This window comes from Vicia villosa, linkage group LG1, assembly GCF_029867415.1.
Source record: "Vicia villosa cultivar HV-30 ecotype Madison, WI linkage group LG1, Vvil1.0, whole genome shotgun sequence".
NCBI lineage: Eukaryota > Viridiplantae > Streptophyta > Magnoliopsida > Fabales > Fabaceae > Vicia > Vicia villosa.
In genome coordinates this window covers 209,494,726-209,638,904 of record NC_081180.1, presented here as the reverse complement: position 1 = coordinate 209,638,904, position 144,179 = coordinate 209,494,726, and positions in this window count along the sequence as shown.

Sequence of the window (144,179 nt, the reverse complement as noted above, 5' to 3'; positions counted from 1 at the left end):
GTATACCTGCAGATCAACTCCTTTTTGATCCTGAGATTGAGAGGACTGCTCGTAGAGAGAATAGCAAAACTCGTAGGAGGAGACAACTAGCTATGGAAAGAAGACAACAACAAGAAGCATCTTCTTCTTCAACTCCGGTTGAAAACTTGGTTGAGGAAGAAATGGCTGCGGATCCTCCACCTCGAGGGACATGTGTTAACAGCCCTCGTCTCAATGCACAATTTGCTCGTGATCAGGCCAATGGAAGAAACTCCGAAATGAAGACGGGGTTACTTCAATTATTATACCAAAATCCGTTCACAGGGGCAGATCACGAGGATCCATTTACTCATCCAACAAAGTTCTACGAGATTGCCAGAATAATTGGTGCTCCGGAAGACCAAGAAGAACAGGTGTTCAGGAGACTCTTTCCTCATTCCTTAATTGGAAAAGCTAAGTAATGGTACCTTGATCAACCAAATAATGTCATGACAAATTGGAACGAGTTAGAAGAGAAGTTCTTGGATCGGTTCTTTCCTCACAATAGGTTCATGGAAGCGAAAACTTCTATTGCGGTGTTCTCTCAATGTTCGAATGAATCTCTCAATGAAGCATGGGAGAGGTTCAAGTCCATGGTTAGAAAATGCAAAGGTCATGGGTTTGATGAATTGTCTCAAATCCATATCTTTAGAAATGGACTCTAACCTCAACCAAAAACTCTTTTAGATGCTACCGCGGGTGGTTCGTTGATGTCAAAAACTGCTGCAGAAGCAATTGCTATCATTGATAGGATGGCTTTGAATGATCATCAAGGGCAACACAACCGTAGTGCATCGCAAAGAAAACCTGGAGTTCTTGAATTGAATACTAGTGATGCAATACATGCTCAAAACAAGTTATTGACACAACAAGTAGAATTGCTCACTCAACAAATGTCAAAACTCCCTCAACAAATCAAAGAGATACATGGGGTCCCTTCTAAAAATCAACAGGTGATGTGTTGTGAATTGTGTAGGGGTGACCATCAAACTGGTTTTTGTCCTCCACTGGGTGAAGAGGTGAATTATGTGTCTAATCCTAATCAAGTTTATGGTGGGAGACAACAACAACAACCTTACAACAATAACCAAGGTTACCAATAAAGAGGTAATCAAGGTTATCAACAAGGATGGAGGCCGGATGCGGGTCCATCGAATCGTCAAAATCCTTATCAAGGTGGTTACAATCAACAACCTCAACAAACAAAGCTTTCAATCGAGGACACTCTTAGCCAATTCATGCAATTGCAAATTGCAAGCCAAAAGAGTACGGATGCCGCCATAAAGAATCTTGAAACTCAAGTCGGGCAATTGTCAAAGCAACTTGCCGATCAAAACAAAGGTCCTTTTCCGGCTACTACACAAGAAAATCCTCGTGAGCATTGTAAGTCAATTCTAACTCGTAGCGGTAGAAATATTGATATGGGTGTAGGAGACATAGTTGAGGAAGAAATTGTTGAAAGTGAAAAAGATAGGGTGATTGAAGTAGAAAAAAATGTTGAGGGTGATTTAGTTGAAAATGAGAAAGAGAAAGAATTAGTGGAAAAAGAAACTCTTGAGAAAGTTGTAGAAAAAGAGAGAAAAAAATTGAGTGTGAGTGAAAAAGGGAAGATGAAAGATGATTCTATAAAAGTGAAGAAATTACCTTACCCTCCCGGTCCGTCAAAGAAAGAAGATGCAAAGCACTATGCTCGGTTCTTGGACATCTTTAGCAAGTTGCAAATCAATGTTCCTTTTTCCGAGGCATTAGAGCAAATGCCGATGTATGCAAAATTCATCAAAGAAATCATCACTAAGAAGAGAAGATTCTTGGATCCGGAGGTAGTAACGGTGAGCTCTTGTTGTAATGCGTTAATTCAACGCACTACTCCGATAAAATCAAATGATCCTGGGCGGGTAACCTTACCGGTGTCTATTGGAAATGTTCACATAGGCAAAGGTTTGGTAGATACCGGTTCTAGCATTAATTTGATCCCATTGTCTATGGTGAGAAGATTAGTAATCAACGATTTGAAGCCGGCAAGAATGACGTTATCATTAGCGGATAAATCCACAGCTCATCCTCATGGAGTTGCGGAAGACTTGCTTGTCAAGGTTGACAAATTTTGGTATCCTGTTGATTTTATTGTCATAGACATAGAAGAAGATCCTGAGATTCCATTGATCTTAGGAAGGCCTTTTATGAAGACGACCCGAATGATGATAGATATTGATGATGGCTTAATGAAATTAAGGTACCAAGATGAAGAATTATGTCTTGATCTCTTTGAAGCCATCAAGCATCCGAGTGATGGTGATGATTGTTTTAGAATCGATGCTACCGAAAGGGCTATTATGAAAGTGGAGAATCAAATGCACTTGTCGAATCCTCTTGAGAAGACTTTAATGGAAGCTCTTGAAGTTCTCACCAAAGATCAAGAGAAAGAAATTGAAGATTGCTTGAGAAATTTAGAGGCTTGTGATGAGATGAATCCATTTGAAACTCAAATTGAAGAGTTGAAGGATGAACCTAAAGTTGTAGAGCAAAAGGTTGAGTTGAATGTGTTACCTTCTCACTTGAAATACGTGTTTCTCGGTGACAATTCTACTAAGCCGGTTATCATTAATGGTGGTTTGTCTAGCAAGGAAGAGCATCGATTGAAGGAAGTTTTGATAAAGAATCAAGAAGCAATAGGATGGGTTTTATCCGACTTGAAGGGTATTAGTCCGGCCTATTGTATGCATAAGATTATGTTAGAAGATGATTTTCGGCCCATAGCACAACCTAAAAGGCGATTGAATCCAACCATGAAAGAAGTTGTTAGAAAAGAGGTTGTGAAGTTATTAGAGGCGGGGATGATTTATCCCATCTCCGATAGCGAATGGGTGAGCCCGGTGCATGTGGTTCCTAAGAAGGGTGGGTTGACGGTTGTGAGAAATGAGAAGAACGAGTTGATTCCTTCGAGAGCGGTGACCGGGTGGCGTATGTGTATTGATTATAGGAGGTTGAACCAAGCAACAATAAAAGATCATTTTCCATTACCTTTTATGGATCAAATGTTAGAGAGGTTAGCCGGAAGAAATTTCTATTGTTTCTTGGATGGTTATTCGGGATACAATCAAATATCAGTGAATCCGGCGGACCACGAGAAAACTGCTTTTACATGTCCTTTTGGCGTTTTCGCATACCGAAGAATGCCATTTGGATTATGTAATGCTCCCGCAACATTTCAAAGGTGCATGCAAGCTATCTTCTCAAATTTGATCGAGAAAAGCATCGAGGTGTTCATGGATGATTTTTCTGTGTACGGGTCGTCATTTGACTTGTGCTTGAAAAACCTTGATGTGGTGATGGAAAGATGTATTGAAACAAATTTGGTTCTCAACTGGGAAAAATGCACTTTCATGGTAACGGATGGGATTGTTCTTGGCCACAAGGTATCTTCAAAGGGGCTCGAGGTCGATCCGGCAAAAATCGAAGTTATTGAAAAGCTTCCCCCTCCGGTGAATGTGAAAGGCATAAGGAGCTTTTTGGGACATGCTGGGTTCTATAGAAGATTCATCAAGGATTTCTCCAAGGTCGCAAAGCCTTTGAGTAATTTGCTCAACAAAGGTATGGAATTTAATTTTGATGAATCATGTCTAAAAGCTTTCCTAGAACTTAAAGAAAATTTGACCACCACACCCATAATTGTCGCTCCTAATTGGTCGCTTGAGTTTAAACTCATGTGCGATGCTAGTGACTATGCGGTTGGTGCGGTCTTAGGCCAAAGGAAGAACAAACAATTCCATGCTATACATTATGCGAGCAAAGTTTTAAATGAGGCACAGGTTAACTATGCCACTACCGAAAAAGAATTGCTCGCAATTGTATTTGCATTGGAAAAGTTTCGTTCTTACCTCATTGGTTCTAAAGTGGTGTGTTATACAGATCATGCCGCAATCAAATATCTTCTCACCAAGCCTGATTCAAAACAGAGGCTTATTCGGTGGATTCTTTTGCTTCAAGAATTTGATCTTGAAGTGAGAGATAAGAAAGGTACAGAAAATTTGATTGCGGATCATTTGTCTCGGTTAGTGAATACCGAGGTGACAAACAATGAAAAAGAAGTGAGGGAAGAATTCCCGGATGAAAAACTGTACATGGTACAAGAAGTTAGACCCTGGTTAGCAGATATGGCTAATCACAAAGCATTTGGCTGGATACCGGAGGATCTAACTTGGAATCAAAGAAAATTTTTTTTGAACGATGCCAATTTTTATGTTTGGGATGAGCCTTACTTGTTTAAGTTGAGCAGTGACAATCTTTTGAGAAGATGTGTCGCGTATGAGGAAACTAAAAGCATTTTGTGGCATTGCCACAATTCGCCTTATGGTGGTCATTTCAATGGGTTGCGTACGGCCACAAAAGTCCTTCAATCGGGATTTTGGTGGCCTACTTTGTTCAAAGATGCTTACCACCATGTTGCCTCATGCGACAGTTGTCAAAGAACTGGTGGAATTGGGAAAAGAGAGGAAATGCCCCTCCAAAGTATTGTAGAAGTAGAGGTATTTGATTGTTGGGGCATTGACTTTGTTGGACCATTCCCTTCCTCAATGTCAAATGAATACATCTTGGTAGCTGTGGATTATGTGTCTAAATGGGTGGAAGCGATTGCTTCACCCAAAGCGGATGGTAAGACCGTGATCAAATTTCTGAAGAAAAATATATTTTCGCGGTTTGGCTCGCCAAGAGTGATAATTAGTGATGGTGGATCTCATTTCTGTAATGCCCCGCTTGAAAAAGTGTTGGAGCAATATGGAGTAAAGCACAAGGTAGCTACTCCATATCACCCACAAACTAATGGGCAAGTTGAGAGGACCAATAGAGAGATTAAGAGGATTCTTGAGAAAACTATGTCTAGCTCTAGGAAGGATTGGTCAATGAAACTTGATGACACCTTGTGGGCATATCGGACCGCTTTCAAAGCACCGATCGGTCTTACACCGTTCCAAATGGTGTATGGTAAAAGTTGCCACCTTCCCGTAGAATTAGAACATAAGGCATATTGGGCCTTGAAACTTTTGAATTTTGACCACAAGTTGTGTGGTGACCAAAGAAAAATCCAACTTCATGAGTTGGAAGAAATGAGATTGCAGGCCTACAAGTCTAATTCTATCTACAAAGAAAAGACCAAATTCTATCATGATAGTAAGATTAGAATGAAAGACTTTAAGGTAGGACAATTAGTATTACTCTTCAATTCCCGGTTAAGACTTTTTCCGGGAAAGTTGAAGTCGAAATGGTCCGGACCGTTTTTGGTCAAAGATGTGAGAAGCCAAGGGGCTATTGTTATAGAGGACCAAAAATCAAACCAAGAGTGGGTAGTTAATGGTCAGAGGTTGAAGGTTTATCGAGGAAGCGATTTTAATCGTGAAACTTATGTTTTATCGTTTGGCGATCCTTGATTGCCTTTGACCGTCGAGCTGACCGACGTTAAACAAAGCGCTCTTGGGAGGCACCCCAAGTTGTATATATTCACTTGTATTTGTGTTCTTTTTGCAGGTGGGATTTTTGAGTTGTCATCGAGCCAGAAACGATCTACCGGTATTTTTGGGCGTGCTGAAACAATGCAGTTTTTCTGCTGTTTCTGGTGTAGCGCGCGCCGCACCCATATGCGCGCGTCGCGCGCTAGGTAATTCAAGAACCCCTTCCTGGCAGAGATGAGGGCGCGTCGCGCCGGTTCTTCGCGCGTCGCGCGCTGTATATATTTTTGAAAAAAAATAATTTTGTTTGGGCCCACCCATGCTGGGCCCGACCCAGTGCGCGTTTAGAAGGGGGAGTTAGGGTTTTTGGAGGTCTTTGCCTCCATTGTTACCCTTTTCCTCTTTGCTTCAAGAAAAGAAAACAACACACACTTGCTCTTTTAACTCTTGCATTTTCCTCACTTAATTTCGTCTCTCTACCATCATCAATCATCAAGGTTTGTTCTTCTTCTCGTATCTTTCCATTAATTTAAGTTTTAGAAGTTTAGGTTTTAGATTTAGGATTTTTTTTGATAGATTTTGAAAAACTAGGGTAGCAAACAATCGTATGATGTATATATTGCTTGCTGGAACCTTTAGAAGGGAGGAGAAGCTTGTCTCCTCGTCTGCTTTGCAGTTTTATTGAAGAAATTATCTGGGTTTCTCAGAGCGCGCGTCGCGCCCTGTTCAGCGCGCGTCGCGCCCTGGTTTCAACTTTGAATTTTTTTATGCATTCTGAGTAGTTGTATAGGGTCTGTTTTGTTATTGATGATGAATGTGGATTGATATGTGCTGTTAATTAAGAGGATATGCTAACTTTGTTTCAATTGTGCGTGTTTTGTTTGAATTACAATTGTGCAGGAATGACACCTTTTTTGAAAAGGAAGAAGACTGGTTCTGGTGAGGGATCTTCCTCACAATCTGGCAGGTTTGATCGGACGAAGTTTCAAGGTCCGGAGCAAGAGGCGAGGTACCATGAGCTCGAAAGCCGAGTTGTGTGGAGTGAACGCACTGTGGTTCCTATTGACCACGGCCACTTCCAAAGGGCGTGGACTGCTTTGTCTGAAACATGCTGGGACAAGTTGTTCACTCCACCAAAATTCTATCAGGTGGAGATTGTCAGAGAGTTCTATGCAAATGCCTTGCCTCCGAGCAGTTGGGTAGGTACTGAAGCTTACCCGTTTAGAACGTGGGTGAGAGGTAAGACCATTGACTTTAGCAAAGAGGCAATTTTTGATTTTCTGGATAACCCTCTTGCTTTGGTAGAAGAGTGTGAGTACCATCCCAGGTTGAATAGAGGAAACTGGGACGTGGAGAGTATTAGGGAGAAGATTTGCAGGGCTGGTTTCACCTATACTCTGACTAAAGCTGGGCTGCCAAAGACTTTTACTCGTAGTCAGTTGACGGAGGAGGCTCAGTTGGTGACTTCGGTGGTCCTTTACAACATTAGGCCACGGAGTCACACTTCCTCCCTCACCATTGATACGGCAGGTCTGGTTCAGGGTATCTTGAATGGTGATAACATTGATGTGTCTCGGATCATGGCAAATGAGCTGAAAAGAGTCGCCCTGAATGGGACTCTTCATGGTGATGGGGTCAAATGTAGGTTGATTTTTCCTGGATTAATTATGGGTTTATGCAGGAAGGCTGGTGTCCGGTTTCCATCTGGGGGTATGATTCCCATGGATGGTGTTATCGATGATGTGTCTGCTAACAGGTACTGTTTGCCTGGAGGTCGTCCTTTTGGTGCTGCTGCTAATGCACCTGACCTTCCCGATGCTGCTCAAGCTGTTCCGGTTGCTGCTGCACCGCCTGCTGGTCCTCAGTATGGTGATGCAAGTGACTGGAACTATCAGATGCATATGGCGCATCAGAGAGCGTTTATGTTTTTGGAGGATTCTATCCGACAGCTTTCTCTGTAGCAGCCTGTTGGTTCCAGGGATGATTTATCTGCTTATGCTTCATGGCCTGAGGGCAGGCCAGATCCTGAGGAGGGGATGGAAGATGATGAGGAGACTTCTGATGAGGAGTAGATTTTTTCTCGCTTTCTTGTTTTTATGTTTTATTTTTTTTAGTATTATGTTAGAACTTGTTAGTTATTTGTTTTTTTTATTTTGTTCCATCCTTTGGATGAGGTACTTTGAAAGGCTAAGTTTAAGCCTTTGGATAGTTAACACCGGTTTGGTGTGGTTTCTTTTTATATATATAAGTTCAGTTTACTTTATTTATCGCATTTATTTTTTTAGTATTTATATTTAAGATATAATTAATTTTGATAAGTTGTCGTGATGATTAATTAGTTGGAACATGAATTTTTGTGTCACGATGAATTTGGGTGATGCAACGCAATTTGAGTGGTGATGATATAAGTTGAAAACTGTACATGTAAGGTACATCCTTTATCGTTTTGTTTATCAAGTACTGTTGATTCTGATGCTTTTAATTGTACAAATTAGTTGTCATTAATTTCTGTTGATAAAATTAGTTCAATTGTGAATCATTTTAGCCTAGCTGTAGTTGTGAGGAGACTTTCCACTGTGTAGATATATAATAATTGTGCTTAATACCAGCAATGTGCGTTTTAACTCGTTTTTATTATGATTAATCTTGCATTTACTATTAAATTGTGTTAAGCATGAAAGTGATCAAGGCGTTTTGTTCTGCACTATGAGAAAAACTTCCAATCCAAATGTAACCTACCCGGTGAGTGTGTGAGTATTTGATAACCACTTTGAGCCGTTTTAGCCAAGATTCAATCGGTATCAATTTCTTGTCTATATTTGCCGATTTTTGATCTGAATCTTGATGATTTTCTTTCAACCTTGAAGAGTACCATTAAATGTGGTTAGGAATGATTCCTTTTCACCTTATAATAGAGAGCATTCGTGATTATGCGGTGGTAATATTCAAGTTGGGGAGAATAAAAAAAATTTTGGTTGTATTGGTGATGTGAAGAAAATAAGTGATTGCTCAAGAGAAAAAGAGAAAGAAAAAGAAATAGAAAAAAAAAAGAAAAAAAAAAGAAGATTTGTATATAGCTAGTTTCCTTATAATTACAAAGGTGAACTCTTGAGCAATAAAGGATTGTGATCTGTTGATAAGGAGGTGTGGATGTAAGTGTATTTGAATGCTCTCTTAGGTATTGACCCTTTCGATTCAATGGCCGTGAGATATGACACTTCGTTGTTAACCAAGCCAAGCTACAACCCGAAAGTCCTTAGTGATTCATGCTTATATACTTTTTATTTATTCTGTGCTTAGATGAGTTCATAATTAATTCGGTATGTTTGCGTCATTGTCTGGTGAGTGTTAGGATCCTCCATTTTTGTTCTCTCAAGAGGGAAGTGCGTAGGTGTGATTCATTTTTGAACTTCTTTTTCTTGTGGAATTTTTGACATAAAATTTCTATATAGGATTAGCATTGTTATCATGGTACTTCGATGGAAACTGGTAAGGATTGATCTTTCTGTACTGTTGGAATTTGAACCACTCAATTGTTCTTGTTTCTGCCTGGTTGTTTCATTTGTGAAATTTTGTGTTCTTGGTAATTTATCATTGTTTTGTTTGAGGACAAACAAGAGTTTAAGTTGGGGAGAGTTGTTAGGTGCCAAAAAGTGTTCATATTTAGTTTAATTAATGGCACCTTTCGACCGTTTTTTATCGAATATTCGTACAATTCCCTGAAGTTTTAGATAATTATTTATAGTTTATAATTTTAAGCTTTCTTTTAATGATAATTTGTGTTTTAGTTGTGATCTTGTAGGTTTTAGCCATTTCTGGGAAGCTTGGAGCTTGTTTTGGCCTTAATTGGAGAATGCTGGGCAGAAGTGTGCGCGCGTCGCGCGGAGATATGGGCGCGTCGCGCCCTGGGCAAGATATTTTGGAGCTTCAAGCCAGAGAGTTGTGCGCGTCGCGCGCATGGGCGGTTTATATTTCTTAAGTGTAATGGCGCGAAGCGCGTTGTAGGGCGCGACGCGCCCTGGACAGAAAACTGTTTTTCTATTTAAGGAGTAATTGTTTCATTTGAGCTTCTTCTTGACTTTTTAGAGAGCTCATAAACCCTAAACACTGTAGCAAACTAAGAGTTGAAGATTAGAAGCCTTGATCGTCGATTAATCGCCTTTGATGCTTGTTGATCTTCATCCTTTACTTCTTGAGCAAGCTACCATTCTCATGGATAGCTAAATCTCTTTTGTATCAAGATAAGATGTAATCTTCCTAGCTTTTTGTATGTTTTCTTGTGAATATATTATGTATGAACATGTGATGATCAATATAGATGGTTTAGTTTGTTAAGTAAAGATTTTCTTTGGTATAAGTGTTTGAGACATCAATATTTGTATCTAGATCTAACTTTATCATCTATCAAACTATAAATTGCAGACATGGATTTAGCGTTTGATGTTTACTTAGTATCGGTTTTAAAACGTTATTTGTATTGTTTAAAGGATGGAGAAATCGTCGGTTAAACAATACGGTAAATCTAACTATATCATTGCGGACACAGATGATATAGGCGTCGATACGTAATTATGTTGATCGTTACCAAGTTCATATACGTATATTTATAAGGAGACATACAAATTTAGGTCGATGAAATCGAATCTTGATACATTTTCTTTAACTTAAAACTTTCATTACTTTACTCTTTGCTACTAAAAGTGTTCAATGATCTTTTGCAAACCCAAACTTAAAGTAACATTAACTCACGACAAAATAGGCTATAGAACGGCGGTGATATCGCAATAATCCCTTTGGATACGATATAAACGAAAAGTACACCACAATACTCTTTCAACAAGAGTGAAAGAATAGGACTCTACAAGAAATGGCCAGAACCATGATCAATGAAACCAATATGGCTAAGCATTTCTGGGCAGAAGCAATAAACACTGTGTGTTATATTCAGAATAGAATCTCTATCAGACCGATTCTAAATAAGACTCCTTATGAATTGTGGACGAACAGAAAGCCCAACATTTCATATTTCCATCCTTTTGGATGTGTATGTTTTATTCTGAATACTAAAGATCATCTTAGTAAGTTTGATTCTAAAGCACAAAAGTGTTTCCTTCTTGGATATTATGAACGCTCTAAAGGCTACAGAGTATACAATACTGAAACATTGATTGTAGAAGAATCAATCAATATCAGGTTTGATGATAAGCTTGGTCTTGAAAAACCAAAGCAGTTTGAGAATTTTGCAGATTGTGATATTGATATATCAAAAGCAGTAGAACCAAGAAGCAATGCTGCAGAAGCTGGAAGTCTCAGAAGCAATGGATCAGAAGATCAAGTTGCTGCATCTTTAGAGAATCTCAGGATTTCTGAAGAGCCAACAGCCAGAAGATCACCTAGACTTGCTTCAGCTCATTCAGAAGATGTGATCCTTGGGAAGAAAGATGATCCCATCAGAACAAGGGCATTCCTTAAGAACAATGCAGAATGTCAATTAGGTCTTGTTTCTTTGATCGAGCCAACTTCTGTTGATTAAGCTCTAGAAGATCCAGACTGGATAATTTCCATGCAAGAAGAACTCAATCAGTTTACAAGGAATGATGTATGGGACTTGGTTCCTAGACCAAAAGGATATAACATCATTGGCACTAAGTGGGTATTCAGAAACAAGCTAAGCGAGAAGGGAGAAGTGGTAAGAAATAAAGCCAGACTGGTTGCTCAAGGTTATAGTCAGCAAGAAGGGATTGACTACACAGAAACCTTTGCACCAGTGGCCAGGTTAGAATCTATTCGTCTATTAATTTCTTTTGCCACTCAACATAACATCACTCTTTATCAGATGGATGTCAAGAGTGCCTTCTTAAATGGTTATATAGATGAAGAAGTTTATGTTCATCAACCTCCTGGTTTTGAAGACTCCAAGTCTCCAAATCATGTTTTTAAATTAAAGAAATCATTATACGGATTGAAGCAAGCTCCTAGAGCTTGGTATGAACGTTTAAGTTCTTTCCTTCTGGAAAATGGTTTCACTAGAGGAAAAGTGGACACTAATGTTGGTTTAGTTTACAGAAGATCCAAAGATTACAACTTAGTAGGATTCTGTGATGCTGACTATGCTGGAGATAGAATTGAAAGGAAGAGCACTTCTGGAAGTTGTCAATTTCTTGGAAGTCATCTGATCTCATGGTACAACAAGAAGCAAGCTACAATTGCCCTCTCAACAACAGAAGCAGAATATGTTGCTGCTGCTGGTTGTAGCACAGAAATGCTCTGGATGAGAAGTCAGCTAGAAGATTATCAGATATATGAGAGTAACATTCCTATTTTCTGTGATAATACTTCTGCTATATGTTTATCTAAGAATCCTATCTTACATTCAAAAGCTAAACATATTGAGATTAAACATCATTTCATAAGGGACTATGTTCAGAAGGGCGTTATATCTTTAAACTTTGTGGATACAGACCATCAATGGGCTGATATCTTTACAAAACCCCTCGCTGAAGATAGGTTTAAGTTTATTCTGAAGAATATCAGTATGGACTTATGCCCAGAATGAGAAGATGAGAAGATCTTATGTATGAGTATCTTCTGAAATGAGATTGGAGTAGTCTTTTATAAGAAGTTCTGATTGTGATCAATTAGAAGTAGTGATTCTGTTATTACTAACGTTTCATTATCTAAGTTGACTCAGAATCTCTTTAAAAGTAAAATAGCTGTAACTGGCTATCCAGATGGTAAACACGTGTTCAATATTTCTGGACAAACGTGCGTGCAGTTGAGGGGACGCCTACTTAGGTAACTGTGCTAATCACTTCTTTTGTCATTATTATCTCTCCTCACGTCATGTAACATTAAATGCCATTCATCATTTCTTTTATTGTCCTTTTCGTTTTTATACCCGTCAAACGTTTCCCTTCCCTAGAACGTTTCCTTCCCCACATTCCCTCTATTTATTTCTCCATTTCTTTGCATTCTTCAATAAATCTTTGCGCTCTCTCTCTTTCTCTCACTTTTCTATGAATATTTTTTTTTGCATAAACCTTAGTTTATTCATCTTCAACCTAGCATTCACCATGAATCCGTCTTCAAGTTTCTCTCAAGAGGTTTCTCCACTGAAAACCTGCTTCAGCCCTCCATCAGTAATGGAAGTTTTGTGCAAATCTCATGTGGACGCTGATGATTTGGGTGCTTATGGTTTCAACCAAGATGCAAAAGCGAAGGCTCAAGGGTGGTCGATCTATATGAATAGAACGGTTGGAAGGGTTGTCTGGTTCCAGGTTGAGAAACAAATCTCGGGGATCACTGACATTGATTCCAAGACGGATCTCTCAATATTCCAAGAAGTCTCAAGTCAGATCTCTTCTGTGATGCTGTTATCAACATTTATCCAAAGGAAGAAGACTTTCTTGAGATATTGGATGATGTTAAGGATCATGTTCTTGACTTCTATGTTAAGGGAAAGCCCCGTTTGAGACATTAGCTCTCTTCCTGTGAACTGTCTCTCACTTCCTCCTTGAATTCATGCATCTCTCCTACAGTGGAGGTTCTAGTCTGGACAGGCATGCAGAGTTTCAAGCTTTCATGGCTGAACAAACTGAGAAGACCGAAGGGATTCATGATATGTTAGCTAAGATTTTGTCTAGGCTAGGGTCTTAGTCTTTAGTCTTTGTAGTTTTCCTTCCTTGTTGCATCTGTTATTCTGCATACATCTTTTGTAATCCTGTTTGTTTAATCAATGAAAAGTTTATTTCTGTTTCTTTCCTTTTTCGTTTTCTACATCTGAATCTTTTATATTCTTTTTGATGTTATGACAAAAAGGGGGAGAAAATATATGATAAATGATCTGATTAAATATTATCAGTTACCGGGTAAAAAGGCCCCACATTACTAACAGAACTTGCAAAGTTCTATGTTTTAAGTTGTGCTGTTGCAGGAATTGAAGATTCTCTTTAAAGAGCAACATAAGAAGCAACAAGATAAATCAAGTTCTTGGATTCTTGAAGCAAGCTGAGTGCTATGAAGCTTCAGAATCAGAAGCAAGAATGTTCAGATATTCTGATGATAGAATATGATCTGAAACATTATACCTATATGTTCTGATACATTCTATATGGCTTATATGGCTCTGATACACATTATGTGTTCTGAAACATATTTTATGTTCTGATTCATTCATGCTGACTTTTGTCGTTTAGTTTTGTTCTGTAACATTTCAGGATGTAGAGATGCTCTGATGATGCTCTGGTACATTCAATAATGTTCTGATACATTCTAGCATGAAGTGATGAAAGAAGAAATTCAAGCTCTGAAGCTGTCCAAATGGAAGCAAGAATCAGAAGCTGTGAATGTTCTGAAGATCAAAGAAATTCAAGTTCTGAAGCTGTCCGATGGAAGCAGGAATCAGAAGCTGTGAATGTTCTGAAGATCAAAGAAATTCAAGTTCTGAGGCTGTCCGATGGAAGCAGGAATCAGAAGCTGTGAATGTTCTGAGGATCTAAAGAAATTCCATGTTCTGAAGCTGTCCTATGGAAGCAGAAATCAGAAGTCATGAATGTTTTGAAGATCAAGCACTGTGAACGTCTCTACCGAAATAATCAGGGAAGTCTTTTATTTATAAAATTCTTCTAGTATTAATTTCAGGGGGAGATTATTCATCTCAGGGGGAGATTGTTAATCTCAGGGGGAGACATATTCACATGCTTATGCTCTAGCTGTGTAATTGTCTTTAGCCGTCTGCTCTTTCTGATCGCAAATTCATATCATTTATATATGTTTTTGTCATCATCAAAAAGGGGGAGATTGTTAGAACAAGATTTGTTTTGATCAATATTCTTAGTTTTGATGATAACAAGGATATGAATTTTGTGTGAGATAATGTGGTACTCTAATACATTGCAATTTCCTTTTCAGGAAATATATAAAGAGTATGCACAAATCAGCGCTCAGAAGCTTTGTCTCAGAAGGTTCAGCATGCAACATCAGAACATGGTCTGGCAAGACATCAGAAGATGGTCAAGGCAGAATCAGAACATGGATCTATGGAAGCATCAGAAGAACTTGAGGTCAGAAGCAGAAGCACTGAAGTTCTCATGGTATCACGCTCAGAAGCACTTCAAGGTCAGAAGACTAGAAGATGCTATGCACCAAGCTGTTTGACTCTGATGATATTCAAACGTTGTATACATAAACATCAGATCAGAAGAAAGTACAGGTGGCAGGCTACGCTGACTGACAAAAGGAACGTTGGAAGCTATTAAAGGCAACGTCAGTAGACACAGCGTGAACAAGGCTCGAGGTAGTTGACAAAAGCGTGAAACATTAAATGCAATGCTGTACGGAACACGCAAAGCATTAAATGCTCCCAACGGTCATCTTCTCAAGTGCCTATAAATATGAAGTTCTGATGAGAAGCAAGGTTGACGATTTACTAACAATTAACTTGCTGAAACGCTGTTCAAATCAAAGCTCAGAAACTTCATCTTCATCAAAGCTCACTACATTGCTGTTGTAATATATTAGTGAGATTAAGCTTAAACTTTAAGAGAAATATCACTGTTGTGATTATAGCTTTTCAGAAGCATTGTAAAACTCTTATTTGATTACATTAATTTGTAAGTAACTAGAGTGATCAAGTGTTGATCAAGATACTCTAGGAAGTCTTAGCTTGTGTCTAAGCAGTTGTAATTAGAGTGATCACGTGGTGGTCAGGATACTCTAAGAAAGTCTTAGCTTGTGTCTAAGCATTTGTTCCTAGAGTGATCAGGTTGTGATCAGGATACTCTAGAAGACTTAGTCGTGGGCTAAGTGGAAAACCATTGTAATCTGTTGCGATTAGTGGATTAAATCCTCAGGTGAGGTAAATCACTCCGTGGGGGTGGACTGGAGTAGTTTAGTTAACAATGAACCAGGATAAAAATAACTGTGCAAATTGTTTTTATCGTTCAAGTTTTTAGACTACACTTATTCAAACCCCCCCTTTCTAAGTGTTTTTCTATCCTTCATTTAGTTCAGATAATTTTATCTTATAATTAGTGATCTAATTTATTTTCAAGGCTTGCACTCCCTAGGATTACTAACCACACAGTTTAAAATGAGCAGAAATTAAAGGCAGAAATTAAAGTTCCTACGCTATTACAATAAACACCTGCGGGGATGAAGGAAATTAAAAAAACGGAAAAATAAGAAGGATCAATAATTAGTTTTAAACATTGAAAACCTTGATCTTCTCAAACCTTCGACTGACCCTGAAAATTAAAATGAAAATAATAGGGGTGAGTGTAAGTGAGATTCATTGACTATTTGAAATAAACCCTATTTTGGGCAAAGGCAGAATAAAAATTAAAATAAGATTTAAACCAAAAAGAATTAGAAACTTAGCTTTTTTTAAATTGGCATGGCGCGCGGCTGAAGAATCCTGATGCGGCTGAAGAATCTTGATTGATCCTGAAAATTAGGCACGCAGAAGAGAAATGTTAGTGCATTATAATTCTACAAACCCTAAAAATGCAAACCCTAATTGAACAAAATAATCTAATATTTTTAATAATCATTAAAGGTTAAAGAAAAAATTGAGGGTTCGACTTAATATCTCAATTAAATAATTATTGGATTAATTGACTTAACGTATTTAAGAAATTGAATCTTCAAATGAAAAAAAACAAAACAAAAAAAACAATTATCCGTAGAATTATAAAAAAATCAAACTTTTGATAAAATAAAATAAATATAATTTTGTTATAAAAACTAATTTATCAAGATAAAATATAAAATATAACATATAAATAATAATAATTATAATGGAGAAAAGACAAATAAGAAAGTAGAATAAAAGTATTAAAATTAAAAAGAATTAGGAAAAACTCAGCTTTTGATTCAGTGTGATGAGGCTTGAGGGTTCATGGTGAGGAGCATGTCTTTGAGGCATCAGATCACGTGTCCAGGAAATCTGACGGTTGATGGGATGGGGCGCGTCGTACCATAACAAAGCGAGGTACACCAGATCCGTAACAAATATGTAACAACAAATTGTCTAAAAATAAGTCATGGGCGAGAATCGAACCCAGGTTTGAACGCTGCCTGTCCACATTCAGCTACCAACCGTGCTGCACTTTCGAATTGTTATTTAGACAAAACAACATTAATATAATATAAAACAACTAAGGAAATTTGAATAAAAAAGAAGCTACGCGCCCAGACTTCTTCTTCTCCATTTGGACTGGATTCTCAGCCACCATTCAACTACAATTTAGCTACGATTGCCACCATAGTTAAACCTGTGAAACTCATATTCACCAAATAAAACACAAACAAAAACCCAGATTAAATAAACATCAACCACTGAGTATGAAAACGTGATCAATTTTGGCTAATTTGGTGTCTAATTACGGGGCCCTAAATCATGAAGTCGGAAACCTAACCATGGCAAATCCTTCAAACGACCACCAAAATCAAATTAATTATTCAGGAAGCTTGTAAACATCAATCTAAACACATATATGAATCGAAACTTGTTTATGATGCACAAATAGATGTAATCGAAACTAAAAAAATCAAGCAAACCGTGAGTGCGAATGATGATGATTCCGTGTGTTTCAATTGATTGTGATGGTCTCTACAGCTCCTGAAGACAACGAGGAGATGTTCTTGATCCTTAGAACTGGCTGAATCGCCTCAAAACTCCGGCTACAAATCCACCTCCTTCCACGATTTTTTGCTTCGGTTAGGGCCTTTTGTGCCGTCCAAAATTGCCTTTTTGCATCTGAACCAATTACATACTTATAATAGAACCTATTAGGGCAACATAGTTGATTCAAATCTTTGCATAATGATAGATTGAATTTTTATTTTTGAAGGCATATTGATTCTTTCCGAATTTGGTTCAAATATTGCTCATATCTTTCCACTTTCCTCTTGCTGCGAATTTGACTCAAAATTATGGTGTTTTGATGATTGGTTTTGGTTGGGAGTTAAAATTTAACCAAATCTCTCATATTCCCTTTAATTATTTTGATTTAAATTGTACTTTTTAATGAATAAAATTCAAATTAATCGTAGGATTGGGTTTATACACTCTTGATGATCCTAGAAGCAAATTTAGGTCATAAAAAGATAGGCCCCTTTAGAACAAAATTCATTTTGAACCATGTTTTACTTCACATTTTTCCCTTGAAATTGTCCGACTTTGACAGGGCATATCTCCCTCAATTTTTAAGATATGGATGAGTTCTAGGACTTTTTGGAAACCTCAAGATGTCCTTTACAAACCACTTTGGAAACTTTTTTCTGTTTGAAGAATTTATCTTGATGATATGGTCTTTGACAAAAAACTGCTTTCGGTTGACTTTCAAAAAGGACCTATAATGTTTTGATCCATATCTCTGAAATGAAGCATTTTTGGACATGGCATGTGAGAGGAAAAGTTGTAGAGAATTGAATTTCCTTCAAATTGAGCTTTGGATGGAAAATTTCTGATGTTCCATGTGGGAGTTATGGCTGGTCAAAGTTCAGTTGACCTTCTCCTATGAGAACCCTAATTTAGAGACTTTAGGTTTTGTTGATTTCTGATCATTTCTTGATGAATCATGATCATCCCTTGATCAAATGATGAGTATAACATTAAAATGTTGATGTTGACCAAAAATCAGGAATTTTGACTGTACTTTGACCACAGTTGACTTTTAGGTCAACCAGTCGATTGTTGACCGTTTGAGTTGTTGATTGAGCAATCTGAGGAATCAGAGCTTGTATCTTGGCATGAGGGTACTTTGAGAGATCATGGAATCTACTTGAGGTATCAGAAGTTCAAATTCATTGATTAAATTTGAAACCCTAATTTGAAGGTTGTTGTTTAAGAGAGTGTATAGCCAGTCAAGTCTTGAGCTTCTGACATTCGAATGAGCTTGAGTATAAAAATATGGTGGGAAAATTTTGGGGTATGACAGCTGCCCCTATTCAATCTTCTTTTATCTGAGGATGTAATTTGGCATGTATGCCTGTTAGAATCTGAAGGTAGAAGAGGATTGAACACTAGAATACCCAGGAATTTGCCCTAGCTGAAGCAGGGACTTTTGCCGGAGACGGGCTTGAAGATTTCGTCCGATGTTTGAAAAGTTGTTCGTCTAAAGCAGATGTTTTTCAGACTGGATCATATGCATTGATTGTATTTGAAGGAGATTCATTAAAATGAAGTAATGTCTTCTTGAATAGGGTAGATCCCTGGCTGATGCAAAGGATTTTAGGCTTTAACCAATGCTTGGGAAGAATTGTCTTGTAGAAGATTAACTGAGAGGCTCCTTGAAAGGGCAGTAGATGTCTTAGAAAATGTTGGATAAATATTTAAAGGAAGATTACCTAAAGAGGTTGAGATATGTCTTAAACAAGACTAACCTAGAAAGGCTCCTAGAAAGGATATGATACGTCTTAAACAAGACTACCTAGAAAGGCTCCTATAAAGGATATGATTCATCTTAGAAAAGAATACCTAGAAAAGGTTCCTAGAAAGGAGATTACCTAGAAAGGTTCCTAGAAAGGAGGGTAGATGTCTTAGAAAAGACTACCTAAAAAGGTTCCTAGAAAGGATATGAAACATCTTAGAAAAGATTTCATAGAAAGGTTCCTCGAAAGGATATGAATCATCTTAGAAAAGATTACCTAGAAAGGTTCCTAGAAAGGGTATGAATCATCTTAGAAAAGATTTCCTAGAAAGGTTCCTAGAAAGGGTATGAATCATCTTAGAAACGATTACCTAGAAAGGTTGTGATATGCCTTAAACAAGACCGACCTAGAAAGGCTCCTAGAAAGGATATGAAGTTCTTTGATTGCTTCTGAATTATCTGTGAAGAATAACCCAAAGTTAAGTGTCAGAGTTGTATTTGTCTTGAATGAGTATTGAGATTGAATCTTTGATACGATTGTATTTGCATCGTAATCGGATGATGATATTCTTTTGATTATGAAGTGACTTGAAAAGGAAAGATTAGTTTTATGCAATATCATGATGCATGTATTGAGATTCTCGAAATAAACAAGAGTACTGTATGTTATGCATGTATTTATGAATGATGCAGGGATGGACTGTATAGTCGGAGCATATTGATGATTTTTGTATAGCAGCTGCTGGTTGAGAAAATAAATCTCTGTGCGCTATTGGAGATAATGACAAGAGAATTCCTGTCTTTTATTCGATGATATCCAGCTTGGGGTTTTTGATCTTCGCTTGGGGATGAAATTGACTTGAGTGATCTGATCCCGATGTATCCTGGGGACAAGGGAGATGAGTATACTATCCGACCAGATTTCTGAGCAGCGACTTTAATGGAAATAGCGAGTTTGAATAAACCATGCTAGAGAAGAAGATTGTGCAGGAAAACCGGAAATGTCGGAGGTATAAATTTCGTTGGGGAACCAAGTTTCTGTTGGGAATAGATTGCTTGAAGATAACTTCTTAAAGTGCTATGTGGGGATATATTATGAAAAGTGCTCTGTGAGGAAGATTCCCAGAGATTTTCAATTTTTTTATTGCCCCTTGTCTTTGAGTACTTGCTGTTGAAAAACACTTGCGAGAGTATACCTGCCCCTGGAATCAATAACTTGGTATGCTCGATGCTTGAATTTGGAATTAGAATTTCAAAGAAGAGATAGATAATGACATCATCTGATGCTAGTAGCTAAATAGCATTTGTTGAGATTTATGACTGATGTGACATGCCCCTAGTGATGGACTAACTACTCTGGTTTTTCAGTGCCTCTGAGAATTTCTATGAATCATGACTAGTTTTCCCCTAGTAGATGGGATAATAATACGTTGTGCCCCTTGTGTAAACAAGCTTTTAGCTGATCGAGTCATGCATACGAGACGTCTCTGCGAATTTATTTGTCGGGAGGACTTTTAGTCATTAGTTATGCCGCATGCAGATTCTTCCTGATGCCAAACATTTGAAATTACGTAGACAAAATTGTTTTATAATGACACTCATTAAAATGCAATGCATATGTCTGTCTTGGGGTTTAAAAACAATTTTAGTAAAACAAAATATGTAAGAAAGCGATATTTGTAAAAACATGATATCAACTCAGGATTTTTGGTAAACTTTAAGGACTCAGGATATCCTTTTTGTGACAGTACGCTTTCGAACTAACCATGCTTCAGTTAGGACTTTCAAGGGTTATAACGTCGCTTAGTTCATGGTTTAAGAAACAAAGGATAATGGCTCAAAGTTTATTTTGTACCCATCCCAATCTTCGTGATGTTTGAAGGATAGAAAAACACTTAGAAAGGGGGGGTTTGAATAAGTGTAGCGTTAAAACTTGTAAGATAAAAACAATTTGCACAATGATTTTTATCCTGGTTCGTTGTTAACTAAACTACTCCAGTCCACCCCCTTGGAGTGATTTACCTCACCTGAGGATTTAATCCACTAATCACACTTGATTACAATGGTTTTCCACTTAGCCAACTACTAAGTCTTCTAGAGTATCCTGATCACAACCTGATCACTCTAGGAACAAACTGCTTAGACAACTTCTAAGACTTTCTAGAGTATACTGATCAACAACCTGATCACTCTAGAACTTACAAATTAATGTAAACAAATTCTTTTAAGAGTTACAATGCTTCTTAAAAAGCTATTATCACAACTGTGATTTTCTCTTAAGTTTAAGGTTAAATCTCACTAAGATATTACAACAGCAATGTAGTGAGCTTGATGATGAAGTTTGAGAGCTTTTGATTTGAACAGCGTTTCTGCAAGTTGGTTCAGAGTTTGTAATTCGTTAACCTTTGCTTCTCATCAGAACTTCATATTTATAGGCGTTTGAGAAGATGACCGTTGGGAGAATTTAATGCTTTGCGTATTCCGTACAGCATTGCATTTAATGTTTCACTCTTTTGTCAACTACCTCAAGCCTTGTTTCCGCTGTGTCTACTGACGTTGCCTTTAATAGCTTCTAACGTTCCTTTTGTCAGTCAGCGTAGCCTGCCAGTCTAGTACTTGCTTCTGATCTGATATTTGTGTAAACAACGTTTGAATATCATCGGAGTAAAACAGCTTGGTGCAGAGCATCTTCTTGTCTTCTGACCTTGAAGAGCTTCTTAGCGTGATACCATGAGAACTTCAGTGCTTCTGCTTCTGATCTCAAGTTCTTCTGATGCTTCCATAGACCCATGTTCTGATTCTGCTTGACCATCTTCTAATGTCTTGCCAGACCATGTTCTGATGTTGCATGCTGAACCTTCTGAGTCAGTGCTTCTTGCGCTGATTTTGTGCATACTCTTTATATAATTCCTGAAACGGAAATTGCATAGTATTAGAGTACCACATTATCTCATGCAAAATTCATATGCTTGTTATCATCAAAACTAAGAATATTGATCAGAACAAATCTTGTTCTAACAATCTCCCCCTTTTTGATGATGACAAAAACATACATAAATGATATGAATTTGCGATCAGAAAAGACAGACAGCTAAGGACAATTACACAGCTATAGCATAAGCATATAGACAATGTGTGAATATGTCTCCCCCTGAGATTAACAATCTCCCCCTGAGATAAATAATCTCCCCCTGAAATAAATACTAGAAGAATTTTATAAATAAAAGACTTCCCTGAGTATTTCAGTAGAGACTTTCACATATGCTTTGATCTTCAGAACATTTGCAGCTTCTGATTCTTGCTTCCATAGGACAGCTTCAGAACTTGAATTTCCTAGATCTTCAGAATATTCATAGCTTCTGAGTCTTGCTTCCATTGGACAGCTTCAGAGCTGGAATTTCTTCTTGAGTCATTGCATGCTAGATTGTATCAGAACATTATTGAATGTACCAGAGCATCATCAGAGCATCTCTACATCCTAAAATGTTACAGAACAAACTAAACGACAAAAGTCAGCATGAATGAATCAGAACATAGAATATGTTTCAGAACATATAATATGTATCAGAGCACACACACATAATGTTGCAGAGCATATTTTGTAACTAAAAAACATGCATCGGAACATATAAAGAATAAGAATGAAAGTATATTCTATCATCAGAATATCAGAACATTCTTCCTTCTTGCTTCTGATTCTTGAAGCTTTATAGCACTCAGCTTGCTTCAATTTCCATGAGCTTGATTCTTTATAGAACTGCTTTTCCTCATCTCTTTGCTTCTCATGTTGAGCTTTAAAAGAGGATCATCAATTCCTGCAAGACAACACTCAAAGACATAGAACTTTGCAAGTTCTGTTAGAAATGTGGAGCCTTTCTCCCAGCAACTGATAAAGTAAATCAGATCATTTATCACATTTTCTCCCCCTTTTTGTCATAACATCAAAATCATAAAAGATTCAGATGAAAAACAAGACAAACACATAGAAGAAAAAGGATATTTTTCATTAAGCACAGAGAAAAGGTTCAGAAGTACAAGAGGAAGAGCAAGGGAAGATGCAAAGAAAAAAACAGATGCAGCACAGCAAAAGAAAACAATCTAAGACTCAATCTAAGATGACCCTAGCTTTGACATGATCTTGGCCAGCATATCATGAATCCCATTGTTGCTCTCATTCTGCCTCTCCATGAAAGCACGGAACTCAGTTTTAATTGATCTCTGCTCATCCTGGTTCTTCTGAATGACTTCCAAAGTCCTTGCAAGACGAGAAGGTTCATTAGAAGAAGCTTCACAACTTCTTTCCAGAGGGATGGCATTCTGATCCGTAGCTTCCATAGTCAGATCATTTGCAGGATTTTCCTCAACAGGAATGGTTTCAGCAACATGATCTTCAGCATCTGCTTCTTCCATAGAAGCATCTCCATACTCTGCAGCAGGAACCTCAGAATCTCCATTCTCAAGAGCCTGAAGAATGGCAGCAAGATTCCTAGGAGCAGAAGGACCTTCAACTTCTGGTGGGTCAACAACTTCTGGAATGACCAAGCTTGGATCTTCCTCAGAAGGGTTTTCCCTCAGAAATTCAAAGAGAGTCCTGAAGTCTCCGAGCAGAACAGGATATTGAGGTCTCCAGACCACAATCTCCCTGCAAGGATTAGCTTCCTTTGCAGCAGCAATTCTTGCTTCTTCCAGCTCATCCACAAATCTCTTCTCCTCAACAGCAACCCTGTTTCTGAGAGGATGATAGTAGATACCATTATCACCCTCCAGAAGGTAACAAGCATAACCAGGGGCAGCAGCCACTAGTCTCTTCTGAACTCCCATAGCTCCTACTTGAAAATCCTGGCGAAAGCTTCTCCAGAGGTTTCTTGTAGAAACATCATCAAGACCATTGAGGAACGCATCTCTCAAGAGGTCCAGCCTACTGATCACTTCACTTCTGAAAAACTCCAAACAAATGATAGGTTCAGGTTCAGGAGGGTTGAAGGTGAATTTGTAGTCTGGGTAGAGAAGGCAGTAAGGGTTGGATTTTCTGGTAGTTAGGGGATGGGATAGAGAAGGTGGAGGTGCGGTGGTTGAGGAAGATGGGATATTTGTGGGAATGATTGAGGATGAAGGGATATCTGTGATTGGAGTAGGTGAAGACGGAATAATTATAATGGGTGTTGATGAGGATGGCTTGTCAGAAGGAGTTGGAGGAAGAATATTTAGTGGTGTAGGGTTTAAGACAGGAGTAGAAAGAGAAGGTGATAGAGGATTTGGTATAGTGAAGGTGTTTTGTGGTTCAGAAAGAGGTGGTTGGGTAGAAGATTTAGGTACAGAAGGAGGTGTAAAAAACATGCTTGGAGACAATTGCAGAAGGAGAATTTGCAGATTTGGGAGTACGAAAGAAATCTCTAATTTTCTTCTGCTGATATTCTGGAGTGTTCACCTTGTCAGGATCGATCATAGGTGATCCTCTGCTTCTTGGCTTGCTTGGCCTCATTTTCTTGAGCCTTTCTTTTTAGCCTAGCCTGTTGTTTCTTCTGATCCTTCTTCTGAAGATCAGCTTTTGACAGAAACACTCTACCACGGATCTACGCAGGATCAACTTCAGATTGTTTCCTAACAGAATCTTCCAAGTGGTGCTTGACAGCCTTGTGAAGTTCTAAATGAAACAAAGTGGCAAAACCTTCAACAGGAACTCTCCTTGACAGAATATTTGGAAAGCTTGTACCAACAGAAGATACCGTCTGGATGAGATCAAGTCTGAACAAATCCACACCGTTGAAGACGGGACCTTGAACAACTCCAAGAAATTGGGACGCTCCAAGGGTCCTGATAGAATCCAGTAAATTACTTTCAGTCAGAATGTCAGATATCATTCTGGCGAAAGGAATAGTGTTCCTTGGAATATGAGGATACTTTGCCCTTTCTTCTTCTCTTGACTCAACAATAGAAGTCTTCAGATTCTCAAACAGAATGTGAGAGATGTTGAGTTCTATCTTTCTGCCAATGCAGAAGAGAGTATACTTGTGATCAGGACTGATGTAGGCAGAGGAGGAGAATAGCTTCTTCCCGTGGTGAAGAGAACCCAAAATAATCTCAGCCCACACTTGATAAAACGGCCTTAAAGTACCAGTTTTATGAGATTCAGTTCCGAAAGCAAGAGAGATTTGTTGTTCAACCTGATACCAGTTAACCCTTCCAGGTTGAGGACCGGTGCAACCTTCTTCGTCATCCAGGTTGTATAGCTTCCTGATGAGCTTTTCTGTAATAACTACTTCATGCCCTAGCACGAAGGAAATGATGGCAGTTGGGGTAACCGTTGCATGTACCCAGAAATCCTTCACCAGTTCAGGATAAATTGGTCCAACCAATCTATCGAGATAGTTTGACTATCCCTGTGCTAATATTCTAGCATCACACAGAAAACCGTTTGCGCTTAGGTTGTTGAAGTCCACAGCAGACTCACAGAGAACTTCCAGTTCGTTAGTGGGAATCATGCAGGTTTTTAGAGGAGCATACCCATACTTGCGTAAAAGAATCTGAGTAGAAGTGAGTCTTTCTACTGGACTTGATGGAATTGATGATGAATACATGATGATGTTGCTTGGTTTCAGATCACAAACTAGGGTTTGAAAGAAATGAATGCAAAGAGAGAGATACACAAATGGAGAGAGAGTGAAAAAGATGAAATGAAGATGAAGCGGGTTATTTAAACGGTTTGAAAAAGAAAATAAAATAAAGTAAAAAGAAAACTGTTTAAAAGAAATGATTACAAAAAAATGACATCAATATGCATTTAATGAGAAATGACGTTAGGAGAGATAAAGTAACAAAATGAAATGATTTGCACAGTTACCTAGGGCGGCGTCTCCTCAACTGCACGCATGCTTGTCCAAAAATAGCGAACACGTGTTCATTTTCTGGAAAGACTGGTGACAGCTATTTTGCTTTAAAAGAGCTTCTGAATCAACTTAGATAATGAAACGTTAGTAATAACAGAATCAGAACTTCTATTTGATTAGAATCAGAACTTCTTATAGCTGCCTAGTCCTAACACATTTCAGAAGGTATTCATACAAAGATCTTCTCATCTTCTCATTCTGGGCATAAGTCCATACTGATATTCTTTAGAATGAACTTAAACCTATCTTCAGCAAGGGGTTTTGTAAAGATATCAGCCCATTGATGGTCTGTATCCACAAAGTTCAAAGAAAGAACGCCCTTCTGAACATAGTCCCTCATAAAATGATGTTTAATCTCAATATGTTTAGCTTTGGAATGTAAGATAGGATTATTAGATAAACATATAGCATAAGTATTATCACATAAAATAGGAATGTTACTCTCATATATCTGATAATCTTCTAGCTGACTCTTCATCCAGAGCATTTGTGTGCTACATCCAGCAGCAGCAACATATTCTGCTTCTGTAGTTGAGAGAGCTATGGTAGCTTGCTTTTTGCTGTACCAGGAGATCAAATGACTTCCAAGGAATTGACAACTTCCAGAAGTACTCTTTCTTTCAATTCTATCTCCAGCATAGTCAGCATCACAGAATCCTACTAAGTTGTATTCTTTAGATCTTCTGTAGACTAAACCAATGTTAGTAGTACCTTTCAGATACCTCAGAATTCTCTTAACAGCAGTTAAGTGAGATTCTCTAGGATCTGATTGGAATCTAGCACACAAATAAACACTGAAGAGAATGTCAGGTCTAAAAGCAGTTAAGTATAGAAGAGATCCAATCATACCTCTATACAACTTCTGATCTACCTTCTTACTTACCTCATCCTTAGCTAGAACACATGTTGGATGCATAGGAGTTTTGGCTTCTTTGCTTTCAGAGAGATTAAACTTCTTCAGAAGTTCTTTCACATACTTCGTTTGATGAACATAGGTTCCATCAGAAGTTTGATTGATTTGAATCCCAAGGAAATACTTGAGTTCACCCATCATACTCATTTCAAATTCAGCCTGCATAGACTTAGCAAACTCCTTTCCAAGTGAAGCATTAGATGTTCCAAAGATAATATCATCAACATAAATTTGACAAATTAAAATATCCTTCTTAGATGTTTTACAGAAAAGAGTCGTGTCCACTTGTCCTCTAGTGAAACCATTGTCCAGAAGGAAAGAACTTAATCTTTCATACCAAGCTCTGGGAGCTTGCTTCAACCCATACAATGATTTCTTAAGTTTGAAAACATGTTCTGGAGACTTAGTGTCTTCAAAACCAGGAGGTTGGTGGACATAGACTTCCTCATCTATATAGCCATTTAAGAAGGCACTCTTAACATCCATCTGATACAGAGTGATGTTATGTTGAGTGGCAAAAGAAATCAATAAGCGAATAGATTCTAACCTGGCCACTGGTGCAAAAGTTTCTGTATAGTCAATCCCTTCTTGCTGACTATATCCCTGAGCTACCAGTCTGTCTTTGTTTCTTACCACTTCTCCCTTTTTGCTAAGCTTGTTTCTGAAAACCCACTTAGTACCAATGATGTTGAATCCTTTAGGTCTAGAAACCAAATCCCATACATCATTCCTTGTAAACTGATTTAGTTCTTCTTGCATAGCAATTATCCAGTCTGGATCTTCTAGAGCTTGATCAACAGAGGTTGGCTCGATCAAAGAAACAAGACCTAATTGACATTCTGCATTGTTCTTAAGGAATGCTCTTGTTCTGATGGGATCATCTTTCTTTCCAAGGATCACATCTTCTGAATGAGCAGAGGTGAGTCTAGAAGATCTTCTGACTGTTGGCTCTTCAGAAATTCTGAGATTCTCTAAAGATGCAGCAACTTGATCTTCTGATTCTTTGCTTCTTAGACTTTCAGCTTCTAGAGCTTTGCTTCTTGGTTCTACAACTTCTGATATGTCAATATCTATATCTGCAAAGTTCTCAAACTACTTTGGTTTTTCAAGACCAAGCTTATCATCAAACCTGATATTGATTGATTCTTCTACAACCAATGTTTCAGTATTGTATACTTTATAGCCTTTAGAGCGTTCAGAATATCCAAGAAGAAAACATTTTTGTGCCTTAGAATCAAACTTACTAAGATGATCTTTAGTATTCAGAATAAAACACACACATCCAAAAGGATGAAAATATGAAATGTTGGGTTTTCTGTTCTTCCACAATTCATAAGGAGTCTTATTTAGAATAAGTCTTATAGAGATTCTATTCTGAATATAACATGCAGTGTTTATTGCTTCTACCCAGAAGTGCTTAGCCATATTGGTCTCATTGATCATGGTTCTGGCCATTTCTTGCAGAGTCCTATTCTTTCGCTCTACAACTCCATTTTGCTGTGGAGTTCTAGGGCAAGAGAAATCATGGGCAATACCATTTTCTTTGAAGAACTCCTCAAAGAATCTGTACTCAAATTCGCCACCATGATCACTTCTGACCTTTATGATTTTGCACTCCTTCTCAGATTGGATCTGAGTGCAGAATTCAAAGAACACTGAATGAGACTCATCCTTGTGTTTTAAGAACTTTACCCATGTCCAGCGGCTATAATCGTCTACGATGACTAATCCATATTTCTTCCCTCTGACAGATGCTGTTTTGACTGGTCCAAACATATCAATGTGCAGAAGTTCTAATGGCCTTGAGGAAGAGACAACATTCTTAGATTTGAATGCAGGTTTGGAGAACTTGCCTTTCTGACATGCTTCACAAAGAGCATCTGATTTATATTTTAGATTTGGGAGTCCTCTGACCAGATTTAGTTTGTTAATCTGAGAAATCTTTCTCAAACTAGCATGTCCTAATCTTCTGTGCCAGACCCATTGCTCTTCAGAAACAGACATAAGGCAAGTCACCTTCTGCTTCTCAAGATCTGAAAGATCAATCTTATAGATGTTGTTCTTTCACTTGCCTGTAAATAGGATTGAGCCATCCTTCTGACTTACAGCCTTGCAAGACTTTTGATTGAAGATTATATCATAACCATTGTCACTTAATTGACTTATGGACAATAAGTTATGCGTTAATCCTTCTATAAGAAGTACATTAGTTATGGAAGGAGAGTTACCAATACTTATGGTTCCAGAGCCAATAATTTTGCCCTTCTGATCTCCTCCAAACTTGACTTCTCCACCAGACTTAAGCACCAGGTCTTGGAACATAGACCTTCTTCCCGTCATGTGTCGCGAGCACTCAGAGTCCAGGTACCATGACATTTTGTGCTTTGTCCTCTTTGCAGCTAAGGATATCTACAACAGAAATTATCTTCTCCTTAGGTACCCACAATTTCTTGGGTCCTTTCTTGTTAGTCTTTCTCAAGTTCTGATTGAACTTGGGTTTAGCATAATAGTTAACAGGAGGAACAACATGATATTCTGTAGGTTTGACAGCATGATATTTCTTAGGTTGTGTCACATGCTTCTTGGTGTGTACAGTGTTAAAACTTTGTGCATGTGAAGTGAGCCTAATATCATGTGCATGGCCATATTTGAACTGATCATACAATGGCTTGTATGTGATTTTCAAATCATCAACAGGTTCAAATTTATGTGAGGTATCACCCTCATAGCCAAAACCAAACCTTCTGTTTCCAGAAACACCATATATCATAGAAGCAAGATGACTTCTGCCAATACTTCTAGATAGGAACTTTCTGAAGCTCGAGTCATATTCTTTCAGAATATGATTGAGACTAGGAATGGATTTTTCTGATTCAGAAGGAGATCCACTATCTTTGGATAATTTTAAAACTTTTTCCTTCAGTTCAGAATTTTCCAATTCCAGCTTCTTAGTTTCAAATTCAAATTGCTTTTTCAGCTTTTTGTATTTGATACTAAGATGAGCCTTGAGTTCCTGAAGTTCAGTTAAACTGGAAACTAACTCTTCTCTAGATAGTTCAGAAAATACCTCTTCAGAATCTGATTCTGATGTAGATTCTGATCCATCATCCACTGTGGCCATTAGTGCAAAGTTGGCTTGCTCTCCTTCAAAGTCTGATTCTGATTCTGATTCAGAATCATCCCATGTTGCCATAAGACCTTTCTTCTTATGATCCTTCTTCTTGGGATTCTCCTTCTGAATTTTTGGACATTCATTCTTGAAGTGTCCAGGCTCATTGCACTCATAGCAGACGACCTTCTTCTTGTCAGATCTTCTGCCACCAGAAGATTCTCCTCGTTCAAATTTCTTTGAACTTCTGAAGCTTTTGAACTTCCTTTGTTTGCTCTTCCAGAGTTGGTTTACTCTTTTGGAGATCATGGACAGTTCATCTTCTTCTTTTGATTTTGATTCTTCAGAATCTACTTCTTCAGCCTGAAAAGCGTTAGTGCATTTTTTAATATTAGAATTTAATGCAATAGACTTACCTTTCTTCTGAGGCTCATTTGCATCCAGCTCGATCTCATGGCTTCTCAAGGCACTGATTAGCTCTTCCAAAGAAACCTCATTCAGATTCTTTGCAATCTTGAATGCAGTCACCATTGGACCCCATCTTCTGGGTAAGCTTCTGATGATCTTCTTTACATGATCAGCCTTGGTGTAACCTTTGTCCAGAACTCTTAATCCAGCAGTTAGTGTTTGAAATCTTGAGAACATCTTCTCAATATCTTCATCGTCCTCCATCTTGAAGGCTTCATATTTCTGGATTAGAGCAAGAGCTTTGGTCTCCTTGACTTGACCATTTCCTTCATGGGTCATTTTCAATGACTCATATATATCATGGGCAGTTTCCCTGTTAGATATCTTCTCATACTCAACATGAGAGATAGCATTCAGCAAAACAGTCCTACATTTATGATGATTTTTGAAAAGCTTCTTTTGATCATCATTCATTTCTTGTCTTGTAAGCCTTACGCCAGCAGCATTCACTGGATGTTTGTAACCATCCACCAGAAGATCCCATAAGTCACAATCTAGACCAAGGAAGTAACTTTCCAGTTTATATTTCCAGTATTCAAAGTTTTCACCATCAAATACTGGTGGTCTATTATAACCATTGTTACCATTTCCATTGTATTGCTCAGCAGAGCCAGATGTAGATGTAAGTGTGTTTGTTGGAATTTCACCAGCCATCTTTTACTGAAGCGTTTTTCTCTTCCTGAATCTTTTCTAAACACAGTTAAGTGCTTGCACCTTAGAACCGGCGCTTTGATGCCAATTGAAGGATAGAAAAACACTTAGAAAGGGGGGTTTGAATAAGTGTAGCTTTAAAACTTGTAAGATAAAAACAATTTGCACAATGATTTTTATCCTGGTTCGTTGTTAACTAAACTACTCCAGTCCACCCCCTTGGAGTGATTTACCTCACCTGAGGATTTAATCCACTAATCACACGAGATTACAATGGTTTTCCACTTAGACAACTGCTAAGTCTTCTAGAGTATCCTGATCACAACCTGATCACTCTAGGAACAAACTGCTTAGACAACTTCTAAGACTTGCTAGAGTATACTGATCAACAACCTGATCACTCTAGAACTTACAAATTAATGTAAACAAATTCTTTTAAGAGTTACAATGCTTCTTAAAAAGCTATTATCACAACTGTGATTTTCTCTTAAGTTTAAGCTTAAATCTCACTAAGATATTACAACAGCAATGTAGTGAGCTTGATGATGAAGTTTGAGAGCTTTTGATTTGAACAGCGTTTCTGCAAGTTGGTTCAGAGTTTGTAATTCGTTAACCTTTGCTTCTCATCAGAACTTCATATTTATAGGCGTTTGAGAAGATGACCGTTGGGAGCATTTAATGCTTTGCGTATTCCGTACAGCATTGCATTTAATGTTTCACTCTTTTGTCAACTACCTCGAGCCTTGTTTCCGCTGTGTCTACTGACATTGCCTTTAATAGCTTCTAACGTTCCTTTTGTCAGTCAGCGTAGCCTGCCAGTCTAGTACTTGCTCCTGATCTGATATTTGTGTAAACAACGTTTGAATATCATCAGAGTCAAACAGCTTGGTGCAGAGCATCTTCTTGTCTTCTGACCTTAAAGAGCTTCTGAGCGTGATACCATGAGAACTTCAGTGCTTCTGCTTCTGATCTCAAGTTCTTCTGATGCTTCCATAGACCCATGTTCTGATTCTGCTTGACTATCTTCTGATGTCTTGCCAGACCATGTTCTGATGTTGCATGCTGAACCTCCTGAGTCAGTGCTTCTTGCGCTGATTTTGTGCATACTCTTTATATAATTCCTGAAACGGAAATTGCATAGTATTAGAGTACCACATTATCTCATGCAAAATTCATATGCTTGTTATCATCAAAACTAAGAATATTGATCAGAACAAATCTTGTTCTAACAATGTTCTTCGATCTTATGCTCAGTTAACTCTGCCTTTAAGTTCTAGCAGGTCTTGAAGTCGTAATGTTGACATTTGATGATGGTTGAAGCACCGAAAGTTTATTTGAAAAGGCAGACATCCTTTTTGTAATTTTTCTTTTGTCGAGGATTTGTAGTAACCTCTTTTTTGACTTTATTATCCCTAACTTTTGCCTGAACTGTTTATTTTGAGATTACGGCCAGCGGGATGTTTCGATTTTTGGTAAGTCTCCTTCATGGGTTTTGACTTAACAGTTTTCTTTTTCTTTTATGGATATTGACTGCCTGACTTGAGAATTACGGGAATCCATCACTTGTGTAAAGCACCTGGTATAATTGAGGTAACTGAGTAACTACCCTGCCCCAAGTTATGATTAAAGGTTTTAATCTGTATGAGAAAGAAAACTTCTACTTCTTAGACTCGAAGGGGTTGACGAGGGATTAACATCCTTATATCTCCACTGTTTAGGAATTGAAACAATGCCTATACATCGTCAACATAGTCCGTTCAAAAGCATACTGTATGAGGTTGCGGTATCGTTTTCGTCATCCTCCCTCAAAAGGCTTACAGCTTTAGTGAGAATTAAATATCATAAAAAAAACCAAGTAAAAACAAAGTTTAATATAGCAATAAGGAGAGAAATAAATCAAGACAAACGTATGCAATGCATTAATGATTATGATAAAATAAATAGAGTCTGACATAAGACGAATGTTTAAACAAACAGGAAAGAAATTGCGAATGCGAGTAAATTAATGATCTAAATAGCCATCCTTTAGACTTTGTGTGACTCCTCTGGTTGTCCAAATTCAACGATCCCTTCTTCAATCAAGTCTTGAATTTTATGTTTCAATGGCCCACACTCTTCTGTATCGTGACCAGGACTATTTGAATGGTAAGCACATCTTGCATGATGTTTGTACCCAGGGGCGGGATTAGCAGGAGCTGAGTATGGAGGCAGTAGAGTTATCAGACTTCGATCGAGCAAGTGTTGCAAAGCTTGAGCCAATGGCATGTGTAGTGGGGTAAATGACCTTTTGGGTTTGGATTTCCAAGTGCGTTGGCCACCTTATTGCTTACGTTGATCTTTCTGTGGTTGTTGTGTCGGGGTCTGACTAGAGACCAGGACCGCCCCAACAGTGTTGGATTCATTCTTCCCATTGCATGGCTTCTTTACAGTACTAGAAGAAGTAGCCACCTGAATTTTTCCGCTTCGAATACCACTTTCAAAACGTTCTCCAGTCAGTATGAGGTCAGTGAAACCAGATGAGGAACTACTCAACAGGTGACTATATAATGGTCCAGTTAACGTGCTCATGAATATGTCCACCAATTCCCTATCAGTCAAGGAAGGTTGGACTCTTCCAGCTAAATCTCTCCACTTCTGAGCATACTCCTTGATACTTTCCTTAGGCCCCATAGACATACTTTGTAGTTGCATGCGAGTTGGTGCAAGGTCAGAATTGTAATGATATTGCTTATAGAAGGCAACAACCAAGTCTTCCCAAGTGCGGATATTGGTACCCTCCAGCTGATAATACCATTCTAGTTGAGTTCCAGACAAACTCTCTTGGAAGAAGTGGATCCAAAGCTTTTTATTAGCAGTATGAGGTTGGATCTTCCTCACATATGATCTTAAATGCAGCTTAGGACAAGAGACTCTGTCGTATTTAGCAAAAGTCAGAATCTTGAACTTTGGAGGGATGACAACTCCAGAGATGAGTCCTAGTTCCTCAAAATCCAGCCCAGGTACCTTCTGGGTCTCCATGGCTTTCATACGTTCTTCAAGCAACTTGTATTTGTCGTCTGGATGTTCATCCTCATGGTAATGGTCCTCTTCTTCTTCAGAGGGCTTGGCAGAATCATGGTTACTTTTTGCCTCAGTTTTGATACTAGCATCATCATCATCTTGCTCATATTCGTCACTGTCTTCAGAGGCTTCGGCATCCCTGAGTTGCAAGATCGGTCTAAGCCTTTTCCTTAGAATCTTCTTGCCTTTCTTCTTCTTATTCTTGGTAAGGAGTGCTTTCAGTTCATCTTGCCCCTTGGACAAGTTCAGGATCAGATCTTGAAACTGGGCGTTCTGAGCTTGAAGGTCTTTGACTGATTGCTCGAGATTCATGATGCTGAAATAAACAGCGAGGAGGTGAGAAACATGTGGTGGAAACCTGTGATGCAATGTTATGAATGCAGATGCAATATTTTCAAGGATCTCTGGAAATTTAGTTAGCAACGTCAAAAAATGATTTGGTCGCTTCTTCATTTGAAGAACTCTGATTTTTGGATGTTCTTCTATGGGAATCAAGCTCACCATATCCAGTGGGTCATAGCCTCTGATTCGGGAACTTCTGAATTTGAAGGTACACGGCTAGAGGAAAATATATCCTCTTGCCCCTTGATAGGTGTTGCGTCTCTGAATTGGAAGGTACGTGGCGAGAGGAAAGTAAATCCCCTTGCCCCTTGCTAAGAGTTCAGTCCTTGATAAGAGAACCTGAAGTTGTGCGTCCTAAATTCCTAAGATCCTTGAAAGGGTTAGTTAAGTCATGTTATGCGTATGATGTCATGATGTTATGTAATGCATCAGGCAAAACGTAAGGTGATAAGGGCAAGTGAGTCCCATAAGAAAAACCTGCAAGAAAACCAAAGGGTTAGTAGCAAACACAAACAAGTCACACAAGTGCCCTTAGGTTTAGAGGCTTGCATGAAGTTCGCAGGTAAGTACCCTCCCCACTGAAGTTTAGTTGGTTCAACCTGTCCTATATAAAGATCGGGTTCTAGGGAGCTCATATCATTGACCTTTCTCGAAGGCGCTTATCTCAGTTCGGCAATCGAATCACCAACCGAGAAGGTCCTGAAAGTCCAGTCCATATGAATGTAGCTTCGAGTATCAACCAACTTCAGTCGGAACCAAAGCCAGCCACCTCGCTACTTTCTAAGAGGCCAAAGTCAAGTTCAACTAGGGTTCTAGGGGCAAATTAGTGCTTAATGACACCACGCAGCAGCCAAGTGTTTCCTCAAGTCGGATCCCAAGGAACACCAGGACAAACAAATGTGTCACACTAACGATGGCCACCATATCAACCACATCAGTATACGCTGTGCAGTCTCCTTGGTCTCATGCCATTTACCTAAGGTTCTCAGATCCGGGTTAGGATCTTTCACACAAGTAAATACCCAAAAAATCCTTTGAAATATAAAGCAGACAAATCAAACAATTAAAGTGAATCCTAAACTCTAAGGTAACCCCTCTTTTAATTCGAAAGCATCCCCAGCAGAGTCGCCAGTTCTGGAATACGGTGAACTGACTTTATTTGAAAATGTGCGGATAGCAAGAGTCGCCACCGACTTTTATTTTATCCAATTTTAGGAAAGGCTAAAAGAATAGGAAAATACCTTTTAAAGATCTTGAGTTCGGGGGGTAAGTTATACAAAGGGAAGGTGTAAGGCACCCTTTGCATCCATGGTTATCCATGGGCTCTTAATTGCTTAGCTCACTTGTTTGTTTTAAATGTTTGAAAAGGAGGTGTGAAAAGTAAAAACTTTGAAGAAGAACTTTAGCTTGTAAATAAGCGTAGTCTTTTTGAATTTGATTTGAAAAGAGTGGGAAAAGAGTTTTGAATTTAGAGCAAGCAATTAATAGCAACTACCCATAGTTAGAAAAGTTTGTTCTTTTAGTCTTTCGAGTGAAAGGATCTATCCATGCCATAAGAGGGCAGGAAGACTTTCAATTGGATGTTAAGGGTCATCAAGAATAATCGTTCACCATAAGATTGTCCCTTGCCATAAAGAGGGCAGGTAGTCTAAGGGAATGACATAATAGTCATCTTATCTTTTAGGCATCATGCGAGGATACCTTAGCAATAGGGACATATCATTTTTATAAGGCAACATCGAGGGAGTTTCAATAACTTTGAAGGCGACAGGCAACATTGCTTTAGGTATCCTCGGAACCGAGGGACTTGACTATTTTTAGGCAACATAGTTAAGGCAACAAGGTGTAAATACAAGGTCACATTCACAAAGAAGTTTTTGATCCATGGCAAACTCCACAAGCAAACAAACAACAAGGCTTAAGCAAAAGAACTCAAGGAAATGCTAGGTTGGCTATTCAAGACAAATCAGGTCGACCTGCAATATATCTAGGTCGACTCAAAACTAAGAAAACAAGAAAGATTCAAAAATACCACAAGTAGGTCGACCTAACCACACTCCCAGGTCGACCTAAACTGAAGAGTTTTTCTCATATCACTGTTAGGTCGACCCACTCACATCCACAGGTCGACCTAATCTGAAGAAATCTTCAAAAAGCTGAATTAACTGATTCTAGGTTGACCTAACCTACAAATGGGTCGACCCAACTGGCAACAAATTCATTTTGACTCATTTTTACCTCTGTTAGGTCGACCTAAGCACCAAGGTAGGTCGACCTATCTGCTAAAAACTTCCCAAATCATGTGTTCACTCTGCTCCAACATACCACCTCTCATATATATTGTCCAAGGTTCAATTATTGCAAGCAACACCAACGACTGAAAGATACACAAAGGCTTCTCATCTTCGTTCTTCGTCATCTCCAACACAATTACACATAATCATTCTTGCGTTGAGGGTTAGTGATCGAGTTCGATAACGTCCATGGAACAGAATTGAAGATTCCTAGTGGGTGAAGATTTGTGGGGTTTTTGGTGAATAAAATCCGAGGGTTTTGTCCTCCAAGATAGGTGTTTCTTGGGGGTTTTTATCAAGAGGTTTCATCGAGGATCCATCTGAGTGTGAAGATTGAAGAACAAGGGTTCAAGGCAATTCAAGACACTGCAGAAAAGGGATCAAGTGAAGCTCTTGGATCACCTTGATCTGACTCAAGATTAAGGGGGAAGAAGATTCAAAGGATCGACAAATTCGGTTTATTGTTTATCGCTTTGTTTTCTTCTTTGTATAAACTGCTTTCAACATTAATGGAAGATTTCCCAATTTCAATTTGGAATTGGGGGCAGACGTAGTCATAGCGAGGACGATCGACGAACTGCCTGAACAAATATCGTGTTCTTGTCGCTTTTATCTTTTCATTTACGTTCTGTTCATATTTGGTCATAATTGCAAAATTGATTAACGATTCAAGTGTTAAAATTGTGAATTAAAGTTCTGCATAAACATCACAATTCACCACATCTTGAATCATCATCAATTTGAACATTATCACCAAGTGTTTGTCTTTTTGCTTATTCCATTATTACTGCATTGCAAACCAAAGTTTGTCAATTTAGAAGGTAATTGATTTTCAGCTGTGAAACGTATTGATTCGATAACATATCACTTCATCGTTAATCTCAATTATCTTGTGGTTTTGTCACATATACGACCCTTGCAATTACGGTCCGGAATAGACGCAAGTCGATTCAGAACCGCTTTCGCTTTAGTTCGAAATAATTCCGAAAAACTCTGTGAGATCTATTCACCCCCTCTAGATCCTCAGGCCAGCGTCTAACAAGTGGTATCAGAGCTCTGGTTTATTCCGTGCTACGTGAAACACTTATTGGAAAGATGGCTTCCGGACTTAAAGGGGCTCACAATAGAGCTCTAGTTTTCAACGGTGAAAACTATGGCTATTGGAAGGATTGTATGTGTGTCCACATCAATGCAATTGATAGGAAGATCTGGACAACTATTGTCAATGGTCCCTTCAGATCACCATGACAAATGCAGCTGGTGCAGTTGTTCCAAAACCAGAAAATACTTGGGATGCTGAAGATGAAAAGAGATATGCATACGATTGGAAAGCGAGAAACATTCTAATCTCAGCTCTAGGAGTTGATGAATACTATCGCGTTTCCCATTGTAGATCTGCTAAAGCTATGTGGGACACATTGCAAGTTTCCCACGAGGGAACGGATGATGTCAAACTATCTAGGATCAATACGTTAACTCAAGAGTTCGAACTGTTCCACATGGAAGATGGTGAATCCATCAAAAACATGCAGAAGAGATTCGTTCACCTGAAAAATCGGTTAAATTCTCTTGATAGACCTGTTTCCAATGCAGTTGCTACTAACAAAATCTTAAGATGCTTGAACAGGGAATGGCAACCCAAGGTTACAACAATAAAGGAAGTAAATGATCTAAACACCTTAGACATTACCACTCTCTTTGGTAAACTAGAGGAACATGAACAACACCTTAAATGCCTTGACATGCATGAGAAAAGGGCAAAGAAATAAAAGAACATGGAGAAAGAGGTAGAGAAGAAGTCAATAGCTCTAAAAGCTTCAAGCTCCAAGACCTCAAGACAAGAGCTAGAGGATAGTGATACAAGTGATGACGAAGACTCCGATGATGAGGAAATGGGACTGTTTGTGCGAAGATACAACAAATATCTAAAGAAAAATGGAGCAAAACATTCTGACAAAGGCTTGATCAACTATAGAAAGCAATCAAACAAGTTCAAACAAGATGATGACAACAAAGGAAAAATCAAAGGCCCTTGCTTTAATTGTGGGAAAGCCGGTCACTACAAACCGGATTGTCCATACCTTAAGAAGGAAAAAGAGAAGAAACAAAGCAAAGGTCATAACAAATCTAAGAGAGCCTACATAGCATGGGAAAGTGATTCATCTAGTGAAAGCTCATCAAGCGATGAAGAAGAATCAGCAAACTTATGCCTTATGGCTCATCAACACAAGAAAAAGAAAGCTGTAAGTCATCTTAAACCTGAATTCATAGATAAGGTATCTCATTCTCAACTAAAACTTGCTTTTGAAGAATTACATAGAGATGCAATTGAAGCTTTCAAACTTTTGGCCTCAAATAAGAAAATCTTTTCATATCTTGAATCAAAAGTTGAGAAAACCGAAAAGGATATGGAAGCTTTAAAACAATCTATGCTAGACATTCAAAAGGATAAAGTTGAAATAGATCCTACATCATGGTTTGGTTGTGAGACATGTCACATTTGGCAAAAAGAAGTAAGAGATCTAAAAGCCAAGTTAGACAAGGCTCTACAACCAAAAGTGACCTTTGCGGTTGATCCAAATAAGTTCAAAAGATTGTATACTCCTTTATATAGTAAATACACTTTTGTACCAAAAGTATCAACTAGCAAAACAGCATATTCTCATCATATTACCTGTCATTATTGTTGCAAAAAGGGTCATACCATTGAAAAATGCAAATTTAGGAGGATTTTAGTTCCTAAAGGAGTATTTCAATGGTTGCCTAAGTGCAACAACTTCTGTACTCACCACCTAGGACCCAATGAAGATTGGGGACCTTCCATTCTAAATTAAGTTTGCAGGAAAAGTGTCTTGACATCGCCGAAAGGTGGTGGTTCCTTGATAGCTGATGCTCAAGACACATAAAGGGAGACATATCACTTTTGGTATGTCATCTATGAAGAACTATACTTGGCAAAGGAAATGTAGGTGACCTGGCCACCACTAATGTATAAGATACATCACAAATACAAGTTAACCCGAAAAACACAAAGGACGCATTACTTGATGTGCAATTGGCAAATTGCATTGCAAGGAAATTTAAACCTATTCTAAGCAGAATAATGTTTGGGACCCTGTCCCGCATCCGGGAGAACATCAAGTAATCGATACTAGATGAGTTTTTCGCAAAATCAAGCAATCAAGTCATGAAACATTCTATCAAGACAATTCATCATCAAATCTAGGAGTATGGCACACTGACAAGAGGATTCCACACAATGATGACAAAACACCTACACATTGAGAAAGCGGTAACATGTTTATTGTTCACTTCCAAAATTTTTATTGATACTATAATATGCTATCAATTAACATGCTTATAGTGACTTCATGTATGCTTATCCATATATCTCAATTACATATATGTGTCTATCATCTCCATTCATAACATATCATGTTTTGGGCATACAAGCAAGTAACTAAGCATAAATGCATCATATAGTAACATCCCTAAGGCATTTCAAACATTTGAAGCAACTTAGGTCGACCTACCTTGCATTTGAGTCGACCTACACAAGTCATTTTTCAACATACCAGCCAAAATGCCCAGTTACGTCGACCTACCCTCCTTTTAGGTCGACCTAATCTGCAATTTTTTAAAGGCTTCTCTGTTAGGTCGACCCAGCCCTAAATTAGGTCAACCTACTGCTTCAAAAATTCCCAAAATTGGGTCTGTTGGTCGACCCGACCCATCCCCATTCATTCATAATCATTCCTCTTTTCTTTCCCACTCATTCTCATATCATTGTGTACGGCCAACCCAAATTCCTCAAGTTCAAAGAGTGTCAAAAATCATCCCTCTCACACAAATCATCAACAACCATGCCTCCAAAATCAAGAAAGGGAAAGGAAATTGCCTCTGGTTCATCATCTCAACCGGTAAGTGCTCTTGTTCATCCTGATTGTAGGGAAAATTTTGAGAAATGGCCATGAAAAGAAAAATTGTTAAGCAATATACCTATGATCCAAATCTTGTCAAAAACATGCATATCCCCGATGTCGCTGCTTTGATTGAACATCAAAATATTCATCCCTTAGTACAATGTGATACTCCGTACTGTGAAAATACCGTCAGGGCTTTCTATGCAGGATTTACAAAAGGGGATGGTTGTAATTTCCGATTCAAAATAGGCTCTAGGTCGCATGTTGTTGACAAACGGGCTTGGATTAGTATCTTTTGTCTCAAAATTGTAGGTGATGAATTCTGTATGGAAGACGGGGATGTACCGGGAAACTATGACCATGTGGCCTACATGAAGTCTATCCTCAAAGACCCTTCCGTATTTGACAGACCTAATGAAACAATAACAGCCGGTCACCTGAAGCGAGATCCTAGGCTCCTAAATTGGGTCATCTCAAGAATCATTCGACCAAGAGCAGGAGGGTACTCAAGAATTGAAAGGAATGAAGTTGTGCTCATGTATCTGCTGCAAAACAGAACGCGTATACATTGGCCTTACTTCCTAGCTGCTAAGTTTCATGAGGTCCAACAGAAAACTACAGCCCTGTGTTATGGATCAATCATTCAAACAATTGTCAATCACTTCGGCATGCGGCTTGATCACTTACACTACATCAGCATACACCAATCTCAAGAATTCTCACAAACCACCTTGACTCTTATGGGATACCATTGGGATCCAGTTAGGAAAACCTACAATCTCATTCAAAAGGGAACAGGGAAGGTTATTTACAATTATGATGATCCCACGAAGTTTGGAAATAATGCAGGAAATGAAGAAGAAGGACTTGATCAAGACAATGCAAATGATGATGATCACCACATGGAAGATGTTGCACAAGATACGGATGCAAATTGGAGATATGTTCCTTCACAACAAGAGGTTATCCCTTGGGGATACACGGCTCCGCCTCCGCCGGATCAAACCAACATCATTTCCATGTTAGAGAATATGCAACTCCTACAACAACAACACTTCGACACACAACAGCTCCAATTCCAACAAATGCAACAGCTCCAACAAGATCGCTATGAAGAACAACAACGACAATATCAATCGTTGCACAACTTAGTTCAAGACCACAAAAGCGATTTTGAGACTTTTGCCTCCAACTCGACTCTAAGACAGAATCAGTTTGAGGAAACGGCATTGCATCGTCATGCCAACATAAGTCAAAGCTTCAATACTCTAAACCACTCCGTGCTTGATCTGTTGGAACAAGTTGAAGAAGATCGTCCTCAAACATTTCAAAGAGGAAGGGGAAGACTGGGAAGGCGGGGAAGGCGTTAGGATGCATATCTTTTCATTCCATCATATCATCACATCTCATTCCATCATTGTCATGAATATTTACTAAAGATTTCTAAGTACTTAGTTTAGTTTTCTTTTAAATTTGTCTGAACATTATGTGTGCTTGGTTGTAACATTAAAAGTTTTTTTGGATATTATGTCACCTCTACTTGCTTCTGTTAACGATTATGTGTGCTACGTTCCTGCCTTATCTATTTTATACTGTCTCTTGTTTCTATTACTCGTGCATTTCTTTTTTGATGTTGTCAAAGGGGGAGATAGATGCTGAGAGTACGGGGAATATATGCTGAGAGTACGGGGGAGCTTAGTTATGGATGCTGAGAGTATGGGGGAGCAATCACTACTTGTTCTGCTAGAGATGTCACTGATTGTTTGCCATCATGAGATGTCATTGAGTGTTTGCCATCATCAAAAAGGGGGAGAATGTAAATACAAGGTCACATTCACAAATAAGTTTTTGATCCATGGCAAACTCCACAAGCAAACAAACAACAAGGCTTAAGCAAAAGAACTCAAGGAAATGCTAGGTTGGCTATTCAAGACAAATCAGGTCGACCTGCAATATATCTAGGTCGACTCAAAACTAAGAAAACAAGAAAGATTCAGAAATACCACAAGTAGGTCGACCTAACCACACTCCCAGGTCAACCTAAACTGAAGAGTTTTTCTCATATCACTGTTAGGTCGACCCACTCACATCCACAGGTCGACCTAATCTGAAGAAATCTTCAAAAAGCTGAATTAACTGATTCTAGGTCGACCTAACCTACAAATGGGTCGACCCAACTGGCAACAAATTCATTTTGACTCATTTTTACCTCTGTTAGGTCGACCTAAGCACCAAGGTAGGTCGACCTATCTGCTAAAAACTTCCCAAATCATGTGTTCACTCTGCTCCAACATACCAGCTCTCATATATATTGTCCAAGGTTCAATTATTACAAGCAACGCCAACGACTGAAAGATACACAAAGGCTTCTCATCTTCGTTCTTCGTCATCTCCAACACAATTACACATAATCATTCTTGCGTTGAGGGTTAGTGATCGAGTTCGATAACATCCATGGAACGGAATTGAAGATTCCTAGTGGGTGAAGATTTGTGGGGTTTTTGGTGAATAAAATCCGAGGGTTTTGTTCTCCAAGATAGGTGTTTCTTGGGGGTTTTTATCAAGAGGTTTCATCGAGGATCCATCTGAGTGTGAAGATTGAAGAACAAGGGTTCAAGGCAATTCAAGACACTACAGAAAAGGGATCAAGTGAAGCTCTTGGATCACCTTGATCTGACTCAAGATTAAAGGGGAAGAAGATTCAAAGGATCGACAAATTCGGTTTATTGTTTATCGCTTTGTTTTCTTCTTTGTATAAATTGCTTTCAACATTAATGGAAGATTTCCCAATTTCAATTTGGAATTGGGGGCAGACGTAGTCGTAGCGAGGACGATCGACGAACTGCCTGAACAAATATCGTGTTCTTGTCGCTTTTATCTTTTCATTTACGTTCTGTTCATATTTGGTCATAATTGCAAAATTGATTAACGATTCAAGTGTTAAAATTGTGAATTAAAGTTCTGCATAAACATCACAATTCACCACATCTTGAATCATCATCAATTTGAACATTATCACCAAGTGTTTGTCTTTTTGCTTATTCCATTATTACTGCATTGCAAACCAAAGTTTGTCAATTTAGAAGGTAATTGATTTTCAGTTGTGAAACGTATTGATTCGATAACATATCACTTCATCGTTAATCTTAATTATCTTGTGGTTTTGTCACATATACGACCCTTGCAATAACGGTCCGGAATAGATGCAAGTCGATTCAGAACCGCTTTCGCTTTAGTTCGAAATAATTCCGAAAAACTCTGTGAGATCTATTCACCCCCTTCTAGATCCTCAGGCCAGCGTCTAACACAAGGCAGCAATTAATAGGCAACAGGCAACAAGAGGAATTACCCTAAAGGTGTGTGAGTGCAACAATCACGTGGTTTAGTTCAGATAATTTTATCTTATAATTAGTGATCTAATTTATTTTCAAGGCTTGCACTCCCTAGGATTACTAACCACACAGTTTAAAATGAGCAGAAATTAAAGGCAGAAATTAAAGTTCCTACGCTATTACAATAAACACCTGCGGGGATGAGGGAAATTAAAAAAACGGAAAAATAAGAAGGATCAATAATTAGTTTTAAACATTGAAAACCTTGATCTTCTCAAACCTTCGACTGACCCTAAAAATTAAAATGAATATAATAGGGGTGAGTGTAAGAGAGATTCATTGACTATTTGAAATAAACCCTATTTTGGGCAAAGGCAGAATAAAAATTAAAATAAGATTTAAACCAAAAAGAATTAAAAACTTAGCTTTTTTTAATTTGGCATGGCGCGCGGCTGAAGAATCCTGATGCGGCTGAAGAATCTTGATTGATCCTGAAAATTAGGCACGCAGAAGAGAAATGTTAGTGCATTATAATTCTACAAACCCTAAAAATGCAAACCCTAATTGAACAAAATAATCTAATATTTTTAATAATCATTAAAGGTTAAAGAAAAAATCGAGGGTTTGACTTAATATCTCAATTAAATAATTAATTGATTAATTGACTTAACATATTTAAGAAATTGAATCTTCAAATGAAAAAAAACAAAACAAAAAAAACAATTATCCGTAGAATTATAAAAAAATCAAACTTTTGATAAAATAAAATAAATATAATTTTGTTATAAAAACTAATTTATCAAGATAAAATATAAAATATAACATATAAATAATAATAATTATAATGGAAAAAAGACAAATAAGAAAGTAGAATAAAAGTATTAAAATTAAAAAGAATTAGGAAAAACTCAGCTTTTGATTCAGTGTGATGAGGCTTGAGGGTTCATGGTGAGGAGCATGTCTTTGAGGCATCAGATCACGTGTCCAGGAAATCTGACGGTTGATTGGATGGGGCGCGTCGTACCATAACAAAGCGAGGTACACCAGATCCGTAACAAATATGTAACAACAAATTGTCTAAAAATAAGTCCTGGGCGAGAATTGAACCCAGGTTTGAAGGCTGCCTGTCCAGATACACCTACCAACCGTGCTGCACTTTTGATAAAACAAACATTAATATAATATAAAACAAACTAAGGAAATTTGAATAAAAAAGAAGCTACGCGCCCAGACTTCTTCTTCTCCAATTGTACTGGATTCTTAGCCACCATTCAACTACAATTTAGCTACGATTGCCACCATAGTTAAACCTGTGAAACTCATATTCACCAAATAAAACACAAACAAAAACCCAGATTAAATAAACATCAACCAGTGAGTATGAAAACGTGATCAATTTTGGCTAATTTGGTGTCTAATTACGGGGCCCCAAATCATGAAGTCGGAAATCTAACCATGGCAAATCCTTCAAACGACCACCAAAATCAAATTAATTATTCAGGAAGCTTGTAAACATCAATCTAAACACATATATGAAATCGAAACTTGTTTATGATGCACAAATAGATGTAATCGAAACTAACAAATCAAGCAAACCGTGAGTGCGAATGATGATGATTCCGTGTGTTTCAATTGATTGTGATGGTCTCTACAGCTCCTGAAGACAACGAGGAGATGTTCTTGATCCTTAGAACAGGCTGAATCGCCTCAAAACTCCGGCTACAACTCCACCTCCTTCCACGATTTTTTGCTTCGGTTAGGGCCTTTTGTGCCGTCCAAAATTGCCTTTTTGCATCTGAACCAATTACATACTTATAATAGAACCTATTAGGGCAACATAATTGATTCAAATCTTTGCATAATGATAGATTGAATTTTGATTTTTGAAGGCATATTGATTCTTTCCGAATTTGGTTCAAATATTGCTCATATCTTTCCACTTTCCTCTTGCTGCGAATTTGACTCAAAATTATGGTGTTTTGATGATTGGATTTGGTTGGGAATTAAAACTTAACCAAATCTCTCATATTCCCTTTAATTATTTTGATTTAAATTGTACTTTTTAATGAATAAAATTCATAAAAAATATAATAAAAAATCAATTAATCGTAGGATTGGGTTTATACACTCTTGATGATCCTAGAAGCAAATTTAGGTCATAAAAAGATAGGCCCCTTTAGAACAAAACTCATTTTGAACCATGTTTTACTTCACATTTTTCCCTTGAAATTGCCCGACTTTGACAGGGCATATCTCCCTCAATTTTTAAGATATGGATTTGTTCTAGGACTTTATGGAAACCTCAAGATGTCCTTTACAAACCACTTTGGAAACTTTTTTCTGTTTGAAGAATTTATCTTGATGATATGGTCTTTGACAAAAAACTGCTTTCGGTTGACTTTCAAAAAGGACCTATAATGTTTTAATCCATATCTCTGAAATGAAACATTTTTGGACATGGCATGTGAAAGGCAAAGTTGTAGAGAATTAAATTTCCTTCTGTAGCGGGGAAAATCTGACATCGAAGCCATGGGATTGACTCGAATCAATATTCCGTTTTGAAATCGCCACCGCACTTTATTTTTTCAAAGGAAAAGGGAAAAGAACGTAAAACCCAAAGTTTTGTTTTTAAAACAAGAAAGAGATCTCAGGTACGGGTGTTGATTATATGAGGGGAAGGTTTAAAGCACCCCTCATATCCGTGGTACTCCACGGGAACCTTTTTGAAAATCTGTGTGTGTGTGTGTGCTAAAAAAGGGTTTGTTTTATTTTTAAAATAAGCTCGGCAAAGCGTTAAGCTTTGGGCCTACATACCTCCTCGGTGCAATGGAGAAGTCAGAGCTAATGTAGTTCCGCTTTTGGGAAAAACGTTTTAAAAACGAATAAACACTTTGTTGTCGTTAGAGAGAAATACTCAGCCATTGATCTTGAGCATGAGAACAAACAAGTTCTTTGCATCGCAAATGAAAGAGGGGCTCCAACTCGGATAAAATCAACGAGTATGCCACTAGCTCTCTCACGCGGAAAAGATCTCGTTATTATCAATCAATTTCAAAATCGTGGGGTATAACCACTCGTTTCGACAATTAACGGTGTCTAAACTTTTGAAGAAAAGCCACTAAGGGCGAAAGATATTTTTAAGAAAAAGTTTTGAAAAGGTTTGCAAACATAAGAATGTTTTGGAAAAAGGGAGAAGATTTTGAAAATTTAAGAAGTGGGAGGAGATGAAGAGGCTAACCTAGTGCATAAAGTAAAAGCTAAGGAAAGAAACGGTCTAACCAAATTAAGAAGCCAACACTTGACATTAAGAGCCAAGGTAGTTTTCCCATCCTTTGGATTTATCAATACCAACACATTAACACTTGGGGATCCAGATGAACTTATTGTCTTAGCACCACTTTGCATTAAGCACATTAAGGTTCTGACGAAAATCGGGCAGAGTAACGGCTGTTTTCGGGTAAAATCCTTATATCAATGCCTTGGAATTAACCATCAAGGGCTTTCAAGGAAATACCTGCACGCATAAACATACCACAGAACAATGCCAGACAGACAGAACATTCACAGAGTAATAATAGAATGGGTCCAGAGGTACTAGGTCCAAAAGTCCGAATCTCCACAATGCTAGGGATAGTAACCGATAGTCCAAAGAGAGCCTTATGTATTTTTTAGATTTTGGTTATTTATTAGTGTTTTAGCAAGAAAAGTAAAGTATGGTCCAAGTGGACAAAGAAAAAAAAATGACGGAAGCATAAACATATGTCCAAGTGGACAAACGGAAAATGGCGGAAAGTAAATATGATGAAATGATAAAGCGAAAAATATAAAGAGCGGTAATATAAAGAGCGGTAATGTAAAGAGCGGAAATTAAAGTTAGTTGTTAAATGTTAAAGATAACCATCTTGAAACTTGTCAAGTATGTTATCAAAGTTAGTAGGAAGATCTATGGTGAGTGAATGATGTACTCGGATTTAAAGTCAATGGGGCTTATCAGAAGCTTGATAAAATCATAGCGACTACACGATAAAAAACCTCCACAAGTCTTAAATCAACCGCATACAATTCTCTTCCATATTTGATCTTTTTTATTCGGGACACGAAATATTGCGCTATGTTAAGCAGATCGCCAAGTGATTTATATAGAAATCACCCTACAACGAGGCCGGTCAAAACTTTATGTGCTAATGCATGCGAGAAGAACGATATGTAGATCGCCTTCCGAAAGCAATACCGCACGAAAAGAAAATAGGTAACGATCTAGTCTTTACTAAGAATCCATAAGAATTCTCAAAGTATTAAGACTTTCATCGATCAAAAAGAAAAAAGGAGAAGGAGAAGATAAAATGCGTAAAGATAATCAACTCACACTATCATTAATATCATTCATCTAATATTATGGATTTGGTTCTTTCAAACCTATCAACATCCTAGATCCAATGATATTAATGAAATGGAGGAAGAAGAATAAAATTCACAAAAGATAATCATAAGAATGAAAACAAATTGATCTAGTCTTCATCAAGAATCCATAGAATTCTCAAGATGTTAAGACTTTCATCGATCAAAAGCAAATAAGATGAAAAGATAATAAGGAAAACAAATTGATCTAGTCTTTATCAAGAATCCATAGAATTCTCAAGATGTTAAGACTTTCATCGATCAAAAGCAAATAAGATGAAAAGATAATAAGGAAAACAAATTGATCTAGTCTTTATCAAGAATCCATGGAATTCTCAAGATGTTAAGACTTTCATCGATCAAAAGAAAGATAAGATGAAAATAAGAATGAAAACACAAAAGATAATCAACTCACACTATCATTAATATCATTCATCTAATATTATGGATTAGGTCATTTCAAACCTATCAACATCCTAGATCCAATGATATTAATGAAGTGGAGGAAGTAGGAAACCAAAACAAGCATAAAAAAAGCAAAAAACCACATTCTGCCAGCAGGAAATCGATTTCATGCAGAGGGAAATCGATTTCCATAGTGCAGTTTTCAAAAAAAAACAAGTCACGCTCAGCAGGAAATCGATTTCAGCCTTAAGGAAATCGATTTCCTCAGTGCAAAATCCAGCAAAAACAGCATTTAGAGGCATAAAACTTGACTTGAACAAACATACAAACACCTTATGATCACACATCAATTGGAGCACGAATTTTCCATCAAATCAACAACAAATAGCACCAATATAGCATCAAAGATGCATTGAACACAAATCACAAAGGATCTACATCATGATACACAAAAAGGATGAAGAAAATTTACCAAATCTTGCACAAACTTGGATCTACTTCAAGAATCACCAACACAAATCTTGATCTCTCAACAATTGAAGAAAAAAGAGTGAAATGGATGGTGGCTTAGCTCAAAGTTTGTGAGGTTCAAGATGTGACTCACAAACTTTATGAAAGAAAAAGAGCTTTGGTGAATTTGGTAGGGATGAGGAGAGAAATTGCAAGGGATTTGTTGGCTCTCAAAGCTTGAGAAATGAGAGAGGCAAGGCCTCTATTTATAGAATTGGAGCAAGAGTAGTGGCAATTTGGTCATTTTGTGTTTGGTAATTAGCTTGTGTTTAATTGATGATTAAAGTGGTGTTTAAATGGTAAGAAATGGTAAAATGAGGTTTAAGTGGGTTTAATGAAGGGATTAATTTTGATGAGGTGGAAAATTGGTAAAATGATCAAATAAAAAGGTGCCAAAATGATGTCAAGCTTCCCTCCTTATATTTTTTTGAATTTTGCCTGAAGGAAATCGATTTCCCCAGGGGTGAAATCGATTTCACTCTGTTCCAGAAGAGAAATTGGCGCAAAATACACTAGGGAAATCGATTTACCCAGGAGGGAAATCGATTTCATGCTGTCCAAAATGTGATTTTGATGAAGATTGCTGCAGGGAAATCGATTTACCCAGTAGGGAAATCGATTTCATCAGTCAAAAATGTGAAAAATGCCTTGTTTATTGCATGTCTTGGCTTGGTACCTACAAAACAAAAGCCTACAAAGAAACAAAGCAATATTTTTGGTATTTGGGTTAGTATAATAAGCATACAAGATACACAATCATTGGTGCTTGATGGTCCCTCTCATTGATGAGGTGAGTACAACACCGTAAACAAAACTTCCAAGTGAAGCTCTTGATTAGTGATTGTGATATGAATGATATAGGATCTTAGGGTCAAAAATTGGGGTATGACAGATGCCCCTATTTAAGTTTCTTCGATTTGGAAATACGATGATTGGAAATCTTCGTTTTTGACAAAAATCGAAGAGACTTAAATATATAAAACACAATTTTTGATCCTAAGATGCAATGCAATGTTAATGAATGCATGTGATGATAATAAAGCATGACAACACTGGGGAGTAACAAGTGATCCACTGGGGAAAACAAATGTCTTGATATAACTCCGCTGGGGAAACAAATGTCCTGCAAGTAGGAACTCCTCTGGGGAAGGCAAGACTTTGTTGGAGACGGAACTTTAGTGGGAAAAGAAATTTCTCTGAGGGAAACACTTCGCGTCAGAGAGGTTATAGCATCCTCTTTCACTGGGGATGAGAAAAGGGGTCATCCTCTTTCACTGGGGATGAGAAAGTATGTATCTGAATACCCATCATCTGTTAACAGAAATCAGACCATCGTACCCCTGATGAAGAGATGTACCGCCGTACCACTGACGATAACACATACCAACGTTCCACTGAAGGTATGAAGAGATATATACCACCGTACCACTGATGATATAGAAGGAAATGATTCATCGACGTACCACTGACGATAACACATACCAACGTTCCACTGGAGGCATGAAAGAGATATATACCACCGTACCACTGATGATATAAGGAGATGTAATTCATCGACGTACCACTGACGATGAAAGAGATGTACCGCCGTACCACTGACGATAACACATACCAACGTTCCACTGAAGGTATTAAGGAGATATACCACCGTACCACTGATGATGTAAGGAGATAATTCATCGACGTACCACTGACGATGAAAGAGATGTACCGCCGTACCACTGACGATAACACATACCATCGTTCCACTGAAGGTATTAAGGAGATATATACCACCGTACCACTGATGATATAGAAGGAAATGATTCATCGACGTACCACTGACGATAACACATACCAACGTTCCACTGGAGGCATGAAAGAGATATATACCACCGTACCACTGATGATATAAGGAGATGTAATTCATCGACGTACCACTGACGATGAAAGAGATGTACCGCCGTACCACTGACGATAACACATACCAACATTCCACTGAAGGTATTAAGGAGATATACCACCGTACCACTGATGATGTAAGGAGATAATTCATCGACGTACCACTGACGATGAAAGAGATGTACCGCCGTACCACTGACGATAACACATACCATCGTTCCACTGAAGGTATTAAGGAGATATATACCACCGTACCACTGATGATATAAAAGGAGAAGATTCATCGACGTACCACTGCCGATGAAAGAGATGATGTTCAAAGATGACATAATCAGGCATGTCCCAAATCATAGCAGAAATTGCTATCAATCTTTTGAAGGCTAGGTAATTTTGAAGTTGAGAGAACGCAATAACTGAGTTCTAAACCATATTCGAACCAGGCCAAAGGTGCATACATTCTTCTGCATATGAATACATCAAAATATTCATTCCTGGTAATGCAATCATGAATCAAAGTAAAAATTCTTTTATAATTTTCAAAAAGGATTTTGTTGAAATCAATTTTCTTTTTGTTTCAAAAATTACTATCAACAATAAATGACATTTTGAAGATATGAAAGAAATAAGATTGCCAAATGAAAAGTAAAGGCTCAAACTTTCTTAATAGAATGGTAGCCTGCAAAAGGCAAGACCCCATGGATTATTACAAAGTTTGGAAAGTGGTAATTCTGTGGAAAAGGTACATTGAAATGTAATGACCCCATCCTCTCTCTCAACTGGGAACTCCTGAGCAAAGGCTTCCGTTGAAAAGTGTCGAACTTCTTCATGATAAACAGATGACTGCTGATGATCAAGTCTTGTCTGATGTAGTTACTTGCCATGAATCCCTAACTTTTTCCCGGACCGCCCTTTCGGGTTTTCAGTCCACCGGGTATTTTATTCTGTTTATGTCTCTAATTTTTGCCTGGACCGCCCTTTCGGGTTTTCAGTCCACCGAGACGCTCTTTTTTGCCTAAGCTGCCCTTTCGGGTTTTCAACTTAGCGAGCTGTTCTTTTATTATTTAGGCGAAGTATTTCTTGACTACATCAGCATTCACGGGACGTGGGAGCTCCTCTCCATCCATAGTTGCAAGAATTAATGCACCGCCAGAGAAGGCTTTCTTAACAACATATGGTCCTTCAAAATTAGGAGTCCACTTGCCCCTTGAATCGGAGGTGAAAGACAAGATCCTTTTGAGCACGAGGTCGCCTTCTCTGAATACACGAGGTCGAACCTTCTTATCAAAAGCTTTCTTCATTCTCTTCTGGTACAACTGACCATGACATAAAGCCGTCATTCTCTTTTCTTCTATCAAATTCAATTGATCAAACCTGCTCTGACACCATTCAGCCTCAGATAACTTGGTTTCCATTAAAATTCTCAACGATGGAATCTCAACCTCGACGGGGAGCACTGCTTCCATACCATAAACCAAAGAAAAGGGAGTTGCCCCTGTTGAAGTACGAACAGATGTACGGTACCCATGCAAAGCAAATGGGAGCATCTCATGCCAGTCCTTGTACGTGACAACCATCTTTTGCACAATCTTCTTAATATTTTTATTTGCTGCTTCAACAGCTCCATTCATCTTTGGCCTATAAGGCGAAGAGTTGTGATGTTCAATCTTGAAGCTTTCACACAGTTCTCTCATCATGCTATTGTTCAGATTTGAGCCATTATCAGTAATGATCTTGCTCGGTACACCATATCTGCAAATGATGTTGTTCTTGATAAATCTGACCACAACTTGCTTTGTCACATTAGCATATGAAGCAGCTTCTACCCACTTGGTGAAGTAATCGATTGCTACCAGGATGAATCGATGTCCATTCGAAGCCTTGGGTTCAATCATGCCAATCATATCAATACCCCACATAGAGAAAGGCCATGGGGAAGAAATAACATTGAGAAGTGTCGGAGGCACATGAATCTTGTCAGCATACACTTGACACTTGTGACACTTCTTTACAAACTTGTAGCAATCAGATTCCATTGTCAACCAATAGTAACCTGCTCTAAGCATCTTTTTAGCCATCGAATGTCCATTGGCATGGGTACCGAAAGAACCTTCATGAATTTCATGCATCAACATGTCTGCTTCGTGTCTATCCACGCATCTGAGCAAGACCATGTCATAATTCCTTTTATACAAAACATCAGCATTGATGAAGAAACTGCCAGCCAATCTCCTCAAAGTTTTCTTGTCTTTATTTGATGCCCCAAGTGGGTACTCTTGAGTCTGGAGGAAGTGCTTAATATCGAAATACCAAGGCTTTTCATTTGTTGCTTCCTCAACTACAAATACATGAGCAGGCCTATCAAGACGTCTGATTGTAATCTGAGGTTCCTCATTATGGAAATTCACCTTGTACATGGAAGACAATGTGGCTAAAGCATCGGCCATCTGATTCTCATCTCGAGGGATGTGGTGGAATTCAACTTTGTTGAAGAATGTCAATAACCTTCTGGCATAATCTTTGTAAGGGATTAAACCAGGATGACGAGTTTCCCATTCTCCTTTAATCTGATTAATCACAAGTGCAGAATCTCCATAAACATCAAGAATCTTAATTCTCAGATTAATGGCCTCTTCAAGTCCCATGATGCAAGCTTCATACTCAGCAATATTATTTGTACAATCAAAACATATCCTTGCAGTGAAAGGAACATGCGATCCATGTGGAGTGATGATAATGGCGCCAATTCCATGGCCATGAACATTAGAAGCTCCATCAAAAATCAAACCCCATTTGGATTCGGGATCCGGCCCTTCTTCTGGCAATGGTTCATCCCAATCTTGAGATCTCAAATACATTATATCTTCATCTGGGAAGTCCATTCTGATAGATCGATGATCATCAATTGGTTGGTGAGCGAGGTACTCTGCCAACACACTTCCTTTCACAGCTTTCTGAGCTCGATATTCAATATCATATTCTGATAGCAACATTTGCCAGCGAGCAATTCTTCCAGTTAATGCAGGTTTCTCAAATACATACTTAATTGGATCCATTTTGGAGATCAATAGGGTGGTGTGGTTCAACATATACTGTCTCAGTCGGCGAGCAGCCCACACCAAAGCACAGCAAGTTTTCTCAAGCAGCGAGTATCTTGTTTCGCACTCGGTAAACTTTTTGCTAAGGTAGTATATTGCATACTCTTTTCGACCAGACTCGTCATGCTGACCCAACACACATCCCATTGAGTTTTCCAGCACTGTGAGATACATAATCAAAGGTCTTCCCTCAACTGGAGGGAGCAAAATGGGAGGTTCAAGCAGATATTCTTTGATGTTGTCAAAAGCTTTTTGACAATCTTCATTCCACACACATCCCTGATTTTTCTTTAAAAGCTTGAAGATCGGCTCACAGGTAGCAGTCATATTGGAAATGAACCTGGAGATATAATTCAGACGTCCGAGGAAACCTCTCACTTGTTTCTCAGTCTTTGGTGCTGGCATCTCCCGAATTGCTTTGACTTTATCAGGATCTACTTCAATTCCTCTCTGACTGACAACGAAACCCAATAACTTTCCAGAACGGACACCAAACGTGCATTTGTTTGGATTTAAGCGGAGATGATACTTTCTCAAACGCTGAAACAACTTTAAAAGATCTTCCATGTGCCCCTCCTCTGACTGGGACTTGGCAATCATGTCATCCACATAAACCTCAATTTCTTTGTGCATCATATCATGGAAAAGAGTAGTCATGGCTCTCTGATATGTCGCACCAGCATTCTTCAACCCAAATGGCATCACTTTGTAACAGAATGTCCCCCATGGTGTAATAAAGGTTGTCTTTTCCATGTCTTCAGGTGCCATCTTACTCTGGTTGTATCCTGAAAAACCATCCATAAAGGAGAAAACTTCAAACTTTGCAGTGCTATCTACCAACATATCAATGTGAGGTAGAGGAAAATCATCTTTCGGACTGGCTTTGTTCAAATCTCTATAATCAACGCACATGCGAACTTTTCCGTCTTTCTTTGGAACAGGCACAATATTGGCAATCCATTGAGGATACACAGAAGTGACAAGGAAACCTGCATCTATCTGTTTCAAGACCTCATTCTTGATCTTTTCTGCCATATCAGGATGACTTCTTCTTAACTTTTGCTTGACAGGAGGACATTCTGGTTTCAACGGCAAACGATGCTCCACAATATCTGTGTCCAACCCAGGCATATCTTGGTAGGACCACGCAAAAATGTCAACATACTCTTTAAGAAGCTCTACCATCCTCTTCTTAACATCTTGATCAAGCAGTGCCCCAATCTTAACTTCCTTTTTATCTTCTTCAGAACCCAAGTTGATGACTTCTAACGGCTCTTTATACGGCTGAATAGTGTCTTCCTCGTGCTCAAGCAGTCGGGAAATCTCATCAGGAATACATTCATCACTCTCTTCTTCCGCCTCATACACAGGACACTCGAAGTTAGGAGAGGGCGCAGGGTCATTACTTTCAACGGTTTTATTGATTAATCTGCACAAATGATTATTATTTCAGGAAAGGAAAGATATATGCAAACATGTAATCGTGCAGATTATGGAAAATGAAAACATTTTTTAAGGTTTTTTGTGTTACCACTTTCCAGAAAAAAAAACAAAAAGATAAAAAGCATATATATGCAGAAACAAAATGACTTTTATTGATGATTTTAATGTTTAAAACAAACAGAAAACAGCCCCAACAACTTCACTTTCATCTTGGGCAGAATGAAAGGATTTTTGAAAAACATAAAAGCAAATTACTTTGAGACATGAGTACACTCAGGAATGTCAATGGTGATCCAATTCTTAATCATCTTTCAATGGGTCACGAAGTTTGGCACTTCTGGCTCTGGTTCACCTTCAACAATAGCATCCACCTCTGGAAGAGTTGGGTGCAGAAACCCAGCACTATGAAACATCTCTTGATAAGGACGAAAAGCAGATTCAGACTTCATCACAGACTTGTCTGAGGCAGAAAATCCCAGACCAGCTCTATTCCTGTTTTCTTGTAGACTCACCACTTGTCCCCAGACTCCTGAATGTCCATTCTGAACCACCAGTTGAGCATCTTTGAAGGAGGAAATGGAAGCTTCATCCTTTTTGAATTCATCATTAACAGACAAGGCTTGGAATGCAGTTCCAATGACCACTTCATCAGCTTCTATGGTACGGAACGAAGAGAGATGACTAATCAGCAAAGCTTGTTCTCCATTCACAACGACCATCTTTCCATCTTTCACAAATTTCAACTTTTGGTGAAGAGTTGAGGTAACTGCCCCAGCCTCATGGATCCACGGGCGTCCTAATAAGCAACTGTATGCAGGGAAAATGTCCATCACTTGAAAAGTAATCTTGAAGATAAATGGTCCAATACTAATAGGCAAATCCACTTCTCCGACCACTGATTTCTTCGATCCATCAAAAGCCTTGACGATCACATTGCTAAATCTCATTGGTGTGCCACCATAAGATAGCTTAGCAAGAGTGGATTTTGGCATGACATTCAGAGATGATCCAGTATCAATCAACACATTGGACATTGAGTCCTCTTTGCAACTGACAGAGATGTGCAAAGCCAAGTTATGATTTCTTCCTTCCTCAGGCAAATCTTCATCACTGAAGCTCAGATTGTTACATGCAGTGATATTACTCACAACCCCATTAAACTGATCCAGCGTCACATCATTATCCACAAAGGCTTGATCAAGTATCTTCATCAAAGAATCCCTATGAGCAGGAGAATTCGCCAGCAACTCCATTATAGAGATCTTGTACGGAGTGCGATGCAACTGATCCACAGTCTTATAATCACTCATCTTGATAAGCTTCAAAATCTCATCCATCTCCTTCCCTTAAGATGACCCAGCATTCACCTTTGTCGCATCATTGTTGTTTACAGGCACTTGAGTAACATTCCTCTGGACATCCACAACTGTTTGGGGCTGAGTAAAAACTTGTCCGCTTCTAGTCACTCTACTAACATCTGCTATATTCTCAACAGAAGACAGAGACTTAATCTCGACTTCTTTTCCAGCTTCCAGCATGGTGGCATTGTAACTGTAAGATACAGCTTTATCAGAACTATAAGGTACAGATCCAGGCAAACATATCACAAGAGGTTCCACAGCAGCTTTGCCATAATAACCAATCTCTACACATTCTGGGATTTCATAGTATGGTTCAATCACATTGACATCATCTTCATCTCTATCCCTCAGAATCTCAATAAGCCTTTGATCTATCATCTCTTGCAAGTCTCTTCTCACAATGTAACATCCTCGAGGATTGACTGAACAAATCCTACAAGCAGCATGATTATGCTCATAATGACTATATTCACACAGAGTGGCATGCATCTCTACCAATGATCCTCTGATGTGTTCCACACGATAAATCTTATACTTCCCAGGGCAACCATATACCATATTCACAGCAGACGCTTCATGAGTTGGCAACGGATTATTCTTCACATTTGGACCAATATCACGGAAAGAGAGCATTCCAGAACGGACCAATCTTTGAACTTCATTCTTCAGGGCCCAACAGTTTTCCAAATCATGCCCAGAAGCATTCTGATGATAAGCACAAGTGGCATCAGCTTTGTACCACCAAGGGAGTTTCTCTGGCACAGGGGGTGGTAACCTTGGTTGAACCAGCTTCTTATGAATTAGAGCAGGATACAGTTCAGTATACGTCATAGGGATAGGATCAATATTAATCCGAGGATACGGATTCCGCCTTGCTGGTTGGTTATTAACAGGAGCTACAGGCACTGAATTCACAACAGGAGTTACTGACGCCACTTGTTGAGATTGATTCCTGAATCGACTATTCCTCCCATGAGAAACAACATTAGCATCTGATTCTTTCTTCTTCTGGAGTGAGGAACCATACTTCTTTACACCACCAGACGAATTGTCATTTCGAACCAAACGACCCTCTCGCACAGCTTCTTCCAATCTGACACCCATACCCACCATTTCGGTGAAGTCTACAGGAGCACTTGCAATCATCTTTTCATAGTAAAATGGACCAAGAGTTTTCAGAAAAATCTTAGTCATCTCTTTTTCTTCCATGGGAGGAATCACTTGGGCGGCAACCTCACGCCATCTTTGAGCATATTCCTTGAAGGATTCTTTCTCTTTCTGCATCATAGCTCGCAATTGATCCCTATCAGGAGCCATGTCCACATTATACTTGTATTGCTTCACAAACGCTTCAGCCAAGTCATTGAAAGTCCGAATATGGGTGCTATCAAGGCCCATATACCACTTAGATGCAGCTCCAGTCAAACTGTCTTGGAAATAGTGAATCAACAGACGTTGATCATCAGTGTGAGTGGACATCTTCCTGATATACATCACCAGGTGTGCCTGAGGACATGAATTTCCTTTGTACTTCTCAAATTCAGGTAGTTTGAACTTAGCAGGTACTTTCACATTGGGAACAAGGCAAAGATCATGCACATTCTTTCCAAACAGTTCTTTCCCACGCAAGGCTTTAATTTCTTTCTGCAATTCTTCAAACTGATCTTGGAAACCATCCATTCTGTCATGAATTTCACTTGGAGCAGCATCATAAATGGGCTCTGGGACAAAAGGACCAGTATGAACAATAGGAGAGGTGTTGACCATAACAGGAGTCAACGGGCGAGTCATCTCAGGAACAGACAAATAACCTTCAGGCATGCCCCAGGGATATCCATTAGGCATTCGTTGCTGAGTAGCACCAACAGGAATAGCAGGAATGGTTGTAGCAGCAATTTCAGAAATCACAGTGGTCTGACCCTGAGCTTGGGCATTAGGAGGAGGAACTTGATTCTGATTCTGATTTTGAGCAGCCATCAATGTCTCAACCAGAGCAGTGAGACGATCCACACCAGATCTCAAAGTAACAACCTCTTCACGTAACTCACGATTCTCTTGTTCAAGACCTTCCATCTTCTTCTTGCAGTTAGCTCGAGTATTATACCGGTGAGACAGCTTGATTCTGTATGAAGAACACTGAATAAGACCTCGGGAATACTCTCGGAAGCAGGACCAAAATGCAGAATGATGCATGAAATGCAATGCAAATGATTTTTATTTTTGGTTTTCAAGGAACTTTTAAGACATTAATGGTAAACATTAGCAAAAACATCATAAAACATAACAATATTCTTTCATTAGTCATAGAAAAGCATACAAAAAGATTCAAAGATCCAAAATTACAAAACAAAGGAAAAGGCTACAAACTAGAAGGAAACACTTCGGATGAAGAATCAACTCCTCTTTGCAGCTTCCTACGGAGCTTCTCCAATTCATCTTCATAAAAGGCCTTCAAATGAGCATTCTCGACCATCAGCTTATCAGCAACTTCTTTCCATGCAACTGAATCTTCTTGTGGTCTCTTTCGCTTTTCACCATGTTGTTGAAGCAACTCTTCTTGATGACGAATCTGACCTTCCTTTTCCATCAACCAACCATCTTGGATATCAAGCATTTCATCTTTTTCTTTCAAGTGTATCTTCAACTCTTTGTGTTCAAACTCCAAAGCATCTCTTTCCGCTCTCAACTTAGCCACGAGCTCTAGATGTTCTTCACTACCTTCAACAGGAGTAGTGAGAGGCAATGATGGAACAATGGGTAGAGAAGGCTCCTCGAGTAAATAAGGCATCTGAAAAGTATGAGCTCTAGCTTGAACCCAATCAGTATAGTCTTTGAGAGCAACACATTGTTTCGTTCCCAAGTGTCTCTTCCTATCAACATGGTGCCAAGCACGCACAAACCGATTTCTCATATCCAAATTTCCATCTTGATTAAGATAGAAGATTCCTGACACAAGGATGCTAGCGGGTCTCTCCTTCATGGGATAGCAAAATTGACGCCTTGCAAGAATGGGATTGTAGGTAATTCCTCCTTGTATACCAAGAAGAGGTACATTAGGGAATTCTCCACAACTATCAATAATCTCACCAATGTCATAAGAAGGATTGTACCAATGGATATTCCCATTAGTAAGAGGCATGATCTTCTGAGACCATGAGAGACCATCAGGATTATTCAAGAAACTCTTAGCTTGAGGTAAGTGCGAAATAAACCACTTATAGAGCAAAGGCGTACAACAATTGATGAGTCCACCTTTCTTATCATTCCTATGGTGAATGGAATGGTAAGTATCCCCAAGCAAAGTAGGCACAGGATTCCCAATCATGAAAATCCGAATAGCATTAACATCGACAAAATGGTCAATGTTGGGAAAGAGTATCAAACCATAGATGAGCAAGGCCAAAAATGTCTCAAAAGCAATCATACTTATTTTACTAGCCAACATAGAAGCCTTTCCAATCAAGAACTTAGAAGTCAACCCCCAAATTCCTCCTTTTTTGGTCATATTTGCTTTTACATCTGATATCTTCAAATGAAGAAGCTCTGCTATCTCATCAACCTCAGGCTCTTTCTCCAGACCACTAAACGGTATGTCATCCGTAACCGGTAAACCAATCCAATAAGAATACTCCTCCAAAGTGGGCATAAGCTGATAGTCAGGAAAGGTAAAACAATGATAAACCGGGTCATAAAACTGCACAAGAGTCTCAAGAATCCCCTTTTCCACTTTAGTCTTCAAGATAGAAACCAATTTCCCATAACGGCTTTTGAAGTTGTCAAGATTAGGAATCAAAGTTGCTAGCTCTTTCAATTCCTTTGCACTTGAACTTCTGAAAGTGTACTTCTTGATGCTTCTCTTTTGATCCATGGTACCTGTTATGTTTACAAAAAATGTCTCTAAGTTCCTTGAAAACCATTTGTGAATGTCATTTTTATGAATGCATGAATGCATGGTTTATGCATCAATCACAATCAAGAGCACACGAGATCACATCAAATCACACAAAATCACACAGTCCAGGTTCAAAGGTTCGACGTCACGAGCATGGAGCCATGGGTCTACCCATCCCACAAGGAGTGATCTAAGGAATTTTGTACCTGCCAATCGGGTTCTACAAAGGTTCCCAGAGTTTTCAATCTTCTATCGAATATTACCGGCACGCACAATTGCTCATGGGCGCCAATAATATGCCTAAAAAGACCTCGTCTGAGCGCAGTATCGCATGACAACAAGCTCAAATTGGTACTTGATATTGTTTCTGCACTACATCCTAAAAAGGCTTAGATTGGTTAAAAAGATTCTAGGTCATTCAGCTTCTACGGACACTCACTATTGAAAGTAATAGCGTTATCACGATGATTCGTAACAACCTCTACTACCTTCCATGAGGCCTCCACTGATTGGGGTTCCACCATATGACGCTCATGGTAAGGATTGCTCCTGACATGCGACTATTGGTCTTACCACCTCCTATCTCAAGTTACTCACCAAAGTTCGGGTCAAACTTTGTCTCATCACAGAGGAACCATCGAGCACCAAAAAGAAAAAAAAAAAAGAAAATAAACAAACAAAGCACACAGCAATATATACAAATAAAACACACAGATAAACAAAAATAGGCTTAACACACTTAAAACTGGATCCCCAGTGAAGTCGCCATTTTTCTGTAGCGGGGAAAATCTGACATCGAAGCCATGGGATTGACTCGAATCAATATTCCGTTTTGAAATCGCCACCGCACTTTATTTTTTCAAAGGAAAAGGGAAAAGAACGTAAAACCCAAAGTTTTGTTTTTAAAACAAGAAAGAGATCTTAGGTACGGGTGTTGATTATATGAGGGGAAGGTTTAAAGCACCCCTCATATCCGTGGTACTCCACGGGAACCTTTTTGAAAATCTGTGTGTGTGTGTGCTAAAAAAGGGTTTGTTTTATTTTTAAAATAAGCTCGGCAAAGCGTTAAGCTTTGGGCCTACATACCTCCTCGGTGCAATGGAGAAGTCAGAGCTAATGTAGTTCCGCTTTTGGGAAAAACGTTTTAAAAACGAATAAACACTTTGTTGTCGTTAGAGAGAAATACTCAGCCATTGATCTTGAGCATGAGAACAAACAAGTTCTTTGCATCGCAAATGAAAGAGGGGCTCCAACTCGGATAAAATCAACGAGTATGCCACTAGCTCTCTCACGCGGAAAAGATCTCGTTATTATCAATCAATTTCAAAATCGTGGGGTATAACCACTCGTTTCGACAATTAACGGTGTCTAAACTTTTGAAGAAAAGCCACTAAGGGCGAAAGATATTTTTAAGAAAAAGTTTTGAAAAGGTTTGCAAACATAAGAATGTTTTGGAAAAAGGGAGAAGATTTTGAAAATTTAAGAAGTGGGAGGAGATGAAGAGGCTAACCTAGTGCATAAAGTAAAAGCTAAGGAAAGAAACGGTCTAACCAAATTAAGAAGCCAACACTTGACATTAAGAGCCAAGGTAGTTTTCCCATCCTTTGGATTTATCAATACCAACACATTAACACTTGGGGATCCAGATGAACTTATTGTCTTAGCACCACTTTGCATTAAGCACATTAAGGTTCTGACGAAAATCGGGCAGAGTAACGGCTGTTTTCGGGTAAAATCCTTATATCAATGCCTTGGAATTAACCATCAAGGGCTTTCAAGGAAATGCCTGCACGCATAAACATACCACAGAACAATGCCAGACAGACAGAACATTCACAGAGTAATAATAGAATGGGTCCAGAGGTACTAGGTCCAAAAGTCCGAATCTCCACAATGCTAGGGATAGTAACCGATAGTCCAAAGAGAGCCTTATGTATTTTTTAGATTTTGGTTATTTATTAGTGTTTTAGCAAGAAAAGTAAAGTATGGTCCAAGTGGACAAAGAAAAAAAAATGACGGAAGCATAAACATATGTCCAAGTGGACAAACGGAAAATGGCGGAAAGTAAATATGATGAAATGATAAAGCGAAAAATATAAAGAGCGGTAATATAAAGAGCGGTAATGTAAAGAGCGGAAATTAAAGTTAGTTGTTAAATGTTAAAGATAACCATCTTGAAACTTGTCAAGTATGTTATCAAAGTTAGTAGGAAGATCTATGGTGAGTGAATGATGTACTCAGATTTAAAGTCAATGGGGCTTATCAGAAGCTTGATAAAATCATAGCGACTACACGATAAAAAACCTCCACAAGTCTTAAATCAACCGCATACAATTCTCTTCCATATTTGATCTTTTTTATTCGGGACACGAAATATTGCGCTATGTTAAGCAGATCGCCAAGTGATTTATATTGAAATCACCCTACAACGAGGCCGGTCAAAACTTTATGTGCTAATGCATGCGAGAAGAACGATATGTAGATCGCCTTCCGAAAGCAATACCGCACGAAAAGAAAATAGGTAACGATCTAGTCTTTACTAAGAATCCATAAGAATTCTCAAAGTATTAAGACTTTCATCGATCAAAAAGAAAAAAGGAGAAGGAGAAGATAAAATGCGTAAAGATAATCAACTCACACTATCATTAATATCATTCATCTAATATTATGGATTTGGTTCTTTCAAACCTATCAACATCCTAGATCCAATGATATTAATGAAATGGAGGAAGAAGAATAAAATTCACAAAAGATAATCATAAGAATGAAAACAAATTGATCTAGTCTTCATCAAGAATCCATAGAATTCTCAAGATGTTAAGACTTTCATCGATCAAAAGCAAATAAGATGAAAAGATAATAAGGAAAACAAATTGATCTAGTCTTTATCAAGAATCCATAGAATTCTCAAGATGTTAAGACTTTCATCGATCAAAAGCAAATAAGATGAAAAGATAATAAGGAAAACAAATTGATCTAGTCTTTATCAAGAATCCATGGAATTCTCAAGATGTTAAGACTTTCATCGATCAAAAGAAAGATAAGATGAAAATAAGAATGAAAACACAAAAGATAATCAACTCACACTATCATTAATATCATTCATCTAATATTATGGATTAGGTCATTTCAAACCTATCAACATCCTAGATCCAATGATATTAATGAAGTGGAGGAAGTAGGAAACCAAAACAAGCATAAAAAAAGCAAAAAACCACATTCTGCCAGCAGGAAATCGATTTCATGCAGAGGGAAATCGATTTCCATAGTGCAGTTTTCAAAAAAAAACAAGTCACGCTCAGCAGGAAATCAATTTCAGCCTTAAGGAAATCGATTTCCTCAGTGCAAAATCCAGCAAAAACAGCATTTAGAGGCATAAAACTTGACTTGAACAAACATACAAACACCTTATGATCACACATCAATTGGAGCACGAATTTTCCATCAAATCAACAACAAATAGCACCAATATAGCATCAAAGATGCATTGAACACAAATCACAAAGGATCTACATCATGATACACAAAAAGGATGAAGAAAATTTACCAAATCTTGAACAAACTTGGATCTACTTCAAGAATCACCAACACAAATCTTGATCTCTCAACAATTGAAGAAAAAAGAGTGAAATGGATGGTGGCTTAGCTCAAAGTTTGTGAGGTTCAAGATGTGACTCACAAACTTTATGAAAGAAAAAGAGCTTTGGTGAATTTGGTAGGGATGAGGAGAGAAATTGCAAGGGATTTGTTGGCTCTCAAAGCTTGAGAAATGAGAGAGGCAAGGCCTCTATTTATAGAATTGGAGCAAGAGTAGTGGCAATTTGGTCATTTTGTGTTTGGTAATTAGCTTGTGTTTAATTGATGATTAAAGTGGTGTTTAAATGGTAAGAAATGGTAAAATGAGGTTTAAGTGGGTTTAATGAAGGGATTAATTTTGATGAGGTGGAAAATTGGTAAAATGATCAAATAAAAAGGTGCCAAAATGATGTCAAGCTTCCCTCCTTATATTTTTTTGAATTTTGCCTGAAGGAAATCGATTTCCCCAGGGGTGAAATCGATTTCACTCTGTTCCAGAAGAGAAATTGGCGCAAAATACACTAGGGAAATCGATTTACCCAGGAGAGAAATCGATTTCATGCTGTCCAAAATGTGATTTTGATGAAGATTGCTGCAGGGAAATCGATTTACCCAGTAGGGAAATCGATTTCATCAGTCAAAAATGTGAAAAATGCCTTGTTTATTGCATGTCTTGGCTTGGTACCTACAAAACAAAAGCCTACAAAGAAACAAAGCAATATTTTTGGTATTTGGGTTAGTATAATAAGCATACAAGATACACAATCATTGGTGCTTGATGGTCCCTCTCATTGATGAGGTGAGTACAACACCGTAAACAAAACTTCCAAGTGAAGCTCTTGATTAGTGATTGTGATATGAATGATATAGGATCTTAGGGTCAAAAATTGGGGTATGACACCTTCAAATTGAGTTTTGGATGGAAAATTTCTGATGTTCCATGTGGGAGTTATGGTTGGTCAAAGTTCAGTTGACCTTCTCCTATGAAAACCCTAATTTAGAGACTTTAGGTTTTGTTGATTTCTGATCATTTCTTGATGAATCATGATCATCCCTTGATCAAATGATGAGTATAACATTAAAATGTTGATGTTGACCAAAAATCAGGAATTTTGACTGTACTTTGACCACAGTTGACTTTTAGGTCAACCAGTCGATTGTTGACCGTTTGAGTTGTTGATTGAGCAATCTGAGGAATCAGAGCTTGTATCTTGGCATGAGGGTATTTTGAGAGATCATGGAATCTACTTGAGGTATCAGAAGTTCAAATTCCTTGATTAAATTTGAAACCCTAATTTGAAGGTTGTTGTTTAAAAGAGTGTATAGCCAGTCAAGTCTTGAGCTTCTGACATTCGAATGAGCTTGAGTATAAAAATATGGTGGGCAAATTTTGGGGTATGACACTATACAATGTTATTGAGATGATGATATGTACCTTCCTTATGATGAGATAATGATGTATGTGATGATATGCATAATTGATAAAGATGTTGTATGCTATATGCGATTAATTGTGCATATTTGATATGTATGAGTCGACGATGATGCCATGTGATGAATTAACAATATATATGAAGTTGAATATAACGTGTTATGGTGATTACTTGAATTAAGGAATATGATGAATGTGTTGATGTTTTTGGCAATAAGATGAATTGTTGATGTTTGTTGTTAACATGATGGATTCGTTGTTGTTGTGGTAACATGATGAATTGTTGTCGTTGTCGCTAGTATGTGTAAATTGTTATTGTTGTCATAGACCCTATGGTCATTGTTGATAAGTCCTATTGTGATGTATTGTGAAGTGAATTATTGTTGTATGATGATGCAACATAGTGACGTGATTGTGAAGTATGCATTCTTATGAATGATGATGATTTTGTTGTTGTTGAAGTTCGACATTATATTGATAATGTTCGATGGTGAATTAGACGATGTTGTGACACATTGTTTATGTGGTTTGTATGGATGTTGCATTTATTGAGTCACAACCATTTCATAAAGAGACGGTGGCCTTAATGGCAAAAGCGACGATGGCCTTAATGGCAAATAGCGACAGTGTGCCCAATGGCAAATTTTGAGACAGTGGGAGTTTTACTCCAAATGGTACCACATGCATGTGCATAAGTTTGAGTCACATTTGAGTTTCATTTGAATTGTGTTCGTATTGTCTTGATGATGAGATGTTTGTCGTGATGTGTTGGAATCTTACTTGTGAATTGCATAAATTGTCATGGTTGATTGTTGACATTGTGTTGCCATTTCGTAACTTAATTATATGATTTGAATTGTTGAGACGATGATATGTTTGTTGTGACGTGATGATAGTATAATTGTGAATTTGAATATGTTGTCTTAATTGATTAATGACATCGTTGCCGTTTTGAAAGTCGTATTATATTGACGAGTTGTTTTGTGATGAAAGTTGTTGTAAGATGTTATGTGATGCGAAGTGGTGAAATTATGTATGATCTATATCTCCTATATTATTTATCATGCATTCCTTTATATTGTAAGATATCTCACCCCTTTGCTGATATTTCCCCTACCATGGGAAATGGGCAGGTACTCAAGATTAGTCGTGGATGTTCGAGGTTATTGATGTGAAGTCTTTATGTTGCTTTATGGCAAGTCGAGTTGGTGTCCATTGCTCTAATACGTAGCACTCAAGGGGTTAGTCGTTATTACTTGATTGTTGTATTCAATGATGACATTTGTTTTAAGTTGAATCGAAAGATGTTTATAAGTTTAAGTTGGAAGTTGTTGGATAAAGTTATGTTCCGAATGCTATGTATCATTATTCATAGAAATATAAGTATGTTTGTTTGGTTAAGTCTAAATGTGACATCCCATCGTTTGATGAGATTTTTAAATGCACTCTGATTTTCGCTTATAACTGCGGGGTAGAATTGGGGTGTTATAATAGTGGTATCAGAGCAAGTTGATCTGTCCGACCAATGTTGTATAATGATGTTCATTCCCGTGTACGCGACAAGTGTGTGAAACATTGTAGGTATATATTGTTCTTCTGATCGTTCTCTGCAGGAGTTGGTTTGAAGCTAAGTGGGGGAGAAGCTATGCTTCTCGGATATGTTTAGTTGTAAGGTGTAAGTTTATTGCTGCTAGCAATAGTGCAAGTGTTGAGGGAGTTTGTTGTTTCCCAAATTGCAGGTGACTTGGATTTAAGATTTTGGTTGCTAGTTAAGTTTGAATCTCTTTAGGAAGAGGGTGAGCAGGGATTGTTGATGTTTACTACTCGAAGGATGAGGAGCAATGTAGCGATTGGTGATATGCAAGTATGGTTCAAGTTACAGATGTTTGAAGGTAACTGTTAAGTAACAAGAATAAATTCTAGAAGACGGAATTTAGAAGTTGCGATGTTCCAGCGCTAGTGATGGACTGTGAAACCGTTGGTTGAGTAGCCTTGTGTAAGATGTCGATGTTGGATCCGTGATTAAGTAAGGTACTGTTGTAGACCTTGCTGCAGGATTACTTGTAAGTGATTGAGACAGCGGTAGAAGCTATTGAAGTTGTTGAAATATTCTAAAATGCGAGTAAGAGTTGGAGATGCAAAGAGAGGAGTATGATTTCAATAATAAGAAGTGTTGATAATGGCGTACAGGAATTTTATTCTGATGTATCGTCAGAGGTGTTTAAGAAAGTAGCTGCAAGACGTCGGTGTTAGCTTTTTCAGATGATTTTGGAAGATTAGTGAATTATGGAATTGTAGTGCTTATGGTGATATGAGTACAAGTTGGAAAAGAACATTATTAATGTTGGTAATGATGGTTTATACTCCATTATGGTTGTCGGATATCTATTAACAAATTGAGGACTTGATCACCCTTAATCTCTTATTGAAGTAGACGAAATCGTGATTGGATGGCATAGTCGTGTCTTGCTAGCTTGATAGTGTGTAAAGTGATGAATATTATGTCGTGGAAATAGTTTCACCCTGGTTGGAATGAATTAACGGAAAAGTATCCATGAATGGTTGAGAAGTGATAAACAAGTCGGAGGAGCTGGTTTATAGGCGAGATAACATCATAAAGTAAAGGATTGAGAATGTCGAGTGAACAATGATTTTGTGATGGATGTTTAAGGAAGTCTGAACTAGATTAAGACTTGTGAACCATGTAGTTGCCGGAAAGATTTTATATGGACGGTGACTTAATATGGATTATCAGAGTTGCGCAGCGGATGTGTAAGGTGGCAGAGTTGCTACGCGTGTGTGTTTGTTAGAGGTGAAGAACTAGGTATCAGAAACCTAAGAGAATGATATGTATTGATCTGCATGTTTGATTTGGTGGGTGTTGAGATAAGAACGATGTACCGGAAATATGGTATTTTCTCGTGAATACTTTCCGAGTTTATAAGGATGATATAAGGGATGTTAGTTGATGGTGGAGTTGGGTGTATTCGTCGAGTAATCTTGTTAAGTTGACGTTATAGTGATTTGGTTTCTGTTGTCGTGATATTGTTGTTGGACTCTGTAAGTAAGGAGTGATATTTCGTACTATGACTGAGTTGAGTATGATGGCTATGTTGATGTAACTATAAGAGTGATACAACGAGGCGGAGATAGAGTTGTTGGTATTTGTTAAAGATTGGCATGCATAATTATGGGAATGAAAGTACATATGTGTTATAGTGTTGAGAATGTTGTTAATATGATAGTGGTATGACATTGAACACCCAAGTATATGAGGGTTATGATTGTTACTACCTTAAGAATCATATGTCAAGGTGTTGTTGAGCAACGATGATTCGGTTGCTAAGTTAATGAAGTAAGATTGTATCTCCATATTTAAGCGTGTTATTGTTGTTGCTACCATATGTATTGATAAGCCGGGAGATTCCTGAGGTGGTTAGTAAGTTGTTAAATAGTATGTCGTAGAGATTTCGAATAATTAACGCAGGATTTAAGTCGGATTAAGTTGTTTTTGTAGTCGAAGTGTTGTCAAGCGCAACTGAGAATCGGAGAGTTGGAAGCGAAGTTGAGGATGGTTATGTCGGATAGATTTTCGAGGACGAAAATATTCTAAGTGGGGGAGAGACGTAACACCCCGAATTTAATTAATTATTTAATTAAATTAATCAAGGATTTATTCGTTGGAATTAGTCGATGTCGGAATTTTTCGTTATTATTCTAAAGGCGTAATTGGATTAATGTGTTGATTGGAGCAGTTAAGTTTATGGTCGGATTAGTCGGAGAAATACAATCGTGAGTTGGTATTAATTAAGTTAAGAAGAAATTGTAGTTGGGGAATATTATTGGGAATAATATTCGTTATGTTATGTGATTATTCAATTATGTGTGTTATTTGACTTAATTGAGTAATTAGAGGAATATTATGAATTGGGCCTAAGCGAAAGAAATATAACACAGTGAGGTTGAATTGTGGGGTAATCCCAATTAAGAAAAGAAGGATAGTTAGAGAGTTAGGGTTTTAGAGACATAACTCATTTTGTGAGAAAGAAGAGAAAGAAGAGAAAGAAAGGGGGAAAGAGGAAAGCTATGGCTTGAAGAGGAAGGACTCCATTGAAGAAGGTGAAGCTTTTGGTAAGGTAAGGGTGGGGTTCTTACTCTCTAAGGGTTGGCATGATGATATTTATGGTGAATTAGATTGTATGTTATTCTCCATGGATGTGTGAGTTTGAAATTGTTAGGGTTTATGATAGAATCCATGAAATTGTGCCATTAATCATGTTGTTGATGTTTGTGTATGAACCCATGGTTAGAAACATGTTTAGGAACCTTGCATGTGTGCTAAATTGCTTTCAATTGATGCATAAATGGTGTATGGGTTAATGGGTGTTGTATGAGGGGATTAGGGAAGAAAAATAGTGGTTTATGAGTTTTTACGCAGTGTAGGTTGACCTACACAGAAGCCTGGGTCGACCTGAGCAACCCAAAAAGGCAGAAAATTTGGTTTTCTTCAGCATGCGTCGACCTATGAATTCTGTGCGTCGACCTATAGAATCCCTTGCGTAGACTCATGGGTCGACCTGAGCTAACCTCAAGGGGACAGAAACATTTATGCATCGACCTGAAGATCCCTTGCGTCGACCTGAAGGTTTCCATTTTTGGCAGATTTTGTAAAGACCATAACTTTTGATCTGTAACTCCGTTTTATGCGCCGTTCGAAACGTTGGAAAGATAACACAATGAACTATACCATGATGCAATGAATTTATTCATAGGATTTAGTCTCATATCAAGTTTATTAGGATTAAGTGATGAACTATGTTGTGTTAACATATGAAGTATGCTCTTTGCGATGAATTGACATAACTATGTTGTAGTATAACTTGATGTATGTTTTTCTTATGACGATACAATGTTATTGAGATGATGATATGTACCTTCCTTGTGATGAGATAATGATGTATGTGATGATATGCATAATTGATAAAGATGTTGTATGATATATGCGATTAATTGTGCGTATTTGATATGTATGAGTCGACGATGATGCCATGTGATGAATTAACAATATATATGAAGTTGAATATAACGTGTTATGGTGATTACTTGAACTAAGGAATATGATAAATGTGTTGATTTTTTTGGCAATAAGATGAATTGTTGATGTTTATTGTTAACATGATGGATTCGTTGTTGTTGTGGTAACATGATGAATTGTTGTCGTTGTCGCTAGTATGTGTAAATTGTTATTGTTGTCGTAGACCCTATGGTCAATGTTGATAAGTCGTATTGTGATGTATTGTGAAGTGAATTATTGTTGTATGATGATGCAACATAGTGACGTGATTGTGAAGTATGCATTCTCATGAATGATGATGATTTTGTTGTTGTTGAAGCTCGACATTATATTGATAATGTTCGATGGTGAATTAGACGATGTTGTGACGCATTGTTTATGTGGTTTGTATGGATGTTGCATTTATTGAGTCACATCCATTTCATAAAGAGATGGTGGCCTTAATGGCAAAAGCGACGGTGGCCTTAATGGCAAATAGCGACAGTGTGCCCAATGGCAAATTTTGAGACAGTGGGAGTTTTACTCCAAATGGTACCACATGCATGTGCATAAGTTTGAGTCACATTCGAGTTTCATTTGAATTGTGTTTGTATTGTCGTGATGATGAGATGTTTGTCGTGATGTGTTGGAATCTTACTTGTGAATTGCATAAATTGTCATTGTTGATTGTTGACATTGTTTCTATTTCATAAGTTGATTATGTGATTTGAATTGTTGAGACGATGATATGTTTGTTGTGACGTGATGATAGTATAATTGTGAATTCGAATATGTTGTCTTAATTGATTAATGACATCGTTGTCGTTTTGAAAGTCGTATTTTATTGATGAGTTGTTTTGTGATGAAAGTTGTTGTAAGATGTTATATGATGCGAAGTGGTGAAATTATGTATGATCTATATCTCCTATATTATTTATCATGAATTCCTTTATATTGTAAGATATCTCACCCCTTTGTTGATATTTCTCCTACCATGGGAAATGGGAAGGTACTCAAGATTAGTCGTGGATGTTCAGGGTTATTCATGTGAAGTCTTTATGTTACTTTATTGCAAGTCATGTTGGTGTCCATTGCTCCGATACGTAGCACTCAGGGGATTAGTCGTTATTACTTGATTTTGTATTCAATAATGACATTTGTGTTAAGTTGAATTGAAAGATGTTTATAAGTTTAAGTTGGAAGTTGTTGGATAAAGTTATGTTCCGAATGCTATGTATCATTATTAATAGCAATATAAGTATGTTTGTTTGGTTAAGTCGAAATGTGACATCCCATCGTTTGATGAGATTTTTAAGTGCACTCTGATTTTCGCTTATAATTGCGGGGTAGAATTGGGGTATTACACATGTTGCATTATGAAAATCCATATTAAACTGAAGTGGATATTGAAAAGGTAATGAATATGAAATCCAGCCTTAATTAATGCACACAATAGCCAGGAATTAAAGTTGTGACTTAACAGAGAGTTTCAAAAATAATTGACCAATCTGGTTTATTGGGATGCTTGTGTGTTTTGCACTGTTGGGTGATGTTTGTATTATTGTTGAGTTTGTTTAATTATGTGTATGGCTTTGTTTGGTTAGTTTTTAACTCACATGTTTCTTATTGTTTGGTTAAATAATTCGTAGAAGACTTGTTAGTGTTAAATTTGTAATTCCATGTGTCGAAGCAGGTTGTTACTCGAACACAAGGTGTGTCGAAGTGTGTAGCAGTTTGTTACACATATATTTGTTTTAGATCTAGATAGATTTTATTTAGATTTAAAATAGATTAGATTTGATTTAGTTCCAAAATAGGTATTTTGGGCTTTTATAGTTTTGGGCTTTGGCTTAGGGAGAAAACTAACCAAAATCTATAAATAGGGAGTAACCCTCATTATTTTGTAATCAAGTCATTAACCTGTATTCACAAAAGTTGCAGTTGCAAGTGAATAACATAATTTCCACAGATTGTGGACAGAGAGAAACTCTGTAGAAAATACTTTTTCTTATCTTTTAATTTACACAAGACCTAATCCTACTTTTGTTCTTATTTTCTTCATTGTCATCTTTAACAATAAAGAGTTACTCAAAGGTTTGAGAGTCATAATTCCAACATCTGGTATCTAGAGCTTCGGTTAATCGATTCAAGGCAAGAATAATGGCGATGGCAATGAATCATCCGAATGGGCATTTTCCAGCAACACTACCAATTCTGAAAGGAGATAACTATGAGAATTGGTGCAAGCAGATGAAGGTTGTATTCTGTTATCAAGATCTTTGGGATCTTGTAAAAGAAGGGATATAACCGCTTGCAGAAGGTGCGAAGAAGGAAGAAAAGGCTGCACATAAAGAATTGAAGAAGAAAGATTATAAAGCTCTCTTTATAATCCATCAATGTCTGAGTCCAGATAATTTTGAAAAGGTTAGTGATATAGAATCTTCAAAAGAAGCTTGGGAGATTCTTGAAAAATCTTTTGGAGGTGCAAAAAAGGTGAAAGAGGTGAGTTACAAACTCACAAGAGAACATATGAATTGCTTCAGATGGAAGATAGCGAAAGCATAACTGATTTCTTCACTAGGGTTACGAAACTAGTGAATCAAATCAAGATATGTGGAGAAGTGTTAACAACTAAAGCTGTTGTTTTGAAGATTTTAAGGTCCTTGGCCCCTAAATTCGACCACATCGTGGTAGCCATAGAAGAGTCGAAGGACTTGTCGAAGTTGACAAAAGAAGAGCTTCAAGGGACGCTTGAATCTCATGAACAAAGAATGGCTGAAAGAGCTGCAGGCAAGTCGAAGAGCGATGTGGCTCTGCAGGCTCAGTCAGCAAACGAAAAGGAAGGAAAAGGAAGCTGGACAAGAAATAAAGGTAGAGGTGGCTACAACAATTCAAGTGGTCAAAATTAGCAAGAAGGAAATTGGTCGAATCAGAGAAAGCCCTCTTACCAAGGCAACCAAAAAGGTGGTGCTGCAGGTAGAGGAAGAGGTGGTGGTCGAAAGCCTGACAAGAGTCACATGAAGGATAGAAAAACACTTAGAAAGGGGGGTTTGAATAAGTGTAGCTTTAAAACTTGTAAGATAAAAAAAGTTTGCACAAAGATTTTTATCCTTGTTCGTTGTTAACTAAACTACTCCAGTCCACCCCCTTGGAGTGATTTACCTCACCTGAGGATTTAATCCACTAATCACACAAGATTACAATGGTTTTCCACTTAGATAACCTCTAAGTCTTCTAGAGTATTCTGATCACAACCTGATCACTCTAGGAACAAACTGCTTAGATACCCTCTAAGACTTTCTAGAGTATACTGATCACAACCTGATCACTCTAGTTCTTACAACTTAATGTAAACAAATTCTTATAAGAGTTACAATTCTTCTTAATAACCTATTATCACAACTGTGATTTTTCTCTTAAGTTTAAGCTTAATCTCACTAATATATTACAACAGCAATGTAGTGAGGTTGAAGATGAAGTTTGAGAGCTTTTTGAATTTGACAGCGTTTCTGTATGTTTGCACAAAGAGTTGTATTCAGCTTCTCTTCAAAACTTCTATTTATAGGTGTTTGAGAAGATGACCGTTGGGAGCATTTAATGCTTTGCGTGATCCGTACAGCATTGCATTTAATGTTTCACTCTTTTGTCAACTACCTCGAGCCTTGCTTTCGCTGTGTCTACTGACGTTGCCTTTAATAGCTACTAACGTTCCTTTTGTCAGTAAGCGTAGCCTGCCATCTTGTACTTGCTTCTGATCTGATGTTTGTGTAAACAACGTTTGAATATCATCAGAGTCAAACAGCTTGGTGCAGAGCATCTTCTTGTCTTCTGACCTTGAAGTGCTTCTTAGCGTGATACCATGAGAACTTCAGTGCTTCTGATCTCAAGTCCTTCTGATGCTTCCATAGACCATGTTCTGATTCTGCTTGACCATCTTCTAATGTTTGCCAGACCATGTTCTGATGTTGCATGCTGAACCTTCTGAGTCAATGCTTCTTGCGTTGATTTTGTGCATACTCTTTATGTGATTCCTGAAATGGAAATTGCATAGGATTAGATTACCACATTATCTCATACAAAATTCATATACATTGTTATCATCAAAAATAAGAATATTGATCAGAACAAATCTTGTTCTAACAATCTCCCCCTTTTTGATGATGACAAAAACATATATAAATGATCTTAATTTGCAATCAGAATATCAGACGGCTAAAGACAATTACACAATTATAGCATAAGCATATAAACATAGTGTGTGAATATGTCTCCCCCTGAGATTAACAATCTCCCCTGAGATAAATAATCTCCCCCTGAAATAAATACTGGAAGAAATTTATAAATAAAGGACTTCCCTGAGTATTTTCCATTTCAGTTGAGACTATCACATATGCTTAGATCTTCAGAACATTCATAGCTTCTGCTTCTTGCTTCCATAGGACAGCTTCAGAGCTTTGAATTTCTTCTTGAATCATTGCATGCTAGATTATATAAGAACATTGTTGAATGTACGTACCAGAGCATCATCAGAGCATCTCTACATCCTGAAATGTTACAGAACAAACTACACGACAAAAGTCAGAGCATGGATGAATCAGAACATAAAATATGTATCAGAACATATAATATGTATCAGAGCATAAATAATAATGTTTCAGAGCATATTTAGAACAGAAACATGCATCAGAACATATAAGGAAGAAAAATGTGTTAGAGCATATTCTATCATCAGAATATCATAACATTCTTCCTTCTTGCTTCTGATCTTGAAGCTTCACAGCACTCAGCTTGCTTCAATTTCCATACAGAATTGATTTTCCCCATGTCTTTGCTTCTCATGTTGAGCTTTTAAGATTGGCTTCAATCCTACAAAACACTCAAAGACACAGAACAAGCAAATTCTTGTTAGAAATGTGGAGACTTACTCCCAGCAACTGATAATATAAATCAGATCATTTATCACATTTTCTCCCCCTTTTTGTCATAACATCAAAAAACATAAAAGATTCAGATGAAAAACAAAACAATATGAGATAAGGATAAGAGATTTTCATTCATTTGAAATAATCAGAAGATACAAGGGATAAGAAGATAGATGCACAAAGCAGATGCAAAAAGGAAGGAAACAACTAAGACACAAAAAGACTAAGACGAGCCTAGCTTAGACATAATCTTGGCCAGCATGTCATGAATCCCAGCATTGCTCTCAGACTGCTTCTCCATGAATGAGCAAAAATCATCGTTGATAACATCTTGCTTGTCCATGCGAGAAGCCAATTCAGCTTGGTTCTTCTGAATAACCTCTAGAGTCTTCACCAGAAGAGAGGGTTCACCAGAAGAAGCTTCACAACTTCTGTTCAGAGGGACAGCAATCTCAACAGCAGCATCCATTGTGAGATCATCATCATGATTTTCCTCAGCAGGAATATCTCCAACAAGATGAATCTCAGCATCAGCTTTTTCCCTAGAAGCATCTTCTTCATACTCAGGAGCAGGAAGATCAGAATCTCCATTTTCAAGATCTTGAAGAATGGCAGCAAGATTCCTTGGTGGAGTGGGACCTTCAACTTCTAGAGGGTCAACAACTTCTGGAATCACCATATTGGGGGTGTCGCTACCGCGAAAAATGGAATCAGAGTCGCCACTAATATATTTATCCCATAGAGGGAAAGGAATACCAGATAACCTAACTCAGAATAAGAACGAGGTCTTTCAACAAGAGAATCTAGGCACGGGAGTCGGTTACGCAAGGGGACGGTGTTAGCACCCCTCAAGCCCATCGTACTCGATGGTATCCACCTATGTTTGTTTCTATCTAAAGGGTGTATATCTATGTCTAATCCTACATGCGAATGAATGCAAAATAAACACGGGGAAAAGATGGAATTATTTACAAGTGTGCTCGCTTAGGCCCCGCGACCCAATGCCTACGTATCCCTTAGAAGGAATCAGAGCGACCGTAGTTCATCTCCATAGTTTCCATTTGTTTTGTGTTTTTTAGTTGAACAGAGGCTAAAGTCGCACTCCACGATGCTCGACCTTTGGAGACTTATACGCCTAATTATGGAATGGATTCAACATGTTCTTAAGAATGCCACGAGGGCGAGAGACAGAAGAGAGTTTGGGTGTTTCGAATGGATCCCTTAAGCAAGAGAGATTCGAGTTACTCTTTGGTTTGTGTTTTTTAGAAATTGGGAACTTACGCTCGGATGGTTCCCTTAAGCAAGGGAGATCCAAGCACTCGAATGATTCCCTTAAGCAAGGGAGATTCAAGCTTCCATCCCCTATTTAATGATTTTCACTTTTTTATTAATGTTTTCTAAGTGTTTTCTTTGTATTTTTTAAGGGAATTTATTCAACTATTTATTAAGTGTTTTAATGTTGTAAAAGAAAAAGAATGAAAAAGGGGGACTAGCCTAATTTCTAAACCTAGAGTTATTAACAAGACTCACCCTAATTAAAGACTAACCTAACATCTAAGGGGGATTAACTAAGAAGAAAGTTGTTTAAGTTGACTAAAGTCAACTTTAACAACTAGGGGCGTTTTTGGTATTTTCTCAAAATATGAAAATATTCACAAAAAGGAAGTATTAAAATCTAAACTAACCATGAAAATATTCACAAGCAATTGTATTTTTATTCATGTTGAAACTATTTTTGAGAATTAAAACTAAAAAAGACTATGTATTTTTATTATTTATTAACCAATCAAAACTTAAAAAAAACAAGCAAATCAATTAAATCCTAAAATAAAGTCTAACGCATTCTAAAAGATCTAATTGGTTAGAAACATATTTTTGTCATTTTTATTATTCAAAAAAAGAAAAATGAATTACAAGTCATAAATGGGAAAAGAAACATTTTTTTAGAAAAAGGGAATTAAAATCGACAGGGGTGTATTAGCAATGTTAGCATGAACTGGCTTTTATTTAGAAACGCCTTTGGGCTTAATCCAGGGTGGTGCGAAAATTAAATGCTCTAGGCCCAATCGAACATATGGCCCAACGGTACCCATTATATCCTCCTTTCTGTTTGTTTGCTTCATTACTTAGTCAGCATGTTAATATCTCAATTTCATCCTATGCTATTATTAAAATGTAACGTGAATATATTCACAACAATGTATCAATGGGTCACCATGGAGTTTAAGTGGGAAAAGACAAAAATAAACCTGGGCCAACCACGCGACGCCACCTCACTAACTAATCATATGAGTAAAACAAAATAGCAAAAAACTGGGAAAGAGAACCAGTAATGTGGCGCCACCTAAGCTAATCGGAAAAAGAAGGAAAAAACTCACAGACGCCGGAACCTACTGTTCCGGTCGTCTTCTCCGACTTCGAGCTCCGCCGGAAAACACCAAAATGCCCAAAAAAATAAAAAGCGAACATCATCTCCCTCGGATTTCAACGTAGATTCCAGATATGTGATTGGTTTCCTCTGAATCCTACTCTAAAATGATAACTGAACGCGTTTTACCAAAACCCTAACATGAAGAATCTTCACTAAAACGCAAAATTTAAGCACCTGCATGATACTCACGAGGGACATCATTCATATATACTACTCAAACAAACAAACATGCATTACTTCATAGAAACCGAAAACAAGCTCAAGAATCAAAGATCTACATACAGATGCTTCAAGCACACCAAAACACGTGACGTTACTCAAAACTATATGAACCTATCATTTTTCTAGTATGCTTGAGAAAGACTTGGAAACTTACTTGTTCAAACCTTGATTAAAAGCACACGAATAGCAAACTCCACGAGCTGCTTTCCAATTGATCCTTGATTCTTGATGTTGTATGATGCTCGTGTTCAGATTTTCTGGAAGTAAACTCATGAATCTCCAGTTTTTTGATGCTGATGATGAAAGTATATTGGTTGATGAAGTGAAGGAAAGTGATGAGAGGTTTTTGATCGGAAAAGTTTGTTTTTACGGTTATGGAGGTTGAGAGTGATGAATAATGGAGTATGGAGGTTGAAGCTTGATGAAGATGGTGATGGTTGATGGTGGAGGAGATTGATGAAGGTGGTGGTTGAGAACGGTGGTTGTTACAAAACAGTTGGAGTTTGTTATGGTGGTTGGTGGTGTTTGAAGGTTGAGGAATGAAAAACGGTTATGGTGGAGAGAGAGAGAGAGAGAGAGAGAGAGAGAGAGGAGAGAGGAGAGAGAGAGAGACAGAGATGAGAGAAGAGTTGTGTTGTTTGAAACTGGAAAAAGAAAAGTGAAGTATGGAGCGTGTGTGGAGAAGCTTTTGATTTATATAGTGAGTATGAGGTACATGGTGACTATGGTGTGGTCTTTACAACTGATTGTTTCTCTTCACTCTCATGCAGCGCGTTTGTGCATGGCCACCAACAAAATATTGCAAAGCATTTTGCACTTACCTGTGGCAATATTCACGCGCGCGCAGCACAACTTCTGGCCTGGGTCTTTGTCAAAACGTGATTTTGCGAGGTCATGACTTTGAGCCCCTATATCTCTTGATACACACATTCCAAATTTATGATTCTTTGATCTTTGGATAGAGGACATGGGGTAGAATAGGCTGATGTTTCCTTAGAGTCTAATGGATGCTTCTAATTCCTTATAATCATCCTTTAAATTGGCACGCCATATGCTTGAGGAAATGCCCCGCGCGTGCCTTAGATTCTTGCCCAGCTATGCGCCACTGTCGCGGGGAAAAATCGTTGTCTTTTTTCGGGATGAGACACCTGATGCCTTCTTTGGGCTCGAGTGCTCAAAAAATGATTTTTCTTTTGTACCGACCAAACTTTTTATTGTTTCCAAAAGAGGAAAAGGAAAAAAGTTGCAATAACCTAAAAGTGGGGGAAGAGATCTTTGGGTAAGAGGGTTGGTTATACGAAGGGAAGGTATTATCACCCAACGTATCTATAGTACTCTATAGGTTTCTTTGTTTTGTTTATTCCATTCTTGTTATGGTGGAGGTTCTTGTGAGAAAGAGGTGGGACCTAAGGTGTTTGTTTGATTATGCTCGCAAAGATCATCGCGATCCTCTGCATACATATCCCTTAGAGGGAATCAGAGCATCTGTAGCTCGGGGTCTACGGGTGCTAAGGTTTGAATGGTTTGAGGGAGAAGTTTTGCTCGCCAAGGATCAGACCTTGTGCCTACGTATTCTCAAAGGGATGTTGAGAAAGTCAGAGCAATCGTAGTTCCCACTTATGCTAGTGGAAGCAAAGGATAAGAGACAAATGTCATCTAAATGTTCGATGTATCTAATCTATATCATCACATACATCTGTTTGATTTTGTTTGAAAATCTTTTCATTATAAGCCCGGGGCCATGCCGCTTATGGCGCTTAGAATGATAAAGATGTTTTTTTGTTTAACCAGCCTTGTGGCAAAAACTTTCAATGAAGTCAGCCTTGTGACAAAAAGTTTTGATTAATCAGCCAGCCTCGTGGCAAAAGTTTCAATGAAGTCAGCCTTGTGACAAAAACTTTGATTAATCAGCCAGCCTTGTGGCAAAAGTTTCAATGAAGTCAGCCTTGTGACAAAAACTTTGATTAATCAGCCAGTACGGTGGCAAAACGGTTCGATTGATTAGCCAGCCTTGTGGCGAAAAGTTTGATTGATTAATTGTTTGTGATGATATAGAAGAGATACTCCTATCATAGAGATGATAAATGTCTAATCTCCTAGGGTTTTTGATTTGGATATTGGGGATGCTTATAAGAAGCCTGTGGGTCCTTGTACGAAGCCCAAGAGGAGGCTATCCGAGGGTCCTTGCATTGTAAGCCCAAGAGGAGGCTATGGGAGGGACAATCGAGGGTCCTTGCATTGTAAGCCCAATAGGAGGCTATGGGAGGGTCACTCGTTTGTACAAAGCCCAAGGGGAGGCATGGTATAGTTGGTCTGAGCTCTTAGAGCGATTTCACCGGGAAACCATACTCTATGTCCTAACCTAAACTAGTGGAGATTCTTTGCACGAAGCCCAATAGGAGGCTATGGGGAACCTAGTGTTGTACTAAGTTGAACAAGCACACATATCACACATATGAACAAACATGAACAAGTATGAACAAACATGAACAAACATGAACAATTATATATATGACAAAGTGTGTGTATATAATGGAGTTTATGAAGGAAATATACCTGTAAGCATAATCCATTTGTATACACGGGGCTCGGGACTCATACTCGAGGAGAGGTCCACTTGAGTTTATTCAAAGCTATGTAAACAGGTATTCACAAAAGGGCTTGGGACTTATACCTACATGGAGGCCCATGGTATTTTTGGGAAGATTTAAAGAAAACCTTCATTTTTTTGATTTGTTATTTAAAGTTAAAACTCAAACTGATCGAGATATGTACAAAAAGGTGAATGTACAATGAAATACCTAATTTCATGTACGGGAATGGGACTTATACCTATGTGGAGGCCCCTGTTTTATTTACAAAACATGGTTGACTGTTTTTTTGAAGTTTGTTTTGAAATTTGAAAAGATTTATTTTGAAAGAAGTTTTTGTTTTGTTTTGAAAAAGATTTATTTTGAAAGAAGTTTTTGTTTGAAACTGTACAAAAAGAAAAGAAATGGGACTTACACTCTCTAATATTCGAGAGGCCCCACTTCGTTTTGAAAATCAATTCATCAATTAAAAAGGTTTAATCAATAGTTTCAAAAAGAAATGGTTTATCGTCTTTGAAGAGAAATGCGATCGCTTGTTTTAAAACGATTTGAATTTGACAAAAGTCAACTTAATTAAGTTAAAACAAATTTTAATACTCAATTAAGACCTAAGTGATTTAGGGTTTGATCAAAAAAATATTTACAAGTGATTAGGTTTGAAAATTAAATGAAAAACAAATATTTAAAGTATTTAAAAACACTTAAAAATGTATCATTTTAAACCTAATTAAAAACACATTAAATAAATCTTTTTTTGTGATTTTTTTTGATATTGTCAAAATATGTATATTAAATAAGAGGTGTGTAAAAAATGAAGAAAAAATAAGTTGATTTGATTGGTTAAATTAAATGATGAAGTTGTGAAGAAAAATGGAAAAAAAAGTGATAAAAAATTGGGTTTTGTCTTCTAAAGGACTTGAACCCACGCCCTTGTGTTTACCAGCCAAAACACTTGCCAACCCAGCTGCGCGCGCAGCTTATTACTATAACAACTTCATTTAATTATATTTGAAAATTAACATTTGAAATTTCTGAACAGAAAATGGCGCCAAGAACACCATCCCCATTTGATTTTGAAAATTCTTGAAACTGAACCAAATTGATCAAGTAAAGGGTCTATCTTGCTCGGTTTTGGACGAGGAACATGATGATAGCATTTAATTTCATTTATTTTATTTCTAAGGCCATTGATTCTCTGATGAACACGAAGAACCCTAATTCTGAGTTTCAATCTGAAATCGTGTATAATTGATGAATTGTGAAATTGATTGAGGGCTATTGATCAGTGATAGTGCAGAAACATGATAGCAACTCAATTTTTCATTTATGATGCATGTATGTATGAGTTTGAAGTTCAAGTAGCTTACCTTCAAAAACGGCCAAACTGGAAATTGAAATCGTGCCTGGAGGTGTTACAGATGTTGTTGCTCAATCTGGACAGCTTCAATGGACCTTAGGGAAGGTGTCTGGATGCTTGGAACAATTTGAATTCATCTGAGCTAAGCTATGGAACCCGATCTGCAGAGCCTTCAAGTATGAATCGAATTTGAAGATGTAGGTGTTTCAGATCATGAACGATGGTTGGGATAGTTCATATGAAGTATATGGATGGTGTTTAGAAGGTTAGTTTGGACAGATATGAGCTTGAATGAAAATTGGCATGATAAGGCTTAATATATGCATATTTGAGAAGTGAGATGATGATTCTGAGATTTAAGGTGTTTTTGGGTGTATGAGTGATTCAAACAACTTCCAAATGATGTTTGTGAGTTGTGGGAAGCATCATTTTGCTCAGAACTTCAAAGGTTTAGAGGTTGAGCATTTTACCTCTTTGAAACTTAAGAAACTTGCAATTCAAGAAAGAAGAGAGAAAACCTATAATTGTGAGGTTTTGGTGTGAATTGAAGAGTGATTTGCACCTCTATTTATAGGCCAAGAGTTCTGAACTCAGACCTTTGCAAGTTGATCAAGAATTGGTGATTTGGCTTAAGAGATAAAAAGGAATCTTTTACATTTAATGCAAAATGGTTAAAGTGACCAAACCATGGTTAAAACTCAAGCTTCTTATCCTCTTCTATTCTGATCTCAAATCAGAAAAATATCTCCAATTATTGCCTCTATGCATCATTATTTGGATCATTTGGCAAATTGGCTCATAACTTAGTGAAAATGGCATGAAATTTCAAGTGAAAAGTTCACTAATGTTAAAATTCAAAACCATAGCTACACTTCAAATTTTTTCATGCTCTTGGACATTTTGGAAAGCGCATATGACACACTTCAAAACCCTAGTTGAAAGTTTCTTCAAGATCTTTAAGGAAGTGGGTGAAAAAGATCCATGAACTTTGAAGAAAATGAAGTTTTAAGTGAAATTTTCCAAAGATACCAACTTTGAAGCACCATATCTCTTAAATGTTTGATCTTATGGAAAAAATTTATATGTGTCAAAGTTGTTTATTGGATCAAAATCTACAACTTTCATGTTGGAAGTTTTTTTCAGTTTGTAGGTGAAATTTTGAGAAATTCCCTTCCAAAGTTTGGAAAAAACCATTGAAAAACACTTAGAAATTTTTCTAAGTATGAAAAGTCAAACTTTTGACTTTTGATTCTTGATTGATTTTCTTGATTTTCCTTGATCAAATGACTTCTCATATCATATATTGATGATTTAAAACTTCAAAAGTCATGGTTGACCAAAATTCCCCAAAAGTCAATGGTGATCTTGTACAGTGGACTTTTTCAGACGAATCGCGTTTCTGGAGATTTCAAATGAAACAGGCTATCCTCATCAAATGAATGGTATGAATGGATCATATTGAGGTATTAGAGGATATTGAATCATAGTTTGAGTTATGACACCGTGTCCTGATTAAAAAGGCAGTTGTTCAGTGAATTAGGTCAAAAAACCCTAATTGTCGACCAGATGAAATTGATGACTGTGGATCTTGAATTGAGATACAATTTCCATTGTATATTGTCATAGGGATTATTTGAGGATGATTGAAACCTTTGATTGACTTCCTGGGGATTTTTAGGGTTTCCCAAATGTGATCCCTGATTTCAGTCTCTGATAGTTCAAAAACCCTGATCTGAGGATTTGTCTGATCAATCTTTGTATAGGAGATGTTCTGAGCCAATGGATTAGGTCAAAATGATGCACTTGGGGTCTTGAGGTCATGTCCCAAGTCTTTAGGTCAAATCCTGAACAAAAGTCAGGAGTATGCTATCTTCAGTCAAAACCTTAATCTGGTTGGTTCAGTGCCTTTGAGCTTGTTGAAATGAATCTCTGAGGACCAAATGTTGATTATTGATGAAGATAGTTCTTTTGAGATGAATGGAGAACAAAACCCTAATTGATTGTTACTTGTACTGATGAGTGATTTCCTGATTAAATCCTGTTGAGTCACAAGTAGCAAACACAGGCTATGCAATCTGTTAGAGATGCAAATGATGCATATGCAAATGATATGAGGTGGTATCTTAGGTCAAAAATTGGGGTATGACAGATGCCCCTATTTAAGTTTCTTCAACCTGAGATATGAAGATTGAAAATCTTTATTTTGATAGGGTGGAAGAGACTTAAATATCAGAAGACGCAAATTTTGGACCTAAGATACCAAAATTGCGAATGATGCAAGGATATCTTTACCGAGGGATATCAAAAACTGACTCCGCTGGGAAAAAGAGATTGGGAAGGATGCCTCAATCCGTTTTAGGAAGAGAATTCGTTTTTTCTTTTTGGGAAAGCAAGTGTATGCTTCACCGGGGAATGATAGCTTTGTAAGAAAAGCTTACCAATCGACATTATCGACTATCAGCATGGGGATAGACTTGTTTAATAATGCGAAGGTGAAAGGTATGAAACTGTGTTACCGACTATCAGCATGGTGATAGACTTGACAAGGTAAAAAGAGTTTCAAAGGTTTGGTTAATATTACCGACTATCAGCCTTGTGATAGACATGTTTAATAATATAACCAGAACAAAAGGGTTACCGACTACCAGCCTTGTGATAGTGGTTTTGAAGACATGATCAATTATCAGCCAAGTGATAAAATGATTCTGGAGACTTTGCTAGGGAAATTACTGGTTATTCAGCCTTGTGAACAGTAATAAGACCCTGATTGTCAAATGGTCTTCATGATTGATTTCCTAGAGAGGAAAAATATTTTGAAAGAGACATAAGCTGCTCAGAAGATGAGGCTATTGCTTATTGTCTGTTTTTCACGACTCTGTTTGAGGAATCGGAATTTGAATCTTTGGTAAAGACAGGGTTCTAACCAAGAATGAATTGGAAAGAAATAGTCAAACAAGACTTTGTACCCATGAGGAATGAACTCAACTGGGGATTTCCTCCTTTGTTCTGAGAGGAGAAACCGAAGCAACCTTCTTCCACGAGGAATGATCTCAGTGGGGAACTGGAGAAAGAATATGTTCTTTTCTGCTTATGGGTGACGACCTACTTGGAGAGATGACACGCCCATATTTGTTTCTTTTTCTTCTTTTTTTTCTTTTTTTCTTTTTTTTTCGAGGATAGATATATCCTGAACAAGTGATTTTTAAAGCAGACATTGAAAAGTGCAAGAATGCATAAATGATGCAAATACGTATGAATGATGAATGTCATGAATGTAGCATGCATGCTGACGATACTGACAGACAAAGAAGTATATACTGGAGAGGGACCGACGTCGCAATACAACCAGATACTTGGCAAATGTTCTTCAACACGGTGCAGATAACACAGGTGATGAATGGTGTTGCGTGCTTTAAACTTCTCTGGGGAAGATAAGCATCTTTACTGGGATGGAAGAGCTTCTTCACTGGAGATTGGAAATCTTCGTCACTGGGGATAAAAGACCTTCTTCACTGGGGATAGAAGAGCTTCTTTACCTCGAGGGATAATTGCTTCCAGAATTCTTTTCTGGGACAAGAATACCGTTGTCTCAACAATTTTTCAGGGAGAAACCTTTTTGTTCATGCTACGGAGACAACTGCTGATGTTCCTTCCGTTGTTCACAACTCAAAGGAAAGTTTCGCTTTTATTTTGAAAAAGAAAAGTGAAGTAAATTCATTTAAAACTTATTTTTTTTTGTTTCAAAAGCGAATAACACAATTAAAGCGTCATCTTGAAAGCTGAAAGAAATTAAAGATTGCAAACAAATGGGCACAAGGCTCAAATTTTTTTAATAGGATGGTAATCAGCTAAAGGCATGATTCCATAGAGTATTTACAAAAGTTGGAAATGGTAATTATGCGGAAAAGGCTACATTGAAAGCAATAACCACTATTCCCTCTAACAACTTTGAGTTCCAACTGTGCTTGTCGCTTCAGATTCGCGATGATTTGATCGAAGATCCTTTGATGAAAAAGACTCCTAAGGTAACGAAGTATGGACTGATGCAGTTACTTTGTCATTATTCCTTAATTTTTGCCTAGATTGCCCTTTCAGGTTTTCAATCTACCAGGACGAATTTTTTCTGTTTATTGTCTCTAATTTTTGCCTGGACCGCCCTTTCAGGTTTTCAGTCCACCGAGACGCTCATTTTTGCCTAAGTCGCCCTTTGCGGGTTTTCAACTTACCGAGCTGTTCTTTTGTATTTTTTAGACAAAGTATTTTTTGACTGCATCAGCATTCACAGGATGCGGAAGTTCATCACCATCCATGGTTGCAAGAGTCATGGCGCCGCCAGAAAATGTTCTTTTGACAACATACGGGCCTTCGTAATTAGGAGACCATTTGCCCCTAGAATCTGGTTGAAAAGACAAGATCTTTTTAAGCACGAGGTCACCTTCTCGAAATTCACGAGGTCGAACCTTTTTGTTGAAGGCGTGTTTCATCCTTGCTTGGTATAACTTTCCATGGCATAGAGCAGTCATACGTTTCTCTTCGATTAAGTTCAACTGATCATATCTGCTTTGGCACCATTCAGCCTCTGATAACTTAGTCTCTATGAGGACTCTCATTGATGGGATTTCAACTTCTACGGGGAGCACAGCTTCCATGCCGTATACTAGAGAAAAGGGAGTTACCCCTGTTGAAGTACGCACTGAAGTACGGTACCCATGTAAAGCAAATGGCAGCATTTCATGCCAGTCTTTGTAAGTGACGACCATTTTCTGGACGATCTTCTTAATGTTCTTGTTAGCGGCTTCAACGGCGCCGTTCATTTTTGGTTTGTAAGGAGAAGAGTTATGATGCTCAATCTTGAATTCCTCACACAATTCTTTCATCATTTTGTTGTTCAAGTTTGAACCATTGTCAGTAATGATCTTGCTGGGAATACCATATCGGCAAATGATGTTATTCTTGATAAACATCACAACCACTTGTCTTGTAACATTGGCGTAAGATGCTGCTTCGACCCATTTGGTGAAGTAATCAATTGCTACCAAGATGAAACGATGACCGTTTGAAGCTTTCGGTTCGATCATTTCAATCATGTCGATACCCCACATGGAAAAAGGCCACGGAGATGAGAGAACGTTGAGTAGAGTCGGTGGCACATGGATCTTATCTGCGTAGATCTGGCACTTGTGACATCTCTTCACGTGTTTGTAACAATCAGATTCCATTGTCAACCAATAGTATCCTGCTCTTAAGATCTTCTTGGACATTGCATGCCCATTTGAATGAGTTCCAAAGGACCCTTCATGCACTTCATGCATTAACATGTCTGCTTCGTGTCTGTCCACGCATCTGAGCAAAACCATGTCGAAATTTCTTTTGTATAGCACATCTCCGTTCAGGAAGAAACTGCCAGAAAGTCTCCTTAGAGTTTTCTTATCTTTGTTTGATGCCCCAAGTGGGTACTCTTGAGTTTGAAGGAAGCGTTTGATGTCGTGGAACCACGGTTTATCATCGATGACTGCTTCAGTTGCAAATACATAGGCGGGCCTTTCAAGGCGCGTAATTCTGACTGTAGGCATATCGTTCCAATGATTGACTTTGAACATGGAAGATAGAGTAGCTAAGGCGTCTGCCATTCGATTCTGATCTCGAGGTATATGATGCAATTCAACCTTGTTGAAGAAATTCAACAGACGTCTTGCATAATCTCTGTAAGGAATCAAGCCAGGGTGGTAAGTTTCCCACTTGTCTTTGATTTGGTTGATCACGAGAGCTGAATCTCCATATATGTCGAGGATCTTGATCCTTAAGTCAATGGCTTCTTCGAGACCCATACTACAAGCTTCATATTCTGCGATGTTGTTGGTGCACTCAAATAGCAATCTGGCGGAGAATGGGATATGAGTACCCTTGGGAGTGATGATGATTGCCCCAATTCCATTGCCAAAAGCGTTTACTGCTCCATCAAAAATTAGGCCCCATCATGATCCAGGTTCAGGACCTTCTTCAGGTAACGGTTCGTCACAATCTTTCATCTTTAAGTACAAGACATCTTCGTCAGGAAAGTCAAGCTTGAGAGATTGATATTCATTAATTGGTTGATGCGCCAAGTGATCGGCGAGAATGCTTCCTTTGACCGCTTTTTGAGCACGGTACTCAATGTCATACTCGGATAACAGCATTTGCCATCGGGCAATCCTTCCTGTTAAGGCAGGCTTTTCAAAGACATACCTGATCGGATCCATTTTGGAGATTAACCAGGTAGTATTGTTGATCATGTATTGGCGGAGACGTTTTGAAGCTCAAGCCAAAGCACAACATGTTTTTTCGAGCATGGAGTAACGAGACTCACAGTCTGTGAATTTCTTACTCAGGTAATAGATGGCATGCTCCTTCTTACCGGTTTCATCTTGTTGCCCAAGCATACAGCCCATGGATTCTTCCAACACGGTAAGGTACATGATTAATGGTCTTCCTTCAACTGGAGGAATCAATATTGGTGGTTCTAACAGGTATTCCTTGATACTGTCAAACGCTTTCTGGCAATCTTCAGTCCATACAACCCCTTGATCTTTGCGGAGAAGCTTGAAAATCGGCCCACATGTAGCAGTCATTTGAGAGATAAATCTGGAGATATAGTTCAATCGTCCGAGAAATCCTCTTACTTGCTTTTCAGTTTTTGGTGCAGGCATCTCTTGAATAACTCTGACTTTGTCGGGATCTACTTCAATACCTCTTTGGCTGACAATGAAACCCAAGAGTTTTCCAGATCTAACCCCAAAAGTACATTTGTTAGGATTCAAGCGAAGCTGATATTTCCTTAATCGTTGAAACAACTTCAAAAGGTATTCAATGTGTTCTTCTTCTGTGCTGGACTTGGCTATCATGTCGTCCACATAAACTTCAATTTCTTTATGCATCATGTCATGAAAGAGAGTAGTCATTGCCCTTTGGTAAGTTGCGCCTGCATTCTTTAATCCAAATGGCATCACTTTGTAGCAAAAGGTACCCCATGGGGTGATGAAAGATGTCTTCTCCATGTCTTCAGGAGCCATCTTGATCTAATTATAACCGGAGAACCCGTCCATGAAGGAAAAGACATTGAACTTAGCGGTGTTATCAACCAGCATGTCAATATGTGGTAATGGAAAGTCATCTTTTGGACTGGCTTTGTTCAAATCACGGTAGTCAACACACATTCTGACTTTGCCATCTTTCTTCGGAACTGGCACTATGTTAGCCAACCATTGAGGATACTCAGAGGTGACAAGAAAACCTGCGTCGAGCTGTTTTTGAACTTCCACTTTGATCTTGTTAGCCATATCAGGGTGAGTCCTTCGCAATTTCTGCTTAACTGGCGGACATTCTGGCTTCAATGGCAAGTAATGCTGAACAATATTGGTATCCAACCCAGGCATGTCTTGGTAGGACCAGGCAAACACGTCAACATATTCTTTGAGAAGGTCTGTCAACTTACTCTTGACATCAGCATCAAGCAGTGATCCAATGGTCACTTCTTTTTTGTCTTCTTCAGAACCCAAGTTGATCTTTTCTAAAGGCTCTTTGTGAGGCAGAATGGCTCTTTCCTCGTGCTTAAGTAATCGGGAGATCTCGTCCGGGATCTCCTCTTCTTCCTCTTCTTCGGCTTCGAACACAGGAAACTCAAAGTTGGGAGAGGGCGTAGGGTTATTGCATTCAATGGGTTTATCAATAGTTAATCTGCACATATGATTTATATTTATTTCAGAAAATTTATGAATGCAAGAGTGTATGCAGATTTTTTTTAAAAGTTTTTTCCTTTATTTTATTTCAGTTTTTTAGGATTACCATTTCCAAAAAAAAAGCAAAAAATAAAACACATAGTGTAGGGAATTCAAAATGACACTTTATTTATGATTCATTTTTGAAACAAAGCCCTAAACACAAACTCATTTGTCTTGGGCAGGACAAAGAGGGAAACTTTTAAAACAAAGCCCTATACACAAAGTTATTTGGGCGGAACATTTAAAAGCAAAGCCCTATAAAACATCTCTCTGCTTTGGGCAAGGCAGGAGGTCAAAATAACAGCGAGGTGATTACTTTGAGCGGCGAACAACATTTGGAACGTCGACAGCTTTCCAGTAGCAACGAACTCCTCTGTGTATTATGTATTCAGGAAAATTCTCCCCAGAATTATCTTCAGTATTGACATTGACCGCTGGTCGAGCAGGATTTGAAGGTCCTGGTTTGTCACTCTTGTTCTTTGTAGAGTTGAAACGGTCTTCTTCTACTTCTTGAAGAGCATAAGACGAGTCACAATCTTCAGAATTTTCAGGATGTATTTCCCAGTCTTCAGGATGAAGAGACTCATTGTCAGCGACACTTTCCGAGTCAGTTGCGGGATCATCTTCCCCTTCATCTTCAAAAATGGCATTTATGTGATAATAACCATCTTCAGGATTATAAACCTTGGCAGATACATCGAATCCGAAATCTTCAGTAACTTCAGGCTGCTGAGAAAATTGACAGGGCTGATAAACCTCTTCTGGTTGACTATTATATTCAAAGGAATCTCCCCCATCCAGTTGGTTGAATATCCTCAATCGCAATCTTGTAACTTTCAGGTGCAGTATATTTCACCATATAATCAAATTTTCCACTTGGTTGTCCCAAGGTGTCCCAGACCTCTGTAGGAACAGGCTCAGTTTCTTTGCCTTTGAATTTCTCTGACGGAGGATATGGTTCTTCCTGAGATATGTATCCCGAGTCATTGAGATAACATTTCCATTCTTCTTCAGGATCAGGTAGACCTTCTTCGATGCATTCTTCGATAAGGACATTAACCTCTTGAGGAATTGGGTTAAGGAATCCTCCACTAATGAATGTTTCTTTGATCGGTCGAAGGGTTTCATCCCTCTTAGTGCAGTTTGAGAATGTTGGTGAACATCCGAGTCCTGCTCTAGTTTCATTCTTGGTAGGGATCACAACTTGCCCCCAGCCAGTGGTAGTTCCATTTTTCACTACTTTCATCGCCTCTTTGTAAGAAGAGATCGACGCTTTCTTTTTGGAAAATTCGTCTTCTAAAGAGAGACCTTGGAACTGCGTTCCTTCCACATCATCAGCACTAATGAAAGAGAAATTGGACAAATGACTCACCATTAAGGCTTGTTCTGCACTTATTGTTACCAATTTTCCATTTGTTACAAATTTTAACTTTTGATGGAGCGTAGAAGTTACTGCCCCTGCTTCATGGATCCATGGTCGTCCTAACAGACAGCTATAAGCAGCTTGAATGTCCATGACCTGGAAAGTGATTTGAAATGTATGTGGACCAATTGTCATGGGAAGGTTGACTTCGCCGATAACAGATTTTCGCGATCCATCAAATGCTTTGACAACTACACCACTGAACTTCATAGGCATTCCTTGGTAAGACAAGCGAGCAAGAGTCGTCTTTGGCATCACATTTAAGGAAGATCCAGTGTCTACCAACACATTGGACAAAGAGTCTGACTGACATTTCATAGAAATGTGCAAAGAAAGATTGTGATTTCTACCCTCCTCGGGGAGTTCTTCATCACAGAAGCTTAAATTGTTACAAGCTGTTATGTTGCTATTATACCATCAAAGTGGTCAACAGTCACATCATGGTCTACAAAAGCTTGATCCAAAAGTCTCATCAGGGCTTCCCTGTGTGCTTCAGAGTTTAAAAGCAATGAAAGTATTGAAATTTTTGAAGGAGTCTGCATAAGCTGATCCACAATCTTGTATTCACTTCTTTTGATAAGCTTCAAAATTTCATCAAAATAAGGATTCACACTGGTTCCACTGGATTGACCAACATCAGTGTTTGTATTACTGACAGGAGTTTCCACAGGATTTCCCACTGGAACATTGACAGGATTTTGTCCGGTTGCAGGAGAAACAGGTTGCTTTAAAGGTAGTGGAGTATACACACGTCCACTTCTTGTTACTCGACTCACATCAGCGATATTCACGACAGATGAAAGAGTAGGTAAAGGAACTTCTTGTCCATTCTTTATCATTGTTGCATTGTAGTTGTATGGAACTGCCTTGTCAGAGTCATAGGGAACAGGTCCAGGTAGACAAATGATCAAAGGAGCAACAGGAACCTTCGGCTTGTTGTAAGTAACTTCTATGCGCTCGGGCATATTGAAATGAGGAACAATGACGTTAACTGTAGGCATTTCCGAGTTAATATCTGAGACTAAAAGCTCATGCGGATAACATCCTATCATGTTAACTTCATTTTCATTCCTATTTCTGTAGATCTGAATAGTACCATTATCCAACAGAACTTGGGGATCTCTTCTCACAATCGAACATCCGTGAGGATCTACACAACATATGCTACAGGAACCATAGTGATGCTGGCGAAAACTCGGCCCTCGACAGAGAGTAGCGTGCATTTGTACCAAATCGGCTCTTGAGAAGTTGATATTATAGACTCGGTATGGACCAGGACATCCATACACCATGTTTACAACATGCCCTCCATGATTGGGCAGCGGATTTGCTTGCACATTTGGATTCAAATTTCTGAAAGAGAGGAGATTAGATCTTACCAACCTCTGAACTTCATGTTTCAAAGCTATGCAATGCTCGAGATCATGGCCAGGTGCTCCCTGATGATAAGGGCATGAGACCTCAGCTTTGTACCACCATGGGAGTTTCTCAGGTACTGGTGGTGGTGCTTTAGTTTGAACAAGACCTCTTTCAATCAAAGCAGGGTACAACTCTGTGTAGGTCATTGGAATCGGATCAAACTGTGGAGCTCTTTGTACACGATTCTGATTATTGTTAAGCTGCTGAGCCTGTTGTCGAGGCTGTTGTTGCTGAAACTGAGGAGTGAATCCCGGATTCGGTGTTGTATTAACGACTGGTGTGATAGCAGCAACCTGTCGTTGACGATTGACATTTCCTCTTGGCTTTCCTTGGGATACCATGTCAACACTTTGTTCTTTCTTCTTTGGGAAACCACTTCCAAACTTTTTGGTTCCGCTTGAAGATCCACCTTCTTTAGTTAGACGTCCGGTTCGGACTCCTTCTTCTAGACGCATCCCCATGTTTACCATTTCAGTGAAATCACTTGGAGCACTAGCAATCATGCGTTCATAATAAAACGGACTGAGAGTATTCAGGAAGATCTTTGTCATCTCTTTCTCTTTTAACGGTGGATTAATCTGAGCAGCAGTTTCTCTCCATCGATGGGCATACTCTTTGAAAGCTTCATGGTCTTTCTGAGCCATGGATCGAAGCTGATCTCTGTCTGGAGCCATGTCCGAGTTGTATTTGTATTGTCGGACAAAGGCCTCGCCTAGATCGTTGAATGTTCGAATATTAGTGCTATCCAAGCCTGTGTACCACTTCAGTGCGGCACCAGTCAAACTGTCTTGAAAGTAATGGATAAGCAACTGATGATTATCTGCATAAGTAGACATCTTCCTGGCATACATCACAAGATGGCTTTGTGGACAAGAACTTCCTTTGTATTTCTCAAAGTCTGGGACCTTGAATTTAGCTGGTATTTGTACACTAGGATCCAAACATAGCTCCTGGGCATTCTTTCCAAACAAATCTTTTCCACGAATAGCTTTGACTTCCAGCTGAATCTTGTTGAATTGTTCTTGGAGATCTCCTACAAGATTACGCTGATTTGTGCTATCACCCTGATCATGATAAATCTCATTGTCTCCGTAAGGAATAGTGTGAACCATAGGAGTCGGAACTGTCATAGTGGGTTGAGAAAGTGCCATAGTGACTTGGGAAAAAGTTACCCCTGAATGTGGAATAAATGCTGAACCTTGCGTAGCAGGCGCTTCAGTTGTAGCTGTTTGAACCCCAGAGAAATTATGGCGGAAACCTGTACCAAAGCTGAAAGGCGTGCCCCAACCTTCTGGCATGGAGAAAGATGGAATACCGAACGCAACTGTAGAAACTGGAGTAGTGACTTCAGATGTTACCGTCGCTTGGCTGTTGGGTGGCGGCGGCTGATTCTGTGCGGCCATTAAGGAGTCAACCAGAGTGGTGAGATTTTCCAACTTTTCCTGAAGGGTGGTCATTGTACCACGGAGCTCAATATTCTCTTGTTCAGAGTGTTCCATTACTCTTCTTCTATTTGAACGAGTATTGTATATGTGATCTGATTGCGAGCGCGGTCGAGAAACTTTAAGACGCGACAGCTTGACGATCTATTGGAGAAAGATCCAAAAGATAAGACTCTAGACAACAGACTCGATTTGCAGAATGATGTATGCAAAGAGAAATTTTATGATTTTTCCAAATATTTTAAAGATTATTTCCTTGCAAACATTTGAACACAAACTATTCTTTTATTGAAATAATGGGAAATGTTACAACATTGGAGCGTAGCTCCTTACAGAATCAAATGATACATGAAAATTTAAACAATCCTAAGCATCTTCATCAGACGAAGAACCAAATGCATTGTGCAGCTTGAGCTTCATGATTTCTTTCCCATAGCGAGCTTTCAAATCGGCCTTTTCAGCTCTCAGCTTGTCAACCACATTCTTCCAATTGTCAGGTATCGGAGCGTTGCTTGTTGAGCCTTCAAGCTTTTTCTTGCTTTCTTTGATGTATCTTCTGATTGCGGCATCTTTCCGACGGATCTTCTCATCTTTGTTCATGAGCCATCCATCCTGATAATAGAGAGTTTCTTCATGTTCTTTCACTTGTTTCTTCAACTTTCTATTTTCCACATCAGTTCTTCGAAACTTTTCTTTCCAAGCGTCTTTTTCTATCCTCATCTTGGTCAAAGTGTCTTTGTATTCCTCCATAGCGGGAATGTTGGGTCGTTGAGGCACCACAGGGAACATGGGTTTTTCATAATCATAAGGCATTTGAAACTCCTTTGCCCTTTTCTTTACCCAATAGATGTAGGCGTTCGTAGCGATACAGTTCTTTATCTCACCTTTTTCTTTCCATCGGATGTCGTACCAGGCTTTCACAATTTTTGTTTTCAACCCTTGAGGATCATTTCCTTCCTGATAAAAGTAACTTTCCACTGTAGGGCCAATGGGTTTAGTTGAATTTGCATACCCGAGTTGTCGTCGGGCTAGGACCGGATTGTAGTTAATTCCTCCTTGTGTACCAATGAGGGGTACGTTAGCGAATTCTCCACAACTTTCAATGGTTTCTGTACCGCAGCGAGCCAAGGTATACCACTGAATATCATTATTAGTAAGAGACATAAGTCTTTGAGACCATCGTAAACCTTCCCGGTTTTCCGTGAAAATGGGAGACTTAGGTAAGTGTGAAACAATCCATTTAAACAACAGAGGTGCACAACATACAATAATTCCACCACCTTGGTGATTCCTATGATGGACAGAGAAATACATGTCACCAAGCAGAGTCGGAACGGGATTTCCATTCAAAAAGACCTTTATGGCATTGATATCAACAAAGTCGTCGATATTGGGAAACAGAACCAACCCATAGATGAGCAAGGCTAGTACAGCTTCAAAAGCTATCATGCTACCAGTCTCGATGAAGTCAAAGGCTTTCTTTATTAGAAACTGTCATACCCCAATTTTTGACCTAAGATACCACCTCATATCATTACATATGCATCATTTGCATCTCTAACAAATTGCATAGCTTGTGTTTGCTACTTGTGACTCAGCAGGATTTAATCAGGAAATCACTCATCAGTGCAAATAACACTCAATTAGGGTTTTGTTCTCCCTTCATCTCAAATGAATCATCTTCATCAACAATTAACATTTGGTCCTAAAAAATCCATCTCAACAAGCTCAAAGGCTCTGAATCGACTGAATTAGGGTTTTGACTGAAGTTAGCATACTCCTGACTTTTGCTCAGGATTTGATCTAATGACTTGGGACATGACCTCAAGACCCCAAGTGCATCATTTTGACCTAATCTATTGACTCAAGACATCTCCTACACAAGGATTGATCAACAGTGAAATTTCAAATCATCAGAATTAGGGTTTTGAACTATCAGGGACCAAAATCAGGGATCACATTTGGGAAACCCTAAAAATCCCCAGGGAGTCAATCAAAGGTTTCAATCATCCTCAAATAATCCCTATGACAATATACAATGGAAATTACATCTCAATTCAAGATCCACAGTCATCAATTTCATCAGGTCGACAATTAGGGTTTTTGACCTAATTCAATGAACCACTGACTTTTTAATCAGGACATGGTGCCACAACTCAAACCATGATTCAATATCCTCTAATACCTCAATATGATCCATTCATACCATTCATTTGATGAGGATAGCCTGTTTCATTTGAAATCTCCAGAAACGCGATTCGTCTGAAAAAGTCAACTGCACAAGATCACCATTGACTTTTGGGGGATTTTGGTCAACCATGACTTTTGAAGTTTTAAATCATCAATATATGATATGAGAAGTCATTTGGTCAAGAAAAATCAAGAAAATCAATCAAGAATCAAAAAGTCAAAAGTTTGACTTTCCATACTTAGAAAAATTTCTAAGTGTTTTTCATGGTTTTTTCCAAACTTTGGAAAGGAATAACTCAAAATTTCACCTACAAACTGAAAAAAACTTCCAACATGAAAGTTGTAGATTTTGATCCAATAAACAACTTTGACACATATAAATTTTTTCCATAAGATCAACCATTTAAGAGATATGGAGCTTCAAAGTTGGTACTTTTTGAAAACTTCACTTAAAACTTCATTTTTCTCAAAGTTCATGAATCTTTTTCACCCACTTCCTTAAGGATCTTGAAGAAACTTCCAACTAGGGTTTTGAAGTATGTAATATGAGCTTTCCAAAATGTCCAAGAGCATGAAAAAATATGGAGTGTAGCTATGGTTTTGAATTTTGACATTAGTGACCATTTCACTTGAAATTTCAAGCCTTTTTTGCAAAGTTATGAACCAATTTGCCAAATAATGCAAGTAATGATACACCAAAGCAATGATTGAAGATATTTTTCTGATTTGAGACAGATGGGAAAGAGATAAGAAGCATAGCCAATTTTAACCATGGTTTAGTAACTTTAACCATATGCATTTAATGGTAAGATTCCTTTCTATCCTTTAAGTGCCAAATCACCAAAGAAGAAGCAAGTTGCAAAGCTCTGAGTTCAGAATGTTTGGCCTATAAATAGAGGTGCAAATCACTCTTCAATTCACACCAAAACCTCACAATTATAGGTTTTCTCTCTTCTTTCTTGAATTACAAGTCATGTGTTTCAAAGTGAGGTAGAAAACTCAACCTCCAAACCTTGCAAGTTCTGAACAAAGTGATGCTTCCCACAACTCATAAACATCATTTGAAACTTGTTTGAACCACTCATACACCCCAAAAACACCTCAAGCTCAAAATCACTACCTCACTTCTCAAATATGCATAACCATGGCCTTATCATGCCAAAATCCATTCAAGATCATTTCTGTCCAAACTAACACTTCCAACACCTCATATATATCACATATGAACTATCCAAACACTCACATATGATCTGAAACATCTCCATCTTCAAATTCGATTCATACTTGAAGCAACTGCAGATCGGGTGCCATGGCCATGCTCAGATGAATTCAACTTGTTCCAGACATCCAGACACCTTCCATAATCATCATAGAAGCTATTCAGATTGATACAAAGCATCTGTAACACCTCCAGATCAAAATCCAATTCTCAGTTTGGCCGTTTTTGAGGTAAGTGCTCATGAACTTCAAATTCATACTTCCACGCATCATAAATGAAATGTGAGCATACCATCTTTTTTCTGCACCTATGAGGATCATTAACCCTCAATCAATTGCATCATAACTTGCACATACACGATTTCACATTGAATTTCAGTTCTAGGGTTCTTCATGTTCATGCGAAAATTGACCCCTTTAGAGCAAAAATAAATGAATTCTGAGATCACCATCATGTTCCTTGTGAAAAACCGAGTGAGATAGACCCTTTGCTTGATCAAAACAACACAGTTTTAGAGATTTTCAAATTTCAGTTGGAGGGTTGTTCTTGGCGCGTTTTTGGTTCAAAGGATTTCTGGAAATTGATTTAAAATATAATTATTTCAACGCGTGTATATTACAAGCCACAAGCGTGGCTCAGTTGGCTTTTGTTTTGAGTAGTGACCTCAGGGTCACGAGTTCAAGTCCCTATGGGACCAAACCCTTCTTTTTTATCACTATTTCTCTTCATTTTCTTCACAACTTCAACCATTAATTTAACCAATCAAATTAACTCATTTTTTCTTCATTTTTTACACACTTATTATTTTATATATGTATTTTATGAATATAAAAAAAAAATCACAAAAATATATTTGTTTAATACATTTTTAATTAAGTTTAAAATAACATGTTTTAAGTATTTTTTAATACTTTTAAATATTGTTTTTCACTTGATTTCTCAAATTTAATCACTTGTAAATATTTTTTGAGCAAACCCTAATCATCTAAGTGTCAATTTAAGACAATCTTTTTGTTTATCTTGATTAAATTAACTTCTTTCAAAATTCAAATCATTTTAAATAAGAGATCGCGATTCTTTTCAAAAACGATAAACCATTTTCTTTTGATTTTCAAAGAAAACTATTGATTAAATCTTTTTAATTGATCAATTGATTTTCAAAACGATGTGGGGCCTCTCGAATATTAGAGAGTATAAGTCCCTTTTTCTTTTTCTTTGTACAGTTTTTTTTAAAAAAGAAAACTTTTTCCGAAATTTCAAAACAGTTTTTTAACAACAAATCACACATCTTTTTCAAACCATCCACCCTGTTTTATGAAAATAAAACAGGGGCCTCTCGAATATTAGAGAGTGTAAGTCCCACTTCTTTTCTTTTTGTACAGTTTTTTTAAACAGAAACTTTCTTTCAAAACAAACTTTCAAACAGTTTTTCAAACGACGCGTCTGTAAATAAAAACAATCAACCATGTTTTGTAAATAAAACACGGGCCTCCACGTAGGTATAAGTCCCAAGCCCTTTTGTACATACCCATTCATGTACATGAAATTAGGTATTTCATTGTACACACCGTTTTGTACATATCTCGATCAGTTTGATTTTTAACTTTGAATAACAAACCAAAAATGAAGGTTTCTTTAAATCTTCCCAAATATACCATGGGCCTCCATGTAGGTATAAGTCCCAAGCCCTTTTTGTAAATACCTGTTTACATAGCTTTGAATAAATTCAAGTGGACCTCTCCCCGAGTGTGAGTCCCGAGCCCTGTGTATACAAACGGATCATGCTTACAGGTATATTTCCTTCATAAACTCCATTATACACACGCACTTTGTCATATATATAATTGTTCATACTTGTTCATGTTTGTTCATACTTGTTCATGTTTGTTCATATGTGTGATATGTGTGCTTGTTCAACTTAGTACAACACTAGGTTCCCCATAGCCACCTATTGGGCTTCGTGCAAAGAATCTCCACTAGTTTAGGTTAGGACATAGAGTATGGTTTCCCGGTGAAATCGCTCTAAGAGCTCAGACCAACTATACCATGCCTCCCCTTGGGCTTTGTACAAACGAGTGACCCTCCCATAGCCTCCTCTTGGGCTTACAATGCAAGGACCCTGGATTGTCCCTCCCATAGCCTCCTCTTGGGCTTACAATGCAAGGACCCTCGGATAGCCTCCTCTTGGGCTTCGTACAAGGACCCACGGGCTTCTTATAAGCATCCCCAATATCCAAATCAAATACCCTAGGAGATTAGACATTTTTCATCTCTATGCTAGGAGTATCTCTTTTATATCATCACAAACAATCAATCAATCAATCAAACTTTTTTGCCACAAGGCTGGCTAATCAATCCAACTTTTTTGCCACAAGGCTGGCTAATCAATCAAACTGTTTTACCACCGTACTGGATGATTAATCAAAGTTTTTGTCACAAGGCTGACTTCATTGAAACTTTTGCCACAAGGCTGGCTGATTAATCAAAGTTTTTGTCACAAGGCTGACTTCATTGAAACTTTTGCCACAAGGCTGGTTAAACAAAAACATCTTTATCATTCTAAGCACCCTAAGTGGCATGGCCCCGGGCTTATAATGAAAAGATTTTCAAACAAAATCAAACAGATGTATGTGATGATATAGATTAGATACATCTAGCATTTAGACGACATTTGTCTATTTTCCTTTGCTTTTACTAGCATAAGTGGGAACTACGATTGCTCTGACTTTCTCAACATCCCTTTGAGAATACGTAGGCACAAGGTCGATCCTTGACGAGCAAAACAAAACAAAAAAACCATTCAAACCTTAGCACCCGTAGACCCCGAGCTACAGATGCTCTGATTCCCTCTAAGGGATATGTATGCAGAGGATCGCGATGATCTTTGCGAGCATAATCAAACAAACACCTTAGGTCCCACCTATTTCACAACAGAACCTTCACCGTAGCATAGAATAAAAAACAATAAAGAACTCTGTAGAGTACTACAGATACGTTGGGTGCTAATACCTTCCCTTCGTATAACTAACCCTCTTACCCAAGATCTCCCCCCACTTTTAGGTTATTGCAGCTTTTTTCCTTTTCCTCCTTTGGAAATAATAAAAAGTTTGGTCGGTACAAAAGAAAAATCATTTTTTGAGCACTCGAGCCCAAAGAAGGCATCAGGTGTCTCATCCACAAAAAAGAGGAACAAAACGGTTTTTCGCCCGCGACAGAAACTGTGAAGGCAAACCTGGAAGGTTTCCTTTGGTAGTCCAATTACTCTCTATTTCAGATTTCTTCAAGTGAGTTCCTGTTGCAATGACTGGTGACTTAGGAATGGCTTCCAAACCATTGAAAGGTATTTTGTCAGACACAGGAATACCCAAAAGATTGGCATATTCTTCCAAGGTTGGTACCAACTGATAGTCTGGAAAAGTAAAACACCGGTAGACGGGATCATAAAACTGAACCAGAGTTTTGAGAAGTCCTTCATCAACATGAGTGTTCAAGATAGGCAAAAGCTTTCCATGGCTTTTCCTAAAATCAGAAGGATCTTGTACAAAAGACGCTAACTCTTTCAGTCTTTCCACATTAGGCTCTTTGAAACCGTACCTCTTGGTATGCCTTTTTACCCACTCCATAACCTAATCCTATAATGTTTGCAAAGAAAATTCTCTAATTGTTTGAAAAAATCATGTTTTATGGAAAAAGATTTTTTTTTATTTTTTATGGATGTATGAATGCGTGGATGCATGGATGCCACATATTCAAACATGGTAAAGCAAACATGGTAGTTCAAACATGGTAACACATACATGGTAATACAGACATGGCAACACAAATATGGTAACACAAACATGGTACACACAGGTTCAAAGGTCCAGCGTCACGAGCATGAGGTCAGAGAACCAAATATGGGATAGTTCTAGTTAATCACCTGCAAAACATGTTCTACTGATACGTCAGAGTCTACATTTTTCTTTCGGATATTACCGGCTTTCCACAATTAAACTCATGAGCCAGCAATATTCTCAAGAAAAACTCGTCTGAGTGTGGTTCTCCGCATGACAACTAATCCAAGTCTTCACCTGAATAGTTTCTGCACCACAACCTAATAAGGCCAGGATGGGTTGGGGTTCTACAGCCAACTCAGCTTCTACAGTTCAATGAAAGCAATAATGTCTTCGCAATTAACTCGCTAAACATATATTACAAACAAGGAACCTCCACTGAGCGGAAGGATTCTCACGTGCGCCTGCACATGACTATACCCTCCACCTAATTCTTATGTGTACTTAATCCGGGTTAGGATTTGTCCATAATGTATCACTTGTAACAGAACCACACAAGTAACAGAATCACAGAACCAAACAAGAACAAAATAAAAATAAAACAAATAGAAATAACCCTTTCTTTGGAAACAATAAAAAGATGGTCCCCAGTGAAGTCGCCATTTTTCTGTCGCGGGGAAAAATCGTTGTCTTTTTTCGGGATGAGACACCTGATGCCTTCTTTGGGCTCGAGTTCTCAAAAAATGATTTTTCTTTTGTACCGACCAAACTTTTTATTGTTTCCAAAAGAGGAAAAGGAAAAAAGTTGCAATAACCTAAAAGTGGGGGAAGAGATCTTTGGGTAAGAGGGTTGGTTATACGAAGGGAAGGTATTAGCACCCAACGTATCTATAGTACTCTATATGTTTCTTTGTTTTGTTTATTCCATTCTTGTTATGGTGGAGGTTCTTGTGAGAAAGAGGTGGGACCTAAGGTGTTTGTTTGATTATGCTCGCAAAGATCATCGCGATCCTTTGCATACATATCCCTTAGAGGGAATCAGAGCATCTGTAGCTCGGGGTCTACGGGTGCTAAGGTTTGAATGGTTTGAGGGAGAAGTTTTGCTCGCCAAGGATCAGACCTTGTGCCTACGTATTCTCAAAGGGATGTTGAGAAAGTCAGAGCAATCGTAGTTCCCACTTATGCTAGTGGAAGCAAAGGATAAGAGACAAATGTCATCTAAATGTTCGATGTATCTAATCTATATCATCACATACATCTGTTTGATTTTGTTTGAAAATCTTTTCATTATAAGCCCGGGGCCATGCCGCTTATGGCGCTTAGAATGATAAAGATGTTTTTTTGTTTAACCAGCCTTGTGGCAAAAACTTTCAATGAAGTCAGCCTTGTGACAAAAAGTTTTGATTAATCAGCCAGCCTCGTGGCAAAAGTTTCAATGAAGTCAGCCTTGTGACAAAAACTTTGACTAATCAGCCAGCCTTGTGGCAAAAGTTTCAATGAAGTCAGCCTTGTGACAAAAACTTTGATTAATCAGCCAGTACGGTGGCAAAACGGTTCGATTGATTAGCCAGCCTTGTGGCGAAAAGTTTGATTGATTAATTGTTTGTGATGATATAGAAGAGATACTCCTATCATAGAGATGATAAATGTCTAATCTCCTAGGGTTTTTGATTTGGATATTGGGGATGCTTATAAGAAGCCCGTGGGTCCTTGTACGAAGCCCAAGAGGAGGCTATCCGAGGGTCCTTGCATTGTAAGCCCAAGAGGAGGCTATGGGAGGGACAATCGAGGGTCCTTGCATTGTAAGCCCAAGAGGAGGCTATGGGAGGGTCACTCGTTTTTACAAAGCCCAAGGGGAGGCATGGTATAGTTGGTCTGAGCTCTTAGAGCGATTTCACCGGGAAACCATACTCTATGTCCTAACCTAAACTAGTGGAGATTCTTTGCACGAAGCCCAATAGGAGGCTATGGGGAACCTAGTGTTGTAATAAGTTGAACAAGCACACATATCACACATATGAACAAACATGAACAAGTATGAACAAACATGAACAAACATGAACAATTATATATATGACAAAGTGTGTGTATATAATGGAGTTTATGAAGGAAATATACCTGTAAGCATAATCCATTTGTATACACGGGGCTCGGGACTCATACTCGAGGATAGGTCCACTTGAGTTTATTCAAAGCTATGTAAACAGGTATTCACAAAAGGGCTTGGGACTTATACCTACATGGAGGCCCATGGTATTTTTGGGAAGATTTAAAGAAAACCTTCATTTTTTTGATTTGTTATTTAAAGTTAAAACTCAAACTGATCGAGATATGTACAAAAAGGTGAATGTACAATGAAATACCTAATTTCATGTACGGGAATGGGACTTATACCTATGTGGAGGCCCCTGTTTTATTTACAAAACATGGTTGACTGTTTTTTTGAAGTTTGTTTTGAAATTTGAAAAGATTTATTTTGAAAGAAGTTTTTGTTTTGTTTTGAAAAAGATTTATTTTGAAAGAAGTTTTTGTTTGAAACTGTACAAAAAGAAAAGAAATGGGACTTACACTCTCTAATATTCGAGAGGCCCCACTTCGTTTTGAAAATCAATTGATCAATTAAAAAGGTTTAATCAATAGTTTCAAAAAGAAATGGTTTATCGTCTTTGAAGAGAAATGCGATCGCTTGTTTTAAAACGATTTGAATTTGACAAAAGTCAACTTAATTAAGTTAAAACAAGTTTTAATACTCAATTAAGACCTAAGTGATTTAGGGTTTGATCAAAAAAATATTTACAAGTGATTAGGTTTGAAAATTAAATGAAAAACAAATATTTAAAGTATTTAAAAACACTTAAAAATGTATCATTTTAAACCTAATTAAAAACACATTAAATAAATCTTTTTTTGTGATTTTTTTTGATATTGTCAAAATATGTATATTAAATAAGAGGTGTGTAAAAAATGAAGAAAAAATAAGTTGATTTGATTGGTTAAATTAAATGATGAAGTTGTGAAGAAAAATGGAAAAAAAAAGTGATAAAAAATTGGGTTTTGTCTTCTAAAGGACTTGAACCCACGCCCTTGTGTTTACCAGCCAAAACACTTGCCAACCCAGCTGCGCGCGCAGCTTATTACTATAACAACTTCATTTAATTATATTTGAAAATTAACATTTGAAATTTCTGAACAGAAAATGGCGCCAAGAACACCATCCCCATTTGATTTTGAAAATTCTTGAAACTGAACCAAATTGATCAAGTAAAGGGTCTATCTTGCTCGGTTTTGGACGAGGAACATGATGATAGCATTTAATTTCATTTATTTTAACTCTAAGGCCATTGATTCTCTGATGAACACGAAGAACCCTAATTCTGAGTTTCAATCTGAAATCGTGTATAATTGATGAATTGTGAAATTGATTGAGGGCTATTGATCAGTGATAGTGCAGAAACATGATAGCAACTCAATTTTTCATTTATGATGCATGTATGTATGAGTTTGAAGTTCAAGTAGCTTACCTTCAAAAACGGACAAACTGGAAATTGAAATCGTGCCTGGAGGTGTTACAGATGTTGTTGCTCAATCTGGACAGCTTCACTGGACCTTAGGGAAGGTGTCTGGATGCTTGGAACAGTTTGAATTCATCTGAGCTAAGCTATGGAACCCGATCTGCAGAGCCTTCAAGTATGAATCGAATTTGAAGATGTAGGTGTTTCAAATCATGAACGATGGTTGGGACAGTTCATATGAAGTATATGGATGGTGTTTAGAAGGTTAGTTTGGACAGATATGAGCTTGAATGAAAATTGGCATGATAAGGCTTAATATATGCATATTTGAGAAGTGAGATGATGATTCTGAGATTTAAGGTGTTTTTGGGTGTATGAGTGATTCAAACAACTTCCAAATGATGTTTGTGAGTTGTGGGAAGCATCATTTTGCTCAGAACTTCAAAGGTTTAGAGGTTGAGCATTTTACCTCTTTGACACTTAAGAAACTTGCAATTCAAGAAAGAAGAGAGAAAACCTATAATTGTGAGGTTTTGGTGTGAATTGAAGAGTGATTTTCACCTCTATTTATAGGCCAAGAGTTCTGAACTCAGACCTTTGCAAGTTGATCAAGAATTGGTGATTTGGCTTAAGAGATAAAAAGGAATCTTTTACATTTAATGCAAAATGGTTAAAGTGACCAAACCATGGTTAAAACTCAAGCTTCTTATCCTCTTCTATTCTGATCTCAAATCAGAAAAATATCTCCAATTATTGCCTCTATGCATCATTATTTGGATCATTTGGCAAATTGGCTCATAACTTAGTGAAAATGGCATGAAATTTCAAGTGAAAAGTTCACTAATGTCAAAATTCAAAACCATAGCTGTAACACCCCATTTCTACCCGGCAAATATATATAAATCAGAGTTTTCAAAAATTTCTCAATAAACAAATGAGGCGTCACATAATAAAAACAAAACAAATCAACTCGTCGCATAAAGCGGATACATAGCACCTTTGAAACTGAATAACTTATTTTATTAAAACACAGCGGAATCACTTAAACAAGTATTCAATAAAATATCTTCAGTTAACTTATCATTTTGTTCAACCAAATAACACAATTAAACAACAACATCATGAATGACATAAATCGTTCCCCCCAGAGTGCTACGTATCAGAGCGACAACCGACTCGAGTAACGGCAACTAAATCTTCATACTTGAATACCTGCACGTTACCAATATAAAGGCAACGGAGAAACAAGAGAAAAGGGTGAGATATCAAATCATATAAGTGGGCATATGATAAATTGCATGCTAGGATTCAGATATATAAAATCATCACATCACAAGTATCAATAGCTACTATACACATCATACTTCTACAGTTCATTAATCTCACATACTTTTCATCACACAACAAGTCATAATCATGTAAATAGTATCATCTAATAAATTTCACATATTCAAGTAAGCACAAAATTCAATATTATAATACTCAAGATTCAATACTATTATCCCAATATATACACAATCCATCATTATCACATATTCACACGTTTAACCAATTATATATCAAAACATCACCAATTTCAATTATCACATCTCATGTACACATGACAATCACATAAATGCATATATTCAAAACATCACTTTACCTCAATGTGACTCAATGCAAGACATGTGACTCTATGCATGTGGTACCCAATATGGACCCAAAGTTCCACCGCTTCCGATTCATATAGAATCTAGCCACGCTTCAGATCCGGACAAGACCAAAGCCACCAAATGTAAACATATAGTTTACCGCTTTCCGATTCACTCTAGAATCCAAGCCACGCTTATGTTTCAAAGCAAACCACCTTTGTTTCAAGGCATCCATGATATGAATGTATGTACAATGTTAATCAAACATATGCAATTAAGATCATCTCTACCATCTTAATATTTAGCATATCACAATAATTCAACTCGATGAATTATCCACCAATTGTACACAACATTCACAACACATACATATCATTCACATATAAAAAGTCAATTAATCAATTACGATTCACAAAATCCAATTAACACTAGTAACCATACTATCTCATGTTAATTCTCATTTTGCCCATTATATATGAACATACACATTTAAAATCAAGCAATTAATCATTAAAATTAATGCTATCCAACTACCCACAGAGAATCAATATCAAAACAACATCATTGACATAATAATATATATTTCTCAACATACATATTCAAGTCAAAACACAATTACGAATAAATTCTCAAAATATCGTAATTTACCGACAAACCGAATAATTAATCTAAGTCTAAGTATTTTCTAATTAAATAGACTACTTGAAATTAATTCACTGCTAATTTAATCAACTCATTAATGTCTCAATATATGAATTCAATTCACTATTTCATCTCTATTTCTAACATCCAATGTTCAATTACATAATTCACAACTTTAATTAATCAACTATTAAATTATAATGACAAACATAAACTACCTCTTTAAATTATCAATTGTAGTTGTTTCTCTCATGTCTTTACAACTCACTAGCAAGAACCTAGTATTTATATTTAAATTTATTGGACATTATTCAATCATTAATTAATCGACCGATTAACATCACAATTTCGACAAAAGAACACCACCACGTTAATGTACTAATTAAACTTAGCTACCCCGTCAAATTTCATCAAATTCCGGACAACTAATTATACCGCTTAACTCGGCTATTTCGATCAAACGGGACTATTTGAAATATATTGGTTTCTATAATTCCTACTGGTTCTAATATATGTCATTCTAAAGCCATGCTTCATTTCCTAACATGCAGTGCTACTGTTATGCAATAATTCTATTTATCATATATATACATCCCACTAAGTAAAACAAAATAATGTAGTTACTGCACATACGAGGATTGCATCGAAAGTAATGGGATTCCGCCTGTCAAAATGAACTAAAGACACCCGTCATAGTGTCTTTCATATTTTCTTTCGTATATCATTTTTTCCAGGCTCTCATTAATAGCATAACATATACATTTTCAATAGCGTACAAACATGAACACAAACAGCAACACATCATGCATTATATTTCTATTTCACGGAACAATAATTTTCAACAATCAGCAATGCACACATTCAATACAGCAAAGCAAAAACCTAAATCCCCAATCCCAAATTCAATTTTGTATGAACAACAATCAACACAAGTTAGCAATAAATCTATAAATCCAATTCCCTCATACAATTGTTCATAAGCCCCATTATAGGAAAAGAACCCCACCCTTACCTCTTTGGATTGAAGAAAACTCTACCAATCTTGACTCTTGATTTGGGATTTCTCTAAACTTGGTTCTCCTCTTCAAGACCTAGCCTCCTTCTTCACAAAATACTTTCTATTTTATGATATCTCTACACTTCTCTTAAACCCTTACTAACACTAAAACCTATCCTTACTATAACATTGGGCCTAAGGGTAAAACCACATTATTATTCTTCACTTAGTAAAAATAGGCCCAATAAGCTCACTAACTCAAATTTAACTAAATTACTAATTCTAACGATGTTTTATCGGTATGATAAATTAATCATCGCAATAAAATTATCGACCGATAATGATGAAAATAATAATAATAATAATAATAATGTAATACTATTTAATTAATCAAATAATCAAATAATTGAATAATCAAATAATCAAATAATCAAATAATTGAATAATCAAATAATCAAATAATTGAATAATCGGGGCGTTACAATAGCTACACTTCAAATTTTTTCATGCTCTTGGACATTTTGGAAAGCTCATATGACACACTTCAAAACCCTAGTTGAAAGTTTCTTCAAGATCTTTAAGGAAGTGGGTGAAAAAGATCCATGAACTTTGAAGAAAATGAAGTTTTAAGTGAAATTTTCCAAAGATACCAACTTTGAAGCACCATATCTCTTAAATGGTTGATCTTATGGAAAAAATTTATATGTGTCAAAGTTGTTTATTGGATCAAAATCTACAACTTTCATGTTGGAAGTTTTTTTCAGTTTGTAGGTGAAATTTTGAGAAATTCCCTTCCAAAGTTTCGAAAAAACCATTGAAAAACACTTAGAAATTTTTCTAAGTATGAAAAGTCAAACTTTTGACTTTTGATTCTTGATTGATTTTCTTGATTTTCCTTGATCAAATGACTTCTCATATCATATATTGATGATTTAAAACTTCAAAAGTCATGGTTGACCAAAATTCCCCAAAAGTCAATGGTGATCTTGTACAGTGGACTTTTTCAGACGAATCGCGTTTCTGGAGATTTCAAATGAAACAGGCTATCCTCATCAAATGAATGGTATGAATGGATCATATTGAGGTATTATAGGATATTGAATCATAGTTTGAGTTATGACACCATGTCCTGATTAAAAATGCAGTTGTTCAGTGAATTAGGTCAAAAAACCCTAATTGTCGACCAGATGAAATTGATGACTGTGGATCTTGAATTGAGATACAATTTCCATTGTATATTGTCATAGGGATTATTTGAGGATGATTGAAACCTTTGATTGACTTCCTGGGGATTTTTAGGGTTTCCCAAATGTGATCCCTGATTTCAGTCCCTGATAGTTCAAAAACCCTGATCTGAGGATTTGTCTGATCAATCTTTGTATAGGAGATGTTCTGAGCCAATGGATTAGGTCAAAATGATGCACTTGGGGTCTTGAGGTCATGTCCCAAGTCTTTAGGTCAAATCCTGAGCAAAAGTCAGGAGTATGCTATCTTCAGTCAAAACCTTAATCTGGTTGGTTCAGTGCCTTTGAGCTTGTTGAAATGAATCTCTGAGGACCAAATGTTGATTATTGATGAAGATAGTTCTTTTGAGATGAAGGGAGAACAAAACCCTAATTGATTGTTACTTGTACTGATGAGTGATTTCCTGATTAAATCCTGCTGAGTCACAAGTAGCAAACACAGGCTATGCAATCTGTTAGAGATGCAAATGATGCATATGCAAATGATATGAGGTGGTATCTTAGGTCAAAAATTGGGGTATGACAGCCACGAAATACCTTTGCATGATCACCACTTTGAGCCCTTCTAACTCATTAATTACACATCTAATGGCCATGATTTTGATGCCAATTGAAATATAGCATGGAGGAGAATATGTAGGAGTCATAGTTGATTCAAGAGGACATTTGTATTCCTCTATAATTGGCTTAAGAAATGGCACATCACGTGTTCGATCAATTGCATGCGTTATGCCCAGGAATCTGCCAGCAAACTTGACTTGCATCAGTTTGAATCTTTCAACTTCAAGACTCTATATCTTTTAATTCATGCCTCTTTTGGAGAAACTTCCAACTACACAATTGTACCTTGCCATGATATGAGCAACTTTGCTTTTGAACTCAACTTGAAATAATGTCTTGAACCATACAAAATCTGGGCCTGAAGTTAGTTATTCAACCATCATTAAAACTCAAAATATTCCAAGAATTTTCTAAGTCTTTCTGCACTTTCCACTTTTGGCATTTCCCAACCTAACTACCATCTAATTTTGGCAATTTTGATAACTTCTTGATTTTATTTAATTATGTTGACTTTCTTGACCAATTTTCCGCCAAAAGTCCACATTTGACAGTTGACTTTGTCTTTGACCAAAGAGTCAAGATTTCCCGATTTTTCTAATTTCAGATGAATTTCCCGATTAATCTGTTTCCGCCCCAATTCTTAATCAATTCTCAACCAAAGAAACTCCAGTGAATATTTATTCAAGACAACCATACTTCATATTCAAAAATCATCTCCCGATTAAATTTTGACCAAAAAGTCAACAAGGTTGACCTTGGTCAAAACCCTAACTTGAAAACCCCTTATTTTGAGGATTGCATCTTCTGATCAGAACTTTGAATTAGAGTGAATGAAACCCTGATTTTGGGAGGACTTCAATGGGAATGATGGCATACAAACAGTCCTCAAACCTTCTCTTTTGAACCAGGAATTTCTTCTGCAGGAGCTCTTTTCTTATCGATTTTGGATAGTAACCATGATATGGATGAATGTAATGGATGAATGGCCTAGATGAGGTATACACATGGATGTAATGCGGAGGCCAATTGAGGAATAAATAAATGGGCAAATTTTGGGGTGCAACAGGGGGACTTCTCAGAAGGATTCTCCCTCAGAAAATCAAACAGCCACTTGAAGTCTCTAGTCAGAACTGGATACTTAGGTCTCCAAACCACAATCTCCCTACAAGGATTATCCAGCAGTTCATCAACAAACATCTTCTCCTCAAGATCTCTCCTGTTTCCGATGGGATGATAGTATACACCATCATCGGCTTCTAGACGATATCCAGCATAACTAGGTGCAGCATCCACTGTTAGACGATAGGACTGGTCTAGAGGGGGGTGAATAGACCACCTTTTTCAACCTAAGAAAATTTTAGCTATTTGAAACGTGACTTCCCTGAATCACTTAATCGTCTAAGATGATTATGTTATCGGGGACCGGATATGTGCGATGAACCTAATGGATGAGAATGACAAGTGATGAATTACGTTTTAACGAATATCTCGATTGTCTCAATTACACACAATATGGTATATTACTCACAATGAACGTTTTCACTAAAATATGAACAAAAATGTGATTGAGTAATTTTATCGAACACTTGGTGATCGATATTTTACCTAACCTTAGTTTTTGTTCAATAATGGAAATAAACGAAAACAAGCGAAAATGCAATAAAGTAAAAGCAATAAGGAACACGATATTTGTTTAGGCAGATCCTCTATCGTCCTCACAGGAGTACGTCTGCCCCTAATTTCAAAAGAAATTAGGAAAGTTTTATTTAATTGCAAAATGTTTAACAAGGAAAGAAAGTACCAATCACCAACTACAACAATGCAGTAAAATTGAAATACACTTCAATCCTTCCCTTGATTCGAGTCGAATCAAGTCGATGTCTAATCTTCACGATTAAGACCCCGATCGTTTCTTTCTCAATCCTCCGGTTTTAGCAAGTTTGTTGAGCAGATCTTCAATCTCTCAAACCCTTATGCACGACTGAATTGTTTACCAAAGCAAATCGATCGTCAAAAACCTTCGAACCAAAATCTTTGATGGAGAAGGAAAAACCCTAAGGTTTTATACAAGAAACACCCTCAACACTCTTCACTCGAACAAGATGAATGTCTACCGTCGAATCTCGAACAAGACAAACTCTACCGTCGAACATTATCAACACACGTTCCTTACTTCGATCGAGAAAGATGATTATGTGTGATTCTCGATCAATAAGCGAAAGGTTGAAGATGAGAAGAAGCTGAGTCTATATTTCACGTTTCTTGTTATTTTTGCTATAGAATGATCACTTGAGTATCTATACCACACTTAATGCATAACCAATTTGAACACAGCAGAAAAACCAATTTAATGAGCGACATGTCAACCTGCTCTCTGCATAGGTCGACCTATTGAGTTTGTTGCACTTGAAAATGATGAATGTGAGACACTTGCGCCGACCTAAAGGGTCAGCATGCGCATACCCGAGATTCCCCCAAAGTTCCATGCGTCGACCTACTTCATCCATGCGTCGACGCATTTTCCTTTTTCACCTGAGGTTTCAAAAGCTGAGTGAGTCGACTTGAAAGGTCAGCATGCGCATACCCGAGATAAGTTCAAAGTTCCATGCGTCGACCTATGCATGTAATGCGTCGACGCATTCACTCTTTACTTAGAATCTTTCAGAATCTGCTTGCAATAGGTCGACCTATTGCATCCATGAGTCGACCTATTGATGTCTTGTGGTCAGAGATACTTGTCTTAGTTGCATTTGCTCGGATTCTTAGATTCCAATTGGGTTGTAGATGATTCACAATGTTTTGACGTCAATAAAACTACACCTTGCCCTCACATACTCCCCCTTTTTGATGATGGCAAAAATTGTGAATCTTTGCAAAAAAAAATTGAGTCTTTGTATGAAGGCATTGCTTAACCGAGGTTCTTGCTCCCCCTTTCTGTATGCTCCCCCTCTCATGGTGCATGTGTTTTCCATTGCTTGCTGATTCACTCAATTTTCTCCCCCTTTGACAACATCAAAAAGAGATATATAGCATTATACATATATGGTGGAATAACATAGTTCAGTTTTGATCTTTTCTAAGCCCTTTTGCAATCATAATCATAAAGCATTTATTCACATAAAACAATGCTAGATGATAAAAATAAAAGGCAAAATAACATAAATAGCTAAACGAGAATAAGCACATAGCTCAATTCAAATTCTTACACAAACACAAAGTATGTTGGAATTATGTCTAGCGGAAGATAAAATTAAGTCACAAAATACACATATTTCAACTCTACCATAGTGATACAAGCCCTCAAATACCATACCATGAAGTAAGTTTTAAGGTTGAAATGATATTACCTTTACACACGGGAGATGAGAAACAAGCCCTCACATATCTTTTGATGAACACTTCAAACATTGTGAGAGCATAGATAATGATGATAAATAAAGCATATGCAACTACTTATAGTTGCAACCTATCCGATATATCGAGGACACCGAGTTCCCTACGGATGTGAAAGAAAGGCTCGGTAGCTAGTGGTTTTGTAAAGATGTCGGTAAGTTGATTTTTGCTATCAACATGCTCAAACACTACATCACCCTTCTCAACATGATCCCTAAGGAAATGATGGCGTATTTCTATGTGTTTAGTGCGAGAGTGCAAGACCAGATTTTTGGTTAGATTGATAGCACTTATGTTATCACAGAAGATAGGAATATGATCAAGCTTGACATTGAAGTCAAGTAATTGTTGCTTGAGCCAAAGTATCTGAGCACAACAATTACCAGCCGCCACATATTCCGCCTCAGCGGTTGACAATGCAACGGACACTTGTTTCTTGCTATGCCAACTAACCAAGGAATTTGAAAAGAAGTGACATGTTCCACTAGTGCTTTTCCTATCCAATTTGCACCCGGCAAAGTCGGAATCGGAATATCCAACCAAAGAGCAATCACTACCTTTGGAGAACCATAAGCCATGCTTAGAGGTACCTACAAGATACCTAAGTATGCGCTTAACGGCTTTTAAGTGAGACTCCTTGGGACATGATTGATATCTTGCACACATGCATACACTAAACATAATATCGGGACGGGAAGCGGTAAGGTAAAGTAGGGAACCGATCATACCTCTATACCTTTTTACATCAATCGGCTTACCATGTTCATCCCGATCAAGATTTACTGCGGTAGGCATAGGAGTGTCAATGGCCTTGGACTTTGCCATATCAAACCGTTTGATGAGTTCTTGACAATACTTGGTTTGACTCACAAACGTTCCTTCTTTTAGTTGTTTTATTTGAAGACCAAGGAAGTAGTTTAGTTCACCCATCATGCTCATTTCAAATTCTCCCTGCATAAGCTTAGAAAACTCCTTTACAAGAGTCATGTTAGTAGAACCAAAAATAATATCATCTACGTACACTTGAACTAATATTGAATGCTTTTCATGTATCTTAATGAATAGGGTAGTATCAACTTTCCCTCTTGAGAAACCTTGATTAGTTAGAAAGTTACTAAGCCGCTCGTACCAAGCTCTAGGAGCTTGCTTTAAACCATACAAGGCACGCTTCAGTTTATAAACATAATCAGGATAATCAACGTTTTCAAATCCGGGAGGTTGAGATACATAAACCTCTTCATTAATAAACCCATTTAGGAAAGCACTCTTAACATCCATTTGATAAAGTTTAAAGTTTTGTGAACATGCAAAGGCAATTAACAAGCGAATTGCCTCAAGTCGGGCGACTGGAGCATAGGTCTCCTCATAGTCTATCCCTTCCTCTTGGCTATACCCTTGAGCAACAAGACAGGCCTTGTTGCGAGTGATGATACCGTTTTTGTCTAGTTTGTTCCTAAACACCCATTTAGTGCCAATTACTCGATGGTCTCGCGGAGGAGGGACAAGGTCCCAAACCTCATTTCTCTTAAATTGGTTTAGCTCTTCTTGCATAGCTAAATACCAATGCTCCTCGACTAATGCATCTTTTGAGTTTTTAGGTTCAATTTGAGAGACGAAAGAATAATAAAAGCAAAAGTTACTTATCCTTGACCGTATTGTCACCCCTTTTGATATGTCTCCTAGAATGTTCTCCATAGGATGGTCCTTAGAAGATTTCCATGCAAGAGGAAGACCACTCTTCTCGCTTGGTTGATCTTCTTCTTTTTCTTTAGGTGTTTGATCCACTTCCTCTTCATTATTCTCGGGTAAGAGGGAATCTTTATCTTTCTCAAGCTTGGCATCCGGATCCTTAAGTATACTCTCAGTTGAGACACCTGCACCATTAAGAACACTACACTACCTTTACCGAGTATTGCTCCCTTGTTGTTATCACCATAGGTCACAAATACTTTCTTCTTAGCCACAAAGTCATAGAATAAAGATAAGTCACCCGTCATATGTCTTGAGCATCCGCTATCTAGAAACCATCTTCTTTCGGATGGCTCAAGACATTCCACCTACAAATTTAAACAAGGGAAGTATGTACCCAATTTTCATTGGGTCCTTGTGTGTGAGTGAAACAAAGGTTGCTCTTGGGAGTCCATTTGAAATGCCTTTGGGAACCAAGAACCTCCTAAAGCGACATTTTTTAATGGTATGTCCCCTTTTGCAACAATATAGACATCTTGAGTTTGAGTAGTCATCACATTTACTAGGTTGATCTTTTATCACATAAGTGTATCGTTGATACGAATTTATCATACTGTTTTTGAAATGTGATCGATCAATAGCATATGTGATTTTAGTTTGCGAGGCCTTGTCTAATTTGGCTTTGATAGTTTTAACTTCTTTTTGCCAAATGTGACAAGTTTCACATCCTCCCCACTTAAACCAAGGACCTTTGTTAACAACGCTTGTGTCTTTGATACTTTTGATCATAGATTCCTTGAGAGTTTCTAATTCCTTTTCGGAATCGGAAACTTTCTTCTCAAGGTATTTAAAAATTCTTTTATTTGAAGCTAAGCGTTGAAATGCTTCCTTAGCTTCATGATGCAAAGTATCAAAGGCATGCTTTAATTCAAAATAAGACATAGTATCAACATTATTATATTTATCATGACTTACAATCTTTTTCTTCTTTTGATGTGCCATGAGACATAGGTTGACGGTTTCCTCTTCATCGCTTGAGCTTTCTTTGCTAGATGAGTCACTATCACTTTCCCAAGCGATGTAGGCTCTTCTTCCTTTTGATTGCTTCTTTTGAGGTTTACTTTTGGTCTTATCTTTCTTTAGTGAAGGACAATCCGGTTTGTAATGACCGGGTTTTCCACAGTTGTAACAAGATCCTCTAGGTTTGGTCTTCTTGTACTCATCTTGCTTGTTAGACCTTGATTGACGTCTATAATCAACTAGATTGTTGTCCGAGTGCTTAATTTCATTCTTTCGAAGATACTTGTTGTACCTTCTTACGAATAATCCCATATCTTCATCCGGACTTTCATCTTCATCACTAGACTCACTATCACATGTATCTTTGGTGGATGACTTAGAACTTGAAGCCTTTAAAGCTATGGACTTATTTTCCGTGTCCTTTGACTTTTCTTTCTTTTCTTTCTTTTCGTGCTTGTTTAGGTTCATGAGGTCTTGCTCATGTTCTTCAAGCTTTCCGAATAAGGCTGTGAGATCCAATGTAGTGAGATCATTGGCTTCTTTGATTGCCGTGACCTTCGGTTGCCATTCCCTACTAAGACATCTCAAAACATTGTTAGTAGCTACGGCATTGGGAGTAATATGTCCCAATGTGTGTAATCGATTTATAATGTGAGAAAATCTCTTTTGCATATCCGCAATGGTTTCACCATGCTTCATATGAAAGAGATCAAACTCTTGCGTTAAGGTATTGATTCTAGCTAGCTTAACATCATTAGTTCCTTCATGGGCGACTTGTAATGCATCCCACATTGCCTTAGCCGATCGGCAGTGCGACACACGAAAGTACTCATCAACCCCTAAGGAAGCTATAATCATGTTTCTAGCTTTCCAATCATACCCATAATTCTTTTCATCTTTTTCATCCCATTGTGCTTGAGGTTTAGGTCTTGTGATGCCAGCATCGTTGGTTATGGTGATAGCCATAGGACCATTGACGATGACATCCCAAATTTTTCTATCAACGGAGTTGATATAAATGCACATACAGTCTTTCCAATAACTATAGTTTTCTCCAGTGAAAACAGGCGCTTTAGTATACGCCCCTTTTTGACCGTTCTCCATTTTCTAAAAAGTTATATCAAGCACTAGAATGAACCGGAGCTCGTGATACCACTTGTTAGACGATAGGACTGGTCTAGAGGGGGTGAATAGACCACCTTTTTCGACCTATGAAAATTTTAGCTATTTGAAACGTGACTTCCCTGAATCACTTAATCGTCTAAGATGATTATGTTATCGGGGACCGGATATGTGCGATGAACCTAATGGATGAGAATGACAAGTGATGAATTACGTTTTAACGAATATCTCGATTGTCTAAATTACACACAATATGGTATATTACTCACAATGAACGTTTTCACTAAAATATGAACAAAAATGTGATTGAGTAATTTTATCAAACACTTGGTGATCGATATTTTACCTAACCTTAGTTTTTGTTCAATAATGGAAATAAACGAAAACAAGCGAAAATGTAATAAAGTAAAAGCAATAAGGAACATGATATTTGTTTAGGCAGTTCCTCTATCGTCCTCGCAGGAGTACGTCTGCCCCTAATTTCAAATGAAATTAGGAAAGTTTTATTTAATTGCAAAATGTTTAACAAGGAAAGAAAGTACCAATCACCAACTACAACAATGCAGTAAAATTGAAATACACTTCAATCCTTCCCTTGATTCGAGCCGAATCAAGTCGATGTCTAATCTTCACGATTAAGACCCCGATCGTTTCTTTCTCAATCCTCCGGTTGTAGCAAGTTTGTTGAGCAGATCTTCAATCTCTCAAACCCTTATGCACGGCTGAATTGTTTACCAAAGCAAATCGATCGTCAAAAACCTTCGAATCAAAATATTTGATGGAGAAGGAAAAACCCTAATGTTTTATACAAGAAACACCCTCAACACTCTTTACTCGAACAAGATGAATGTCTACCGTCGAATCTCGAACAAGACAAACTCTACCGTCGAACCTTATCAACACACGTTCCTTACTTCGATCGAGAAAGATGATTATGTGTGATTCTCGATCAATAAGCGAAAGGTTGAAGATGAGAAGAAGCTGAGTCTATATTTCACGTTTCTTGTTATTTTTGCCATAGAATGATCACTTGAGTATTTATACCACACTTAATGCATAACCAATTTGAACACAGCAGAAAAACCAATTTAATGAGCGACAGGTCGACCTGCTCTCTGCATATGTCGACCTATCGAGTTTGTTGCACCTGAAAATGATGAATGTGAGACACTTGCGCCGACCTAAAGGGTCGGCGTGCGCATACCCGAGATTCCCCCAAAGTTCCATGCGTCGACGCATTTTCCTTTTTCACCTGAGATTTCAAAAGCTGAATGAGTCGACCTGAAGGGTCAGCGTGCGCATACCCGAGATAAGTTCAAAGTTCCATGCGTCGACCTATGCATGTAATGCGTCGACGCATTCACTCTTTACTTAGAATCTTTCAGAATCTGCTTGCAATAGGTCAACCTATTGCATCCATGAGTCGACCTATTGATGTCTTGTGGTCAGAGATACTTGTCTTAGTTGCATTTGCTCGGATTCTTAGATTCCAATTGGGTTGTAGATGATTCACAATGTTTTGACGTCATGAAAACTACACCTTGCCCTCACAGCCACTAGTCTCTTCTGGACTTTCATTGCTTCAACCTGAAAATCCTGTCGAAAGCTTCTCCAAAGGTTTCTAGTAGAAACATCATCAAGATCATTGAAGAAGGCATCTCTCAAGAGATTCAGCCTATAGACAAATTCATGTTTGAACAACTCCAGGGAGATATGAGGTTCAGGTTCAGGTGGGTTGAAGGTGAATTTGTAGTCAGGGTAAAGGAGGCAATATGGATTGGATTTTCTGGAAGGTAAGGGATGGGATAAAGAAGGTGGGGCTGCTGTGGTGGATGAAGATGGAATATCTGTGAGGAGGGTTGATGAGGATGGAATATCAGAAGGTGTGGGAGGATAGACATTAAGTGGAGTGGGGTTCAAAACAGGTGTAGAAAGAGATGGTTGGGGAGGATTTGGAATGGTGAAGATGTTATGAGGTTCAGAAGGAGGAGGTTGGTATACTTGCCTGGGAAAATTGTTAGTTCTTTTAGCACGGAAAGACTCCCTGATGCGCTGCTCTTGATATTCGTTGGAGTTTACTTTGATAGGATCAAAGGTGACCATCTGCTTCTTGGCTTTCCTGGCTTCTTCTTCTTGAGCCTTTCTCTTCAACCTTGCTTCTTTCTTCTTCTGATCCTTCTTCTGTAGGTCAGCCAGAGAAGGAAGAACTCTTCCACGAATCCATGCAGGATCAACAGAAGATTGAGCTCTCACAGAAGCTTCCAAATAACGCTTAACTGCCTTGTTAAGTTCTTCTTTAAACAAGGAAGCAGAGCCTTCAACCGGAATTCTTCTGGTCAGAATATCTGGGAAGATCACTAGAGCAGAAATTACATTCTGAATAAGTTCCAACCTTTGCAGATCAAAACCATTTATAACGTGCCCTTAAATGACACCTAAGAACTTGGACGTTCCAATAGCCCTACGGGAATCCAGCAGGTCACTTTCAATCAGAATGTCAGAAATCATTCTGGCAAAGGGAATAGCAGCTCTTGACTCTTCAATAGACGTCTGCAAATTCTGAAAAAGAATATTGGAGATGTTGAGTTCAATTCTTCTTCTAATGCAGAAGAGAGTATATTTATGACCAGGACTAATGTATGTGGAGGAGAACGATCTTCTTCTATGATGGAGAGATCTCAGAATAATCTCAGCCCAAACTTGGTAGAACGGCCTCAACACACCAGTTTGATGAGATTCAAGACCAGTAGCATTAGATATTTGTCTATCAACCTGTGGCCAACAAACTCTTCCATGAAGAGGACCAGTACATCCTTCTTCATCAACCAGGTTGTACAGCTTCCTTATCAACTTTTCAGTTATCATAACTTCATGCCCTAACACGAAGGAGATGATTGCAGTTGGGGTAACCGTTGCATGAGCCCAAAAATCTTTCACTAAAGCAGGATAAATTGGTCCAACCAATCTATCAAGGTAGTTTGACCAGCCTTGAGCCATTGTCTTTGCCTCGGGTTTGAAACCATGTACTTTTAGATTTTCAAAATCCACTGAAGATTCACAAAGAACTTCCATTTCTGATGTACGAATGGAACGGGTCTTCAAAGGAGCATACCCATACTTGCTAAAAACCAGATGAGTAGAATACATTTCTGCTTGGCTTGATGAACTTGACAAAGGATTCATGGTGATATACTGAGATGTAGTCACAAACTAGGGTTTATGCGATGAATGAGAGATGAAAGAGAGGGATGAATGAAGAGAGAGAGAGAGAGTAAAAAAGTTGAAATGAAAGTGAAGATGAGTATATAAAAGGTTGGATAAAAGAAAATAAATAAAAAAATAATATGTTTTAAGTGAAATGATTACAGAAAAACATGACATCAATTTGCATTTAATGAGATATGACGTTAGGAGAGATAAAGTGAAAAATTAACATGATTTGCACAGTTACCTAGGGCGGCGTCTCCTCAACTGCACGCATGCTTATCCAAAAATAGTGAACACGTGTTCATTTTCTGGAAAACTGATGACAACTGTTTTACTTTAAAAGACATTCTGAATCAACTTAGATAATGAAACGTTAGTAATAACAGAATCAGAACTTCTAGTTGATCATTATCAGAACTTCTTATAAAAACATAATCCCAACACATTTCAGAACTTAACCATACGTAAGACCTTCTCATCGTCTCATTCTGGGCATAAATCCATACTGATATTCTTCAGAATGAACTTTAACCTATCTTCAGCAAGGGGTTTTGTAAAGATATCAGCCCATTGATGGTCTGTATCCACAAAGTTTAAAGAAAGAACACCCTTCTGAACATAGTCCCTAATGAAATGATGTTTGATCTCAATATGTTTAGCTTTGGAATGTAAGATAGGATTCTTAGATAAACATATGGCAGAAGTATTATTACAGAAGATAGGAATGTTACTCTCATATATTTGATAATCTTCTAGCTGACTTTTCATCCAGAGCATTTGTGTGCTACAACCAGCAGCAGCAACATATTCTGTTGTTGAGAGGGCAATGGTAGCTTGCTTCTTGCTGTACCAGGAGATCAGGTGACTTCCAAGAAATTGACAACTTTCAGAAGTACTCTTCCTTTCAATTCTATCTCCAGCATAGTCAGCATCACAAAATCCTACTAAGTTGTATTCTTTAGATCTTCTGTAGACTAAACCAACATTAGTAGTACCTTTCAGATACCTCAGAATTCTCTTAACAGCAGTTAAGTGAGATTCTCTAGGATCTGATTAGAATCTAGCGCACAAACAAACACTGAATAAAAAGTCAGGTCTAGAAGCAGTTAAATATAGAAGAGATCCAATCATACCTCTGTACAACTTCTGATCTACCTTCTTACTTACCTCATCCTTACCTAGGACACACGTTGGATGCATAGGAGTTTTGGCTTCTTTGCTTTCAAAAAGATTAAACTTTTTCAGAAGTTCTTTCACATACTTCGTTTGATGAACATATGTTCCATCAGAAGTTTGATTGATTTGAATCCCAAGAAAATACTCGAGTTCTCCCATCATACTCATTTAAAATTCAGCCTGCATAGACTTAGCAAACTCCTTCCTAAGTGTAGCATTAGATGTTCCAAAAATAATATCATCAACATAAATCTGACAAATTAAAATGTCCTTCTTAGATGTTTTACAGAAGAGAGTCGTATCCACTTGTCCTCTAGTGAAACCATTGTCCAGAAGGAAAGAACTTAATCTTTCATACCAAGCTCTAGGAGCTTGCTTCAAACCATACAATGATTTCTTTAGTTTGAAAACATGTTATGGAGACTTGGAGTCTTCAAAACCAGGAGGTTGGTGGACATAGACTTCCTCATCTATATAGCCATTTAAGAAGGCACTCTTAACATCCATCTGATACAGAGTGATGTTATGTTGAGTGGCAAAGGAGATTAATAAGCGAATAGATTCTAACCTGGCCACTGGTGCAAAGGTTTCTGTATAGTCAATACCTTCTTGCTGACTATAACCCTGAGCCACCAGTCTGGCTTTGTTTCTTACCACTTCTCCCTTCTCACTAAGCTTGTTTCTGAAAACCCACTTTGTAAACTGATTAAGTTCTTCTTTTGGTCTAGGAACAAGATCCCATACATCATTCCTTGTAAACTGATTAAGTTCTTCTTGCATGACAATTATCCAGTCTGGATCTTCTAGAGCTTGATCAACAGAAGTTGGCTCGATCAAAGAAACAAGACCTAATTGACATTCTGCATTGTTCTTAAGGAATGCTCTTGTTCTGATGGGATCATCTTTCTTTCCAAGAATTACATCTTCTGAGTGAGCTGAGGTGAGTCTAGAAAATCTTCTGACTGTTGGCTCTTCAGAAATTCTGAGATTCTCTAAAGATGCAGCAACTTGATCTTCTGATTCCTTTCCTTCTTTGATTTTCAGCTTCTGAAACTTTGCTTCTTGGTTCTTCATCTTCTGATATATCAATATCTATATCTGCAAAATTCTCAAACTACTTTGGCTTTTCAAGACCAAGCTTATCATCAAATCTGATATTGATTTATTCTTCCACAACCAATGTTTCAGTATTGTATACTCTGTAGCCTTTAGAGCGTTCAGAATATCCAAGAAGGAAACATTTTTGTGCCTTAGAATCAAACTTATCAAGATGATCTTTAGTATTCAGAATGAAACAAACACATCCAAAAGGATGAAAATATGAAATGTTGGGCTTTCTATTCTTCCACAATTCATAAGGAGTCTTATTTAGAATAGGTCTTGTAGAGATTCTATTTTGAATATAACATGCATTATTTATTGCTTCTGCCCAGAAGTGTTTAGCCATATTGGTTTCATTGATCATGGTTCTGGCCATTTCTTGTAGAGTCCTATCTTTCGCTCTACAACTCCATTTTGCTGTGGAGTTCTAGGGCAAGAGAAATCATGGGCAATACTATTTTCTTAGAAGAACTCCTCAAAGAATCTGTTCTCAAATTCACCATCATGATCACTTCTGACCTTTATGATTTTGCACTCCTCAGATTGAATCTGAGTGTAGAATTCAAAGAACACTGAATGAGACTCATCCTTTTATTTTAAGAACTTTACCCATGTCCAGCGGCTATAATCATCTACGATGACTAATCCATATTTCTTCCCTCTGACAGATGCTGTTTTGACTGGTTTAGAGGAAGAGACAACATTCTTAGATTTGAATGCAGGTTTGGAGAACTTGCCCTTCTGACATGCTTCACAAAGAGCATCTGATTTGTATTTCAGATTTGGAAGTCCTCTAACCAGATTTAGTTTGTTAATCTGAGAAATCTTTCTCAAACTAGCATGTCCTAATCTTCTGTGCCAGACCCATTGCTCTTCAGAAACATACATAAGGCAAGTCACCTTCTGCTTCTCAAGATCTGAAAGATCAATCTTATAAATGTTGTTCTTTCTCTTGCCTGTAAATAGGATTGAGCCATCCTTCTGACTTACAGCCTTGCAAGACTTTTGATTAAAGATTATGTCATAACCATTGTCACTTAATTGACTTATGGACAATAAGTTATGCGCTAATCCTTCTACAAGAAGTACATTAGTTATGGAAGGAGAGTTACCAATACTTATGGTTCCAGAGCCATTTATCTTGCCCTTCTCATCTCCTCCAAACTTGACTTCTCCACCAGACTTAAGCACCAGGTTTTGGAACATAGACCTTCTTCCCGTCATGTGTCGCGAGCACCCAGAGTCCAGGTACCATGACATTTTGTGCTTTGTCTTCTTTGCTGCTAAGGATATCTCTTCAGAATCTGATTCTGATGTAGATTCTGATCCGTCATCCACTGTGGCCATCAGTGTAAGGTTTGCCTGCTCGTATTCAGAGTCTGATTCTGATTCTGATTTTGAATCATCCCATGTTGCCATAAGACCTTTCTTCTCATGAAACTTCTTTTTGGGATTCTCCTTCTGAAGTTTTGGACATTCATTCTTAAAGTGTCCAGGCTCATTGCACTCATAACAAATGACTTTCTTCTTGCCATATCTTCTGCCTCCAGAAGATTCTCCTCTTTCATGCTTCTTTGAACTTCTAAAGTTCTTGAACTTCCTTTGCTTGCTCTTCCAGAGTTGGTTTACCCTTCTGGAGATCATGGACAGTTCATCTTCATCTTCTTCTTCTGATTCTTCAGAATCTTCTTCTTCAGCCTGAAAAGCGTTAGTGCATTTTTTTATAATTATATTTTAATGCAATAGACTTACCTTTCTTCTGAGGTTCATTAGCATCCAGCTCAATTTCATGACTCCTCAGAGCACTGATCAATTCTTCAAGAGAGAATTCATTCAGATTCTTGGCAATTATGAAAGCAGTCACCATAGGACCCCATCTTCTTGGCAAGCTTCTGATGATCTTCTGGACATGATCAGCCCTTGTGTATCCCTTGTCAAGAACTCTTAATCCAGCAGTTAGCGTTTGAAATCTTGAGAACATCTTCTCAATATTTTCATCATCCTCCATCTTGAAGGCTTCATATTTCTGGATCAAGGCAAGAGCTTTAGTCTCCTTCACTTGGGCATTTCCTTCATGTGCCATTTTTAATGACTCATATATATCTTTGGCAGTTTCCCTGTTAGATATCTTCTCATATTCAGCATGAGAGATAGCATTCAGCAAAACAGTCCTACACTTATGATGATTTTTGAATTGCTTCTTTTGATCATCATTCATTTCTTGTCTTGTAAGCTTTACACCAGTAGCTTTCATTGGATGTTTGTAACCATCCATCAGAAGATCCCATAAGTCACCATCTAGACCAAGGAAGTAACTTTCAAGTTTGTCTTTCCAGTATTCAAAGTTTTCACCATCAAATACTGGTGGTCTAGTATAACCATTATTACCATTTCCATTGTTTTGCTCAGCAGAGCCAGATGTAGATGTATGTGTTGGATCTTCACCAGCCATCTTGACTTAAGCGTTTTTCTCTTCCTGAATCTTTTCTAAACACGGTTAAGTGCTTGCACCTTAGAACCGGCGCTCTGATGCCAACTGAAGGATAAAAAACACTTAGAAAGGGGAGTTTGAATAAGTGTAGCTTTAAAACTTGTAAGATAAAAACAGTTTGCACAAAGATTTTTATCCTGGTTCGTTGTTAACTAAACTACTCCAGTCCACCCCCTTGGAGTGATTTACCTCACATGAGGATTTAATCCACTAATCACACAAGATTACAATGGTTTTCCACTTAGATAACCTCTAAGTCTTCTAGAGTATTTTGATCACAACCTGATCACTCTAGGAACAAACTGCTTAGATACCCTCTAAGACTTTCTAGAGTATACTGATCACAACCTGATCACTCTAGTTCTTACAACTTAATGTAAACAAATTCTTATAAGAGTTACAATGCTTCTTAATAACCTATTATCACAACTGTGATTTTTCTCTTAATTTTAAGCTTAATCTCACTAATATATTACAATAGCAATGTAGTGAGGTTGTAGATGAAGTTTGAGAGCTTTTTGAATTTGACAGCGTTTCTGTATGTTTGCGCAAAGAGTTGTATTCAGCTTTTCTTCAGAACTTCTATTTATAGGTGTTTGAGAAGATGACCGTTGGGAGCATTTAATGCTTTGCGTGATCCGTACAGCATTGCATTTAATGTTTCACTCTTTTGTCAACTACCTCGAGCCTTGCTTTCGCTGTGTCTACTGACGTTGCCTTTAATAGCTACTAACGTTCCTTTTGTCAGTCAGCGTAGCCTGCCATCTTGTACTTGCTTCTGATCTGATGTTTGCGTAAACAACGTTTGAATATCATCAGAGTCAAATAGCTTGGTGCAGAGCATCTTCTTGTCTTCTGACCTTGAAGTGCTTCTTAGCGTGATACCATGAGAACTTCAGTGCTTCTGCTTCTGATCTCAAGTCCTTCTGATGCTTCCATAGACCATGTTCTGATTCTGCTTGACCATCTTCTGATGTCCTGCCAGACCGTGTTCTGATGTTGCATGCTGAACCTTCTGAGTCAGTGCTTCTTGCGCTGATTTTGTGCATACTATTTATGTGATTCCTGAAATGGAAATTGCATAGGATTAGAGTACCACATTATCTCATACAAAATTCATATACATTGTTATCATCAAAACTAAGAATATTGATCAGAACAAATCTTGTTCTAACATCACATTCAATGTTTCAACTGTCAGAAGTATGGTCATTATTCGACAGCTTGTCCAGAAAAGAATAAAAGTCAAGAAAGTGATGCAAAGCTTGCAAAACAAGAAGAATAAGAAGAGATGTTGCTAATGGTCACAACAAAAGATGAAGATAAATTCAAGGATCAATGGTACTTGGATTTAGGATGCTCATCACATATGCCTGGAAGAAAAGATTGGTTTGTCAACATAAAACACTCAATAAAGAACATGGTGAAATTTGCAAATGACAATACTCTAGCAGCTGAAGGTATTGGTGATGTAATGATTACAAGGAAAGATGGAAAGAGGTCAGTAATTTCCAATGTGTTGTACATACCAGGCATGAAGAGCAACTTACTCAGCATTGGGCAGTTGGTCGAAAAGAATTACAAAGTTTCGATCAAAGACAAGATGATGAGAGTTGTCGATGCAAGTGGGAGGTTAATCTTGAAGGCTCCTATGTCACAGAATAGAACCTTCAAGATCGAACTCAATGCGATGGAGCACGAGTGCCTTGCAACTGCAGCTAGCAGAGATGAATGGATATGGCACTATCGACTAGGCCATCTCAACTTCAATGATATCAGAGACTTGAAAAGAAAGAATATGGTTTCAGGACTGCCAGAAATCGACATTCCAAACGAGGTATGTGAGGAATGCGTGCAGGCAAAGCAACACAAGAATAGCTTCAGCAAGGATGCAGGAAGTAAGTCGAAGGCTATTCTCGAAATCATATACTCTGATGTTTGTGGTCCTATCCAGGTGGATTCTAATGGAGGTAACAAATACTATAATACATTCATAGACGATTTCAGTCGAAAACTATGGACTTAAGTGATCAAGAAGAAAAGTGAAGTGATCGAGGTATTTGCCAAGTTCAAATCTATGGTCGAAAGTCAAAGTGGTCGGAAGCTCAAGATCTTAAGAACTCATGGTGGTGGATAATATGTGTCGAAAGACTTTGACATGTTATGTGAGAAAGAAGGGATTGTGCATGAGGTGGTGCCGCCTTACACTCCACAGCAGAATGGAACTGCAGAAAGGAAGAATAGAACCATCATGAATATGGTGAGAAGTTGTTAGCTGAAGATTTTGTTTTGCAAATATGATCCTTCGAAGGGTGAAGATTCGAAGGAGGATGGTTCCTGATGACCGTCTTTGAAGATAAAATGGCTCCTGATGGCCATGTTTTGAGGATGAAGAATTTTTAAGTCATAACGGAGATAGTGAATGCTGAAGCTATTAGGAGTGTATATCTTCGAGACTTAGACAAATTTTACGAAATATGTTAAGTACTGATGCTTAGTGTATTTCCGTGGTATTTTAATGTTAAGTTATATTGCCACGCGTCGAGGGAGGATTCAGGCGGGATGATTTGAAATTCGAAAAAGTTTTCATAACTTTCCAGAGACAGATGGCTTTCCGAGGATTCTCATGAGAAACGTGGCATTAGACTAGCGTAGGACCGTTAAGGTCGAAACTAGTATAAATAAGGGTTCTAATGTTAGGATTCAGTGTGTTCATTTTGTACAAATTACTCACATATTACTCAAGTATCAAGTGTTAAGAGAAAGAGATCGCTGAGAAATGTACGTATGACACCACCATCATTTTAATACATGTGTATTTTCCTTTACTTTTAAGTATCTTTCGATATTATTGCATTTCATTTACTTCTTGCCATTTACATTCCTGCATTCTTTTTCTTTATCTTTGAAGTATTTAACATTTCTGCACTTTAAGATTCTTGCACTTTTACAGTTTTTGTCTTATGTTTTATTTTGACTTACCTTTCGCTGAGTTATATTTACGCATATAACTAAGTGATTGTTAACCTTTATTATTTCGATTGAGTAATTCTTATTTTTAAGACAAATCATAAACATGGATCGAATAACAATCTTTTTGACTATGTCCTAGGATCAATCTAGTCGATCCTGCGAGTAACCAAATCATATTCATTATAGTTTGGAAGACTAGCGGTTGTTTACCGGAAATCACCGTAAACAAATTGGCACGCCCAGTGGGACTGTGTCAAGCAGATTGTTTTTAATCGATTATTTTATTTTGTCTAGACAATATCAAGACCTTGTATGAACCTTAGGAACGGTAAATTAACAAACAGTGCACAACCGATTCCCAAACGAAGGTACAACAGGAAAATGGTCGTTACGACCAATGCAGGGGGAAATCAAGATCCCCCACAAGGCTCAGGATCAGGAGCGGCAAATTCTGTGCATGTTTCGACTTCAACTCAAGGAGCGCGGGATACACCGGGTCCAAATAGATCGAGACCCACGGATAGTTCCCAGGCTATACCCGAGAATAATACAGAACCATCAGGGACTATTCCAGTTTCAGTGTCAACTACCGCACCTGCATCTACAAGCGCAAACGAGATACCACTTTTCTCGACAAATGCTGCAAATAACTTATTCAACCTAGGGTCGAACTCCGCGTTCGAATGGAGGCCAAACTACCCATACGGAATTCCATATCCATATGGAACAGGTGTACGAGGGGCAGGACCTACATATACTACAACAAACAATGCGGCGTTTTTGCCAAATGTTGGTTCAGCGGGTCGAAGTGCACAAAATACTGGTTTCTCTGCCCAAATACCCAATTTCACCACAAGTAATCAAGCAGCATTCCGACAAGAAATGGATGCAAGCAACCATGATATGTTAGGGGTCCTGGCCAAGGAACTGGCTTCAATTTTGAATCCACTAGCAACAAATATTACTAGTACAAATCGAGAGAATGTGGAGATTTTCCAAAAGATATCATCTCAGATGAATCGAATGGCAGAATTCATGGGAGTTCCATACCCTAAACGAAAGGACAAGCAGCCCTTGTATCGAGAAGAATGACCCATTATGGAACGTATTCAAGATGTGGTCCCTCCGTCTAGGACAACCACTTATAATGTAGTAGCCCCACAAAGAACAGCGGCAACCGAAGGGAACCAAGTAATAGATTTGGAGGCTTCGAATCAAAGAGCTATTCCTGTTCAAGAGGAGATGGAGGAAGTAAGGCCCAGATTAAGGATAGTGGGTAGGAACGAACACCCAGATGAAATCGTTCAGAGAGTCAGAAGAGAAAATCTGGCTACGGAAAATAACTTAACTGCCATGATAGAAAGGGTTATGACCAATAATGGCCTTAGTACTGGACTTCGACGTCCAAATTATACATCCCCTATATCAGATTATGTCATGTAGACAGAGTTGCCTAGAGGCACTAAAGTACCCAAGTTCACAAAGTTTTCTGGCGAAACTAGCGAGTCAACTGTGGAACATATTGCCAGATACCTGACAGAAGCAGGAGACTTAGCAGGGAACGAAGATTTAAGGATCAAATATTTCCCTAGTTCGCTAACAAAGAATGCTTTTATTTGGTTCACTACTTTACCACCAAATTCGATAGATGCTTGGGCACACTTAGAAAGGTTGTTCCACGAGCAGTTCTACATGGGCCAAACCAAGATAAGTCTGAAAGAATTGGCCAGCATTAAGAGGAAGTTTACAGAACCAATTGATGATTACCTGAATAGGTTCCGACTATTGAAATCAAGGTGTTTCACAATAGTCCCAGAACATGAATTGGTCGAAATGGCTACCGGTGGTCTAGATTATTCAATAAGAAAGAAACTAGATACTCAGTACCTTAAGGATATGGCCCAGTTGGCAGATAGGGTTTGACAAGTCGAACGCCTGAAAACAGAAAAGGCTAGAGCAAACAAGGGATATAAAAAGGAAAGGGTAGCATACGTCGAGGCGGAAGACGCCGATGACGAGTCTTTCAGCGACTCATATGGCATAGAGGAGGTCGAAATAGATTTAGCCGAACTGAAAGAAGCGCCACCTTATGCTTGCAAATTACTCAATCCTGCAAATTGAAAAAACCCAGTAGAAAACGATAAGAACGATAGATTCCCTAAGAAAACTTACACTTTCGACGTCACTAAGTGTGATGAGATATTTGATTTACTAGTAAAAGATGGCCAAATGATACTGCCTCCAAATTCCAAAATTCCTCCGTTAGAACAACGGAAGAAAAGAGGATTTTGTAAATACCATGGTTTTTTGGGCCATAAAACCTCACAATGTTTTCTTTTCAGGGATCTAGTTCAAAACGCTATCAAGGATGGACGTTTGAAGTTTGCTGACAAGTCGAAGAGTCACATGAAGGTCTACACAAATCCTTTGAATATTGCTGACGCTAGCCTGTGTGAACCACTGGATGTCAACATGATAGAGGTATCTGAGGTGAACATTGCGAAAGCTGAGACAATGTTAATTGGAAAGTAGGCTACTGAAAGCCTAAATGACGATACGGTCTTCAATACTAATGTTGAAGAATCTCCAAAGACAGAGGGAACTGAAGTTTCGAGAGGGAAAACCAGTGAGGCCACTGAAGACCTCAGGGTAAAACTTCAACAAATCCAGATTTCTGAAGCCCCTCCAGCAGTTGTTAACATGGTCAGTGCCAGACGACCAGTGTCTGAATTTGGCGAATTGGAAACATGGTTGACAAGACAAAAGGGAAACATCGAAATTCCTCCAAGAGGGGAAAGTCTCAAAGATTACCTCTGGAATTGCCATGAAAGGAATGGCGGAAAACAATGGATGTGTCCAAGATGTTCGATCATGCTGAATCGAAGGGTCGAAGCCAACTTCGAAAGAGCTCGACGCGAGAGATGGGAACACCCCGGGAGAGAACCAAACCCGTTGCTACAAGTGTACCCAAGGATGGAAGAAAGCTTAGTGGGATTTCTGGTCAGATGTCACAGGCAAAACACTGAAGTTGCACTGTGCCCCAGATGTGGGGCAGTGTATGATGAAATGCTGGCACGATCATTCGAGAGGGTGTACTGCTACATGGGTCGAGAAACTCATGGATTACGTCCTAACCTATATGGTTTCGATATATGGACCCCAACGAAGAGACCTGACAGCCCACATCCTAGGGCTCGAAGGGTAACATTCAGAGTTCCTGCAGATGTACCTAGGGATCGATGGGTGCAAGCTGGTGCAAGAACCAACAAATGGCGAAGTTGGGACCAAGGTGGAAGGACTGCAATGGCATATAGAAAGCAATTTCAAAACTCAAATCGAGAGATGCATCGGTTGGAGAATTACAAGGGAAAAAATCCTATGTCCAGATCCCAGTGGAGAAGGCACCAGAGAATGAAAAAGGCTCAAAGAGAATACAGACCAAGAGAAGCTGGAGAGTCTAGTAGCAACCAAGTCCCACACCAGGGGGCGAAGGCAAGCAAACCTCCGATGGAACGCAGACTATTCGAAGATGAAAATATTTTAGAAGAGGAAGAAAAGATGCATTCCAGTCCTTTGAAGGAAGAGGATAGAATGACAAATGATTTCGATTCTGATGGGGTGTCATCTATAAATCTTAATTGCAACGTTGTGTCTGTACTCCCTCATGAGTTTAATCAGGAAACTGAAGTTGAAGACTGCGGAGAGGCGGATATCGAAGAAATGACAAAACACAGACCTGTGTGTTATTATGTTCTAAACAACGGTGCAGTTGAAGAGCAGAATGCTTTCTTCGAAAGGCCCGATGAAGGTATGCGAAATCATTTGAAACCACTCTACATAAGGGCTAAAATTGAAGATGTTGGCATTAATAAAGTCCTAGTAGATAAGGGGGCAGCAGTGAACCTAATGCCCCAATACATGCTGAAAAGAATTGGTATGTTCGATACCGATATAAGGCCACATAACATGGTTTTGTCTAACTATGAAGGCAAAATAGGGCAAACCTTGGGAGTTGTCCAAGTGAATCTCACGGTGGGATCAGTCACAAGGCCAACTATGTTTATGGTCATACCTGCGAAAGCAAATTACAATCTCTTGCTCGGAAGGGAATGGATCCACGGAGTTGCAGCGGTGCCATCGACAATGCATCAAAGGGTAACCATTTGGAGGGAAGATGGTATAGTAGAGAATATTGAAGGGGATCAGAGTTACTATATGGCTGAAGTTAATCAAGTCAATAAAACTAACTTCGATAGGAACTTGGCAAACATAGGACCTTGTCATACTGCAGAAGAGATGTATACCCCGAATAAAAATGCATTGTACTATTTAACTCTACACCCAAATGGTTTCCAGTGGAATAGGGAAATAATGGATGACCCAGAAGATACCCCCACCAACAGAGCATCATCCAACAGTACGGCCAACAGGCTGGGATGACGAAGTTGATGATGTCTGAGTCGTCATTTTTCGAAAGGATTTCGTCTTACGTAGCCGAGAATAAAAGAAGGATGGCTCTCGAAGCCGAATTGTCAAACATGTTGTTTAATGAAGGTCAGAAAAAAGAAGAAGCTCCAGAAATGGGGATAGATACGATCCCTCACCTGCCTGAAGATTCAGTCCAGGTCAAAGAGATTTCAGGAGAAGAGATAGGTCAAAGATTGGATGCAATCTATGACGAAGAGCCTTTGGGTTTCGAGAAGGACCCAATGGGATCAAATATCAAGATGTTAGCCCAAGATCCACTAGAAGAAGTAGATCTCGGAGATGGAGGTCAAAGGAGGGTAACATATGTCAGTGCGAAACTAGGTCCAACGCTGAAGTCGAAAATGGTCGCGTTGCTGAAGAAGAACAAGGATTGCTTCGCATGGGATTACGATGAGATTCCTGGTTTAGGGCGCGATTTGGTCGAATTGAAGTTACCTATAAAGGAAGGTAAAAAGCCCATCAAGCAAACTCTTAGAAGATTCGCACCAGAAATTCATTCGAGGATTAAAGCAGAAGTCGAAAGACTCCTACGGTGTAAATTCATCAGAACCACAAGGTATGTCGAATGGATTGCTAATATTGTACCAATTATTAAAAAGAATGGCTCATTAAGAGTATGCATAGATTTTCGTGATTAAATGCAGCAACTCCTAAGGATGAATATCCCATGCCTGTGGCAGAAATTTTAGTGGATTCGGCCGCAGGCTTCGAGTATCTAAGTATGTTGGATGGATATTCTGGATATAATCAGATTTTCATTGCAGAAGAAGATGTGTCTAAAACAGCTTTTCGTTGCCCAGGGGCAATAGGCACCTATGAGTGGGTTGTGATGCCATTCGGTTTAAAGAATGCTGGGGCAACCTACCAGAGAGCAATGAATTCTATATTTCACGATTTTATAGAAACGTTCATGCAAGTATACATAGATGACATCTTTGTTAAATCTGTCTCAGATTGCGATCATCTAGATCATCTAAGCCAATCATTCGAAAGAATGAGAAAACATGGCTTAAAGATGAATCCCCTCAAATGTGCTTTCTTTGTGCAAGCTGGAGATTTCCTGGGCTTCGTGGTTCATAAAAAGAGGATAGAAATTAATCAGAATAAAACAAAGGCTATTATGGAAACCAAGCCTCCATCCACGAAGAAAGAGTTACAGTCCTTGGTGGGGAAGATAAACTCCTTAAGAAGGTTCATCTCTAATTTGAGTGGACGCACACAAGCTTTCTCCCCTCTACTTCGTTTAAAGGAAGGAAAGTTCGAATGGTGTGTCGAACATCAAGAAGCTTTTGATAAAATCAAGCAATACTTGATCCATCCACCAATCTTATCTCCCCCAAATGGGAAGAAACACATGCGTCTGTATATTTCAGCTTCAGATAAAACAATCGGCAGCATGTTAGCACAAGAAGATGAAAATGGCATCGAAAGAGCCATTTATTACTTAAGTAGAGTACTCAATGATGCAGAGACTAGATACACTGTGATAGAAAAACTCTGCCTTTGTTTGTATTTCTCTTGTATCAAACTTAAGTATTATATAAAGCCAGTTGATGTTTATGTTTCGTCTCATTGTGATGTTATTAAACATATGTTATCAAAGCCAATATTACATAGTCGAATTGGCAAATGGGCTTTAGCCCTCACTGAATATTCACTAATATTTCAGCCTCTTAAGGCAATGAAAGGACAAATTGTGTCAGATTTAATTGTTGACCATGCAGTAGTTGAGAGTCATCAACAGTATGTGGATTTGAAAGCTTGGAAGCTATACTTCGATGGTTCGACTCATAGAGAGGGAACTGGAGTTGGAATATTGATAATTTCTCCTGATGGAATTCCAACAAAGCTCAAGTATAAGATTGAAGGTCCTTTATGCTCCAACAACGAAGCTGAATATGAGGCACTAATTGCTGGACTTGAAGCTTTGTTAGAATTGGGGGCAACCAGAGTCGAAATTAAAGGAGACTCCGAACTGGTGATCAAGCAACTGACAAAGGAATACAAATGTATCAAAGAAAATTTGATCATGTACTTTGTCATAGCAAACAGGTTGCTCAAGAAATTCGAGTATGTGGAATTAAAACACGTTTCAAGAACCAACAATCAAGAAGCAAATGATATGGCACAGTTAGCCTCAGGATATAGGGTATCAAAAGAGAAGTTAGAAGAACTGATCGAAGTAAGAGGGAGAGCAATGTCTACTAAACTTTCCCCAAGTGATCTGGAGGATTCACAATTAGGTTACGCTAACAAAGAAGAGTTCAAAGTATTAAACATAGACTCATTGACAGATGCAGATTGGAGAAGTCCAATAGTAAACTATCTAAAAAATCCTTCGACAGATGCAGACAGGAAGGTGAAGTATAGAGCCCTGTCATATTTCTTAATGGGAAACGAATTGTTCAAGAAAACTCCTGAAGGGGTCTTGTTAAAATGCTTGGGTGAAGCAGAAGCATATTTGGCTCTTTCAAATGTGCACAGTGGAGCATGTGGTGCACATCAAGCAGAACACAAAATGAAATGGCTTCTGTTTCGTTATGGAATGTATTGGCCTTCCATGTTAAAAGACTGCATAGAGTTTGCGAAGGGGTGTCAAGAATGTCAAGAACATGCAGGTATCCAACACGCCCCAGCAAACGAATTAAGTTCAATAGTGAAACCATGGCCTTTTAGGGGATGGGCACTAGATTTGATTGGAGAAATCCATCCCAAATCATCTAAAGGTCAAAGATACATATTGGTAGGAATAGACTACTTCACAAAATGGGTCGAAGCAATACCACTTGCGAATGTGGACCAAGAGGCTGTGATTGAGTTTATTCAAAAATATATTATATACAGATTTGGAATCCCAGAAAGTATAACTACTGATCAAGGATCAGTGTTCACTGGGCGAAAGATGCAGGACTTCGCCAAAGAAATAGGGTTCAAATTGTTTACTTCTACACCTTACTATGCTCAGGCAAATGGACAAGTTGAAGCAGCAAACAAGATAATAATTGGTCTTATCAAGAAACATGTGGGGAGAAAACCCAAGAATTGGCATAAAACTTTGGACCAAGCACTATGGGCTTGTCGAACATCTCCAAAAGAAGCTACAAATACAACGCCTTTCCAACTGACGTTTGGTCACGACGCAGTACTCCCAATCGAGATGCATCTGTAGTCAGTAAGGATACAAAGACAGACAGAAATCCCTCCCAACATATACTGGGAGTTAATGATGAATGAATTAGTAGACCTGGACGAAGATAGAATTCGAGCATTGGAGATGATAAAAAGGCAAAAGGAAAGAGTATCCAGAGCATACAACAAAAAGGTGAAAGGTAAAACGTTTATCAATAATGACTTATTTTGGAAGGTTATTTTACCTATAGATCGAAAGAATCAGGCACTTGGTAAATGGTCCCCACACTGGGAAGGACCCTTTCGAATCCTAAAGGTATTTTCGAATAATGCTTACGAAATCGAAGAATTAGCAGAAGATCGCAGGATCTTAAGAGTAAATGGGAAGTATCTGAAGAGATACAAACCAAGCATGCATGAAGTAAAGATTGCAAAAACGTAGATATTTAAGGTACTACGTAAGCCAAAATGGCTGAACTAATGCCAAAATGGCTTTGTGAGCAAAATATACGGCAAAGAAACAGCAAAATATTTGTCATTAGAAAGTAAAAGATTATAGGCATTACAAAATGAGGCCTAGCATGACCCAAAATGTTGAAGATTACAAAAGAGAAAACAAAAAAACCTAAACCAAAACACCCCCTAGTTGATCCTCTGGTCTAAACCTTCCAAAGCAAGCAGGGGCAAGCTCTCCGCTTCGAACATATCCATGGACCTAGAGCTGCGCATCCTTCTCACTATCCCTTTTTTGAGGAATATGTAAGATAGGAGTCTCCCATATGGAAGACACGTCACAACTCCTTGACGAGCAGCAGCCATAGAGACTGCCTCAACAAGTCCTTTGAAGATCATCAAAGGAAAGTTGATTTTCTTCCCACGAAAGCCACAGAGTGTCATACCCCAATTTTTGACCTAAGATACCACCTCATATCATTTGCATCTCTAACAAATTGCATAGCTTGTGTTTGCTACTTGTGCTCAGCAGGGTTTAATCAGGAAATCACTCATCAGTACAAGTAACAATCAATTAGGGTTTTGTTCTCCCTTCATCTCAAAAGAACTATCTTCATCAACAATCAACATTTGGTCCTCAAGGATTCATTTCAACAAGCTCAAAGACTTTGAATCAACCAAATTAGGGTTTTGACTGAAGATAGCATACTCTTGACTTTTGCTCAGAATTTGACCTAATGACTTGGGACATGACCTCAAGACCCCAAGTGCATCATTTTGACCTAATCCTTTGGCTCAGAACATCTCTTACACAAGGATTGATCAACGGTGAAATTCAAATCATCAGATTAGTGTTTTGGAACTATCAGGGACTGAAATCAGGGATCACATTTGGGACACCCTAAAAATCCCCAGGAAGTCAATCAAAGGTTTCAATCATCCTCAAATAATCCCTATGACAGCATACAATGGAAATTGTATCTCAATTCAAGATCCACAGTCATCAATTTCATCTGGTCGACAATTAGGGTTTTTGACCTAATTCACTGAACAACTGACTTTTTAATCAGGACATGGTGCCACAACTCAAACCATGGCTCAATATCCTCTAATGCTTCAATGTGATCCATTCATACCATTCATTTGGTGAGGATAGCCTGTTTCATTTGAAATCTCCAGAAACGCGATTCGTCTGAAAAAGTCAACTGTACAAGATCACCATTGACTTTTGGGGAATTTTGGTCAACCATGACTTTTGAAGTTTTGAATCATCAATATATGATATATGAAGTCATTTGATCAAGAAAAATCAAGAAAATCAATCAAGAATCAAAAAGTCAAAAGTTTGACTTTCATACTTAGAAAATTTTTCTAAGTGTTTTTCATGGTTTTTTCCAAACTTTGGAAGGGAATTTCTCAAAATTTCACCTACAAACTGAAAAAAACTTCCAACATGAAAGTTGTAGATTTTGATCCAATAAACAACTTTGACACATATAAATTTTTTCCATAAGATCAACCATTTAAGAGATATGGAGCTTCAAAGTTGGCATCTTTGGAAAATTTCACTTGAAACTTCATTTTTCTCAAAGTTCATGGATCTTTTTCACCCACTTCCTTAAAGATCTTGAAGAAACTTTCAACTAAGGTTTTGAAGTGTGTAACATGAGCTTTCCAAAATGTCCAAGAGCATGAAAAAATATGGAGTGTAGCCATGGTTTTGAATTTTGACATTAGTGAACTTTTCACTTGAAATTACAAGCCATTTTTACCAAAGTTATGCACTATTCTACCAAATGATCCAATTGATGACACATAGAGGCAATAATTGAAAGATATTTCTGGTTTGAGATCAGAATGGAAAGAGATAAGAAGCTTAGAGAAATAACCATGGTTTAGTTACTTTTAACCATATGCATTAAATGTGAAAGATTCCTTTCTATCCCTTAAGCCAAATCATCAAACTTTGAAGCAAGTTGCAAGGCTCTGCATTCAGAACTCATGGCCTATAAATAGAGGTCATTTCCACTCTTCAATTCACACCAAAACCTCACAATTATGGGTTTTCTCTCTTCTTTCTTGAATTGCAAGTTTCATGAGTTTCAAAGAGGAGAAAGTGCAAGTTCCATCCCTTGCAAGTTCTGAGAAAAATGATGCTTCCCACAACCCATAAACATCATTTGGAAGTTGTCTGATCCATCCATACACCCCAAAAACACCCAAAACTCAGAATCATCATCTCACCTCCAAATATGCATAACCTAAGTCTTATCATGCCAAAATCAATTCCAGGTCATTTCTGTCCAAACTAACACTTCAAACACCATCCATATACTTCATATGAACTATCCAAACACTCATCATCAACCTGAAACATCAGAATCATCAAGCTCGATTCTCACTTGCTCCTACTACAGATCGGGTACCACCAACTGCTCCAGAGGTTTTCAATTCACTCCAAGCATCCAGACACCTTCCATAAGGTTCATTGAAGCTGTCCAGATTGAGCAACAACATCTGTAACACCTCCTTTGCAAAATTCAATCTCCAACTTGGCCGTTTTTGAGGTAAGTGCTCATGAACTTCAAACTCTATCATACATGCATCATAAATGAAAAACTAAGTTACCATCTTGTTTCTGCACCATCACTGAATAATAACCCTCAATCAATTGCATCATATCATGATCATACACGATTTCACAAAGAATTGTCATATTAGGGTTCTTCGTGTTCATCAGAGAATTAATCATCTTAGAGCAAAAATAAATAAAATTAAAGGTCATCATCCGGTTCCTCGTCCAAAACCGAGTAAGATAGACCCTTCACTTGATCAATTTGGTTCAGTTTCAAAGATTTTCAAAAATCAGTTGAAGGTGTGTTCTTGGCGCGTTTTTTGGTTTGAAAAATTCAAATGTTTGTTTTCAAATATAATTAAATGGAAGCGTGTGAATAACAAGCTGCGCGTGCAGCTCAGCTGGCAAGTGTTTTGAGTTGTGAGAGAGAGGGCGTGGGTTCAAACCCTGGCAGAACCAAAACATTTTTTTTGACACTATTTTCTTTCATTTTCTTTAACAACTTCACCAATTAATTTAACCAATCAAAATTCATTATTTTCACTTCATTTTTTGCATACTCTTTGTTTAATATACATATTTTATGAATATAAAAAAAAATCATCAAAAAATATTTATTTGATACATTTTTAAATAGGTTCAAAATGACTTATTTTTAAGTATTTTTAATACTTTAAATATTGTTTTTTTCATTTAATTTTTAACCTAATCACTTGTAAATATTTTTGTGATCAAACCCTAATCATTTAGGTCTTAATTAAGCATTAAAACTTTTTTTAACTTAATTAAGTTGACTTTTGTCAAAATTCAAATCGTTTTAAGACGAGCGATCGCGATTCTTCTCAAAAACGATAAACCACTTCCTTTTGATTTTCAAAGAAAACTATTGATTAAATCTTTTTAATTGATCAATTGATTTTCAAAATGATGTGGGGCCTCTCGAATATTAGAGAGTATAAGACCCACTCCTTTTTCTTTTTATACAGTCTTTTTTGTTCAAAACAAATAAACTTTTTTTCAAAACAAATCTTCAAACAAAAGCGAAACCTCGCGTTCTGTTAACAAAGCAATCAACCATGTTTTATAAAATAAAACAGGGGCCTCCACGTAGGTATAAGTCTCATTCCCGTACATGAAATTAGGTATTTCATTGTACACCTTTTTGTACATATCTCGATCAATTTGATTTTTTAACTTTGAATAACAAATCAAAAATGAAGGTTTTCCTTAAATCTTCCAAAAAAAAAATACCATGGGCCTCCATGTAGGTATAAGTCCCAAGCCCCTTTGTAAATACCTATTTACATAGCTTTGAATAAACTCAAGTGGGTCTTTCCCCGAGTATAAGTCCTGAGCCCCGTGTATACAAATGGATCATGCTTACAGGTATATTTCCTTCATAAACTCCATTATATACACACACTTTGTCATATATATATGTGCTTGTTCATACTTGTTCATATTTGTTCATGTACTTGTTCATATTTGTTCGTACTTGTTCATATTTGTGATTGTGTTATATACCTGTTCAACTTAGTACAACACTAGGTTCCCCATAGCCTCGTATTGGGCTTCGTGCAAAGAATCTCCACTAGTTTAGGTTAGGACATAGAGTATGGTTTCCCGGTGAAATCGCTCTAAGAGCTCAGACCAACTATACCATGCCTCCCCTTGGGCTTTGTACAAACGAGTGACCCTCCCATAGCCTCCTCTCGGGCTTACAATGCAAGGACCCTGGATTGTCCCTCCCATAGCCTCCTCTTGGGCTTACAATGCAAGGAACCTCGGATAGCCTCCTCTTGGGCTTCGTACAAGGACCCACGGGCTTCTTATAAGCATTCCCAATATCCAAATCAAATACCCTAGGAGATTAGACATTTATCATCTCTATGATAGGAGTATCTCTTCTATATCATCACAAATAATCAATCAAATCAAACTTTTTTTTGCCACAAGGCTGGCTAATCAATCAAATTACTTTTTTTTGCAACAAGGCTGGCTAATCAATCAAACCGTTTTGCCACCGTACTGGCTGATTAATCAAAGTTTTTGTCACAAGGCTGACTTCATTGAAACTTTTGCCACAAGGCTGGCTGATTAATCAAAGTTTTTGTCACAAGGCTGACTTCATTGAAACTTTTGCCACAAGGCTGGTTAAACACAAAAACATCTTTATCATTCTAAGCACCATAAGCGGCATGGCCCAGGGCTTATAATGAAAAGATTTTCAAACAAAAATCAAACAGATGTATGTGATGATATAGATTAGATACATCGAACATTTAGATGACATTTGTCTCTTATCCTTTGCTTCCACTAGCATAAGTGGGAACTACGATTGCTCTGACTTTCTCAACATCCCTTTGAGAATACGTAGGCACAAGGTCTTATTCCTTGGCGAGCAAAACTTCTCCCTCAAACCACTCAAACCTTAGCACCCGTAGACCCCGAGCTACAGATGCTCTGATTCCCTCTAAGGGATATGTATGCAGAGGATCGCGATGATCTTTGCGAGCATAATCAAACAAACACCTTAGGTCCCACCTATTTCACAAGAACCTCTCAATAACATGGAATGAAAAACAAAGCAAAGAAACCTATAGAGTACTATAGATACGTTGGGTGCTAATACCTTCCCTTCGTATAACCAACCCTCTTACCCAAGATCTCTCCCCCACTTTTAGGTTATTGCAGCTTTTTTCCTTTTCCTCCTTTGGAAATAATAAAAAGTTTGGTCGAAACAAAAGAAAAATCATTTTTTGAGCACTCGAGCCCAAAGAAGGCCTCAGGTGTCTCATCCCGAAAAAAGGATACGATTTTTCGCCCGCGACAGAAAAATGGCGACTTCACTGGGGAACCATCTTTTTATTGTTTCCAAAGGAAGGGTTAATTCTATTTGCTTTATTTTTCATTTAATTTTTTGTTACATATGTGGTTCTGGTTCTGTTACTTGCGTGGTTCTGTTACAAGTGATACATTATGGACAAATCCTAACCCGGATTAAGTACACATAAGAAATTAGGTGGAGGGTATAGTCATGTGCAGGCGCACGTGAGAATCCTTCCGCTCAGTGGAGGTTCCTTGTTGGTAATATATGTTTAGCATGTTTCGTAGCGAAGACATTATTACTTTCATTGAACTGTAGAAGCTGAGTATGCCGTAGAACCCCAACCCATCCTGGCCTTATTAGGTTGTGGTGCAGAAACTATTCAGGTGAAGACTTGGATTAGTTGTCATGCGGAGAACCACACTCAGACGAGTTTTTCTTGAGAATATTACTGGCTCATGAGCTTAATTGTGGAAAGCCGGTAATATCCGAAAGAAAAATGTAGACTCTGACGTATCAGTAGAACATGTTGTGCAGGTGATTAACTAGAACTATCCCATTTTTGGTTCTCTGACCTCATGCTCGTGACTTTGGACCTTTGAACCTATGCGTACCATGTTTGTTACCATGTTTGCGTTACCATGTTTGTAGTACCATGTATGCGTTACCATGTTTGCGCTACCATGTTTGCTTTACCATGTTTGAATATGTGGCATCCATGCATCCATGCATTCATACATTCATTAAAAAAACCCATCTTTTTTTCACAAAAACATGATTTTTCCAAAAAAGTTTTAGAGAATTTTCTTTGCAAACATTATAGGATTAAGTTATGGAAGGGGTAAAAAGGTATACCAAAAAGTACGGTTTCAAAGCACCTGATGTGGGAAAACTGATAGAGTTATCATCTTTTGTACAAGATCCTTCAGATTTTAGGAAAAGTTATGGAAAGCTTTTGCCTATCCTGAATACTCATGTTGATGAAGGACTTCTCAAAACTCTGGTTCAGTTCTATGATTCCGTCTACCGTTGTTTTACCTTTCCAGACTACCAGTTGGTACCGACCTTGGAAGAGTATGCCAATCTTTTGGGTATTCCTGTGTCTGACAAAATACCCTTCAATGGTTTGGAAGCCATTCCTAAGTCACACGTCATTGCAGCAAGTATCCACTTGAAGAAATCTGAAGTAGAGAGTAATTGGACTACCAAAGGAAACCTCCCGGGTTTAACTTCACACTTCCTGGTAAAGAAAGCCTTTGATTTCATCGAAATTGGTAGCATGATAGCTTTTGAAGCTATACTAGCCTTGCTCATCTATGGGTTGGTTCTGTTTCCCAACGTCAACGACTTTGTTGATATCAATGCCATAAAGATCTTTCTGATTGGAAATCCTGTTCCGACTTTGCTTGGTGACATGTATTTCTCTGTTCATCATAGGAATCGCCAAGGCGGTGGAATCATTGTATGTTGTGCACCTCTGTTGTTCAAATGGATTGTTTCACACTTACCTGAGTCTCCTATTTTCACAAAAAACCGAGAAGGTTTGCGTTGGCCTCGAAGACTTATGTCTCTTACTAATAATGATATTCATTGGTATACCTTGGCTCGCTGTGGTACAGAAACCATTGATAGTTGTGGAGAGTTCGCCAACGTACCCCTCATTGGTACACAAGGAGGAATTAACTACAATCCGGTCCTAGCCCGACGACAACTCGGGTATGCAAATTCAGCTAAACACATTGGTCCTACAGTGGAAGGTTACTTCTACCGAGAAGGGGATAATCCTAAAAGGTTGAAAGCAAGAATGGTGAGAGCTTGGTACGACGTCCGATGGAAAGAAAAAGGCGAGGAAAGAAATTGCATTGCCATGGACGCCTACACCTGCTGGGTAAAGAAAAGAGCAAAAGAGTTCCAAATGCCTTATGCTTATGAAAAACCCATGTTTCCTGCAGTATCTCAACGACCCAACATTCCTGCTATGGAGGAATACCAAGACACTTTGGCTAAGATGAGGATAGAAAAAGACGCTTGGGAAGAAAAGTTTCGTAGAACTGATGTGGAAAATAGAAAGTTGAAGAAAAGAGTGAAAGATCACGAAGAAACTCTCTATTATCAAGATGGATGGCTCATGAGTAAAGATGAGAAGATTCGTCAGAAAGACGCTGCAATCAAGAGGTACATCAAAGAAAGCAAGAGAAATCTTGAAGGCTCAACAAGCAACGCTCCGACTCCTGATGATTGGAAGAATATTGTTGACAAGCTGAGGACTGAAAAGGCCGAATTGAAAGCTCACTATGGGAAAGAAATCATGAAGCTCAAGCTGCACAACGCATTTGGTTCTT